The sequence below is a fragment of the Pristiophorus japonicus genome, chromosome 30 (genome assembly GCF_044704955.1).
Source record: "Pristiophorus japonicus isolate sPriJap1 chromosome 30, sPriJap1.hap1, whole genome shotgun sequence".
NCBI lineage: Eukaryota > Metazoa > Chordata > Chondrichthyes > Pristiophoridae > Pristiophorus > Pristiophorus japonicus.
In genome coordinates this window covers 10,649,507-10,792,075 of record NC_092006.1, presented here as the reverse complement: position 1 = coordinate 10,792,075, position 142,569 = coordinate 10,649,507, and the positions used below count along the sequence as shown (strand labels likewise).

The following is a 142,569-nucleotide window of genomic DNA, read 5'->3' as shown; positions in this document are numbered from 1 at the left end:
AGGCAGGGAAGTGGAGCTGAGTCCATGACCAGATCAGCCACGATGTTACTAAAGGGCCGACTCCTGCTCTTATTTCTTATGTTCTTATGTTCAGTGAGCGAGTGGCGATGTCAGGTGTGGTACATGAAGAGATATGGGGACCTTCCAGAGCGGGACGTAAGTAGGCCTCTCTGCAAATGACAGCCTTCCGCTCGTGTGTGGTAGACATGGTTGCCACGGCAACTCCAGAATATAATAGCACCCAGCCTCAACAGTACAAAGTATTGGTTTTCCTATCTACACAACGTTTCAGGCTATAATTTAAATGGAATGCAACCTCAACCAAAGCAAGAGATGTTTTAGAAATAATAACGCGGGATTAAATTTTCTGTGTCTGAATCGCTGAAATAAATATACAGTACGCAGACTGGGTAAATCATCATCATCAGTTCTCCCTCGAAGCGAGGATGACTTGCTTCCAGGCCAAAAAGGGATGAGTTCACAGGTGTTTCAATGAGGGACCTAATATTCCGGACCCTGAACTACATCCCGAAGGGTGGAAGATGCCTGTGGGTGGATTTTTTTAACGTGGGGTGACCGTTGCACACCAGCCACCACACGGGGCTTGACAGAGCGAGGTCTTGGTCCAGGGGCAAGGGTTAACCAGGACGCCTGGAGACCAGCTCTGCTGCACGGGCCCAGTGCGCCCACATATCGCACAGTGTGGGCTGGCCCTGGGCCCTGGGCTCTTCTGGGCCCCGAACTCTCGCCTCTCCCGGGCCCTGATCACGTCCCTCTACAATCTCTCGCCGCTCCTTCGCCCCGACCTCGCCGCTCCTGTTGTACGTCCCCGCCTGCTACCCATAACCCTTGACACCCCATCGTCAAAAAGTCAGTCCGGGGGCAGTACTGAGGGAGCGCCGCACTGTCGGAGGGGCAGTACTGAGGGAGCACCGCACTGTCGGAGGGGCAGTACTGAGGGAGCGCCGCACTGTCGGAGGGGCAGTACTGAGGGAGCACCGCACTGTCGGAGGGGCAGTACTGAGGGAGCGCCGCACTGTCGGAGGGGTAGTACTGAGGGAGCGCCGCACTGTCGGAGGGGCAGTACTGAGGGAGAGCCGCACTGTCGGAGGGGCAGTACTGAGGGAGCGCCGCACTGTCGGAGGGGCAGTACTGAGGGAGCACCGCACTGTCGGAGGGGCGGTACTGAGGGAGCACCGTACTGTCGGAGGGGCAGTACTGAGGGAGCACCGCACTGTCGGAGGGGCGGTACTGAGGGAGCGCCGCACTGTCGGAGGGGCAGTACTGAGGGAGCGCCTCAGCTCCAATCACCGACCTGGACCTTGATGACATCACTCTTGGCTGCCATTCCCCCTCCTGCACCAGCTCGCACTGTACCTTGAAGCGGTGGGCCTCCACACTGCCCCCGGGACCTTCACGCCTCCTTTTATGGCCCCGACCTGCTGCTGGTGTCCTCACCGGTTTCCCGGGTCAAAGGGAACGATCCACTCCCGTCTGGTGCTGGACGGCCCGTGTGTGCGTCTCAGTGACCGCTCCTGTACGCGTACAGTAGGCGTACAGCTCCCGCGGGTCGGGCTATAAAAGAGCCGGAGCGGCGGACCTCTTCAACCTCCAGCGCGAGCTTCTCCGAGTGGGCGACGGCTGTGAGACGGGCAACTGGGTGACATCATCACAACCCTGGTCGCCATCTTGGAGCATGGGAAGGAACATCGGCAGGGCCCAGGTACAGAGGAGTGGGCAGGTCGGGGCGGAGGAGCGGCGAGAGATCGGGGCGGAGGAGCGGCGAATGAGGGTACGGGGCCCAGAAGAGGCGAGGACCCCAGGGGCAGCACGGGCCCAGCCCACACTGTGTGCGATATGTGGGCGCACTAGGCCCGTGCAGCAGAGCAGGTCTCCAGTCGTCCTGGTTAACCCTTGCCCCTGGACCAAGACCTCGCTCTGTCAAGCCCCGTGTGGTGGCTGGTGTGCAACGGTCACCCCACGTTAACACAATCCACCCACAGGCATCTTCCACCCCCTCAACTGGAGTTCAGGACTGGAACATGGGGTCCTTCATTGAAACATCTGTGAATTCTTGTGGAAGCAAGTCATCCTCGTTCGAGGGACCATCTATGATGATGATGACAGTCAGGGTAATATCTTGCTGTATCCAGACTGTTCGCAACCTCGCTCTCATATCTGACCCTGAAATGAGCTTCCAGCCACATGTAGACAGCATAACTAATCCCGCCTATTTCCACCTCCGTAACATCGCCCGTCTCCGCCCCCTGCCTCAGCTCATCCGCTGCTGAAACCCTCATCCGTGCCCTTGTTACCTCCAGACTTGACTATTCCAACACACTCCTGGCCGGCTTCCCACATTCTACCCGACGTAAACTAGAGGTGATCCAAAACTCGGCTGTCCTAACTCGCACCGAGTCCCGCTCACCCATCACCCCCTGTGCTCGCTGCCCCGTGCCCTAACTCGCACTGAGTCCCGCTCACCCATCACCCCCTGTGCTCACTGCCCCGTGCCCTAACTCGCACCGAGTCCCGCTCACCCATCGCCCCCTGTGCTCGCTGCCCCGTGTCCTAATTTGCACCGAGTCCCGCTCACCCATCACCCCCTGTTCTCGCTGCCCCGTGTCCTAATTTGCACCGAGTCCCGCTCACCGATCACCCCCTGTGCTCACTGCCCCGTGCCCTAACTCGCACCGAGTCCCGCTCACCCATCACCCCCTGTGCTCGCTGCCCCCGTGTCCTAACTCGCACCGAGTCCCGCTCACCCATCACCCCCTGTGCTCACTGCCCCGTGCCCTAACTCGCACCGAGTCCCGCTCACCCATCACCCCCTGTGCTCGCTGCCCCCGTGTCCTAACTCGCACCGAGTCCCGCTCACCCATCACCCCCTGTGCTCGCTGCCCCCGTGTCCTAACTCGCACCGAGTCCCGCTCACCCATCACCCCCTGTGCTCGCTGCCCCGTGCCCTAACTCGCACCGAGTCCCGCTCACCCATCACCCCCTGTGCCCGCTGCCCCCCGCGTCCTAACTCGCACCGAGTCCCGCTCACCCATCACCCCCTGTGCTCGCTGCCCCCCGTGTCCTAACTCGCACCGAGTCCCGCTCACCCATCGCCCCCTGTGCTCGCCGACCTACATTGGCTCCCGGTTAAGCAACGCCTCGATTTTAAAATTCTCCATCCTTGTTTACAAATCCCTCCATGGCCCTCGCCCCCTCCCTATCCCTGTAACCTCCTCCAGCCCCACAACCCCCCGATATGTCTCCGCCACTTTAATTCTGCCTTCCTGAGCATCCCTGATTTCCATCGCTCCACCATCGGTGGCCGTGCCTTCAACTGCCTGGGCCCCAAGCTCTGGAACTCCCTCCCTAAACCTCTCCGCCCCCCTCTCTCCTCCTTTAAGACGCTCCTTAAAACCAACCTCTTTCACCTCTGCCATAACGTCTCCTTATGCGGCTCGGTGTCAAATTCTTTGTCTCATAACACAACTGTGAAGCGCCTTGGGACATTGCACGATGTTAAAGGCGCTATACAAATGCAACGAGCTGTAGTTATACCTATTCTGTTTCTCTCACAGGAATGAGGCTTTCTCTGTGGTGGGAGCGAATGGGATTGAGTGACAGACCCTTGTTAGCAATTGGATATTCAAGAGCTGGGACTGGAGAGATGTCAATGGGGGGGATATTGAAATTATCGATGGTTGCAATTGCCAATTCTGACAGCGTTCTCACTCAGCTTCTCCAATTTTAGCTAAATTGCTTGTTACTGTTCATTTACAACTAAGTTAAGGAATATTGGGAGGCTCAGACTAACTCAGTGGAGAGAGATAAAAAGAATTGTTTAAATACAGAATAACGGATACCCGGGAGTGAGTTACAGGCTGGAATCTAATCGAGGGGTTCGGGGGGATTATATATAGAATAACAGATACCCGGGAGTGAGTTACAGGCTGGAATCTAATCGAGGGGTTCGGGGGGGTTTATATATAGAATAACAGATACCCGGGAGTGAGTTACAGGCTGGAATCTAATCGAGGTGTTCGGGGGGTTTATATATAGAATAACGGATACCCGGGACTGAGTTACAGGCTGGAATCTAATCGAGGGGTTCATGGGTTTATATATAGAATAATGGATACCCGGGAGTGAGTTACAGGCTGGAATCTAATCGAGGGGTTCAGGGGGTTTATATATAGAATAACGGATACCCGGGAGTGAGTTACAAGCTGGAATCTAATCGAGGGGTTCGGGGGGATTATGTATAGGATAACAGTTACCCGGGAGTGAGTTACAAGCTGGAATCTAATCGAGGGGTTCGGGTGGGTTTATATATAGAATAACAGATACCCGGGAGTGAGTTACAAGCTGGAATCTAATCGAGGGGTTCGGGGGGGGGTTATATATAGAATAACGGATACCCGAGAGTGAGTTACAGGCTGGAATCTAATAGAGGGGTTCGGGGGATTTATATATAGAATAACAGATATCCGGGAGTGAGTTACAGGGTGGAATCTAATCGAGGGGTTCAAGGGGTTTATATATAGAATAACAGATATCCGGGAGTGAGTTACAGGGTGGAATCTAATCGAGGGGTTCGGGGGGTTTATATATAGAATAACGGATACCCGGGAGTGAGTTACAGGCTGGAATCTAATCGAGGGGTTCGGGGGGCTTTATATATAGAATAACAGATACCCGGGAGTGAGTTACAGGCTGGAATATAATCGAGGGATTCAGGGGGTTTATATATAGAATAACGGATACCCGGGAGTGAGTTACAGGCTGGAATCTAATCGAGGGGTTCGTTGGTTTTATATATAGAATAATGGATACCCAGGAGTGAGTTACAGGCTGGAATCTAATCGAGGGGTTCGGGGGGTTTATATATAGAATAACAGATACCCGGGAGTGAGTTACAGGCTGGAATCTAATCGAGGGGTTCGGGGGGGGTTTATATATAGAATAACGGATACCCGGGAGTGAGTTACAGGCTGGAATCTAATCGAGCGGTTCGGGGGGTTTATATATAGAATAACGGATACCTGGGAGTGAGTTACAGGCTGGAATCTAATCGAGGGGTTTGGGGGGGTTTATATATAGAATAACGGATACCCGGGAGTGAGTTACAGGCTGGAATCTAATCGAGGGGTTCGGGGGGTTTATATATAGAATAACGCATACCCGGGAATGAGTTACAGGCTGGAATCTAATCGAGGGGTTCAGGTGGTTCACAGACAGAGTAAAGCTCCCTCGACACTGTCCCCATCAAACACTCCCAGGGCAGGTACAGCACGGGGTTAGATACAGAGTAAAGCTCCCTCTACACTGTCCCATCAAACACTCCCCGGGCAGGTACAGGGGGTTAGATACAGAGTAAAGCTCCCTCTACACTGTCCCCATCAAACACTCCCAGGGCAGGTCCAGCACGGGGTTAGATACAGAGTAAAGCTCCCTCTACAGGGCCTTGGTGAGGCCACACCTTGAGTATTGTGTTCAGTTTTGGTCTCCTAATCTGAGGAAGGACATTCTTGCTATTGAGGGAGTGCAGCGAAGGTTCAACAGACTGATTCCCGGGATGGCATGACTGACATGTGAAGAAAGACTGGATCGACTAGGCTTATATTCACTGGAATTTAGAAGAATGAGAGGGGATCTCATAGAAACATGTAAAATTCTGACGGGATTGGACAGGTTAGATGCAGGAAGAATGTTCCCGATGTTGGGGAAGTCCAGAACCAGGGGTCACAGTCTAAGGATAAGGGGTAAACCATTTAGAACCGAGATGAGGAGAAACTTCTTCACTCAGAGAATTGTGAACCTCTGAAATTCTCTACCACAGAAAGTTGATGAGGCCAGTTCGTTAGATATAGCCCTTATGGCTAAAGGGATCAAGGGGTAAGGAGAGAAAGCAGGAATGGGGTACTGAAGTTGCATGATCAGCCATGATCATATTGAATGGTGGTGCAGGCTCGAAGGGCCAAATGGCCTACTCCTGCACCTATTTTCTCTGTTTCTATGCTACACTGTCCCATCAAACACTCCCAGGGCAGGTACAGCATGGGATTAGATACAAAATAAAGCTCCCTCTACACTGTCCCATCAAACACTCCCAGGGCAGGTACAGCACGGGGGTAGATACAGAGTAAAGCTCCCTCTACACTGTCCCATCAAACACTCCCAGGGCAGGTACAGCACGGGGTTAGATACAGAGTAAAGCTCCCTCTACACTGTCCCATCAAACACTCCCAGGGCAGGTACAGGGGGTTAGATACAGAGTAAAGCTCCCTCTACACTGTCCCATCAAACACTCCCAGGGCAGGTACAGGGGGTTAGATACAGAGTAAAGCTCCCTCTACACTGTCCCATCAAACACTGCCAGGGCAGGTACAGCATGGGATTAGATACAGAATAAAGCTCCCTCTACACTGTCCCATCAAACACTCCCAGGGCAGGTACAGCACAGGGTTAGATACAGAGTAAAGCTCCCTCTACACTGTCCCATCAAACACTCCCAGGGCAGGTACAGGGGGTTAGATACAGAGTAAAGCTCCCTCTACACTGTCCCATCAAACACTCCCAGGGCAGGTACAGGGGGTTAGATACAGAGTAAAGCTCCCTCCACACTGTCCCATCAAACACTTCCAAGGCAGGTACAGCACGGGGTTAGATACAGAGTAAAGCTCCCTCTACACTGTCCCATCAAACACTGCCAGGGCAGGTACAGCATGGGATTAGATACAGAATAAAGCTCCCTCTACACTGTCCCATCAAACACTCCCAGGGCAGGTACAGCACAGGGTTAGATACAGAGTAAAGCTCCCTCAACACTGTCCCATCAAACACTCCCAGAGCAGGTACAGGGGGTTAGATACAGAGTAAAGCTCCCTCTACACTGTCCCATCAAACACTCACAGGGCAGGTACAGGGGGTTAGATACAGAGTAAAGCTCCCTCTACACTGTCCCATCAAACACTTCCAAGGCAGGTACAGCACGGGGTTAGATACAGAGTAAAGCTCCCTCTACACTGTCCCATCAAACACTCCCAGGGCAGGTACAGGGGGTTAGATACAGAGTAAAGCTCCCTCTACACTGTCCCATCAAACACTTCCAAGGCAGGTACAGCACGAGGTTAGATACAGAGTAAAGCTCCCTCTACACTGTCCCATCAAACACTCCCAGGGCAGGTACAGCACGGGGTTAGATACAGAGTAAAGCTCCCTCTACACTGTCCCATCAAACATTCCCAGGGCAGGTACAGGGGGTTAGATACAGAGTAAAGCTCCCTCTACACTGTACCATCAAACACTCCCAGGGCAGATACAGGGGGTTAGATACAGAGTAAAGCTCCCTCTACACTGTCCCATCAAACACTTCCAAGGCAGGTGGCATGGGTTAGATGCAGAGTAAAGCTCCCTCGACACTGTCCCATCAAACACTTCCAAGGCAGGTACAACATGGGGTTAGATACAGAGTAAAGCTCCCTCTACACTGTCCCATCAAACACTTCCAAGGCAGGTACAGCACGGGGTTAGATACAGAGTAAAGCTCCCTCTACACTGTCCCATCAAACACTCCCAGGGCAGGTACAGGGGGTTAGATACAGAGTAAATCTCCCTCTACACTGTCCCATCAAACACTCCCAGGGCAGGTACAGGTGGTTAGATACAGAGTAAAGCTCTCTCTACACTGTCCCATCAAACACTCCCAGGGCAGGTACAGCACGGGGTTAGATACAGAGTAAAGCTCCCTCTACACTGTCCCATCACACACTCCCAGGGCAGGTACAGGGGGTTAGATACAGAGTAAAGCTCCCTCTACACTGTCCCATCAAACACTCCCAGGGCAGGTACAGCACGGGGTTAGATACAGAGTAAAGCTCCCTCTACACTGTCCCATCAAACACTCCCAGGGCAGGTACAGCACGGGGTTAGATACAGAGTAAAGCTCCTTCTACACTGTCCCATCAAACACTCCCAGGGCAGGTACAGCACGGGGTTAGATACAGAGTAAAGCTCCCTCTACACTGTCCCATCAAACACTCCCAGGGCAGGTATAGCACGGGTTTAGATACAGAGTAAAGCTCCCTCTACACTGTCCCATCAAACACTCCCAGGGCAGGTACAGCACGGGATTAGATACAGAGTAAAGCTCCCTCTACACTGTCCCATCAAACACTTCCAGGGCAGGTACAGCATGGGGTTAGATACAGAGTAAAGCTCCCTCTACACTGTCCCATCAAACACTCCCAGGGCAGGTACAGCACGGGGTTAGATACAGAGTAAAGCTCCCTCTACACTGTCCCATCAAACACTCCCAGGGCAGGTACAGGGGGTTAGATACAGAGTAAAGCTCCCTCTACACTGTCCCATCAAACACTCCCAAGGCAGGTACAGCACGGGTTATGTTAACTGGGTTTTACCTGCCACCGAAGGGTGTGACTGTCGGAGTCCTAATGGTCACTGGCAGACACGCGCAAACCGTGTCTATAATGTTGACAGCCATGCCGAATACTCACTTTGAGAATAAATAAACTGGAGTAAGGTCAAGCCTGAACTAGCTCACCGTACTTAGCTTTGTGGAGTTATTCGATACTTAACAATTGGCGACGAGTTAAAAATACAAACTTTCACGCAACCATGTCTGTTGGAATTTGAGAGATTCGTGGAAGGGGAAGACTGGGAGCATTTCACAGATTGCCTCGACCAGTAATTTGTAGCCAACAAATTGGAAGGAACCGATAACGCAATTAAGCGCAGGGCAGTTCTCCTCACCGTTTGTGGGTCAAATATTTATGGCTTTATCAAGAATCTACTCTCACCGACTCGCCCAATGGATAAGATTTACGATGAATTGTGTACGCTGGTTCAGAACTACTTTAAACCGAAGGGAAGCATCATCGTGGCGAGGTATCGTTTCTATACGCACAATCGCTCCGAGGGACCAGGACGGGACGGAAGTTGTCGCCGACCTGAGACGTCTCGCTGGGCCGTGCAACTTGGGAGCTGCGTTGGAGGAAATGCTGCGGGACTTTTTCGTGCTTGGCATTGGCCACGAGGTCGTCCTTCGAAAGCTGCTGGCTGCTGAGTCTCTCGACCTGAGCAGGGCCATCGCGATCGCCCAGGCACGCATGTCCACGGACGAAAACTCGAAACAGATATCTTCCCAGCATCGAAACTCACCGGCAAGTACTGTGCATAAAATAATATCATCGGCAGGCAGAGCTGCACATGGCAGGGCCTACTCGTCCACATTCGTACAACCTGTAACTGCTCAAAGTCCGCCATCGGGGGTGAATCAAATCTCGCCTTGTTGGCGTTGCGGGGGCTATCATCGGGCCCATCAATGCTGATTCAAGCAATACGTGTGCAAAGACTGTGCAACAATGGGGCACCTTCAGCGAATGTATCCTCAACCGAGCAAGCGTGCTGCAACACACCACGGGGCTGAGGCTGATCGATCCAGCGTGGATCAAGTGGCACAGGCAACTTCGCCCGAGGTACAGGACGAAGAAGTGTATGGGGTACATTCTTTTACCAAAAGTCCTCCGATAATGCTGGAAGTTAAATTAAGTGGGGTTCCAGTATCCATGGAATTGGACACGGGTGCGAATCAGTCAATAATGAGCCAGAGGGCTTTCGAAAAGCTGTGGGACACTAAGGCAGGAAGACCCAGACTGAGCCCAATCAATGTGAAGTTGTGTACCTACACCAAAGAGTTCATACCAGTCATTGGCAGCGCGGCAGTAAAGGTATCGTACGATGAAGCTGTGCATGATTTATCATTGTGGATCGTTCCAAGCAATGGCCCAACGCTGTTCGGCAGGAGTTGGTTTGAGAAAATTAAATGGAACTGGAACGATATTAAAGCCTTATCATCAATGGATGACTCGTCGTGTGCTCAAGCGCTGAGCAAGTTTCCCTCGTTGTTCGAGCCAGGCATCGGCAACTTCACAGGTGCCAAGGTGCAGATCCACCTGGGCCCGGATGCAAGGCCTGTCCATCACAAGGCTCGGGCCGTTCCATTCATAATAAGGGAGAAAGTTGAGATTGACTTCAACGGTAAGGAATCATGTCACCAGTCGCGTTCAGCAAATGGGCCAGTCCAATTGTCCCGGTGTTGGAAAGCGATGGCACGGTCAGGATCTGCGACGACTCCAAGGTAACGATCAACCGAGTCTCGATACAGGATCAGTACCCGCTACCCAAGGCTGATGACCTGTTTGCAACGCTAGCGGGGAGGGGGGTGGGGGGGGAAGTCATTCATCAAATTGGACCTGACCTCCGCTTACATGACACAGGAGCTGGTCAAAACTTCGAAAAAACTGACGTGCATCATATACCACAGCTGCGAGGAAGATGCTAAGTTGGGTGGCAGTGTGAGCTGTGAGGAGGACGCTAAGAGGCTGCAGTGTGACTTGGACAGGTTAGGTGAGTGGGCAAATGCATGGCAGATGAAGTATAATGTGGATAAATGTGAGGTTATCCACTTTGGTGGTAAAAACAGAGAGGCAGACTATTACTGGATGGCGGCAGATTAGGAAAAGGGGAGGTGCAACGAGACCTGGGTGTCATGGTACATCAGTCATTGTTTTTAGTGGTAGTGGACGCTTACTCCAAATGGATTGAATGCATAATCATGTCATCCAGCACGTCCACAGCCACTATTGAAAGCCTCCGAGCCATGTTCACCACCCATGGCCTGCCTGACGTCCTTGTCAGCGACAACGGACCGTGTTTCACCAATTCGGAGTTCCACGAGTTTATCAAGCGTGTCAGGTCCACCCCTTTCAAAGCCGCGTCTAACGGCCAAGCGGAGTGGGCACTCCAAACCATTGAGCAGAGCCGTAAACGCGTGACTCACGGCTCCCTACAGACTCGGTTGTCCCGCATTCTGCTCAGTTACCGGACGAGACCCCACTCGCTCACCGGGGTCCCGCCTGCCGAGCTGTTAATGAAGAGAGGCCTCAAAACCAGGCTCTCCCCTGTACACCCGGATCTCAATGATCACGTCGAAACCAGAAGGCAACAGCAGCAATGGTACCACGATCACGCGGCCGTATCACGTTACAATGCTGTTCATGACCCGGTGTTTGTCCTGAATTGTGGTCATGGTCCAAAGTGGGTTGCTGGCACGGTTTTGGCCAAGGAGGGGGAACAGGGTGTTTGTAGTCAACCTGTTAAATGGCCAAACGTACAAGAGGCTCATCGACCCAACCAAACTGCGATTCACAGACAACCCAGAACAAATTGAAGATGACATCATCATCGACCAACCAACACACGTCCAACCATCAGTTGACCCTTGTGTCATTCACGAAGACGAACCGACCATCTCCGACAGTCCTGTCAGAGCGACTGCTCCACAATGCAGCAATGGTCCCACTACCTCACCCAAGCTTGGGTTCGAACTGAGAAGATCAACCAGGGAGCGGAAGGCCCCGGACCGTCTCATCTTGTAAATACAACCTGTACCAAGGACTTTGGGGGGAATGATGTTGTGGATGTTAACTGGGTTTTATCTGCCACCGGAGGTCGCGACTGTTGGAGTCCTAATGGTCACTGGCAGACACGTGCAGGCCGTGTATATAATGTTGGCAGCCATGTTGAATCCTCACTTTTGAGATTAAATAAACTGGAGTAAGGTCATGCCTGAACTAGCTCACCGTACTTAGCCTCGTGGAGTTATTTGATTCTTAACAAGTTAGATACAGAGTAAAGCTCCCTCTACACTGTCCCATCAAACACTCCCAGGGCAGGTACAGGGGGTTAGATACAGAGTAAAGCTCCCTCTACACTGTCCCATCAAACACTCCCAGGGCAGGTACAGGGGGTTAGATACAGAGTAAAGCTCCCTCTACACTGTCCCATCAAACACTCCCAGGGCAGGTACAGCACGAGGTTAGATACAGAGTAAAGCTCCTTCTACACTGTCCCATCAAACACTCCCAGGGCAGGTACAGGGGGTTAGATACAGAGTAAAGCTCCCTCTACACTGTCCCATCAAACACTCCCAGGGCAGGTACAGCACGGGGTTAGATACAGAGTAAAGCTCCCTCTACACTGTCCCATCAAACACTCCCAGGGCAGGTACAGGGGGTTAGATACAGAGTAAAGCTCCCTCTACACTGTCCCATCAAACACTCCCAGGGCAGGTACAGCACGGGGTTAGATACAGAGTAAAGCTCCCTCTACACTGTCCCATCAAACACTCCCAGGGCAGGTACAGGGGGTTAGATACAGAGTAAAGCTCCCTCTACACTGTCCCATCAAACACTCCCAGGGCAGGTACAGCACGGGGTTAGATACAGAGTAAAGCTCCCTCTACACTGTCCCATCAAACACTCCCAGGGCAGGTACAGCACGGGGTTAGATACAGAGTAAAGCTCCCTCTACATTGTCCCATCAAACACTCCCAGGGCAGGTACAGCATGGGGTTAGATACGGGCTGAATTTGAAGTGTGGGTTAAGATATCAAAGGGGAATTTCGCTAACTGTGAGCCAATGGAGAGAGTCCCAAATGGATTTGTTTTTTCCCCAGTGCCTGCTGTTGTTGGATGAGGTCACAGTTCAATTCTGTTATTTTAATGAGAAAACCTTTCTCAAACATAACTTCCTGATCGGGGCCCTGGATTGTAATTACCGCAAAGTCGTAGCATATCATTACAGGCAATTAAGTCACTGAACGATCCGTCCAAACAAACTACTAATTAAATTCTTCGCCCGAGGATGTGGGTTCGACCTTCGACCTTCACCTTTGCCTCTGAGCGCTGGCGCCGTTTTCCAGGCAGATATCTGGACGCCTTGGCAACCGTGCTGGGGCCTGGGGTCCTCGCGCAGGCGGCCATGGATGGCGGATTCTGCCTGAAGTCGTTCTTTTCCACCAACTGGTTTGACTTCCCGTCTCCTTCCCACATTGGCCAAGGGCGGGGTGGGATCGGGGTCTTCTCGAATTCCGTGCTCCGCGCCGGAGTGCCGACAGTGGGAAGGCCGCGAGGGGCCGAATGGCCTCCTCCGGTTCCCCCCCTGCAGCATTCGCCAGCACTGTTGCCTCCGGGGCGAGAGCAGGCCGTTCAAGAACCCCTCGAGCCTGTTCCGCCATTCAATCACAACCACAAGAAAGAAAGACTTGCATTTCTATAGCGCCTTTCACGACCACCGGACGTCCCCATGCACTTTACAGCCAATGAAGTACTTTTTTTTTGGAAGTGCAGTCACTGTTGTATTGTGGGAATCGCGGCAGCTCAATTTGCGCACAGCAAGCTCCCACACACAGCAATGTGATAATGACCCGGATCATCTGTTTTAGTGATGTTGGTTGAGGGATAAATATTGGCCCCAGGACACCGGGGAGAACTCCCCCTGCTCTTCTTCCAATAGTGGCCCTGGGATCTTTTACATCCACCCGAGAGGGCAGACGGGGCCTCGGTTTAACGTCTCATCCAAAAGTCGGCACCTCCGACAGTGCGACGCTCCCTCAGTACTGCCCCTCCGCCAGTACGGCGCTCACTCAGTACTGCCCCTCTGATAGTGCGGCGCTCCCTCAGTACTGCCCCTCCGACAGTGCGGCGCTCCCTCAGTACCGCCCCTCCGACAGTGCGGTGCTCCCTCAGTACTGCCCCTCCGACAGTGCGGTGTTCCCTCAGTACTGCCCCTCCGACAGTGCGGCACTCCCTCAGTACTGCCCCTCCGACAGTGCGACGCTCCCTCAGCACTGCCACTCCAACAGTGCGGTGCTCCCTCAGTACTGCCCCTCCGACAGTGCGGCACTCCCTCAGTACTGCCCCTCCAACAATGCGGTGCTCCCTCAGTACTGCCCCTCCGACAGTGCGGCGCTCCCTCAGCACTGCCACTCCAACAGTGCGGTGCTCCCTCAGTACTGCCCCTCCGACAGTGCGGCACTCCCTCAGTACTGCCCCTCCAACAGTGCGGCGCTCCCTCAGTACTGCCCCTCCGACAGTGCGGTGCTCCCTCAGCACTGCCACTCCAACAGTGCGGCGCTCCCTCAGTACTGCCCCTCCGACAGTGCGGCACTCCCTCAGTACTGCCCCTCCAACAGTGCGGCGCTCCCTCAGTACTGCCCCTCCGACAGTGCGGCGCTCCCTCAGTACTGCCCCTCCGACAGTGCGGTGCTCCCTCAGTACTGCCCCTCCGAGAGTGCGGTGCTCCCTCAGTACTGTCCCTCCGAAAGTGCGGTGCTCCCTCAGTACCGCCCCTCCGACAGTGCGGTGCTCCCTCAGTACTGCCCCTCCGACAGTGCGGCGCTCCCTCAGTACTGCCCCTCCGACAGTACGGCGCTCCCTCAGTACTGCCCCTCCGACAGTGCGGCGCTCCCTCAGTACTGGCACTGGGAGTGTCGGCCTGGATTATGTGCTCAAGTCTCTGGAGCGGGGACTCGACCCCACGACCTTCTGACTCCGAGGCGAGAGAGAGAGAGAGTTGCCCACTGAGCCACGACCGACACTGGCTGATCTGTATCTTCCTGCCTTTGGTCCGTAGCCTTTAATACCCAACAAAGGTCTCAGTTTTGAAAGCTCCAATTGACCTCCGACCTCCACAGCTTTTTGGGGGAGAGAGTTCCCGATTCCCGCGGCCCTTTGTGTGAAGAAGTGCTCCCTGACATCACCCCTGAACGGCCTGGCTCTGATTTTAAGGTGAGGCGCCCCCTTGTTCTGGGCTCCCCCCACCAGAGGAAACCGTTCCTCTCTCGATCCACCCGATCGAATCCTTCAATCATCGTAAACCCCCTCGATCAGATCGGCCCCTCAATCTCCGACAGTTTGCTGGCCTTGATATCTGGAGGACTAGAACACAAGAGGGTAGAAGTTATGCATCATCATCTATCATAGGCAGTCCCTCGGAGTCGAGGAAGACTCGCTTTCACTCTTAACATGAGTCCTTAGGTGGCTGAACAGTCCAATACGAGAGCCACAGTCCCTGTCACAGGTGGGACAGACAGTGGTTGAGGGAAGGGGAGGGTGGGACTGGTTTGCCGCACGCTCCTTCCGCTGCCTGCGCTTGGTTTCTGCACGCTCTCGGCGACGAGACTCGAGGTGCTCAGCGCCCTCCCGGATGCACTTCCTCCACTTAGGGCGGACTGGTCTTTGGGCCCAGGGACTCCCAGGTGTCGGTGGGGATGTTGCACTTTATCAGGGAGGCTTTGAGGGTGGTCCCTTGTAACGTTTCCTCTGCCCACCTTTGGCTCGTTTGCCCGTGAAGGAGTTCCGAGTAGAGCGCTCGCTTTGGGAGTCTCGTGTCTGGGGCATGCGGACAATGTGGCCCTGCCCAGCGGAGCTGGTCGAGTGTGGTCAGTGCTTCGATGCTGGGGATGTTGGCCTGGTCGAGGACGCTAACGTTGGTGCGTCTGTCCTCCCAGGGGACTTGTACGATCTTGCGGAGACATCGTTGGTGGTATTTCTCCAGCGACTTGAGGTGTCTACTGTACATGGTCCATGTCTCTGAGCCATACAGGAGGGCGGGTATCACTGCAGCCCTGTAGACCATGAGCTGGGTGGTAGGTTTCAGGGGCTGGTCTTCGAACACTCTTTTCCTCGGGCGGTCTAAGGCTGCACTGGCGCACTGGAGGCGGTGTTGGATCTCCTCGTCAATGTCTGCTCTTGTTGATAAGAGGCTCCCGAGGTATGGGAAATAGTCCACATTGTCCAGGGCCGTTATACAAAACCCTAGTTAGACCACACCTGGCGCACTGTGAGCAGTTCTGGGCACTGTAATAGTGCTCCACCTAGTGGACTACAGTGGTAATGCAACTGCTGATGTAAACACAATGAAAGTCACATGATGTAATGGAACCACCTTGTCGAGTGCGTGGATTAGTGATGTCATAAAGAAGATATCACATTGGCGATGTAGGATGGGATTTATGGATAGCCTAGCTGAAAGTTTTGTCAGTGAATGATCCAGCCAACCGAGAGAGCGACTTTGAGATGTTCTTTGTTTTGTAGAACAGCTGAAAATCCAAGATGTGTTCTATTTTTCATACATTGATGAACTGCCAGTCACAGCTGAAGAGATTGGAATAGCAACCAAAGGTGTATGTGAAAGGTGTATGATTACATAGAAACAGAGAAACATAGAAAATAGGTGCAGGAGCAGGCCATTCGGCCCTTCGAGCCTGCTCCGCCATTCAATATGATCATGGCTGATCATGCAACTTCAGTACCCCACTCCTGCTTTCTCTCCACACCCCTTGATCCCTTTAGCCGTCAGGGCCATATCTAACTCCCTTTTGAATATATCTATCGAACTGGCCTCAACCAAAACTGAACACAATATTCCATGTGAGGCCTCACCAAGGCCCTGTACAACCTCCCTGTTCCTATACTCAAATCCCCTCGCTATGAAGGCCAACATGCCACGTGCCTTCTTCACCGCCTGCTGTACCTGCATGCCAACCTTCAATGACTGATGTACCATGACACCCAGGTCTCGTTGCACCTCCCCTTTTCCTAATCTGTCACCCTTCAGATAATATTCTGCCTTCCTGTTTTTGCCATCAAAGTGGATAACCTCACATTTATCCACATTATACTGCATCTGCCATGCATTTGCCCACTCACCTAACCTGTCCAAGTCACCCTGCAGCCTCTTAGCATCCTCCTCACATCACAAACGGATGGCCAAACCAGGTAACAGACAAAGATACACATCCATTCTTCATTCGTAGGAATGAATTATCAGTGGATAAAGATTGTATCATGTGGGGTGCAAGAGTGGTTATACCAAATAAATTCAGGTCTAAATTATTAGGAGACCTCCATGACCAGCACCTGGGAATGTGCTTGACCAAGAGTTTTGCACGCAGTTACTTATGGTGGCCAGGTCTGGATAAAGATATAGAGTACATCGTGAGTCAGTGAACGACATGTCAATCGGTAAGCAAGCAACCACCACCAGTACCACTACAGCCATGGAAATGGCCTCCCTGGGTGTGGCAAAGGCTACATATCGATTTTGCTGAGCTAGAAGGACAACAATTGTTCGTTGTGATTGATAGCCATTCGAAGTGGGTCGAGGTGTTTCCGATACGGAAAATAACAACGAGTAAAACGTTCGACAATTTGCAAAGATTGTTTTCCTCGTATGGCCTCCCCAGAAGAAAGTGTGTCTGATAATGGGGCGCACATCTCATGAGCAGAAACGGTGTTGAAATATACCAAGGTTCCACCATGTCATCCTGCTTCGAATGGTGGAGCAGAGCGCACTGTACAAGTTGTAAAACGTGTCCTCATCAAACAAATGTTGGATCCAAATCCAAAGAAACGGTAGTCGTCGTTGGATCACAAATGAGCAAATTCTCTAATTACTTATCATAATAATCCTCATACAACTACTGGTAGAACACCAGCAGAGTTGTTTCTCAAATGACAGCCACAAACCAGGTTCTCGTTGTTAAAGGCAAACTTGGCACAGTCCGTAGAAGAGACACAATTAAGATAGAAAGACTATTTCACCCTTGGCTGGAGAGTACATCGGATATACGGCACAGAAATAGGCCATTGGGCCCAACCAGTCCGTGCCGGCGTTTATGCTCCACTCGGGCCTCCTCCAGTCTTTCCTCATCTAAATCTATCAGCATCACCCTCTATTCCCTTCTCCCTCGTGTGTTTATCCAGCCTCCCCTTAAATACATCGATACTATTCGCCTCAACCCCTCCCTGTGGCAGCGAGCTCCACATTCTCACCGCTCTCTGGGTAAAGAAGTTTCTCCTGAATTCCCCATTGGGTTTATCAGTGACTGTCTTATATTGATGGCCTCTAGTTATGCTCTTGCCCACAAATGGAAACATTCTCTCTGTATCCACTCGCTCAAAACCTTTCATCATTTTAAAGACGTCTATTAGCTCACCCCTCAGCCTTCTTTGTTCATGGCGGGACTGACCTATCAAGAAAGACTGGATCAACTGGGCTTGTATTCACTGGAGTTCAGAAGAATGAGAGGGGACCTCATAGAAACATATAAAATTCTGACGGGGTTAGACAGGTTAGATGCAGGAAGAATGTTCCCAATGTTGGGGAAGTCCAGAACCAGGGGTCACAGTCTAAGGATAAGGGGTAAGCCATTTAGGACCGAGATGCGGAGGAACTTCTTCACCCAGAGAGTGGTGAACCTGTGGAATTCCCGGCCGCAGAAAGTTGTTGAGGCCAATTCACTAAATATATTCAAAAAGGAGTTAGATGAGGTCCTTACTGCTAGGGGGATCAAGGGGTATGGCGAGAAAGCAGGAATGGGGTACTGAAGTTGAATGTTCAGCCATGAACTCATTGAATGACGGTGCAGGCTCGAAGGGCCGAATGGCCTACTCCTGCACCTATTTTCTATGTCTATGTTTCTATTAAGAGGAAAGAGACCCAGCCTGTTCATCCTTCCCTGATAGGTATACCCTCGCATTTCTGGTATCATCCTTGTAAATCTTCTCTGCACCTTCTCCAGTGCCCCTATAACCTGTTTATAATACGGCGACCAGAACTGTACGCAGTGCTCCAACTGTGGTCTAACCAAGGTTCAACACAGGATCAGCATAACAAGGTTTTAGAACCAGGGGGTCACACAGTCTCGGGATAAGGGGTCGGCCATTGAGGACTGAGATGAGGAGGAATTTCTTCACTCAGAGGGGGGTGAATCTTTGGGATTCTCTGCCCCAGAGGGCTGTGCAGACTCAGTCGTTGAGTATATTCAAGGCTGAGATCGAGAGATTTTTGGATATTGAGGGAATCGAGGGATCGGGCGGGAAAGTGGAGTTGAGGTCGAAGATCAGCCGTGATATTGAAAGGCGGAGCAGGCTCGAGTCGAGTACTCCCGCTCCTGTTCCCTCTGCTAACCCTGGAGGTGAATTGATTCACGAAATCCCTTTTGCTGAGGGAGGAATTATTTGTTGGTCAACAGCACCACCAGGTGGCGGTGGAGAATGTTGCACCTACAATACCGGACACCGTGTGGTGAGAAATTCATCATAAGATCATAAGATCATAAGAAATAGGAGCAGGAGTCGGCCATTCGGCCCCTCGAGCCTGCTCCGCCATTTAATACGATCCTGGCTGATCCGATCATGGACTCAGCTCCACTTCCCTGCCCGCCCCCTTATCCCCTTATCGGTTAAGAAACTGTCTATTTCCGTCTTAAATATATTCAATGTCCCGGCTTCCACAGCTCTCCGAGGCAGAGAATTCCACAGATTTACAACCCTCTGAGAGAAGAAATTCCTCCTCATCATCGTAGGCGGTCCCTCGAACGAGGATGACTTGCTTCCTCGAGTTCACAAGTGTTTCGATGAAGGACCAGATGTTCCAGTCCTGAACTCCAATTGAGGGGGTGGAAGATGCCTGTGGGTGGATTGTTTTAACGTGGGGTGACCGTTGTACACCAGCCACCACACGGGGCTTGACAGAGCGAGGTCTTGGTCCAGGGGCAAGGGTTAACCAGGACGACTGGAGACCAGCTCTGCTGCACGGGCCTAGTGCGCCCACATATCGCACAGTGTGGGCTGGGCCCGTGCTGCCCCTGGGTCCTCGGCTCTCCTGGGCCCTGTACCCTCATTCACCGCTCCTCCGCCCCGATCTCTCGCCGCTCCTCCGCCCCCGATCTCTCGCCGCTCCTCCGCCCCGATCTCTCGCCGCTCCTCCGCCCCGATCTCTCGCCGCTCCTCCGCCCCGATCTCTCGCCGCTCCTCCGCCCCCGATCTCTCGATACTCCTCCGCCCCCGATCTCTCGCCGCTCCTCCGCCCCGATCTCTCGCCGCTCCTCCGCCCCGATCTCTCGCCGCTCCTCCGCCCCGATCTCTCGCCGCTCCTCCGCCCCCGATCTCTCGCCCCTCCTCCGCCCCCGATCTCTCGCCGCTCCTCCGCCCCGATCTCTCGCCGCTCCTCCGCCCCGATCTCTCGCCGCTCCTCCGCCCCCGATCTCTCGCCCCTCCTCCGCCCCCGATCTCTCGCCGCTCCTCCGCCCCGATCTCTCGCCGCTCCTCCGCCCCGATCTCTCGCCGCTCCTCCGCCCCCGATCTCTCGCCCCTCCTCCGCCCCGATCTCTCGCCGCTCCTCCGCCCCGATCTCTCGCCGCTCCTCCGCCCCGATCTCTCGCCGCTCCTCCGCCCCGATCCCTCGCCGCTCCTCCGCCCCCGATCTCTCGCCGCTCCTCCGCCCCGATCTCTCGCCGCTCCTCCGCCCCGATCCCTCGCCGCTCCTCCGCCCCCGATCTCTCGCCGCTCCTCCGCCCCGATCTCTCGCCGCTCCTCCGCCCCGATCCCTCGCCGCTCCTCCGCCCCGATCCCTCGCCGCTCCTCCGCCCCGATCCCTCGCCGCTCCTCCGCCCCGATCTCTCGCCGCTCCTCCGCCCCCGATCTCTCGCCGCTCCTCCGCCCCGATCTCTCGCCGCTCCTCCGCCCCCGATCTCTTGCCGCTCCTCCGCCCCGATCTCTCGATACTCCTCCGCCCCCGATCTCTCGCCGCTCCTCCGCCCCCGATCTCTCGCCGCTCCTCCGCCCCCGATCTCTCGATACTCCTCCGCCCCGATCTCTCGCCGCTCCTCCGCCCCCGATCTCTCGCCGTTCCTCCGCCCCGATCTCTCGATACTCCTCCGCCCCGATCTCTCGCCGCTCCTCCGCCCCCGATCTCTCGCCGCTCCTCCGCCCCGATCTCTCGCCGCTCCTCCGCCCCGATCTCTCGCCGCTCCTCCGCCCCGATCTCTCGCCGCTCCTCCGCCCCGATCTCTCGCCGCTCCTCCGCCCCCGATCTCTCGCCGCTCCTCCGCCCCGATCTCTCGCCGCTCCTCCGCCCCGATCTCTCGCCGCTCCTCCGCCCCGATCTCTCCTCCGCCCCGATCTCTCGCCGCTCCTCCGCCCCGATCTCTCGCCGCTCCTCCGCCCCGATCTCTCGCCGCTCCTCCGCCCCCGATCTCACTCCGCCCCGATCCCTCGCCGCTCCTCCGCCCCCGATCCCTCGCCGCTCCTCCGCCCCGATCCCTCGCCGCTCCTCCGCCCCGATCTCACGCCGCTCCTCCGCCCCGATCTCTCGCCGCTCCTCCGCCCCGATCTCACGCCGCTCCTCCGCCCCCGATCTCTCGCCGCTCCTCCGCCCCGATCTCTCGCCGCTCCTCCACCCCGATCTCTCGCCGCTCCTCCGCCCACCGTGTTCCAGGGCCCAGCGCTCCAGCTCTATTTTTAGCCCCGACCTGCGGTGGTGTTGTCACACAGGTCAGGGGGGCCCACGATATAATATGGCAACCAGAAGTGTACATAGAAACATAGAAACATAGAAACATAGAAAATAGGTGCAGGAGCAGGCCATTCGGCCCTTCGAGCCTGCACCGCCATTCAATGAGTTCATGGCTGAACATGCAACTTCAGTACCCCATTCCTGCTTTCTCGCCATACCCCTTGATCCCCCGAGTAGTAAGGACCTCATCTAACTCCTTTTTGAATATATTTAGTGAATTGGCCTCAACAACTTTCTGTGGTAGAGAATTCCACAGGTTCACCACTCTCTGGGTGAAGAAGTTTCTCCTCATCTCGGTCCTAAATGGCTTACCCCTTATCCTTAGACTGTGACCCCTGGTTCTGGACTTCCCCAACATCGGGAACATTCTTCCTGCATCTAACTTGTCCAGTCCCGTCAGAATCTTACATGTTTCTATGAGATCTCCTCTCAGGCTTCTAAACTCCAGTGAATACAGGCCCAGTTGATCCAGTCTTTTGTCATATGTCAGTCCAGCCATCCCTGGAATCAGTCTGGTGAACCTTCGCTGCACTCCCTCAATAGCAAGAACGTCCTTCCTCAGATTAGGAGACCAAAACTGAACACAATATTCCAGGTGAGGCCTCACCAAGGCCCTGTACAACTGCAGTAAGACCTCCCTGCTCCTATACTCAAATCCCCTCGCTATGAAGGCCAACATGCCATTTGCCTTCTTCACCGCCTGCTGTACCTGCATGCCAACTTTCAATGACTGATGTACCATGACACCCAGGTCTCGTTGCACCTCCCCCTTTACCAATCTGTCACCATTCAGATAATATTCTGCCTTCCTGTTTTTAACACCAAAGTGGATAACCTCACATTTATCCACATTATACTGCATCTGCCATGCATTTGCCCACTCACCTAACCTTCCAAGTCACCCTGCAGCCTCTTAGCATCCTCCTCACAGCTCACACTGCCACCCAGCTTAGTGTCATCTGCAAACTTGGAGATATTACATTCAATTCCTTCGCTAAATCATTGATGTATATTGTAAATAGCTGGGGCCCCAGCACTGAACCCTGCGGTACACCACTAGTCACTGCCTGCCATTCTGAAAAGGACCCGTTTATTCCTACTCTCTACTTTCTGTCTGCCAACCAGTTCTCTATTCATGTCATTACATTACCCCCAATACCTTGTGCTTTAATTTTGCACACCAATCTCTTGTGTGTGACCTTGTCAAAAGCCTTTTGAAAGTCTAAATATACCACATCCACTGGTTCTCCCTTGACCACTCTACTAGTTACATCCTCAAAAAATTCGAGAAGATTTGTCAAGCATGATTTCCCTTTCATAAATCCATGCTGACTTGGACCGATCCTGTCACTGCTTTCCAAATACGCTGCTATTACATCTTTAATAATTGATTCCAACATTTTCCCCACCACCGATGTCAGGCTAACCGGTCTATAATTACCCCTTTTCTCTCTCCCTCCTTTTTTAAAAAGTGGTGTTACATTAGATAGCCTCCAATCATTAGGAACTGATCCAGAGTCTATCGACTGTTGGAAAATGATCATCAATGCATCCATTATTTCTAGGGCCACTTCCTAAAATACTCTGGGATACAGACTATTAGGCCCCAGGGATTTATTGGCCTTCAATCCCATCAATTTTCCTAACACAGTTTCCTGACCAATAAGGATTTCCTTTAGTTCCTCCTTCTCACTAGACCCTCGGTCCTCTAATATTTCCAGAAGGTTATTTATGTCTTCCTTAGAGAAGACAGAACCAAAGTATTTGTTCAATTGTCTGCCATTTCTTTGTTCCCCATTATGAATTCACCTGATTCTGACTGCAAGGGACCTATATCAGTCTTCACTAATCTTTTTCTCTTCACAAATCAATAGAAGCTTTTGCAGTCAGTTTTTATGTTCCCTGCAAGCTTCCTCTCATACTCTATTTTCCCCCTCCTAATTAAACCCTTTATGCTCCTCTGCTGAATTCTAAATTTCTCCAAGTCCTCTGAGTTGTTGCTTTTTCTGGCCAATTTATTTGCCTCTTCCTTGGATCTAACACTATCCCTAATTTCCCTTGTTAGCCACGGTTGAGCCATCTTCCCCATTTTATGTTTACGCCAGAGAAGGATGTACAATTGTTGAAGTTCATCCATGTGATCTTTAAACGTTTGCCATTGCCAATCCACCGTCAACCCTTTAAGTATCATTCACTAGTCTATCCTAGCCAATTCACGTCTCATACCATCGAAGTTACCTTTCCTTAAGTTCAGGACCCTAGTCCCTGAATTAACTGTGTCATTCTCCATCTTTATGAAGAATTCTACCATATTATGGTCACTCTTCCCCAAGGGGCCTCGCACAACAAGATTGCTAATTAGTCCCTTCTCATTACACATCACCCAGTCTAGGATGGCCAGCTCTCGGGTTGATTCCTCGACATATTGGTCCAGAAAACCATCCCTAATACACTCCAGGAAATCCTCCTCCACCGCATTGCTACCAGTTTGGTTACCAGGGGGTCCCACAGTCTCAGGATAAGGGGTCGGCCATTGAGGACTGAGATGAGGAGGAATTTCTTCACTCAGAGGGGGGTGAATCTTTGGGATTCTCTGCCCCAGAGGGCTGTGGAGACTCAGTCGTTGAGTATATTCAAGGCTGAGATCGATAGATTTTTGTATATTGAGGGAATCGAGGGATCGGGCGGGAAAGTGGAGTTGAGGTCGAAGATCAGCCGTGATATTGAAAGGCGGAGCAGGCTCGAGTCGAGTACTCCCGCTCCTGTTCCCTCTGCTAACCCTGGAGGTGAATTGATTCACGAAATCCCTTTTGCTGAGGGAGGAATTATTTGTTGGTCAACAGCACCACCAGGTGGCGGTGGAGAATGTTGCACCTACAATACTGGACACCGTGTGGTGAGAAATTCATCATAAGATCATAAGATCATAAGAAATAGGAGCAGGAGTCGGCCATTCGGCCCCTCGAGCCTGCTCCGCCATTTAATACGATCCTGGCTGATCCGATCATGGACTCAGCTCCACTTCCCTGCCCGCCCCCTTATCGGTTAAGAAACTGTCTATTTCTGTCTTAAATTTATTCAATGTCCCGGCTCCCACAGCTCTCTGAGGCAGCGAATTCCACAGATTTACAACCCTCTGAGAGAAGAAATTCCTCCTCATCATCGTAGGCGGTCCCTCGAACGAGGATGACTTGCTTCCTCGAGTTCACAGATGTTCCGATGAAGGACCAGATGTTCCAGTCCTGAACTCCAGTTGAGGGGGTGGAAAGTGCCTGTGGGTGGATTGTTTTAACGTGGGGTGATCGTTGTACACCAGGCACCACACGGGGCTTGACAGAGCGAGGTCTTGGTCCAGGGGCAAGGGTTAACCAGGATGTAGGAGAAAATTTCTTAACCTATAACCTTTGTAACTTTTATAATGTGTAACCAGCTCCGCTGTCTCTCTCTCTCTCTCTGTGATGAATTATGGGACAGGGAAAGTGTTCAAAGTAAGAAATGTATGCTTCAGCAAAAAACATATTCAGTCTCCAATGTCTGCTGACCCTGAATCATGGAGATAGGGGAAGTGGGACAGTGAGCAGTTGGAGAGGCAGACAGATGTATATCGCTTGTACTAATAACAGGAAGATAGTTCTGCTGAGACGGGAACTAACCCCACTTGTGTGTACGTATGCTAGTTAACCTTTGACTTACCACATTATAAAGATAGATTGTCATAGCATTACCATTTAAGGTAAGACGTTACAAAAATGTTAGATAATTGGACAATGGTGTAAGGGGGCAGGACCGCCCCCAATGGTATAATTGTAACTTGAATACTTCGCTCGGAGAGAAGGGCTGGTGAAACTGCGGAGTTTCCCCACTTCTCCCAAAGCGTTTTACACGAATAAACTGTGACGTTTCCTTCACTGTTCTCAGACTCGGTGTGGAATTTAGTTCCCTTACACAGGACGACTGGAGACCAGCTCTGCTGCACAGACCTAGTGCGCGCACATAATCGCACAGTGTGGGCTGGGCCCGTGCTGCCCCTGGGCCCTCAGCCCTCCTGGGCCCCGTACCCTCATTCGCCGCTCCTCCGCCCCCGATATCTCGCCGCTCCTCCGCCCCGATCTCTCGCCGCTCCTCCGCCCCGATATCTCGCCGCTCCTCCGCCCCGATCTCTCGCCGCTCCTCCGCCCCGATCTCTCGCCGCTCCTCCGCCCCGATCTCTCGCCGCTCCTCCGCCCCGATCTCTCGCTGCTCCTCCGTCCCGATCTCTCGCCGCTCCTCCGCCCCCGATCTCTCGCCGCTCCTCCGCCCCGATCTCTCGCCGCTCCTCCGCCCCCGATCTCTCGCCGCTCCTCCGCCCCGATCTCTCGCCGCTCCTCCGCCCCGATCTCTCGCCGCTCCTCCGCTCCCGATCTCTCGCCGCTCCTCCGCCCCGATCTCTCGCCGCTCCTCCGCCCCGATCTCTCGCCGCTCCTCCGCCCCCGATCTCTCGCCGCTCCTCCGCCCCCGATCTCTCGCCGCTCCTCCGCCCCCGATCTCTCGCCGCTCCTCCGCCCCCGATCTCTCGCCGCTCCTCCGCCCCCGATCTCTCGCCGCTCCTCCGCCCCGATCTCTCGCCGCTCCTCCGCCCCCGATCTCTCGCCGCTCCTCCGCTCCCGATATCTCGCCGCTCCTCCGCCCCGATCTCTCGCCGCTCCTCCGCCCCCGATCTCTCGCCGCTCCTCCGCCCCCGATCTCTCGCCGCTCCTCCGCCCCCGATCTCTCGCCGCTCCTCCGCCCCCGATCTCTCACCGCTCCTCCGCCCCGACCTTCCCACTCCTCTGTACCTGGGCCCTGCCGATGTTCTTGCCCACACTCCAAGATGGCGACCAGGGTTGTGATGATGTCACCCAGTTGCCCGTCTCAGAACTGTCGCCCACTCGGAGAAGCTCGCGCTGGAGGTTGAAGCAGTCCGCCGCTCCGGCTCTTTTGCAGCCCGACCCGCGGGTGAAATTGGCCAAGTCTTGGGAGACGCGCCTGTTTTTTGGCATTGCGTCTGTAAACCAATCGGTTTCTGTCACTCGGCTCCCGCCTGGATTAGCACCTCCTCCTCCCCCTCCCCCTCCCACCGCGTGGCCAAACCCTCGCCCCCTCCCCCAATATCGCCCAGCTGTGAACACTGCTTTGCAGATGTTGGGGGGGAGGGGGGGGGGAGAAGAGTGGGAACTCGTGTAAACATCTGGAGTACGACTGTAGTTGCAACCGTACACAGATATGGAGAGAGCGCCACTGTTTGAAGAGGGTCGCTGGGAGTGTGTGTCAGTATTTACAGGGTGTTCCCGGGAGTGTGTCAGTATTTACAGGGGTCCCCAGGAGTGTGTCAGTATTTACAGGGGGTCCCCGGGAGTGTGTGTCACTATTTACAGGGTGTTCTCGGGAGTGTGTCAGTATTTACAGGGGGTCCCCAGGAGTGTGTCAGTATTTACAGGGGGTCCCTGGGAGTGTGTAAGTATTTACAGGGGGACCCCGGGAGTGTGTCAGTATTTACAGGGGGTCCCCGGGAGTGTGTCAGTATTTACAGGGGGTCCCCGGGAGTGTGTCAGTATTTACAGGGGGTCCCCGGGAGTGTGTCAGTATTTACAGGAGGTCCCCGGGAGTGTGTGTCAGTATTTACAGGGGGTCCCCGGGAGTGTGTCAGTATTTACAGGGGGTCCCCGGGAGTGTGTGTCAGTATTTACAGGGGGTCCTCGGGAGTGTGTCAGTATTTACAAGGGGGTCCCCGGGAGTGTGTCAGTATTTACAGGGGGTCCCTGGGAATGTGTCAGTATTTACAGAGGGTCCCTGGGAGTGTGTCAGTATTTACAGGGGGTCCCCGGGAGTGTGTCAGTATTTACAGGGGGTCCCTGGGAATGTGTCAGTATTTACAGGGGGTCCCCGGGAGTGTGTGTCAGTATTTACAGGGGGTCCTCGGGAGTGTGTCAGTATTTACAAGGGGGTCCCCGGGAGTGTGTCAGTATTTACAGGGGGTCCCTGGGAATGTGTCAGTATTTACAGGGGGTCCCTGGGAGTGTGTCAGTATTTACAGGGGATCCCCGGGAGTGTGCGTCAGTATTTACAGGGGGTCCCCGGGAGTGTGTCAGTATTTACAGGGGGTCCCCGGGAGTGTGTCAGTATTTACAGGGGGTCCCCGGGAGTGTGTCAGTATTTACAGGGGGTCCCCGGGAGTGTCAGTATTTACAGGGTTCCCCGGGAGTGTGTCAGTATTTACAGTGGGTCCCCGGGAGTGTGTCAGTATTTACAGGGGGTCCCCGGGAGTGTCAGTATTTACAGGGTTCCCCGGGAGTGTGTCAGTATTTACAGGGGGTCTCCGGGAGTGTGTCAGTATTTACAGGGGGTCCCTGGGAGTGTGTCAGTATTTACAGGGGGTCTCCGGGAGTGTGTCAGTATTTACAGGGGGTCCCCGGGAGTGTGTCAGTATTTACAGGGGGTCCCCGGGAGTGTCAGTATTTACAGGGTTCCCCGGGAGTGTGTCAGTATTTACAGGGGGTCCCCGGGAGTGTCAGTATTTACAGGGTTCCCCGGGAGTGTGTCAGTATTTACAGGGGGTCTCCGGGAGTGTGTCAGTATTTACAGGGTTCCCCGGGAGTGTGTCAGTATTTACAGGGTTCCCCGGGAGTGTGTCAGTATTTACAGGGGGTCCCTGGGAATGTGTCAGTATTTACAGGAGGTCCCCGGGAGTGTGTGTCAGTATTTACAGGGGTTCCCCGAGAGTGTGTCAGTATTTATAGGGGGTCTCCGGGAGTGTGTGTCAGTATTTACAGGGGTTCCCCGGGAGTGTGTCAGTATTTACAGGGGGTCTCCGGGAGTGTGTGTCAGTATTTACAGGGGGTCCCCGGGAGTGTGTGTCAGTATTTACAGGGGGTCCCCGGGAGTGTCAGTATTTACAGGGGGTCTCCAGGAGTGTGTCAGTATTTACAGGGTTCCCCGGGAGTGTGTCAGTATTTACAGGGGGTCCCTGGGAGTGTGTCAGTATTTACAGGGGGTCCCCGGGAGTGTGTCAGTATTTACAGGGTTCCCCGAGAGTGTGTCAGTATTTACAGGGTTCCCCGGGAGTGTGTCAGTATTTACAGGGGGTCTCCGGGAGTGTGTGTCAGTATTTACAGGGGGTCCCCGGGAGTGTGTGTCAGTATTTACAGGGGGTCTCCGGGAGTGTGTCAGTATTTACAGGGTGTCCCCGGGAGTGTGTCAGTATTTACAGGGTTCCCCGGGAGTGTGTCAGTATTGACAGGGGGTCCCCGGGAGTGTGTGTCAGTATTTACAGGGGGTCCCCGGGAGTGTGTCAGTATTTACAGGGGGTCCCCGGGAGTGTGTCAGTATTTACAGGGGGTCCCCGGGAGTGTGTCTGTATTTACAGGGTGTTCCCGAGAGTGTGTCAGTATTTACAGGGGGTCCCCGGGAGTGTGTGTCAGTATTTACATGGGGTCCCCGAGAGTGTGTCAGTATTTACAGGGGGTCCCCGGGAGTGTGTGTCAGTATTTACAGGGGGTCCCCGGGAGTGGGTGTCACTATTTACAGGGTGTTCCCGGGAGTGTGTCAGTATTTACAGGGGGTCCCCGGGAGTGTGTGTCAGTATTTACATGGGGTCCCCGAGAGTGTGTCAGTATTTACAGGGGGTCCCCGGGAGTGTGTGTCAGTATTTACAGGGAGTCCCCGGGAGTGTGTCAGTATTTACAGGGGGTCCCCGGGAGTGTGTCAGTATTTACAGGGTTCCCCGGGAGTGTGTCGGTATTTACAGGGGGTCCCCTGGAGTGTGTGTCAGTATTTACAGGGGGTCCCCGGGAGTGTCAGTATTTACAGGGGGTCCCCAGGAGTGTGTCAGTATTTACAGGGTTCCCCGGGAGTGTGTCAGTATTTACAGGGGGTCCCCGGGAGTGTGTATCAGTATTTACAGGGGGTCCCCGGGTATGTCAGTATTTACAGGGGGTCCCCGGGAGTGTATCAGTTATTACAGGGTTCCCCGGGAGTGTGTCAGTATTTACAGGGGGTCTCCGGGAGTGTGTCAGTATTTACAGGGGGTCTCCGGGAGTGTGTCAGTATTTATAGGGGGTCTCCAGGTGTGTGTCAGTATTTACAGGGGGTCTCCAGGTGTGTGTCAGTATTTACAGGGGGTCCCCGAGACTGTGTCAGTATTTACAGGGAGTCCCCGGGAGTGTGTGTCAGTATTTACAGGGGGTCCCTGAGAGTGTGTCAGTATTTACAGGGGGTCCCCGGGAGTGTGTCAGTATTTACAGGGTTCCCCGAGAGTGTGTCAGTATTTACAGGGGGTCCCCGGGTATGTCAGTATTTACAGGGGGTCCCCGGGAGTGTCAGTATTTACAGGGGGTCCCCAGGAGTGTGTCAGTATTTACAGGGTTCCCCGGGAGTGTGTCAGTATTTACAGGGGGTCTCCGGGAGTGTGTCAGTATTTACAGGGGGTCTCCGGGAGTGTGTCAGTATTTACAGGGTGTCCCCGGGAGTGTGTCAGTATTTACAGAGGGGCCCCGGGAGTGTGTCAGTATTTACAGGGGGTCTCCGGGAGTGTGTGTCAGTATTTACAGGGGGTCCCCGGGAGTGTGTGTCAGTATTTACAGGGGGTCTCCGGGAGTGTGTCAGTATTTACAGGGTGTCCCCGGGAGTGTGTCAGTATTTACAGGGTTCCCCGGGAGTGTGTCAGTATTTACAGGGGGTCTCCGGGAGTGTGTCAGTATTTACAGGGGGTCTCCGGGAGTGTGTCAGTATTTACAGGGGGTCTCCGGGAGTGTGTCAGTATTTACAGGGTTCCCCGGGAGTGTGTGAGTATTTACAGGGGGTCTCCGGGAGTGTGTCAGTATTTACAGGGGGTCCCCGGGAGTGTGTGTCAGTATTTACAGGGGGTCTCCGGGAGCGTGTCGGTATTTACAGGGTGTCCCCGGGCGAATGTCTGCCCTCAAATTCATGTTTTAAAACCGGACTTCTCAAGCAATCAAAAGTTCCAATGCAAGGTCCCTGGAACACGGTCAGATATCAGCACTCGTGACTTGCTCAATAAACCTCCAAGGAGTATAAGGGTAAAGACGTCTTACTGCCATTACATCGGGCCCTGGTGAGACCACACCTGGAGTATTGTGCGCAGTTCTGGTCTCCTTACCTAAGGAAGGATATACTTGCCATAGAGGGAGTGCAGCGAAGGTTCACCAGACTGATTCCTGGGATGGGGGGATTGTCCTATGAGGAGAGATTGAGCAGACTGGGCCGATACTCTCTGGAGTTTAGAAGAATGAGAGGTGATCTCATTGAAACACACACAATTCTGACGGGGCTTGGCAGGGTAGATGCAGGGTAGATGTTTCCCCCTGGCTGGGGAGTCGAGAACCAGGGGTCACACAGTCTCAGGATAAGGGCTCGGCCATTGAGGACTGAGATGAGGAGGAATTTCTTCACTCAGAGGGGGGTGAATCTTTGGGATTCTCTGCCCCAGAGGGCTGTGGAGACTCAGTCGTTGAGTATATCCAAGGCTGAGATCGGTAGATTTTTGGAGTCTCAGGGAATCGAGGGATCGGGCGGGAAAGTGGAGTTGAGGTCGAAGATCAGCCGTGATATTGAAAGGTGGAGCAGGCTCGAGTCGAGTACTCCGCTCCTGTTCCCTCTGCTAACCCTGGAGGTGAATTGATTCACAAAATCCCTTTTGCTGAGGGAGGAATTATTTGTTGGTCAACAGCACCACCAGGTGGCGGTGGAGAATGTTGCACCTACAATACCGGACACCGTGTGGTGAGAAATTCATCATAAGATCATAAGATCATAAGAAATAGGAGCAGGAGTCGGCCATTCGGCCCCTCGAGCCTGCTCCGCCATTTAATACGATCATGGCTGATCCGATCATGGACTCAGCTCCACTTCCCTGCCCGCCCCCTTATTCCCTCATCGGTTAAGAAACTGTCTATTTCTGTCTTAAATTTATTCAATGTCCCGGCTTCCACAGCTCTCTGAGGCAGCGAATTCCACAGATTTACAACCCTCTGAGAGAAGAAATTCCTCCTCATCATCGTAGGCGTCCCCTCGAACGAGGATGACTTGCTTCCTCGAGTTCACAGATGTTTCGATGAAGGACCAGATGTTCCAGTCCTGAACTCCAGTTGAGGGGGTGGAAGGTGCCTGTGGGTGGATTGTTTTAACGTGGGGTGGCCGTTGTACACCAGGCACCACACGGGGCTTGACAGAGCGAGGTCTTGGTCCAGGGGCAAGGGTTAACCAGGATGTAGGAGAAAATTTCTTAACCTATAACCTTTGTAACTTTTATAATGTGTAACCAGCTCCGCTGTCTCTCTCTCTCTCTCTGTGATGAATTATGGGACAGGGAAAGTGTTCAAAGTAAGAAATGTATGCTTCAGCAAAAAACATATTCAGTCTCCAATGTCTGCTGACCCTGAGTCATGGAGATAGGGGCAGTGGGACAGTGAGCAGTTGGAGAGGCAGACAGATGTATATCGCTTGTACTAATAACAGGAAGATAGTTCTGCTGAGACGGGAACTAACCCCACTTGTGTGTACGTATGCTAGTTAACCTTTGACTTACCACAATATAAAGATAGATTGTCATAGCATTACCATATAAGGTAAGACGTTACAAAAATGTTAGATAATTGGACAATGGTGTAAGGGGGCAGGACCGCCCCCAATGGTATAATTGTAACTTGAATACTTCGCTCGGAGAGAAGGGGTGGTGAAACTGCGGAGTTTCCCCAGTTCTCCCAAAGCGTTTTACACGAATAAACTGTGACGTTTCCTTCACTGTTCTCAGACTCGGTGTGGAATTTAGTTCCCTTACACAGGACGACTGGAGACCAGCTCTGCTGCACGGACCTAGTGCGCGCACATAATCGCACAGTGTGGGCTGGGCCCGTGCTGCCCCTGGGCCCTCCTGGGCCCCGTACCCTCATTCGCCGCTCCTCCGCCCCCGATCTCTCGCCGCTCCTCCGCCCCGATCTCTCACCGCTCCTCCTCCGCCCCCGATCTCTCGCCGCTCCTCCGCCCCCGATCTCTCGCCGCTCCTCCGCCCCGACCTTCCCACTCCTCTGTACCTGGGCCCTGCCGATGTTCTTGCCCACGCTCCAAGGTGGCGACCAGGGTTGTGATGATGTCATCCAGTTGCCCGTCTCAGAACCGTCGCCCACTCGGAGCAGCTCGCGCTGGAGGTTGAAGCAGTCCGCCGCTCCGGCTCTTTTGCAGCCCGACCCGCGGGTGAAATTGGCCAAGTCTTGGGAGACGCGCCTGTTTTTTGGCATTGCGTCTGTAAACCAATCGGTTTCTGTCACTCGGCTCCCGCCTGGATTAGCACCTCCTCCTCCCCCTCCCCCTCCCACCGCGTGGCCAAACCCTCGCCCCCTCCCCCAATATCGCCCAGCTGTGAACACTGCTTTGCAGATGTTGGGGGGGAGGGGGGGGGGGAGAAGAGTGGGAACTCGTGTAAACATCTGGAGTACGACTGTAGTTGCAACCGTACACAGATATGGAGAGAGCGCCACTGTTTGAAGAGGGTCGCTGGGAGTGTGTGTCAGTATTTACAGGGGGTCCCCGAGAGTGTGTGTCAGTATTTACAGGGGGTCCCCAGGAGTGTGTCAGTATTTACAGGGGGTCCCCGGGAGTGTGTCAGTATTTACAGGGAGTCCCCGGGAGTGTGTCAGTATTTACAGGGGGTCCCCGAGAGTGTGTCAGTATTTACAGGGGGTCCCCAGAGTGTGTCAGTATTTACAGGGGGTCCCCGGGAGTGTGTCAGTATTTACAGGGGGTCCCCGGGAGTGTGTCAGTATTTACAGGGGGTCCCCGGGAGTGTGTGTCAGTATTTACAGGGGGTCCCCAGGTGTGTGTCAGTATTTACAGGGGGGTCCCCGGTAGTGCGTCAGTATTTACAGGGGGTCCCTGGGAATGTGTCAGTATTTACAGGGGGTCCCTGGGAGTGTGTCAGTATTTACAGGGGGTCCCCGGGAGTGTGTCAGTATTTACAGGGGGTCCCCGGGAGTGTGTCAGTATTTACAGGAGGTCCCCGGGAGTGTGTGTCAGTATTTACAGGGGGTCCCCGGGAGTGTGTCAGTATTTACAGGGGGTCCCCGGGAGTGTGTCAGTATTTACAGGGGGTCCCTGGGAGTGTGTCAGTATTTACAGGGGGTCCCCCGGGAGTGTGTCAGTATTTACGGGGGTCCCCGAGAGTGTGTCAGTATTTACAGGGGGTCCCCGGGAGTGTGTCAGTATTTACAAGGTTCCCCGAGAGTGTGTCAGTATTTACAGGGTTCCCCGGGAGTGTGTCAGTATTTACAGGGGGTCCCCGGGAGTGTGTGTCAGTATTTACAGGGGTTCCCCGGGAGGGTCAGTATTTACAGGGGGTCCCCGGGAGTGTGTCAGTATTTACAGGGTTCCCCGGGAGTGTGTCAGTATTTACAGGGGGTCTCCGGGAGTGTGTCAGTATTTACAGGGGGTCTCCGGGAGTGTGTCAGTATTTACAGGGTTTCTCCAGGTGTGTGTCAGTATTTACAGGGGGTCTCCAGGTGTGTGTCAGTATTTAAAGGGGGTCCCCGAGAGTGTGTCAGTATTTACAGGGAGTCCCCGGGAGTGTGTGTCAGTATTTACAGGGGGTCCCTGAGAGTGTGTCAGTATTTACAGGGGGTCCCCGGGAGTGTGTCAGTATTTACAGGGTTCCCCGAGAGTGTGTCAGTATTTACAGGGTTCCCCGGGAGTGTGTCAGTATTTACAGGGGGTCCCCAGGAGTGTGTCAGTATTTACAGGGGGTCCCCGGGAATGTGTCAGTATTTACAGGGGGTCGCTGGGAGGGTGTCTGTATTTACAGGGGGTCCCCGGGAGTGTGTCAGTATTTACAGGGGGTCCCCGGGAGTGTGTGTCAGTATTTACATCGGGTCCCCGAGAGTGTGTCAGTATTTACAGGGGGTCCCTGGGAGTGTGTCAGTATTTACAGGGGGTCCCCGGGAGTGTGTCAGTATTTACAGGGTTCCCCGAGAGTGTGTCAGTATTTACAGGGTTCCCCGGGAGTGTGTCAGTATTTACAGGGGGTCCCAGGGAGTGTGTGTCAGTATTTACAGGGGATCCCCGGGAGTGTCAGTATTTACAGGGGGTCTCCAGGTGTGTGTCAGTATTTACAGGGGGTTCCCGAGAGTGTGTCAGTATTTACAGGGTTCCCCGAGTGTGTGTCAGTATTTACAGGGTTCCCCGGGAGTGTGTCAGTATTTACAGGGGGTCCCTGGGAGTGTGTCAGTATTTACAGGGGGTCTCCGGGAGTGTGTCAGTATTTACAGGGTGTCCCCGGGAGTGTGTCAGTATTTACAGAGGGGCCCCGGGAGTGTGTCAGTATTTACAGGGGGTCTCCGGGAGTGTGTGTCAGTATTTACAGGGGGTCCCCGGGAGTGTGTGTCAGTATTTACAGGGGGTCTCCGGGAGTGTGTCAGTATTTACAGGGTGTCCCCGGGAGTGTGTCAGTATTTACAGGGTTCCCCGCGAGTGTGTCAGTATTTACAGGGGGTCTCCGGGAGTGTGTCAGTATTTACAGGGTGTTCCCGGGAGTGTGTCAGTATTTACAGGGGGTCCCCAGGAGTGTGTCAGTATTTACAGGGGGTCCCCGGTAGTGTGTCAGTATTTACAGGGGGTCCCTGGGAATGTGTCAGTATTTACAGGGGGTCCCTGGGAGTGTGTGTCAGTATTTACAGGGGGTCCCCGGGAGTGTGTCAGTATTTACAGGGGGTCCCCAGGTGTGTGTCAGTATTTACAGGGGGGTCCCCGGTAATGCGTCAGTATTTACAGGGGGTCCCAGGGAGTGTGTCAGTATTTACAGGGGGTCCCCGGGAGTGTGTCAGTATTTACAGGGGGTCCCCGGGAGTGTGTCAGTATTTACAGGGGGTCCCCGGGAGTGTGTCAGTATTTACAGGAGGTCCCCGGGAGTGTGTGTCAGTATTTACAGGGGGTCCCCGGGAGTGTGTCAGTATTTACAGGGGGTCCCCGGGAGTGTGTCAGTATTTACAGGGGGTCCCTGGGAGTGTGTCAGTATTTACAGGGGGTCCCCCGGGAGTGTGTCAGTATTTACAGGGAGTCCCCGAGAGTGTGTCAGTATTTACAGGGGGTCCCCGGGAGTGTGTCAGTATTTACAGGGTTCCCCGGGAGTGTGTCAGTATTTACAGGGGGTCCCCGGGAGTGTGTGTCAGTATTTACAGGGGTTCCCCGGGAGGGTCAGTATTTACAGGGGGTCCCCGGGAGTGTGTCAGTATTTACAGGGTTCCCCGGGAGTGTGTCAGTATTTACAGGGGGTCTCCGGGAGTGTGTCAGTATTTACAGGGGGTCTCCGGGAGTGTGTCAGTATTTACAGGGGGTCTCCAGGTGTGTGTCAGTATTTACAGGGGGTCTCCAGGTGTGTGTCAGTATTTACAGGGGGTCCCCGAGAGTGTGTCAGTATTTACAGGGAGTCCCCGGGAGTGTGTGTCAGTATTTACAGGGGGTCCCTGAGAGTGTGTCAGTATTTACAGGGGGTCCCCGGGAGTGTGTCAGTATTTACAGGGTTCCCCGAGAGTGTGTCAGTATTTACACGGTTCCCCGGGAGTGTGTCAGTATTTACAGGGGGTCCCCAGGAGTGTGTCAGTATTTACAGGGGGTCCCCGGGAGTGTGTCAGTATTTACAGGGGGTCCCTGGGAGGGTGTCTGTATTTACAGGGGGTCCCCGGGAGTGTGTCAGTATTTACAGGGGGTCCCCGGGAGTGTGTGTCAGTATTTACATCGGGTCCCCGAGAGTGTGTCAGTATTTACAGGGGGTCCCTGGGAGTGTGTCAGTATTTACAGGGGGTCCCAGGGAGTGTGTGTCAGTATTTACATGGGATCCCCGGGAGTGTCAGTATTTACAGGGGGTCTCCAGGTGTGTGTCAGTATTTACAGGGGGTTCCCGAGAGTGTGTCAGTATTTACAGGGTTCCCCGAGAGTGTGTCAGTATTTACAGGGTTCCCCGGGAGTGTGTCAGTATTTACAGGGGGTCCCTGGGAGTGTGTCAGTATTTACAGGGGGTCTCCGGGAGTGTGTCAGTATTTACAGGGTGTCCCCGGGAGTGTGTCAGTATTTACAGAGGGGCCCCGGGAGTGTGTCAGTATTTACAGGGGGTCTCCGGGAGTGTGTGTCAGTATTTACAGGGGGTCCCCGGGAGTGTGTGTCAGTATTTACAGGGGGTCTCCGGGAGTGTGTCAGTATTTACAGGGTGTCCCCGGGAGTGTGTCAGTATTTACAGGGTTCCCCGCGAGTGTGTCAGTATTTACAGGGGGTCTCCGGGAGTGTGTCAGTATTTACAGGGTGTTCCCGGGAGTGTGTCAGTATTTACAGGGGGTCCCCAGGAGTGTGTCAGTATTTACAGGGGGTCCCCGAGAGTGTGTCAGTATTTACAGGGGGTCCCTGGGAATGTGTCAGTATTTACAGGGGGTCCCTGGGAGTGTGTGTCAGTATTTACAGGGGGTCCCCGGGAGTGTGTGTCAGTATTTACAGGGGGTCCCCAGGTGTGTGTCAGTATTTACAGGGGGGTCCCCGGTAATGCGTCAGTATTTACAGGGGGTCCCTGGGAATGTGTCAGTATTTACAGGGGGTCCCTGGGAGTGTGTCAGTATTTACAGGGGGTCTCCGGGAGTGTGTCAGTATTTACAGGGGGTCCCCGGGAGTGTGTCAGTATTTACAGGGGATCCCCGGGAGTGTGTGTCAGTAATTACAGGGGTCCCCGGGAGTGTGTCAGTATTTACAGGGGATCCCCGGGAGTGTGTCAGTATTTACAGGGGGTCCCCGGGAGTGTGTGTCAGTATTTACAGGGGGTCCGCAGGAGTGTGTCAGTATTTACAGGGGGGTCCCCGGTAGTGCGTCAGTATTTACAGGGAGTCCCTGGGAATGTGTCAGTATTTACAGGGGGTCCCTGGGAGTGTGTCAGTATTTACAGGGGGTCCCCGGGAGTGTGTCAGTATTTACAGGGGGTCCCCGGGAGTGTGTCAGTATTTACAGGGGGTCCCTGGGAGTGTGTGTCAGTATTTACATGGGGTCCCCGAGAGTGTGTCAGTATTTACAGGGGGTCCCCGGGAGTGTGTGTCAGTATTTACAGGGGGTCCCCGGGAGTGTGTCAGTATTTACAGGGGGTCCCCGGGAGTGTGTCAGTATTTACAGGGGGTCCCTGGGAGTGTGTCAGTATTTACAGGGGGTCCCCGGGAGTGTGTCAGTATTTACAGGAGGTCCCCGGTAGTGTGTGTCAGTATTTACAGGGGGTCCCCGGGAGTGTGTCAGTATTTACAGGGGGTCCCCGGGAGTGTGCGTCAGTATTTACAGGGGGTCCCCGGGAGTGTGTCAGTATTTACAGGAGGTCCCCGGGAGTGTGTGTCAGTATTTACAGGGGGTCGCCGGGAGTGTGCGTCAGTATTTACAGGGGGTCCCCGGGAGTGTGTCAGTATTTACAGGGGGTCCCCGGGAGTGTGTGTCAGTATTTACAGGGTTCCCCGGGAGTGTGTCAGTATTTACAGGGTGTCCCCGGGAGTGTGTCAGTATATACAGAGGGGCCCCGGGAGTGTGTCAGTATTTACAGGGGGTCCCCAGGAGTATGTCAGTATTTACAGGGGGTCCCCGGTAGTGTGTCAGTATTTACAGGGGGTCCCTGGGAATGTGTCAGTATTTACAGGAGGTCCCTGAGAGTGTGTCAGTATTTACAGGGGGTCCCCGGGAGTGTGTCAGTATTTACAGGGTTCCCCGAGAGTGTGTCAGTATTTACAGGGTTCCCCGGGAGTGTGTCAGTATTTACAGGGGGTCCCCAGGAGTGTGTCAGTATTTACAGGGGGTCCCCGGGAGTGTGTCAGTATTTACAGGGGGGCCCCGGGAGTGTGTCAGTATTTACAGGGGGTCCCTGGGAGTGTGTCTGTATTTACAGGGGGTCCCCGGGAGTGTGTCAGTATTTACAGGGGGTCCCCGGGAGTGTGTGTCAGTATTTACATCGGGTCCCCGAGAGTGTGTCAGTATTTACAGGGGGTCCCTGGGAGTGTGTCAGTATTTACAGGGGGTCCCCGGGAGTGTGTCAGTATTTACAGGGTTCCCCGAGAGTGTGTCAGTATTTACAGGGTTCCCCGGGAGTGTGTCAGTATTTACAGGGGGTCCCAGGGAGTGTGTGTCAGTATTTACAGGGGGTCCCCGGGAGTGTCAGTATTTACAGGGGGTCTCCAGGTGTGTGTCAGTATTTACAGGGGGTCCCCGAGAGTGTGTCAGTATTTACAGGGTTCCCCGAGAGTGTGTCAGTATTTACAGGGTTCCCCGGGAGTGTGTCAGTATTTACAGGGGGTCCCTGGGAGTGTGTGTCAGTATTTACAGGGGGTCCCCAGGAGTGTGTCAGTATTTACAGGGGGTCTCCGGGAGTGTGTCAGTATTTACAGGGGATCCCCGGGAGTGTGTCAGTATTTACAGAGGGGCCCCGGGAGTGTGTCAGTATTTACAGGGGGTCTCCGGGAGTGTGTGTCAGTATTTACAGGGGGTCCCCGGGAGTGTGTGTCAGTATTTACAGGGGGTCTCCGGGAGTGTGTCAGTATTTACAGGGTGTCCCCGGGAGTGTGTCAGTATTTACAGGGTTCCCCGGGAGTGTGTCAGTATTTACAGGGGGTCTCCGGGAGTGTGTCAGTATTTACAGGGGGTCTCCGGGAGTGTGTCAGTATTTACAGGGGGTCTCCGGGAGTGTGTCAGTATTTACAGGGTTCCCCGGGAGTGTGTCAGTATTTACAGGGGGTCTCCGGGAGTGTGTCAGTATTTACAGGAGGTCCCCGGGGGTGTGTGTCAGTATTTACAGGGGGTCTCCGGGAGCGTGTCGGTATTTACAGGGTGTCCCCGGGCGAATGTCTGCCCTCAATTCCATGTTTTAAAACCGGACTTCTCAAGCAATCAAAAGTTCCAATGCAAGGTCCCTGGAACACGGTCAGATATCAGCACTCGTGACTTGCTCAATAAACCTCCAAGGAGTATAAGGGTAAAGACGTATTACATCGGGCCCTGGTGAGACCACACCTGGAGTATTGTGCACAGTTCTGGTCTCCTTACCTAAGGAAGGATATACTTGCCATAGAGGGAGTGCAGCGAAGGTTCACCAGACTGATTCCTGGGATGGGGGGATTGTCCTATGAGGAGAGATTGAGCAGACTGGGCCGATATTCTCTGGAGTTGAGAAGAATGAGAGGTGATCTCATTGAAACACACACAATTCTGACAGGGCTCGACAGGGTAGATGCAGGGAGGGTGTTTCCCCCAGGCTGGGGAGTCGAGAACCAGGGGTCACACAGTCTCAGGATAAGGGCTCGGCCATTTAGGACTGAGATGAGGAGGAATTTCTTCATTCGGAGGGTGGTGAATCTTTGGGATTCTCTGCCCCAGAGGGCTGTGGAGGCTCAGTCGCTGAGTATATTCAAGGCTGGGATCGGTAGATTTTTGGATATTGAGGAAATCGAGGGATCGAGCGGGAGAGTGGAGTTGAGGTCGAAGATCAGCCGTGATCGTATTAAATGGCGGAGCAGGCTCGAGGGGCCGAATGGCCGACTCCTGCTCCTGTCTCTCGTGTTCTTATTAAATGACGAATCCAAAATCAGGAGCAAGAGAAAGAAGATTTTATTCACAATTAATGCAGTTCTTTGAAAAAACACTCACACACACACACTCGCTCTCTCTCTCACTCACTCACTCACACACACTCACACACACTCGCTCTCTCACTCACACACACACACTCGCTCTCTCACTCACTCACTCACACTCACACACACTCGCTCTCTCACTCACTCACTCACACTCACACACACTCGCTCTCTCTCACTCACTCACACTCACACACACTCGCTCTCTCACTCACTCACTCACACTCACACACACTCGCTCTCTCACTCACTCACACTCACACACACTCGCTCTCTCACAAACTCACTCACTCACACACACACTCACACACACTCGCTCTCACTCACTCACACACACACTCACACACACTCGCTCTCTCACAAACTCACTCACTCACACACACACTCGCTCTCTCACACACTCACTCACTCACACTCGCTCTCTCACTCACTCACACACACTCACACACACTCGCTCTCACTCACTCACTCACACACACACACACACTCACACACACTCGCTCTCTCACTCACTCACACACACTCGCTCTCACTCACTCACTCACACACACTCACACACACTCGCTCTCTCACTCACACACACTCACACACACTCGCTCTCTCACTCACACACACTCACTCACACTCGCTCTCTCACTCACACACACTCACTCACACTCGCTCTCTCACTCACTCACACACACTCACACACACTCGCTCTCACTCACTCACACACACTCACACACACTCGCTCTCTCACACACTCACTCACTCACTCACACACACTCGCTCACTCACTACACTCACACATTCACACACACTCAGAACCCCCTTTTCCCGAAACCAAGGCGGGAGAGGTCTGTCGATGCCAACTGCCCCAGACCGCCTTGACCCCCCCGACCCCTGGGGGGGGGGGGGGGGGGGGTGGAATCTAACGACAAGAGACACACACAAGTACTGCAAATAAATTAACACTTCGCGCACCGCAGGAGACACGGGGTTGAAAAAAAAACATGGCCGCCACTGAAACCCATTTCGCGCGCTGCGTCCATCTCAGGCCAGGAGCGCTCCAGCTTAAGATACCGCAAGGCATTACGACACCGCCATTTGCATCCAGAGTGGCCCCTTTCAGAAACAGGGAGGTTCCTCACTCCCTGGACCCTCCTTTTAACCATTCGAAGGGTTCCTTACAATCCTGATTGTCAGATTCTCTCCCTCCCTCCCCCGCAACATCCCAAAACAGTGAATTCAAGGCACTTTCATTTATATAGTGCCTTTCGCCACCCCTAAGTGCTTCACAGCCAATGAAGTACTTGCTTTTTCTTTTTGAAGTGCCTCGCTGTTGCAGTGTGGGAAACACGGCAGCTCAATTTGCGCACAGCAAGCTCCCATAAACAGCAATAATGATCCAGATCGTCTGGGGTTTTTTTTTTTTTACAAGCAACGTCACTTGAATTGAAGGTTGAATATAACCCCCTGGACACCGCAGAGAATCTGCCACCCCTCCCCCGCCCACGCGCCCCACCCCCCCGCTCTTCCACCAATACTGGCCGCGGGATCTTTTACGTTAACACGAGGGGGCAGACAGGGCCTCGGGTTTAATGTCTCATTCTGAAAGACAGCCCCTCCGACAGTGCGGCGCTCCCTCAGTACTGCCCCTCCGACAGTGCGGCGCTCCCTCAGTACTGCCCCTCCGACAGTGCGGGGCTCCCTCAGTACTGCCCCTCCGACAGTGCGGGGCTCCCTCAGTACCGCCCCTCCGACAGTGCGGGGCTCCCTCAGTACCGCCCCTCCGACAGTGCGGGGCTCCCTCAGTACCGCCCCTCCGACAGTGCGGCGCTCCCTCAGTACCGCCCCTCCGACAGTGCGGCGCTCCCTCAGTACCGCCCCTCCGACAGTGCGGCGCTCCCTCAGTACCGCCCCTCCGACAGTGCGGCGCTCCCTCAGTACCGCCCCTCCGACAGTGCGGCGCTCCCTCAGTACCGCCCCTCCGACAGTGCGGCGCTCCCTCAGTACCGCCCCTCCGACATTGAGGTGCTCCCTCAGTACTGCCCCTCCGACAGTGCAGCGCTCCCTCAGTAGTGACCCTCCTCCCCCAGCCAGAAAGCTGTGGACGCTGGGGTTGGGGGCAGGGTTGAATTGAAGCTTTCACAACTGAGAGTGATGAAATTATTTTGTTGGGAATAAGTGGTGTCTAGGGATACGGAGCAATTGAGGGTGCCAATCAGCCAAGATCTGGTTGAATGGCAAAACAGGCTCGAAGGGCTGAATGGCCTCCTGCTATTCCTGTGCACGGTTCAGCGACGCACTGCAGTGTTTTTTTTGGGGGTGGGAGGGGCCTAATCAATTCAAGACGGGGAAAGTTGCCAAGAAACCCCAGTCAAAAGCCCGTGACTCCTTCCCACTCATTGCCCCAGTGATGATGTCATAATTGCCCGCTGAACGGCCGCTTACAGACTAAAAAAACATATTCATTCTCTAAAGATCGCAAGTCTTCGCAACGCACGGAAACACAACTGAAGCCAGGGTTCCAAACAGCCAAGGGCCTCCTTCGTGAAGATTCCCGCTCCAAAAACTCCGCACCACAAAATGGCTTCCTTGGCGGGGGGTCAAAGGTTGACCTGGGGTTCTGCAAAATGGCCGTTCGTTTCCCGGCCCGGCACACATTTCAGTCCGTCCGCACCGCTGGTCCTCGCGTCGTTCCCCCGCTCGTGACCCAGGGGTCCGGTCGTCTAGCGAGGCCTCTGGGAATGCGTCACGCGCTGGCCGAGGGGAGCGGGGGCAGGGCAGGCTTCTTCCCCGGGGGAGGGGGGGCTGGTCTGTGGGGGGGGGCAAGGGGGGGGTAAAAATATTAGACACGCCGCAGGTTACAAGGTCAATGTTTCATTTTGGAGAGATAGGGAGGGAAGGGGGAGAGAGAGAGGGGGGGGCGAGAGAGGAGGGGGGCGAGAGAGAGGGGGGCGAGAGAGAGGGGGGCGAGAGAGGGGGGGGCGAGAGAGGGGGGGGCGAGAGAGGGGGGGGCGAGAGAGGGGGGCAAGAGAGAGGGGGGGGCGAGAGGGGGGGGAGAGAGGGGGGGGAGAGAGGGGGGGGAAGAGAGAGGGGGGAGGAGAGAGGGGGGGAGGAGAGAGGGGGGCAAGAGAGAGGGGGGTCCGAGAGAGAGGGGGGCAAGAGAGAGGGGGGTCCGAGAGAGAGAGGGGGGGGGCGAGAGAGGGGGGGGCGAGAGAGGGGGGGCGAGAGAGGGGGGGCGAGAGAGGGGGGGCGAGAGAGGGGGGGCGAGAGAGGGGGGGCGAGAGAGAGAGGGGGGCAAGAGAGAGGGGGGCAAGAGAGAGGGGGCAAGAGAGAGGGGGGCAAGAGAGAGGGGGGCAAGAGAGAGGGGGGGCAAGAGAGAGGGGGGGTCAAGAGAGAGGGGGTCAAGAGAGAGGGGGGTCAAGAGAGAGGGGGGGCAAGAGAGAGGGGGGGCAAGAGAGAGGGGGGGCAAGAGAGAGGGGGGCAAGAGAGAGGGGGCAAGAGAGAGGGGGGCAAGAGAGAGGGGGGCAAGAGAGAGGGAGGCAAGAGAGAGGGAGGCAAGAGAGAGGGAGGCAAGAGAGGGGGCAAGAGAGAGGGGGCAAGAGAGAAAGAGAAAGGGGAAAAGAGAAAGGGGAGAGAGAGAGAAAGAGAAAGGGAGAGAGAGAGAAAGAGAAAGGGGAGAGAGAGAACGAGAAAGGGGAGAGAGAGAACAAGAAAGGGGAGAGGGAGAACGAGAAAGGGGAGAGAGAGAACGAGAAAGGGGAGAGAGAGAACGAGAAAGGGGAGAGAGAGAACGAGAAAGGGGAGAGAGAAAGGGGAGAGAGAGAAAGAGAAAGAGGAGAGAGAGAGAAAGAGAAAGGGGAGAGAGAGAAAAAAAAAGGGGAGAAAGAGAAAGAGAAAGGGGAGAGAGAGAAAGAGAAAGGGGAGAGAGAGAAAGAGAAAGGGGAGAGAGAGAGAAAGAGAAAGGGGAGAGAGAGAGAAAGAGAAAGGGGAGAGAGAGAGAAAGAGAAAGGGGAGAGAGAGAGAAAGAGAAAGGGGAGAGAAAGAGAAAGAGAAAGGGGAGAGAAAGAGAAAGAGAAAGGGGGGAGAGAGAGAAAGAGAAAGGGGGGAGAGAGAGAAAGAGAAAGGGGGGAGAGAGAGAAAAAGAAAGGGGAGAGAGAGAGAAAGAGAACAGAGAGAGAAGAGATTGGGGGCCGGAGAGAGGGGGAGAATGGGGAAAAGGGATAAAGAGAAAGTAAAAGAGAGCGCAAAAAATGAACAAGCAAACCTTTTACATCCACCTGAGGGGGCAGACGGGGCCTCGGTTTAACGTCTCATCCGAAAGATGGAACCTCCGACAGTGCGGCGCTCCCTCAGTACTGGCACTGGGAGTGTCGGCCTGCATTATGAGCTCGAGTCTCTGGAGCGGGGTTTGAACACACGACCTTTTGGCTCAGAGGCGAGAGACAGAGCTACCCACTGAACCACGATGGTCAATGCTGAGGGCCGTCAGTCCCAACACTCGCACCCCAAGAGAGCAGAAGGCCAGACCGTCCAGAGATGGACATGCAACGCGGTGACATCTTCCTTAAGGATTGGGATCCAGACGCTCCCCTCCCCCCGCCCCCCGCTGTGCGAGGGGTCCTGGTGTGGATCGAGGGGCGGAGATTGGGATCCGGAGATCCTGAAACCATCTCACGAGAGCAGGAGGGCCACCCAGGGAAGGTCAGAGGTTGCCGAAAGTCGAGTGGCCACGGTGGAGTGCCAACCCGGAGGAGAACGACTGCCTTGTCCGTCAAATCGCACCCCAGCCCCCTGACCCACCGCCCTCCCCTCCCAATCGGAGGCCGGGTGGGGGGAAGTCTCGTCCGCTCTTCCCCTCCCCCGCCCGTCCCTCGACCCCCCCCTCCCCTCCCCCACCCATCGCGGTAATGGTTCAAAAGAAAAATAGCCGCCCCACCCCGGGCGTGTGGTTCGAGACGGCGGTGCTGCTTCCCACTGCCGAATAGCCCGGCGGGTTTGTCCGAGGGGTCGGCGGGGGGAGGGCAGGGAGGCCGTGGTTACTCACCGGGACGGCGGGCTGGAATGCTGGGCGGCGTACAGCGTCTCTGTGTGGTCCCCGGCCGGGATCGACGGCCTCCCGGGGAGGGGCCTGACCCCGGGGTCACAGGGCAGCGGCTTCAGCGGGGGAGGGGGCTTCCTGGGCAGAGGAGGCTGTAAAACAAGAACGACACAGGGCGAGGGGGGGAGGTGGGGAAAGAGAGGGGAGGTAGTTAGAGATCACGGCGTGTACGCGGAAGCAGGCGGCTCAGCCCGTCGACCTCAGGAGGTCAAAACCCCCCTGAGGAGCAAGGGCCGAGCTTGGTGTCGATACCGCCCCCCTCCCCACCCTCCCCCACTCCCCTCGCCCCACATAACCCCAGCTGAAGCTGGCTCTAACCCGCCCCACGACCCCCCCCACCACCACCTAAGGAGCAACAGCCAATCGACAATGGCCAACGCCGCAAGCCACCAATCAGAATCCCAGCGACAACCAATGGGAATCAATCACCACGACAGCCAATCAGAATCAATCGCAGCGACAGCCAATGGGAATCAACTAATCAATTGCTGCCACAACCAATGGGAATCAAGCACAGGGACAGCCAATGGGAATCAAGCACAGGGACAGCCAATGGGAATCAAGCACAGGGACAGCCAATGGCAATCAGGCACAGCCAATGGGAATCAAGCACAGGGACAGCCAATGGGAATCAAGCACAGGGACAGCCAATGGGAATCAAGCACAGGGACAGCCAATGGGAATCAAGCACAGGGACAGCCAATGGGAATTAAGCACAAGGACAGCCAATGGGAATCAAATACTGCAATAGCCAATCAGAATCAACCACAGCAACAGCCAATCGGAATCAAACACAGCGATAGCCAATCAGAATCAATGACAGCGATAGCCAATCAGAATCAACCACAGCGATAGCCAATCAGATTCGGCGACAGCCAATCAGATTCGACCACAGTGACAGCCAATCAGATTCGACCACAGTGACAGCCAATCAGATTCGACCACAGTGACAGCCAATCAGAATCACCACAAGCCCCCAATCTCCGCGCAGTGTTTCAATGCTGACATCACACATCCTGCGATCCCAGAATCCCCTCAGTCCGGGGGCCGCCCGGTCTTCCCGAGTGTCGGACCCACCCCCCGGCCCCTCCCCCACCCTCATTGGCCACCCCTCCCCCACCCGTCAGCCCCTCCCCCATTTGTCAGCCCCACTCAGCCCTGTGCCCCGCTCCCATTGGGTGAGGAGAGCAGGGGCAGTGGATCGACTGGGCGGCGGGAAGGGAGAGGCGCCCAATCTGGTCTTACTGGTGATTGGTCGGTTTAGCGCTGCACATCATCAATGACCCAGATCGTGGAGCGAGAGACAGGAGCCATCACTGCCGTGGTTCAGCTCCGGCCCACGTGTGATCGGTGAGGAATGGCTAGTGCCGGCCCAACCCAGGCCTCAACACAAACCCTGCCTCTCAACGGCAGTACAGGCGGGATCTGTACCTGTCCTGGGAGTGTTCGATGGGACAGTGTAGAGGGAGCTTTACTCTGTATCTAACCCCGTGCTGTACCTGCCCCTGGGAGTGTGTGATGGGACAGTGTAGAGGGAGCTTTACTCTGTATCTAACCCTGTGCTGTACCTGCCCTGGGAGTGTTTGATGGGGACAGTGTAGAGGGAGCTTTACTCTGTATCTAACCCCCTGCACCTGCCCTGGGAGTGTTTGATGGGACAGTGTAGAGGGAGCTTTACTCTGTATCTAACCCCCTGTACCTGCCCTGGGAGTGTTTGATGGGGACAGTGTAGAGGGAGCTTTACTCTGTATCTAACCCCGTGCTGTACCTGCCCTGGGAGTGTTTGATGGGACAGTGTAGAGGGAGCTTTACTCTGTATCTAACCCCCTGTACCTGCCCTGGGAGTGTTTGATGGGGACAGTGTAGAGGGAGCTTTACTCTGTATCTAACCCCCTGTACCTGCCCTGGGAGTGTTTGATGGGACAGTGTAGAGGGAGCTTTACTCTGTATCTAACCCCGTGCTGTACCTGTCCTGGGAGTGTTTGATGGGGACAGTGTAGAGGGAGCTTTACTCTGTATCTAACCCAGTGCTGTACCTGCTCTGGGAGTGTTTGATGGGACAGTGTAGAGGGAGCTTTACTCTGTACCTAACCCCGTGCTGTACCTGCCCTGGGAGGGCATCCCTAATTGCCCCTTGAGAAGGTGGTGGTGAGCCCCCTTCTTGAACCGCTGCAGTCCGTGTGGTGAAGGTGCTCCCACAGTGCTGTTAGGGAGGGAGTTCCAGGATTGTGACCCAGCGACGATGAAGGAACAGCCGATATATTCCCAAGTCGGGATGGTGTGTGACTGGGAGGGGAACGTGGAGGGGGTGGTGTTCCCATGCGCCTGCTGCCCTTGTCCTTCTAGGCGGGTAGAGGTCGCGGGTTTGGGAGGTGCTGCCGAAGAAGCCTTGGCGAGTTGCCGTGGTGCATCTTGTAGACGGTGCACACTGCAGCCAGGGGGCGCCGGTGGTGGAGGGAGTGAGTGTTGGAGGTGGTGGGATGGGCTGTTTCTTGTTCCAACGAGTGATGTTCTGCACAAGATCCAACATCAACTGGTGGCTTCCATTGTCCGGGTCATCCCTCGAGGAACGACTGATGGACACTTGACCCTGCCTTGGCTTGGGAAGGGTAGCAGTCACAGTAGACTTCTACCAATCAGGAGTTTAGAACAAGAGGGCGCAAGGGAAAGAGCAGTTTTGGTCTCACCTAACTTACTTCTTACTTGCCACAGAGGGAGTGCAGCGAAGGTTCACCAGACTGATTCCTGGGATGGGGGGATTGTCCTATGAGGAGAGATTGAGCAGACTGGGCCGATATTCTCTGGAGTTTAGAAGAATGGGAGGTGATCTCATTGAAACAGAAAGATTCTGAGGGGGCTCGACAGAGTAGATGCAGGGAGGATGTTTCCCCCCCCGGGCTGGGGAGTCTAGAACCAGGGGTCACACAGTCTCAGGATAAGGGGTCGGCCATTGAGGACTGAGATGAGGAGGAATTTCTTCACTCAGAGAGTGGTGAATCTTTGGGATTCTCTGCCCCGGAGGGCTGTGGAGGCTCAGTCTTTGAGTATATTCAAGGCTGAGATCGGTAGATTTTTGGATATTGAGGGAATCGAGGGATCGGGCGGGAAAGTGGAGTTGAGGTCGAAGATCCGCCGTGATCTTATTGAAGGGCGGAGCAGGCCAGAGGGGCCGAATGGCCGACTCCTGCTCCTGTTTCTTGTGTATGTCTTGGACAGCTTTACAGGCTGGTGTTTGAACAGATCTAGCCAGTGATGGGGCCTAACCTCCGAGCTGAGGCCTGGGTTACTTGCCAACCGTTGTCAAGGGAGACCCACTCCCTTCAGATGCCGGGGTCAAATGGTCCCGGGCGTTGGGGAATGAAGTAGTTGGGGAGGGGGGGGGGTCTCCAGGAATTAAAAATTAATTTTAATGGAGATTTGTGGAGCAGGGGGCGGGGGGGGGGGGAAGGAGAAAAGGAAATTAGACTGACAGCCAATCGGGAAAAGAGTGTCTACTCGCTTGCTGATTGGCCAGGGCAGCGTGGCCAACGGCGGGGGTGGGGGGGGGGTCATGTGACGAAGTCTCCAGGAATAGGGCCAATCAGAATCGGCCACAGCCGCCGTGAATGCAAGCCCGGGGGCTCAGAGTTCAGCGATTGCAAAGGTCGCGGCGGCCATTTTAATCAAATAGCCAACATTTCCCGAAGGCCGTTTTTGATTTTGTTTTTTTAGTTTTAATTCGTATTCGGGACATGGGAGTCGCTGATAAGGGCCGGGATTTATTGCCTGTTCCCCGACCCACCACCCTGCCAGAGCCGAGGGGCTCGCTGGGACCACTACAGAAGGCGGCGTAGAGATAATTGAATTTGGTCTGGGACTAAAGTCACACAAAAGGATAGTATGCAGGTACAGCAAGTGATCAGGAAGGCCAATGGTATCTTGGCCTTTACTGCAAAAGGGGATGGAGTATAAAAGCAGGGAAGTCTTGCTACAGTTATACAGGGTATTGGTGAGGCCACACCTGGAGTACTGCGTGCAGTTTTGGTTTCCATATTTACGAAAGGATGTACTTGCTTTGGAGGCAGTTCAGAGAAGGTTCACTCGGTCGATTCCGGGGATGAGGGGGTTGACTTATGAGGAAAGGTTGAGTAGGTTGGGCCTCTACTCATTGGAGTTCAGAAGAATGAGAGGTGATCTTATCGAAACGTATAAGATTATGAGGGGGCTTGACAAGGTGGATGCAGAGAGGATGTTTCCACTGATGGGGGAGACTAGAACTAGGGGGCATGATCTTAGAATAAGGGACCGCCCATTTAAAACTGAGATGAGGAGGAATTTCTTCTCTCAGAGGGTTGTAAATCTGTGGAATTCGCTGCCTCAGAGAGCTGTGGAAGCCGGGACATTGAATAAATTTAAGACAGAGATAGACAGTTTCTTAACCGATAAGGGGATAAGGGGGCGGGCAGGGAAGTGGAGCTGAGTCCATGATCGGATCAGCCATGATCGTATTAAATGGCGGAGCAGGCTCGAGGGGCCGAATGGCCGACTCCTGCTCCTATTTCTGATGTTCTTATAGGCCCCGGGCTGGGTAAGGATGGGCAGGTTTCCTTCCCCTGAAGGGACGCCAGTGATCCAAGTTGGGTTGTTGAGACCACAATCCCAAAGCCTCACGGCAACTTTGAACGAGACCATGGGCTCCTCATCACCACATTCTCTAAAACACAATCCAGTTTCCTCAAACCACCCGACGCTGGGACTCGATTTGCAAGTGCCACGTATTTTTGGATCCCAGTGACGTAAGCCCCAACACCGCACCCATTCCAAAAAACGGTCACGCCCAGAGATGACAATCAGAATTCGTTGACTTAAAATACAACGAGGCAGTGCACAGGAGGATCCCATTGGGCCCACGGAGCCCGTGCTGTGCCGGCTCTGTGACAGAGCGATCCAATCAGTCCCACTCCCCCCCTGCTCTTTCCCCACAGCCCGGCACATTTCCCCCCCTTCCAGTATTTACCCAATTCCCCCGTTTGAAAGTCCCCGATTGAATCTGCTCCCACCGCCCTTTCAGGCAGCGCGTTCCCGATCACAACAACTCGCTGCGTCAAAAACACATTCTCCCCATCTCCCCCTCTGGTTCCATCGCCGATTATCGTCAATCTGTGTCCCCCTGGTTACCCACCCTCCTGCCCCCGGGAACAGTCTCTCCTGATTTACTCCTCAAAACCCCTCGTGATAGTGAACCCCTCGATTAAATCTCCCCCTTAACCTTCTCTGCACTGTCTGGTTAATGTGAGGAGACAGAAGCTATGCAGAACGCTCTAGACTGTTAGTACGTTATGAATACCAATATTAATGGAGTCACCGTATATGATTTAACTTCCATTATTTAAGACCAATCGGTTTTCTGGTTCTGGGTCCAGCTATGTAAAATTCTCTATCCTGGTTTCAAATCCCTCCAGCCCCGACACCCCTCCCTATCTCTGTAATCTCCTCCAACCCCTGCACCCCTCCCTATCTCTGTATCCTCCTCTAGCCCCTAAACCCCTCCCTATCTCTGTAACCTCCTCCAGCCTCTCCACCCCTCCCCATCTCTGTAACCCCCTCCAGCCCCTGCACCCCTCCCTATCTCTGTAACCCCCTCCAGCCCCTCCCTATCTCTGTAACCTCCTCTAGCCCCCACACCCCTCCCTATCTCTGTAACCTCCTCCAGCCCCTCCACCCCTCCCCATCTCTGTAACCCCCTCCAGCCCCTACACCCCTCCCTATCTCTGTAACCTCCTCCAGCCCCTGCACCCCTCCCTATCTCTGTAACCTCCTCCAGCCCCTCCACCCCTCCCCATCTCTGTAACCCCCTCCAGCCCCTCCACCCCTCCCTATCTCTGTAAACTCCTCCAGCCCCACCAACCTCCGAGATCTCTGCGTTCCTCTAATTCTCCCTCCTGAGCATCCCCTGATTATAATCGCTCCACCATCGGTGGCCGTGCCTTCAGCTGCCTGGGCCCCAAGCTCTGGAACTCCCTCCCGAAACCTCTCCGCCTCTCTCTCCTCCATTAAGACTCTCCTTAAAACCTGCCTCCTTGACCAAGCTTTTGGTCACCTGTCCCCAATATCTCACGTGGTTCGGTGCCAAACTATTTGCCTGACTGACTGACTGACTCCGGTGAAGCGCCTCGGGACGCTTCACACCGCTTGACGGCACTCAATAATTTCAAGTTGTTGTTGCTTTTGGCGGCCATTTTGTATTGAAGGCCCGGTTCTGCTGGATCAGGCTGCAGGGTCAGTCGAGCCTCATTTGAAGAGCTTTCGGCGGGAGTCGTGCGCTGGTTAGGCTCGAGCGGAGAGGGATGAGGGATTATGGTGTGTGGAATGGAATCAGATAGAGCAGAGGGCAGGTGGCTTGTGTAATAAGATGCCAATAAGCCGCGATCAAGCTGAATGGCGGAACAGGCGAGAGGGGCTGAACGGGCTCCTCCTGTTCCTTTGTTCCCAGGAGAAATGAAATAACATCTCCAACCACCCCACCCACCGCACCTGCCCCCCCAGTGGTTCTGCAGATAACTGCATCTTGCAATGTGGATACTGAGCCATGCAACCCCAGATAAAGCCCACTCCATACTGAGCCATCTCATCTTGGGATGTTCTGCATCATGAAAGGTGCTACGTCAGTGCAGGATTCATGATGTTGTTGTTGAGGTGTATTGAGGGTGACAGAACCAAGATGAGAGCCATGATACAGGCGGACCAGTCGTGAATGGCCGAAGAGGCCCGAGGGGCTAAACGGGATCCTCCTCTGTCCCCACCAGGAGCTGGGCGGAGATCGGGGCCCTCACGGACAAATCCCCCCACCGTTTAGGGAAGTTAGGAAGCAAAGGGTGGCAGAGGTTTGGAACTCTTGATGTCAGGAACTCGAACACAACTGCCGTGCAGTGCTGAGGGAGCGCCGCACTGTCGGAGGGGCAGTGCTGAGGGAGCGCCGCATTGTCGGAGGGGCAGTGCTGAGGGAGCGCCGCATTGTCGGAGGGGCAGTACTGAGGGAGCACCGCACTGTCGGAGGGGCAGTACTGAGGGAGTGCCGCACTGTCGGAGGGGCAGTACTGAGGGAGCGCCGCATTGTCGGAGGGGCGGTACTGAGGGAGCGCCACACTGTCGGAGGGGCAGTACTGAGGGAGTGCCGCACTGTCGGAGGGGCGGTACTGAGGGAGCGCAGCACTGTCGGAGGGGCGGTACTGAGGGAGTGCCGCACTGTCGGAGGGGCGGTACTGAGGGAGCGCAGCACTGTCGGAGGGGCGGTACTGAGGGAGCGCCGCATTGTCGGAGGGGCGGTACTGAGGGAGTGCCGCACTGTCGGAGGGGCAGTACTGAGGGAGTGCCGCACTGCCGGAGGGGCGGTACTGAGGGAGCGCCGCACTGTCGGAGGGGCAGTACTGAGGGAGCGCCGCACTGTCGGAGGGGCGGTACTGAGGGAGCGCCGCACTGTCGGAGGGGCGGTACTGAGGGAGCGCCGCACTGTCGGAGGGACAGTACTGAGGGAGCACCACACTGTCGGAGGGACAGTACTGAGGGAGCACCGCACTGTCGGAGGGACAGTACTGAGGGAGTGCCGCACTGTCGGAGGGGCCGTCTTTCGGATGAGACGTTAAACCGAGGCCCCGTCTGCCCTCTCGGGTGGATGTAAAAGATCCTGGGGCCACTATTGGAAGAAGAGCAGGGGGAGTTCTCCCCGGTGTCCTGGGGCCAATATTTATCCCTCAACCAACATCACTAAAACAGATGATCTGGGTCATTATCACATCGCTGTGTGTGGGAGCTTGCTGTGCGCAAATCGGCTGCCACGTTTCTCACAATACAACAGTGACCGCACTCTAAAAAGTACTTCATTAGCTGGAAAGCATTTTGGGACGTCCGGTGGTAGTGAAAGGCGCTATATAAATGCAAGTCTTTGTGGGTCAATTGTTAATTTTAACATCGGGGTTTGATAAATTCCTGTTAGCCGAAGGTATGGAGGGACGTGGGGCGAGGGTGAGTCGCTGGAGTTGGGTGGCAGATCTGCCGCGATCTCATTGGATGGCGGGACAGGCTCGAGGGGCCGAATGGCCTCCTCCTGTTGCCTCGTCCCTATCAAGTCCGGGGCTGGGGGGGGCATCCCCTGGGATACGGATTGTGACGTTCGCTACAGAAATGAAGAGTAACCACCACTGTGTTACCTGACAGCCCTTTGGGGTTGGATCTGGAGGTAATGGAGCCGAGGGGGGAGGAGGTCTCGATGGTACCTGATGGGTGGGCTGCATAGAGACAAGTAAAATGGTTAAGTAACCCGCTCGCCAAACAGTGCAACTACCCCCAAGCCCACTCGGACCCAATCACATCGACAGAACAAAACGGATGCCGTTATTTGCACTGTCAAAATGGCCACATTTTCTCCCCATTGGCTCTCCGTAATCACATGACCCGATCGCTGATTGGTCCCCTGGGAGGATAAGCCACACCCCCCCCCCCCAACCGAAGTTTCTCTGGCGCTTGTGTGTAACAGGAACCGCCCGGTCCCAGGTTGCGAGTGACTTTGCAAAGTGCAATTCGATCCATTCTGACTTCAGAAGCCAGAGAGAGGGCAGATCTCCGCCAAGCCAGCAAAAAACCTCCCCAAGTTCCAGCCGGAGGTCCCTTGACCCAGCCCAAGTTCAGGACCTTACACCCCACCCCGCCACCCCCACTCCGCCCCGCGCCGCAGTTGGGGAAAACTGAGATTTCACCCACCAGCGCCACAAAAAATAATCCATAAGGCTAAAGGAATCAGAGTCATTACTGATGAAGAAAGGTTGAGCAGGTCGGGCCTCTACTCATTGGAGTTTAGAAGAATGAGAGGTGATCGTATCGAAATGTATGAGACTCTGAGGGGGCTGGGCAGGGTAGATGCAGAGAGGATGTTTCCCCTCGTGGGGGAATCTAGAACTAGGGGGCACATAGTTTCAGAATAAGGGGCCGCCCATTTGAGATGGAGATGAGGAGGAATTTCTTCTCTCTGAGGATTGTAAATCTGTGGAATTCTCTGCCCCAGAGAGCTGTGGAGGCTGGGTCATTGAATATATTTAAGGTGGAGATAGACAGATTTTTGAGCGATAAGGGAGTGAAGGGTTATGGGGAGCGGGCGGGGTAGTGGAGCTGAGTCCATGATCGGATCAGCAATGATCTTATTGAATGGCGGAGCAGGCTCGAGGGGCCGAATGGCCCACTCCTGCTCCTATTTCTTAGGTTCCTATTATGGCACAGAAGGAGGCCATTCGGCCCATCGAGTCCATGCTCTCTGTAGAGTGATCCACTCAGTCTCATTTCCCTGCTCTATCCCCCCCCATAACCCTGCACGTTTATCTCCCTCAAGTGCCTATCCAATTTCCTTTTGAAGGTTGTCCTAGACGGCTAGTTTAGAGGGGGTTTGAGGGCGGGGGGGGGGGCTTCTTTACGCAGAGGGTTGTGGGGATCTGGAACTCGCTGCCTGGAAGAATGGTGGATGCAGAAATCCTCACCACTTTTAAGAGATGGTTGGATGGGCACTTGAAATGCAGCAACCTGCAGGGTTACGGACCTAGAGCTGGTAATTGGGACTAGACTGGATGACTTTTTGTTGGCCGGCGCAGATATAATGGTAAGTACTGCAGGGAATCGAATACGGCCAGGGTGATCTCCTGGACTAGTGTCGATCGCCTGGATGGGTCGGAGAGGAATTTTCCCAGATTTTTTTCTCCCTAAATTGGCCTGGGTTTTTATCTGGTTTTTGCCTCTCCCAGGGGATCACATGGCTCCGGTTGGGGTGGAGTGTAGAATGTTTCAGTGTAAGGGGTGTCGCAGTTGTGTGGGGCGGACTGGTTGGGCCGGGTGCTCTTTGCCTTTCCGTCATTGTTCATGGGTTTATATGTAACCTTCGGGGCTGCTGACCGGAGCCGTGCGGCTCTTTGTCGGCCGGCGCGGACACGATGGGCCGGAATGGCCTCCTTCTGCGCTGTAAATTTCTGTGATTCTATGAGGCTATTACGTCAACTGGGCTTATAATCGCTGGAGCATTGAAGGGTAAGGGATGAGTTGGTTTATGTCTTCGAGGATTTTGATAGGGTGTATCAAGAAAAACTTTGTCCGCTGGTGGGGGGGGGTTGGCTAAGAAAGGGGGCATCCCCTTAAAATCAGAGCAAGGTGTTCGGGAGAGGTGTTAGGGACACCTCTTCTCGCGAAGGGCAGTAGAGGCGTGGAACTCTCTCCCACAAAAAGCGGCAGATACCAGTTCAATCAATCATTCTACATCCGAGACCGATAGATTCTTTGTTAAACAAGGGTATTACGGCCTCCTCCAGTTCCTAATGTAACAGGCTCGAGGGGCTGAATGGCCTCCTCCTGTTCCCTAATGTAACAGGCTCCAGGGGCTGAATGGCCTCCTCCTGTTCTTAATGTAACAGGCTCGAGGGGCTGAATGGCCTCCTCCTATTCCCTAATGTAACAGGCTCGAGGGGCTGAATGGCCTCCTCCTGTTCCTAATGTAAAAGGCTCGAGGGGCTGAATGGCCTCCTCCTGTTCCTAATGCAACAGGCTCGAGGGGCTGAATGGCCTCCTCCTGTTCCTGTGTAACAGGCTCGAGGGGCTGAATGGCATCCTCCTGTTTCTGTGTAACAGGCTCGAGGGGTTGAATGGGCCTCCTCCTGTTCCTAATGTAACAGGCTCGAGGGGCTGAATGGACCTCCTCCTGTTCCTAATGCAACAGGCTCAAGGTGCTGAATGGGCCTCCTCCTGTTCCTAATGTAACAGGCTCGAGGGGCTGAATGGACCTCCTCCTGTTCCTAATGCAACAGGCTCGAGGAGCTGAATGGGCCTCCTCTTGTTCCTAATGTAACAGGCTCGAGGGGCTGAATGGACCTCCTCCTGTTCCTAATGTAACAGGCTCGAGGGGCTGAATGGACCTCCTCCTGTTCCTAATGTAACAGGCTCGAGGGGCTGAATGGCCTCCTCCTGCTCCTATCCGGGCGGGAGTGGGGAAACAGAAGAGGAACTTTTAAAGTGGAATCCCACTCGTGAATTTTAGAGAAGAGGCAGTCACAAAGTGATGACATTTTATATACACACACACACTCAGAAATCCCTCACGAAAGCGGGAGCGAGTGACATGGGCAACGATGACCGAATCATCGTCAAGATGGCGGCCAGCAACATCGAGGGAGCGAGAAATCGCGACACCCTCGGAACAACATGGCCAAAATTCATAGCTACAAATCTACGAGCCAGGTACACAATGGCGGAGGTGGGGGGGGGGAGGGAGGAAGTGAGATAGAAAGCTCGCGCACTCAAGTCGGCGCCCCACCCCCTCCCCCGCGCGAACGGAACGTTCTAGAGACAATTTCGCTGCCCGTGCCCCGACCCGCCTTGCGTATCCTAGGTTACCGCACGGCGCCCCCACTCCTCCCCACCCAATTCCCCCCCTGCCCCGCCCTCCCCCCCATGATGCACAGCGGTTACCTGACACATTTTCACCGCGGGGTCTGGTGGTAGAGGCTTTGATGGCGGAGCAGGCCGTGGGAGCGGCGGAGGGAGAGGCTGCAATGAAGGAAACAGAAAAAAAAGGGGGGGGGGGCCAGAGAGGGAGGGAGGAGGGAGAGGAGGGCGACAAAAAACACACACACACACGAGGGCAGAGGCCATTACAGAGGAGTTGGTTAGTCAAGCCACATCAAGATTGTCAAAAGTCTCCCGTCAAGCGATGAGGTGTGACACACGGGGTTACCGTTGATGGCGAGCAGCGCTGGTTACCGTGGCAGCCAGCGGACGACATGCAATTTACATGCGGGTTACGGTCAATGGAGATGAGGCGCGCAAGAGGTTTGCTTTTCTGGGAGAAGCTGTTGTCGGTCGACCAAAGAGCGACCCTCGGAACTTCAGCCGAGTCGCAGAGTGTCGCGGCTTGGCTCATTTGGTCAGAGGGACTTGAGCACCCTCCCTCCCCCCCCCACTCCCCCCTGGTCCAGAAACCCGAGCCCCATAATCCAGGCCGACACTCCCAGGGGCAGTACTGAGGGAGCGCCGTACTGTCGGAGGGGCGGTACTGAGGGAGCGCCGTACTGTCGGAGGGGTGGTACTGAGGGAGCGCCGTACTGTCGGAGGGGCAGTACTGAGGGAGTGCCGTACTGTCGGGGGGGCGGTACTGAGGGAGCACCGTACTGTCGGAGGGGTGGTACTGAGGGAGTGCCGAACTGTCGGAGGGGTGGTACTGAGGGAGTGCCGTACTGTCGGAGGGGTGGTACTGAGGGAGTGCCGTACTGTCGGAGGGGCGGTACTGAGGGAGCGCCGTACTGTCGGAGGGGCGGTACTGAGGGAGTGCCGTACTGTCGGAGGGGTGGTACTCAGGGAGTGCCGTACTGTCGGGGGGGGCGGTACTGAGGGAGCGCCGTACTGTCGGGGGGGCGGTACTGAGGGAGCGCCGTACTGTCGGAGGGGTGGTACTGAGGGAGTGCCGTACTGTCGGAGGGGTGGTACTGAGGGAGTGCCGTACTGTCGGAGGGGTGGTACTGAGGGAGTGCCGTACTGTCGGAGGGGTGGTACTGAGGGAGTGCCGTACTGTCGGAGGGGTGGTACTGAGGGAGCGCCGTACTGCGCTGTCGGAGGGGCGGTACTGAGGGAGCGCCGCACTGTCGGAGGGGCGGCACTGAGGGAGCGCCGCACTGTCGGGGGGGCGGTACTGAGGGAGCACCGCACTGTCGGGGGGGCGGTACTGAGGGAGCGCCGTACTGTCGGAGGGGCGGTACTGAGGGAGCGCCGCACTGTCGGAGGGGCGGTACTGAGGGAGCGCCGTACTGTCGGAGGGGCGGTACTGAGGGAGCGCCGTACTGCGCTGTCGGAGGGGCGGTACTGAGGGAGCGCCGCACTGTCGGAGGGGCGGTACTGAGGGAGCCCAGCACTGTCGGAGGGGCAGTACTGAGGGAGCCCTGCACTGTCGGAGGGGCAGTACTGAGGGAGCGCCGCACTGTCGGAGGGGCAGTACTGAGGGAGCCCCGCACTGGCGGAGGGGCGGTACTGAGGGAGCGCCGTATTGCGCTGTCGGAGGGGCAGTACTGAGGGAGCCCCACACTGTCGGAGGGGCCGTCTTTCGGACCAGACGTGAAACCCGAGGCCCCGTCTGCCCCCTCAGGTGGACGTTAAAGATCCCACGGCCACCATTCAAAGAGATAGATAGTACATGGGCTGTACATGGTCGGGTCCATTTAATCTCCTTCCACAGCCCATGTACACTCTCCTCGATCACTGACTCTACCTACCCGTTTAATCCCCCGAACAGTCGCTATATATATACACGCTCTGATCTCCAAAGATAGTTTTGAAAAACGCGACAATATTTATCCAGTTCCCAATCCCGGCCATTTGCATCTCATTGATGACACTCCGTGGATCCCACGGACTCAGATGTCCCGGTGTTCCTCACGATGTGTTTCCACGGAATCTAAAAGCGCAGACAGAGGTCACTGGGCCCATTGTGCCTGTGACACTTTGAAAAGGCTGGCCCAATTTATCCCACTCCCCACAACTCATCACCCTGCTCACCTTCTCATTTAAAAACTTGTAATTTATTCATTCATGACGATCAGCTCCCCCAGTACACACACAATATAATTTGCAATTCTATCGAGCCCTGGTGAGACCACACCTGGAGTATTGTGCACAGTTTTGGTCTCCTAAGGAAGGATATACTTGCCATTGAGGGAGTGCAGCGAAGGTTCACCAGACTGATTCCTGGGATAGGGGGATTGTCCGATGAGGAGAGATTGAGCAGACTGGGCCGATATTCTCCAGAGTTTAGAAGAATGGGAGGTGATCTCATTGAAACATACAACATTCTGAGGGGGCTTGACAGGGTAGATGTTTCCCCCGGGCTGGGGAGTCTAGAACCAGGGGTCACACGGTCTCAGGATAAGGGCTCGGCCATTTAGGACTGAGATGAGGAGGAATTTCTTCACTCAGAGGGTGGTGAATCTTTGGAATTCTTTGCCCCAGAGGGCTCAGTCGTTGAGTATATTCAAGGCTGAGATCGGTAGATTTTGGGATATTAAGGGAATCGCGGGATTGAGCGGGAAAGTGGAGTTGAGGTCGAAGATCAGCCGTGATCTCATTGAATGGCCGACTCCTGCTCCTATTTCTTATGTTCTTCTGCAAGTTGGGTTGGTGTGGGACTTAGAGGTGGTTGGTCAACCCTTGCCACTGGACCGAGACCTCGCTCGGTCAAGCCCCGTGTGGTGGCTGGTGTGCAACGGCCACCCCACGTTAAAAAAATCCACCCACAGGCACCTTCCACCCCTCAGGATGTAGTTCGGGATCCGGAATATTAGGTCCTTCATTGAAACACCTGTGAACTCATCGCTTTCTGGCCCTGGAAGCAAGTCATCCTCGCTTCGAGGGAGCACCTATGATGATGGTGGTGTTCCCTTGAGGGGATTTGAAGGGGCGGGGGCTTTTTTACGCAGAGGGTTGTGGGGATCTGGAACTCGCTGCCTGGAAGAGTGGTGGATGCAGAAACCCTCATCACTTTTAAGAGATGGTTGGATGGGCACTTGAAGTGCAGCAACCTGCAGGGTTACGGACCTAGAGCTGGTAATTGGGATTAGACTGGGATGACCTCTTGTTGGCCGGTGCAGATATAACGGTAAGTACTGCAGGGAATCGAATACGGCCAGGGTGATCTCCTGGACTGGTGTCGATCGCCTGGATGGGTCGGAGAGGAGTTTTCCCAGATTTTTTTCTCCCTAAATTGGCCTGGGTTTTTAAATCGGGTTTTTGCCTCTCCCAGGAGATCCCATGGCTCCGGTTGGGGTGGAGTGCGGAATGTTTCAGTGTAAGGGGTGTCGCAGTTGTGTGAGGCGGACTGGTTGGGCCGGGTGCTCTTTGCCTTTCCGTCATTGTTCGTGGGTTTATGTGTAACCTTCAGGGCTGCTGACCGAGGGCCGTGCGGCTCTTTGTCGGCCGGCCCGGACACGATGGGCCGGAATGGCCGCCTTCTGCTCTGTAAATTTCTATGAGCTTCACTGCCATTGTCCTTCGAGGTGTCAGAGGTCACGGGCTGCGGGGGCTTTATCATTCGAACGGGGCGGGAGGGACCTCCGATACCAATAACCGATCAACACATGCCCGAAACACTCCCGATTACCTTGACCGACATCGCTGGCCTCATCTCCGTCTGCTGTTGCCACTCTGGAGGTTTATGCCGAAGCTCGCCAACAGGGGGCGCCCCTGCTCCGTTTTCCAGCCTGGAATCGCTGAAGAATTAAGCGGGAGAACGGGCAGAGGGTTAAAGTTCAAGGTGACGGTGACCTTAACCCCGGGTCATGCAACCGCACAGACACATGAGCGCAGCCGACATCGCTTCAAATCACCACTGATCCAAATACTCGGCCTTCCCCTCACCACCAATGGCACTTATACGCCAGTGAGCCATGCCTCAGTGGGCAGTACACTCGCTTCTGAGCCAGAAGGTCGTGGGTTCAAGTCCCACTCCAGGGACTTGAGCACATAATCCAGGCCGACACTCCCAGGGGAGCTTGCTGTGCGCAAATTGAGCTGCCGTGTTTCCCACATTACAACAGTCACTGCACTTCAAACACGGCAGCCAATTTGCGCACAGCAAGCTCCCACACACAGCGATGTGATAATGACCCAGATCATCTGTTTTAGTGATGTTGGTTGAGGGATAAATATTGGCCCCAGGACACCGGGGAGAACTCCCCCTGCTCTTCTTCCAATAGTGGCCCAGGGATCTTTTACATCCACCCGAGGGGGCAGACGGGGCCTCGGTTTAATGTCCCATCCGAAAGACGGCACCTCCAACAGTGAGGCGCTCCCTCAGTACTGCCCCTCCGACAGTGCGGCGCTCCCTCAGTACTGCCCCTCCGACAGTGCGGCACTCCCTCAGTACTGCCCCTCCGACAGTGCGGCGCTCCCTCAGTACTGCCCCTCCGACAGTGCGGCGCTCCCTCAGTACTGCCCCTCCGACAGTGCGGCGCTCCCTCAGTACCGCCCCCCCTCAGTACCGCCCCTCCGACAGTGCGGCACTCCCTCAGTACTGCCCCTTCGACTGTGCGGCGCTCACTCAGTACTGCCCCTCCGACAGTGCGGCACTCCCTCAGTACCGCCCCTCCGACAGTGCGGCGCTCCCTCAGTACTGCCCCTTCGACAGTGCGGCACTCCCTCAGTACCACCCCTCCGACAGTGCGGCGCTCCCTCAGTACTGCCCCTCTGACAGTGCGGCACTCCCTCAGCACTGCCCCTCTGACAGTGCGGCGCTCCCTCAGTACCACCCCTCCGACAGTGCGGCGCTCCCTCAGTACTGCCCCTCTGACAGTGCGGCACTCCCTCAGCACTGCCCCTCTGACAGTGCGGCACTCCCTCAGCACTGCCCCTCTGACAGTGCGGCACTCCCTCAGTACTGCCCCTCCGACAGTGCGGCACTCCCTCAGTACCGCCCCTCCGAAAGTGCGGCGCTCCCTCAGTACTGCCCCTCCGACAGTGCGGCACTCCCTCAGTACTGCCCCTCCGACAGTGCGGCACTCCCTCAGTACCGCCCCTCCGACAGTGCGGCGCTCCCTCAGTACTGCCCCTCCGACAGTGCGGCGCTCCCTCAGCACTGCCCCTCAGACAGTGCGGCACTCCCTCAGTACTGCCCCTCAGACAGTGCGGCGCTCCCTCAGTACCGCCCCTCAGACAGTGCAACGCTCCCTCAGTACTGAACTGGGAGTGTCAGCTTGGATTTTTGCGCTCGAGCCTCTGGAGTGGGGCTCGAACCCACAACCTTCTGACTGGCGAGACGAGACGAGAGCGCCACCCACTGAGGCACAGCTGAGTGTGTCGGAAAGCTGAGAAAGTCATCTTGCAGCCTTTCGTCACCAGGGGGCAGGGTCACTGCTCCTCCTTCCTGCAGTGCACGTGAGAGAAACTACCGGAGAGGATTTAAACCCTCCCCAGAACCTTGCACTTTATCGAGCTCCCGTGATGTGTCGATTAGTGGAATGGTACCTTAGAGCAGAGAAGGTTAATGGGGAGATTGAATCGATCGGTGCAAAATTATGAATGGGTTTTGATAGAGTAAATGAGGATAGGCTGGGGTTGTTTTCTTTAGAACAGAGAGGCTGAGGGGAGACCTGATTGAAGTGTATAAAATGATGAGGGGCCTGGATTGAGTGGACAGGACGGACCTGTTTCTCTTGGCAGAGGGGTCAACAACCAGGGGGCATGGATTGAAAGTAATTGGGGGGAGGTTTAGAGGGGATTTGAGGGGAAATGTCTTCACCCAGAGGGTGGTAGGGGTCTGGGGTGGAACTCACTGCCTGAAAGGGTGGTAGAGGCAGAAACCCTCACCATATTTAAAAAGTACCTGGATGTGCACTTGAAGTGCCGTAAGCTACAGGGCTACGGACCGAGAGCGGGAAAGTGGGATCAGGCTGGGTGGCTCTTTGTCGGCCGGCGCAGGACACGATGGGCCGAATGGCCTCCTTCCATGGCGTAAATTTCTCTGATTTATTGACCTCAGTCTTGCGATACAACGTGGCATATTTGAAGTCGATTTGGCCCATCATGCCTGCGCTGGCTCTTTGAAACAGCGATTCAATTCATGGAGAGACTGGAGAAGCCGGGGTTGTTCTCCTCGGAGTAGAGAAGGTTAAGGGGGAGATTTAATCGAGGGGTTCACTATCACGAGGGGTTTTGAGGAGTAAATCAGGAGAGACTGTTCCCGGGGGCAGGAGGGTGGGTAACCAGGGGGACACAGATTGACGATAATCGGCGATGGAACCAGAGGGGGAGATGGGGAGAATGTGTTTTGACGCAGCGAGTTGTTGTGATCGGGAACGCGCTGCCTGAAAGGGCGGTGGGAGCAGATTCAATCGGGACTTTCAAACGGGGGAATTGGGTAAATACTGGAAGGGGGGAAATGTGCCGGGCTGTGGGGAAAGAGCAGGGGGGAGTGGGACTGATTGGATCGCTCTGTCACAGAGCCGGCACAGCACGGGCTCCGTGGCCCCAATGGGATCCTCCTGTGCGGCGAGGTTTGATGACTGAGTTAACAAAAACAGTCCAGAACAGGCAAATCTTCATTTCCTCTTCCTTTCAACACCTGCACTGTTAATGAGTCACGCTGTCCTTGACATGCCATCAATCCCAAAACTTCAGGCCAAGTTTCCCTCAATTGCTTCCCAGCGGAAAGCCATTTCCGGGATACATAGACTGTGCTTCTAAACACAATTGTTCTTTGTGTGAATGATGTCACCAAAGGTGAGGGACACATTCCATTTCATTCACAATCATCAAACACTCCCAGGGCAGGTACAGGGGGTTAGATACAGAGTAAAGCTCCCTCTACACTGTCCCATCAAACACTCCCAGGGCAGGAACAGCATGGGGTTAGATACAGAGTAAAGCTCCCTCTACACTGTCCCCATCAAACACTCCCAGGGCAGGTACAGCACGGGGTTAGATACAGAGTAAAGCTCCCTCTACACTGTCCCATCAAACACTCCCAGGGCAGGAACAGCATGGGGTTAGATACAGAGTAAAGCTCCCTCTACACTGTCCCATCAAACACTCCCAGGGCAGGTAGAGCATGGGGTTAGATACAGAGTAAAGCTCCCTCTACACTGTCCCATCAAACACTCCCAGGGCAGGAACAGCACGGGGTTAGATACAGAGTAAAGCTCCCTCTACACTGTCCCATCAAACACTCCCAGGGCAGGTAGAGCATGGGGTTAGATACAGAGTAAACTCCCTCTACACTGTCCCATCAAACACTCCCAGGGCAGGTACAGCACGGGGTTAGATACAGAGTAAAGCTCCCTCTACACTGTCCCATCAAAACACTCTCAGGGCAGGTAGAGCATGAGGTTAGATACAGAGTAAAGCTCCCTCTACACTGTCCCATCAAACACTCCCAGGGCAGGAACAGCACGGAGTAAGATACAGAGTAAAGCTCCCTCTACACTGTCCCATCAAACACTCCCAGGGCAGATACAGGGGGTTTGATACAGAGTAAAGCTCCTTCTACACTGTCCCATCAAACACTCCCAGGGCAGATACAGGGGGTTAGATACAGAGTAAAGCTCCCTCTACACTGTCCCATCAAACAATCCCAGGGCAGGTACAGCACGGGGTTAGATACAGAGTAAAGCTCCCTCTACACTGTCCATCAAACACTCCCAGGGCAAGTACAGCACGGGGTTAGATACAGAGTAAAGCTCCCTCTACACTATCCCATCAAACACTCCCAGGGCAGGTACAGCACGGGGTTAGTTACAGAGTAAAGCTCCCTCTACACTGTCCCATCAAACACTCCCAGGGCAGGTACAGCACGGGTTTAGATACAGAGTAAAGCTCCCTCTCTTATGCCATTGGACAAGGTTCCATTCATAGTCACCCATTAGAAGAGGGTTCAGAAACCTGACTCTTGCTCCTTGTCTCTGACCCCCATCGGACACTACCCACTCTCTGGCTAATTCAAGCGTGAACTCGTCAGTTTACGAGAGGCCCAAACTTTCCCACTCGGACACAATGGCTGTTTTTTAATCTTCCCCAGAATCCCACCTTTGCCATTCAACACCACAATGGCACCCCAACATGAAGACCCTCAGCTGACCTTCGAACCTGGGAGGTGTGAGGGGATGGGATGGGGGGGGGGGGGGGTTAAAGTTGAATCTGTTGGGGTCAATTTGAATTCTTTTTTTTGACGTCGTCTTATCGAAACGTGTAAGCTTCTGAGGGGGCTGGACAGTGTAGATGCAGGGAGGATATTTCCCCTCGCAGGGGGGGGAATCTAAAACTCAGGGGCACTGAGTTTCAGAATAAGGGGCCGCCCATTTAAGACGGAGACGAATAGGAATTTCTTCTCTCAGAGGGTTGTAAATCTGTGGAATTCTCTGCCCCAGAGAGCTGTGGAGGCCGGGACATTGAATATATTTAAGGTAGAGATAGATTTTTGAGCGATAAGGGAGTGAAGGGTTATGGGGAGCGGGCGGGGAAGTGGAGCTGAATCCATGATCAGATCAGCCATGATCGTATTAAATGGCGGAGCAGGCTCGAGGGGCCGAATGGCCGACTCCTGCTCCTATTTCTTATGTCCTCATGTCGTTTGACCTTCTCCTCCCCCCCCTCCCCCCCCCAAAGCCCCCCCCTCGCTGCCCGCTCCCCTCCCTCTCTGCAGATCCAGTTGTCAGTGTCATCATCATAATTCCTTCCTGTTCGAAGAGCTTTTGACTAACCGGCGGCCTCCCGTTGCGAACATTTCCTTACTGATCGGTTCGGCCAATCAAAGACCCAGAGAGGAAGCATTTCCGGCAGGCAGGAGTTTCCTTCCCAAGCCACCTGCGACACAGCTCTGGGACAGGAAAGCCCCCAATCGCGATCCAACAAGAAAAAAAAAAAAACATTCACAGATTCATGCAAAGCACCAAGCAAAAGCCGCTACCAATGCTTTCACGTTTACAGCCCAGCCAGCCCACGAGGCCACACTACAGACAGCAGATGCTCGGGAAGCAACCCTTTGTGTAAGCTCGGTTTCCCCGAGGCACAGCGGTGGACCAAGTCGGTCGGGCCAACGTGGGGGCTCAACATCGGTTACGGGCAGAGACTGGAGAAGCTGGTGTGCTCATGGGAGCAGAGAAGGTTCAGTTGGAGATTGACCAGAATGGTCCCAAGGGGATGAGGGACTTCAATGACATGGAGAGGCTGGAGATCCTTGGGCAAGCTCCCACACACAGCAATGCTCCAACGGCCAGATCATCTGTTTTAGCGATGTTGGTTGAGGGGATAAATATTGGGCCCGGGGCACCGGGGAGAACTCCCCCTGCTCTTCTTCCAATAGTGGCCCCGGGATCTTTTACATCCACCCGAGAGGGCAGACGGGGCCTCGGTTTAACGTCTCATCCCAAAGACGGCACCCTCCGGAGTGTTGGCCTGGATTTTTGAGCTCTGCAGAGGAACTCGAACCCACGACGTTCCAACGCAGAGGCCACACTGAGGAACGCGCGACACTGGCCTCAAGGTGGGAGGGAAGAGTCCCTCGGTCTGGGCTGGAACCCCAACCAAGAGGGCGGTCGCAAAACCGCGTTAGCCGGCCCGGCAGAGGGCAACAGGGCGTGGGGAGGGAGGGGAGGTCCTTAGCTCTCAAGAGAGGAGATGGGGAACGGTGGGGGAAGTGGGGAGCGGGGGCAGTAATCATTGCCGGCCCATTCCCGCCGTGAAAACCCCAAGCTTTCCTCGAAGAGCAAGGAAGGGACCGAGAGAGCGAGCGAGAGCCGAGAGAGAGAGAGAGAGAGAGAGAGAGAGAGGGGGAAGGTGCAAGGAGCTGAGGATGAAGCGACTCGTGTCGGCCATTTTACCGTCCTTCGTCCATTGGTGACTGTTCCCGCAGGGAGCCGAGACGATAGCCGGCCGCCGCTCTGCATTGTGGGCGAGAAAAGAGAGTGACTCGCGGAGGTCTACATCGCGATTGGGCGGGGGGGGGGGCGGGGTGACCGAGATAGGTCATTCGGGCCGCCTGAAACATAGCTGCCCCCTAGTGGCCCGCTGCTCCGCCCAGTGGACCACTGCGGTACTGCAGCTACTGATGTCGACATTAAAAAGGGTCATGTGGCAGGGTCACACGATGGCGGTTTCTGTGTTCGCTAGACCCGAGATTTGTTTAAAAATTCGTCCCTGGGATATGGACGTCGCAGGCAAGGCCGAGCATTTATCGCCCATCCCCCTAATCGCCCTCGAGAAGGTGGTGGTGAGCCGCCTTCTTGAACCGCTGCAGTCCCGTGAGGTGAAGGATAAAGTTAATCGGGGTTAACTTGCTCTCCGAGGTTCGTATTGAACACCTCGGGGAAGTGGGGGGGGATGAAATTGGATGCATTATTCTCCCCCGCCCCCAAACCCAAACCCCACCCAACCCCGCCACAGATTGGCAAAGGAGTTTTGACAATCAAAGGCTCTCCACCTCTCCCAGGAGATGACACACGGCTTTGGGTGGGCTGGCAGGCAGCAGACAGGGTCGCACGATTGGTGGTGGGGCAGGCCAGTTGGACCAGGAGGTCCTCTCCTGTCCGGGCCGGCCCGGGTTGCGGAATTCCCCGGGCCTGAAGCAGAGGGTCGGTCAAGCGGACTGTCTCACCTGTACCGCTGGGTCTTCGCTTTGTTCAGCTTCTGGAGCTCGGCTCGAAACAACTCTCGCTTGAAGTAACACAGGAGCAGCATGGCGACCAGGATCAGCAGGAAGGTCACCAGCAGAGCCGCCAACATGGCAGTGTTACCTGCACAAAGGGTCAGAGAGGCACAGGGTCAGGGGGGGGGTCATAGGGTCAGGGGGGACACAGGGACATGGTCTCAGGCTCATAGGGTCATAGCGCCGCACTGTCGGAGGGGCGGTACTGAGGGAGCGCCGCACTGTCGGAGGGGCGGTACTGAGGGAGCGCCGCATTGTCGGAGGGGCAGTACTGAGGGAGCGCCGCACTGTCGGAGGGGCAGTACGGAGGGAGCGCGACACTGCACTGTCGGAGGAGCGGTACTGAGGGAGCGCCGCATTGTCGGAGGGGCAGTACGGAGGGAGCGCCACACTGCACTGTCGGAGGGGCGGTACTGAGGGAGCGCCGCACTGTCGGAGGGGCAGTACGGAGGGAGCGCGACACTGCACTGTCGGAGGAGCAGTACTGAGGGAGCGCCGCACTGTCGGAGGGGCGGTACTGAGGGAGCGCCGCACTGTCGGAGGAGCGGTACTGAGGGAGCGCCGCATTGTCGGAGGGGCAGTACTGAGGGAACACCGCACTGTCGGAGGGGCAGTACTGAGGGAGCGCCGTACTGCGCTGTCGTAGGGGCAGTACTGAGGTAACGTTGCATTGTCGGAGGGGCAATACTGAGGTAACGTTGCAGTGTCGGAGGGGCAATACTGAGGTAACGTTGCAGTGTCGGAGGGGCAGTACTGAGGGAGCGCCACATTGTCGGAGGGGCAGTGCTGAGGGAGCGCCACACTGTTGGAGGGGCAGTGCTGAGGGAGCGCCACACTGTTGGAGGGGCAGTGCTGAGGGAGCGCCACATTGTCGGAGGGGCGGTACTGAGGGAGCGCCGCACTGTTGGAGGGGCAGTGCTGAGGGAGCGCCGCACTGTCGGAGGAGCGGTACTGAGGGAGCGCCGCATTGTCGGAGGGGCAGTACTGAGGGAACACCGCACTGTCGGAGGGGCAGTACTGAGGGAGCGCCGTACTGCGCTGTCGTAGGGGCAGTACTGAGGTAACGTTGCATTGTCGGAGGGGCAATACTGAGGTAACGTTGCAGTGTCGGAGGGGCAATACTGAGGTAACGTTGCAGTGTCGGAGGGGCAGTACTGAGGGAGCGCCACATTGTCGGAGGGGCAGTGCTGAGGGAGCGCCACACTGTTGGAGGGGCAGTGCTGAGGGAACGCCACACTGTTGGAGGGGCAGTGCTGAGGGAGCGCCACATTGTCGGAGGGGCGGTACTGAGGGAGCGCCGCACTGTTGGAGGGGCAGTGCTGAGGGAGCGCCACACTGCGCTGTCGGAGGGGCAGTATTGAGGGAGCGACGCACTGTCGGAGGGGCGGTACTGAGGGAACACCGCACTGTCGGAGGGGCGGTACTGAGGGAGTGCCGCACTGTCGGAGGGGCGGTACTGAGGGAATACCGCACTGTCGGAGGGGCGGTACTGAGGGAACACCGCACTGTCGGAGGGGCGGTACTGAGGGAGTGCCGCACAGTCGGAGGGGCAGTCTATCGGATGAGATGATAAACCGAGGCCCAGCGAAAAAGCTGTTGAATAAGCTGCCATGGTGCGGGAGTGGAACGGACAATGGAAGGAGCCTGGATCAGACGACCAGACACCGTCTGGGACGGCACAGAGCTGGGAACCGTGGGCTGAGCGGCAGTCTGGATCAGAGAAGTTTACAGCACGGAAGAGGCCATTCGGCCCATCGTGTCCGCGCCGGCCGACAAAGAGCCACCCAGCCTAATCCCACTTTCCCGCTCTCGGTCCGTAGCCCTGTGGGTTACGGCACTTCAAGTGTTACATCCAGGTACTTTTTAAATGTGGTGAGGGTTTCTGCCTCTACCACCCTTTCAGGCAGTGAGTTCCACCCCAGACCCCCACCACCCTCTGGGTGAAGACATTTCCCCTCAAATCCCCTCTAAACCTCCCCCCAATTACTTTCAATCTATGCCCCCTGGTTGTTGACCCCTCTGCTAAGGGAAACAGGTCCGTCCTATCCACTCTATCCAGGCCCCTCATCATTTTATACACCTCAATCAGGTCTCCCCTCAGCCTCCTCTGTTCCAAATAAAACAACGCCAGCCTATCCAATCTTTCCTCATCGCTAAAATTCTCCAGTCCTGGACGAGTTAGTTGGCAGGCCCAAGGAGCTGGACACAAGATGGATTAACAGCCCTTATTTGCGACCCCACCCACCGCCCTGACCATTCTTAACATTTCTGAAGAGGCCCTGCCCTTCCTTTGTTGAATGTTAAAGAGGAAACCCGTTGAACAAACATGTGCACAGCACACCCAGTGCTGCCAATGAGACACACGAGCCCCAAATTCCTATCAGTTCCCCACCTCCCCCTTTGACGTGTTCTACCATTGGCATGGCAACGCCCGGGGCCTACACAGCAGCGAGAAGCCTGAGCTGCTCTCAGCTGCAAACCACCCTTTCAGGCAGGAAGATATCGATGAACTGGTCAGGTGGGCAGAACAGCAGCAAATGGAATTCAGTCCGGAGAAGTGTGAGGTGATGCATTTGGGGAGGGCTAACAAGGCGAGGGAATACACATTAAATGGTCATACACTGAGAAGTGTAGAGGAACAAAGGGACCTTGGAGTGCAGGTCCACAGATCCCTGAAGGTAGCAGGCCAGGTGGATAAAGTGGTTAAGAAGGCACACGGAATACTTGCCTTTATTAGCCGAGGCATAGAATACAAGAGCAGGGAGGTTATGCTTGAACTGTATAAAACACTGGTTAGGCCACAGCTGGAGTACTGCGTGCAGTTCTGGTCACCACATTACAGGAAAGATGTGATTGCACTGGAGAGGGTACAGAGGAGATTTACCAGGATGTTGCACTGGAGACGGTACAGAGGAGATTTACCAGGATGTTGCACTGGAGAGGGTACAGAGGAGATTTACCAGGATGTTACACTGGAGAGGGTACAGAGGAGATTTACCAGGATGTTGTACTGGAGAGGGTACAGAGGAGATTTACCAGGATGTTGCACTGGAGAGGGTACAGAGGAGATTTACCAGGATGTTGCACTAGAGAGGGTACAGAGGAGATTTACCAGGATGTTGCACTAGAGAGGGTACAGAGGAGATTTACCAAGATGTTGCACTGGAGAGGGTACAGAGGAGATTTACCAGGATATTGCACTGGAGAGGGTACAGAGGAGATTTACCAGGATGTTGTACTGGAGAGGGTACAGAGGAGATTTACCAGGATGTTGCACTGGAGAGGGTACAGAGGAGATTTACCAGGATGTTGCACTCGAGAGGGTACAGAGGAGATTTACCAGGATGTTGCACTAGAGAGGGTACAGAGGAGATTTACCAGGATGTTGCACTGGAGAGGGTACAGAGGAGATTTACCAGGATATTGCACTAGAGAGGGTACAGAGGAGATTTACCAGGATATTGCACTAGAGAGGGTACAGAGGAGATTTACCAGGATGTTGCACTAGAGAGGGTACAGAGGAGATTTACCAGGATGTTGCACTGGAGAGGGTACAGAGGAGATTTACCAGGATGTTGCACTAGAGAGGATGCAGAGGAGATTTACCAGGATGTTGCCTGGACTGGAGAATTTTAGCGATGAGGAAAGATTGGATAGGCTGGGGTTGTTTTATTTGGAACACATGAGACCGAGGGGAGACCTGATTGAGGTGTATAAAATGATGAGGGGCCTGGATAGAGTGAATAGGACGGACCTATTTCCCTTGGCAGAGGGGTCAACAACCAGGGGGCACAGATTGAAAGTAATTGGGGAGAGGTTTAGAGGGGATTTGAGGGGAAATGTCTTCACCCAGAGGGTGGTGGGGGTCTGGGGTGGAACTCACGGCCTGAAAGGGTGGTAGAGGCAGAAACCCTCACCACATTTAAAAAGTACCTGGATGTACACTTGAAGTGCCGTAAGCTACAGGGCTACGGACCGAGAGCGGGAAAGTGGGATTAGGCTGGGTGGCTCTTTGTCGGCCGGCGCGGGACACGATGGGCCGAATGGCCTCCTTCCGTGCTGTAAATTTCTCCGGTTCTAAGGCAGTTTACCAGTTCCAATCTGCAATTGACACACACACATCATCATCATAGGCAGTTCCTCGGAATCGAGGAAGACTTGCTTCCACTCTTAACACGAGTCCTCAGGTGGCTGAACAGTCCAATCCGAGAGCCACAGTCCCTGTCACAGGTGGGACAGACAGTGGTTGAGGGAAGGGGAGGGTGGGGACTGGTTTGCCGCACGCTCCTTCCGCTGCCTGCGCTTGGTTTCTGCACGCTCTCGGCGACGAGACTCGAGGTGCTCAGCACCCTCCCGGATGCACTTCCTCCACTTAGGGCGGACTGGTCTTTGGGCCAGGGACTCCCAGGTGTCGGTGGGGATGTTGCACTTTATCAGGGAGGCTTTGAGGGTGGTCCCTTGTAACGTTTCCTCTGCCCACCTTTGGCTCGTTTGCCCGTGAAGGAGTTCCGAGTAGAGCGCTTGCTTTGGGAGTCTCGTGTCTGGGGGCATGCGGACAATGTGGCCCTGCCCAGCGGAGCTGGTCGAGTGTGTGGTCAGTGCTTCGATGCTGGGGATGTTGGCCTGGTCGAGGACGCTAACGTTGGTGCGTCTGTCCTCCCAGGGGATTTGCAGACACACACACACACGAGGGGGATAAAGCCCCGAGCCCCTCCTCCTCTGGCAGGCCAGGCTTGACAACAGCGCTGACATCACTTGAGCCTCGTGGGAGGGGAGCACCGCGTTGACGGGATGCTCGGGGAGGAAATCCTGACAGGAAGGGAAGCGAGCTCGTGGAGGCTCAGCGAGGGTGGGGGGCGGGGAGGGCGTGTTTGTGACGGCCTTCTGCAACAGGAGGGACTAACTCTAGCCAGAGACACTCGAGGGGCAGCAATCTCCCGCGGCCTCCCCTCCCCTCCACACGCCACGGGGTCAGTTCCCCCGCCACGGCCCCAGACCGTCTCGCCATGGCGGCATGCGATCCGGCGCGCTCCCCCGGTTGGCCCCGAGCCACGCGGCCCACTGCCGAGCGGAGGCAAGGATGTTCCGCGCAGGATTTGGGAGGTGGGGGCAGCCCGATAGATCTGATGAGGAAGCATCACTCTATGAATGATGGGAGAGGGAGAGGGAAAGAGGGAGAGAGGGAGAGAGGGAGAGACAAAGGCAGAGGCTACAGGAGGAGAGAGGGGAGGAGGGAGAGAGAGGGGAGGAGGGAGAGAGAGGGGAGGAGGGAGAGAGAGGGGAGGAGGGAGAGAGAGGGGAGGAGGGAGGGAGGGAGGGAGAGCGAGCCAACGAGGGAGGGAGGGAGGGAGAGCGAGCCAACGAGGGAGGGAGGGAGGGAGAGCGAGCCAACGAGGGAGGGAGGGAGGGAGAGCGAGAGAAAGAGGGAGGGAGAGCGAGAGAAAGAGGGAGGGAGCGAGAGAAAGAGGGAGGGAGCGAGAGAAAGAGGGAGGGAGCGAGAGAAAGAGGGAGGGAGCGAGAGAAAGAGGGAGGGAGCGAGAGAAAGAGGGAGGGAGCGAGAGAAAGAGGGAGGGAGCGAGAGAAAGAGGGAGGGAGCGAGAGAAAGAGGGAGGGAGCGAGAGAAAGAGGGAGGGAGCGAGAGAAAGAGGGAGGGAGCGAGAGAAAGAGGGAGGGAGCGAGAGAAAGAGGGAGGGAGCGAGAGAAAGAGGGAGGGAGCGAGAGAAAGAGGGAGGGAGCGAGAGAAAGAGGGAGGGAGCGAGAGAAAGAGGGAGGGAGCGAGAGAAAGAGGGAGGGAGCGAGAGAAAGAGGGAGGGAGCGAGAGAAAGAGGGAGGGAGCGAGAGAAAGAGGGAGGGAGCGAGAGAAAGAGGGAGGGAGCGAGAGAAAGAGGGAGGGAGCGAGAGAAAGAGGGAGGGAGCGAGAGAAAGAGGGAGGGAGCGAGAGAAAGAGGGAGGGAGCGAGAGAAAGAGGGAGGGAGCGAGAGAAAGAGGGAGGGAGCGAGAGAAAGAGGGAGGGAGCGAGAGAAAGAGGGAGGGAGCGAGAGAAAGAGGGAGGGAGCGAGAGAAAGAGGGAGGGAGCGAGAGAAAGAGGGAGGGAGCGAGAGAAAGAGGGGGGGAGCGAGAGAAAGAGGGAGGGAGCGAGAGAAAGAGGGAGGGAGCGAGAGAAAGAGGGAGGGAGCGAGAGAAAGAGGGAGCGAGCGAGAGAAAGAGAAGGAGGGAGCAAGAGAAAGAGAAAGAGGGAGGAAGGGAGGGAATGAGAGAGATGGGACAGAGAGAGTGAGAGAGAGAGAGAGAGACAGAGATAGAGGCAGACAAAAAAAACAATCGAGAGGGGAGAGAGATCTTGTCAATACAACAATCTCCACCTTGTGCAATGTATAATGAGACCAGAGCCGTTGCAAGCCCTGGGCGGAAAGCTCGAATGGACGGCTCCAGGTCAAGGTCGAGCGGACTGCAATGTACCTTGGGTTTCCTGCACTGGCCCACTGTCGATACTTCCTCCGTAGCCCGAGCCCTTACAGTCCGGGGGAGCCCAGCCAGCGTCGCAATGGCAGTTGTCGTTACTGTTGCAAACCTGCAGAGGGAGGGACACAAGCGACACGCCGCGGGTTAGAGCCAAGCCGCGGTGACTTCGCACCGCACCGCACGTTACAACAGTACCCGTCGTTGGAACGGTTTGGGGGAATCCGGCCAACTCGCTCCATTGGTGGTAAAAAGGGCCTCGCCACATCTCCCAGCCAAGCTCCCCATGTGGGTATGTATGGGTCACACCACTGGGCTTGGTCCATTGGGATTGTGTACAGTGGGAGTGAATGGGAAAGGGTTTGGGTCCATTGGGATTGTGTACAGTGGGAGTGAATGGGAAAGGGTTTGGGTCCATTGGGATTGTGTACAATGGGAGTGAATGGGAAGGGGTTTAGGTCCATTGGGATTGTGTACAATGGGAGTGAATGGGAAGGGGTTTGGGTCCATTGGGATCGTGTACAATGGGAGAGAATGGGAAAAGGTTTGGGTCCATTGGGATTGTGTACAGTGGGAGTGAATGGGAAAGGGTTTGGGTCCATTGGGATTGTGTACAATGGGAGTGAATGGGAAGGAGTTGGGTCCATTGGGATTGTGTACAATGTGAGTGAATGGGAAAGGGTTTGGGTCCATTGGGATTGTGTACAGTGGGAGTGAGTGGGAAAGGGTTTGGGTCCATTGGGATTGTGTACAATGGGAGTGAATGGGAAAGGGTTTAGGTCCATTGGGATTGTGTACAATGGGAGTGAAAGGGAAGGGGTTTGGGTCCATTGGGATTGTGTACAGTGGGAGTGAATGGGAAAGGGTTTGGGTCCATTGGGATTGTGTACAATGGGAGTGAATGGGAATGGATTTGGGTCCATTGGGATTGTGTACAGTGGGAGTGAATGGGAAAGGGTTTGGGTCCATTGGGATTGTGTACAGTGGGAGTGAATGGGAAAGGGTTTGGGTCCATTGGGATTGTGTACAGTGGGAGTGAATGGGAAAGGGTTTGGGTCCATTGGGATTGTGTACAATGGGAGTGAATGGGAAGGGGTTTAGGTCCATTGGGATTGTGTACAATGGGAGTGAAAGGGAAGGGGTTTGGGTCCATTGGGATTGTGTACAGTGGGAGTGAATGGGAAAGGGTTTGGGTCCATTGGGATTGTGTACAATGGGAGTGAATGGGAAGGAGTTGGGTCCATTGGGATTGTGTACAATGTGAGTGAATGGGAAAGGGTTTGGGTCGATTGGGATTGTGTATAATGGGAGAGAATGGGAAGGGTTTGGGTCCATTGGGATTGTGTACAATGGGAGTGAATGGGAAAGGGTTTAGGTCCATTGGGATTGTGTACAATGGGAGTGAAAGGGAAGGGGTTTGGGTCCATTGGGATTGTGTACAGTGGGAGTGAATGGGAAAGGGTTTGGGTCCATTGGGATTGTGTACAATGGGAGTGAATGGGAATGGATTTGGGTCCATTGGGATTGTGTACAGTGGGAGTGAATGGGAAAGGGTTTGGGTCCATTGGGATTGTGTACAATGGGAGTGAATGGGAAGCAGTTGGGTTCATTGGGATTGTGTACAATGGGAGAGAATGGGAAGGGATTTGGGTCCATTGGGCTTGTGTACAATGGGAGTGAATGGGAAGCAGTTGGGTCCATTGGGATTGTGTACAATGGGAGAGAATGGGAAGGGATTTGGGACCATTGGGATTGTGTACAATGGGAGTGAATGGGAAGAGTTGGGTCCATTGGGATTGTGTACAATGTGAGTGAACGGGAAAAGGTTTGGGTCCATTGGGATTGTGTGCAATGGGAGTGAATGGGAAGGGGTTTGGGTCCATTGGGATTGTGTACAATGGGAGTGAATGGGAAGGGGTTTGGGTCCATTGGGATTGTGTATAGTGGGAGTGAATGGGAAGGGGAGTCCAGGGTATGGGTCTCCAGCCTCCTCTTCAAGAAGGAGATGGTTCTCAACACCCCAAACATCTCTGGAAAAGAGAGAATGCAGGAATCACAGCGAAATGGTGCAATTAGGACCAAGGTGTGGCACATACACGGGACAATGTCACCAGCCAGGATTCCAGGAGGCTCCACCTTACCCCGTGGTTGTTACATCTCCGCAGGCACACGTCCGCCCCGAACAGGGAAACGTCTTGGCATTTTCGGTCAATACAGGCCTAAAAGGAGACCAGAGGAGATTTTGTCAAGATGGCTACTGCACGGCGGGAACCTCAAGACATTAACGGGACACTCGACGTCCCACCTTGAGGTTTCCCCCCCTCCCCCCCTGCCCCGTCCACTCACAGGTCTACATCCCGCGCAGAAGCCCCGCAAGATCCCGAAACAAGGTGGCCCCCGGCCATCCTCACTGTCCCCACTGTCTGTCCGTCCGTCCGTCCCCGGGTGTGTGCAAAGTTTTGAACCTCTGACCTGCGCCTGAGTTCGGGCAGCACTTGGCTCCCCACAGTCGGCCCAGGGGTCAAAATTCTGCACAGCCTCATCTCGAATGATGATGGCCCGGTGGGTCCGTTGAGATTCCACTGCAGTCGAATAGCCAGCGGATGCCCGACGATGGCAGCAGCCAGCTGGAGAACTGGGGGCTGGGACAAGGTAACGTTGGAAAGTGTGAGGTCATGCACTTTGGCAGAAAAAAATCAAAGAACAAGTTATTATTTAAATGGAGAAAGATTGCAAAGTGCCGCAGTACAGCGGGACCTGGGGGGTACTTGTGCATGAAACACAAAAGGATAGTATGCAGGTACAGCAAGTGATCAGGAAGGTCAATGGAATCTTGGCCTTTATTGCAAAGGGGATGGAGTATAAAAGCAGGGAAGTCTTGCTACAGTTATACAGGGTATTGGTGAGGCCACACCTGGAGTACTGCGTGCAGTTTTGGTTTCCATATTTACGAAAGGATATACTTGCTTTGGGGGCAGCTCAGAGAAGGTTCACTCGGTTGATTCCGGGGATGAGGGGGTTGACTTATGAAGAAAGGTTGAGGAGGTTGGGCCTCTACTCATTGGAATTCAGAAGAATGAGAGGTGATCTTATCGAAACATATAAGATTATGAGGGGGCTTGACAAGGTGGATGCAGAGAGGATGTTTCCACTGATGGGGGAGACTAGAACTAGGGGGCATGATCTGAGAATAAGGGGCCGCCCATTTAAAACTGAGATGAGGAGAAATTTCTTCTCTCAGAGGGTTGTAAATCTGTGGAATTCGCTGCCTCAGAGAGCTGTGGAAGCCGGGACATTGAATAAATTTAAGACAGAAATGGACAGTTTCTTAAATGATAAGGGGATAAGGGGGCGGGCAGGGAAGTGGAGCTGAGTCCATGATCGGATCAGCCATGATCGTATTAAATGGCGGAGCAGGCTCGAGGGGCTGAATGGCCGACTCCTGCTCCTGTTCCACTCCCTCACAGCCAGTGAAGTACTTTTTTTGGAGAGTGGTCACTGTTGTATTGTGGGAAACACGGCAGCCAATTTGCGCACAGCAAGCTCCCACACACAGCGATGTGATAATGACCCAGATCATCTGTTTTAGTGATGTTGGTTGAGGGATAAATATTGGCCCCAGGACACCGGGGAGAACTCCCCCAGCTCTTCTTCCAATAGTGGCCGTGGGATCTTTTACATCCACCCGAGAGGGCAGACGGGGCCTCGGTTTAACGTCTCATCCAAAAGACGGCACCTCCGACAGTGTGACACTCCCTCAGTACCGCCCCTCCGACAGTGCGGCGCTCCCTCAGTACTGCCCCTCCGACAGTGCGGCGCTCCCTCAGTACTGCCCCTCCGACAGTGCGGTGCTCCCTCAGTACTGCCCCTCCAACAGTGTGGCGCTCCCTCAGTACTGCTCCTCCGACAGTGCGGGGCTCCCTCAGTACTGCCCCTCCGACAGTGCGGGGCTCCCTCAGTACTGCCCCTCCGACAGTGCGGGGCTCCCTCAGTACTGCCCCTCCGACAGTGCGGCGCTCCCTCAGTACCGCCCCTCCGACAGTGCGGCGCTCCCTCAGTACTGCCCCTCCGACAGTGCGGCGCTCCCTCAGTACCGCCCCTCCGACAGTGCGGCGCTCCCTCAGTACTGCTCCTCCGACAGTGCGGCGCTCCCTCAGTACCGCCCCTCCGACAGTGCGGCGCTCCCTCAGTACTGCCCCTCCGACAGTGCGGCGCTCCCTCAGTACCGCCCCTCCGACAGTGCGGCGCTCCCTCAGTACTGCCCCTCCGACAGTGCGGCGCTCCCTCAGTACCGCCCCTCCGACAGTGCGGCGCTCCCTCAAGTGCCCATGCCCCCTGCCACCTTTACCTTTCGTTCACCGCACACCGTGCCGGGCATAACCATAGCCGGGTCGGCAATGTCATCACCGAAGTTGAAATACGTTCCCCGGCAGCTGTACTCCATCTTATCGACCTTAATATTGGTCACCAGTATCTCTGCGTTGGATCCGAGAACAGGCCGATCGTTACCTCCCTGGCACTGTATTTTCCCACACTTGGCATCCCTAACAACAACAACAACAACAACTTGTATTCATATAGCACCTTTAACGTAGTGAAACGTCACAAGGCGTTTCACAGGAGTATCAATGAGCTAAAAATTTGACACCGAGCCACATAAGTAGATATTAGGGACAGATGACCAAAAGCTGGGTCAAAGAGGTCGGTTTTAAGGAGCGTCTTGAAGGAGGAGAGAGAGGCGGAGAGGTTTAGGGAGGGAGTTCCAGAGCCTGGGGCCCAGGCAGCTGAAGGCACGGCCACCGATGGTGGAGCGATTATAATCAGGGATACTCAAGAGGGCAGAATTAGAGGAGCGCAGAGATCTCGGGGGGTTGTGGGGCTGGAGGAGGTTATGGAGATAGGGAGGGGTGTAGGAGCTGGAGGTGGTTACAGAGATAGGGAGGGGTGTAGTGGCTGGAGTGGCTTACAGAGATAGGGAGCCATGGAGGGATTTGAAAATAAAGATGAACATTTTGAAATCAATGCGTTAGTTAACCAGGAGCCAATGTAGGTCAGTGAGCACAGGGGGTGATAGGTGAGCGAGACTCGGTGTGAGTTAGGACACGGGGCAGCGAGCACAGGGGATGATGGGTGAGCGGGACTGGGTGCAAGTTAGGACACGGGGCAGCGAGCACAGGGGGTGATGGGTGAGCGGGACTGGGTGCGAGTTAGGACACGGGGCAGCGAGCACAGGGGGTGATGGGTGAGCGGGACTGGGTGCGAGTTAGGACACGGGGCAGCGAGCACAGGGGGTGATGGGTGAGCGGGACTCGGTGCGAGTTTGGACACAGAGGCAGCCGAGTTTTGGATCACCTCTAGTTTACGTCGGGTAGAATGTGGGAGGCCGGCCAGGAGTGCGCTGGAATAGTCAAGTCTGGAGGTAACAACACACAAATAGAATGTATTCATTACCACAACATGCGCCCTCAAAAGAAAGACTTGCATTTCTATAGCGCCTTTCACCCCCTCAGGACGTCCCACGACACTTCATGGCCAATGAAGTACTTTCGAAAGATAGCCACTTTTGTAATTGGCTGAAAAACGCTTTGGAACGTCAGGTGGTCATCAATCATGCCGAATAAAAATGCAAGTCTTTCTTTTAATGTGGGAAATGCGGCAGCTCAATTCACGCACAGCAAGCTCCCACACACAGCAATGTGATAATGACCCAGATCATCTGTTTTAGTGATGTTGGTTGAGGGATAAATATTGGCCCCAGGACACCGGGGAGAACTCCCCCTGCTCTTCTTCCAATAGTGGCCCCGAGATCTTTTACATCCACCCGAGAGGGCAGACGGGGCCTCGGTTTAACGTCTCATCCAAATGTCGGCCCCTCCGACAGTGCGGCGCTCCCTCAGTACTGCCCCTCCGACAGTGCGGCGCTCCCTCAGTACTGCCCCTCCGACAGTGCGCCGCTCCCTCAGTACTGCCCCTCCGACAGTGCGGCGCTCCTCAGTACTGCCCCTCCGACAGTGCAGCGCTCCCTCAGTACTGCCCCTCCGACAGTGCAGCGCTCCCTCAGTACTGGCACTGGGAGTGTCGGCCGAGATTATGGGGTCAAGTCCCTGGCGTTGAACCCACAAATCTTCTGACTTCAATGTAGCAAAACCCCTCAGGGCACCTCACAGGAGCATAAATTAGTTTGAATTTGACTCCAAGCCACATAAGGAAATATTAGGATCGGTGACCGAAAGATTGGCCAAAAAGGAAGGTTTTAAGGAGCGTCTTAAAGGAGGGGGGAGAGGCGTCAGTGGAACGGTTCCCCAGTTGGAGTTTGGGGTGGGGAGCGATAGTTAAGACCATACTTACTCCTCAGCACACTTCAGGTATGTCCCATTGAGGTGCCCGCCACAGTTGCCATATTTATCACCCTTCTTATTCACGGTTGTGAAACAGATATCGTGAGCTTGAACCGAACCTGAGAGAACAACACACTGGTCAATATAACCCACACACACACTGGTCAATATAACCCACACACACACTGGTCAATATAACCCACACACACACTGGTCAATATAACCCCCACACACCGGTCAATATAACCCACACACACACACCGGTCAATAGAACCCACACACACACTGGTCAATATAACCCACACACACACCGGTCAATATAACCCACACACACACACCGGTCAATAGAACCCACACACACACTGGTCAATATAACCCACACACACACTGGTCAATATAACCCACACACACACCGGTCAATATAACCCACACACACACACCGGTCAATATAACCCACACACACACACCGGTCAATAGAACCCACACACACACTGGTCAATATAACCCACACACACACTGGTCAATATAACCCACACACACACTGGTCAATATAATCCACACACACACACTGGTCAATAGAACCCACACACACACTGGTCAATATAACCCACACACACCGGTCAATATAACCCACACACACACTGGTCAATATAACCCACACACACACTGGTCAATATAACCCACACACACACTGGTCAATATAACCCACGATCTCACTGGCCAATACATAACCCCCCCCCAACTCACTGGTCAACACATGACCCACCTTCCCACATGGGGGGATGGACAAGCCAGAATTCCATGAGCGCAGAGATCACAGGGGATTGTGGGGCTGGAGGAGGCTAGAGAGATAGGGAGGGGTGTGGGACCCGGAGGGATTTGAACACAAGGATGGGGAATTTTGAAATCGAGGCGTTGCCGGACTTGGAGCCAATGCGGGTCAGCGAGCACAGGGGGTGATGGGTGAGTGGGACTCGGTGTGAGTTAGGACACGGGGGCAGCAAGCACAGGGGGCAATGGGTGAGCGGGACTCGGTGCGAGTTAGGACATGGGGCAGCGAGCACAGGGGGTGATGGGTGAGCGGGACTGGGTGCGAGTTAGGACACAGGGGCAGCGACCACAGCGGGTGATGGGTGAGTGGGACTCGGTGCGAGTTAGGACACGGGGCAGCGAGCACAGGGGGTGATGGGTGAACGGGACTCGGTGTGAGTTAGGACACGGGGCAGCGAGCACAGTGGGTGATGGGTGAGTGGGACTCGGTGTGAGTTAGGACACGGGGGCAGCGAGCACAGGGGGTGATGGGTGAGCGGGACTCGGTGCGAGTTAGGACACGGGGGCAGCGAGCACAGGGGGTGATGGGTGAGCGGGACTCGGTGCGAGTTAGGACACGGGGGCAGCGAGCACAGGGGGTGATGGGTGAGCGGGACTCGGTGCGAGTTAGGACACGGGGCAGCGAGCACAGGGGGTGATGGGTGAGTGGGACTCAGTGCGAGTTAGGACATGGGGCAGCGAGCACAGGGGGTGATGGGTGAGCGGGACTCGGTGTGAGTTAGGACACGGGGGCAGCGAGCACAGGGGGTGATGGGTGAGCGGGACTCGGTGCGAGTTAGGACACGGAGGAGGGGGCAGCCGAGTTTGGGATGGGCTGATGTTTGTGGAGGGTGCAAGATGGAGAGCGTTGGAAGAGTCAGGAGTCAAGAGGTGACAGTGAGATAGAAAAGTGGCGTTGAGTTCAACGACCAGCCGCGAACTTATCGAATGGCGGAGCAGGCTCGAGGGGGCCCTGTGGCCTACTCCTGCTCCTATTTCTTACGCTCTTGCGTCAAGGCACGGTTGAGGGTTCAGAAGGGGATGGGCTGAGGCAGGGGTCACGGGGACGGGCGAGGTTACGGAGGTGGAAGTAGACGGTAGGGATGGGAGAGGATGTGTGCGGAGTCGAAAAAGGAAACAGTTGCAGGGGACTATGAGGAAAGAGCGAGGTGGGGGGGACGCGGGAAGTGAGACTAAATGGAATATAACTCTTTCAAAAGGCAAAGGCACAGGCACGATGGGCCGAACATTATCCCTCTTCCATCTCTCTGCCTGAAAGAGAACTTGTTGCCCAGGCAACGGGCCTTGAAAAAAAGGCCCCGAAAAGGCGGCCTTGAAAAGAAGGCCTCCAGCCCTGCTCACCTGGGCCCCAGAGGACCTGACACTGCAGTTCAAAGGTCAGGCAGGCTCCGCTGTAGCAGAAGGCCCGCTGGTTGTCACAGGCGTGACCGTTCTTGTGGAAGACATTGGGTGGGCAGTAGGGCGACACTCCAGTGCAGTACTCGGGCAGGTCACAATCTCCCAGCGGCACCCGGCAAATGGAGGCCGCACGTTTCATCTGCAGGTGGGGGGGTGGGGGGGCAAAGACAAAGAGAGAGGTCACTTAAACCACCCCCACTTCAATTATGGCTCGAATTACACTTTGCAAAGGCACTTGGGACTGGGCGTGGCTTATCCTTCAAGGGGACCAATCAGCAATCACGTCATCAGAAAGAGGAGCAGGAGTCGGCTATTCGGCCCCTCGAGCCGGCTCCGCCATTTAATACGATCATGGCTGATCCGATCATGGACTCAGCTCCACTTCCCTGCCCGCCCCCTTATCGGTTAAGAAACTGTCTATTTCTGTCTTAAATTTATTCAATGTCCCGGCTTCCACAGCTCTCTGAGGCAGCGAATTCCACAGATTTACAACCCTCTGAGAGAAGAAATTCCTCCTCATCTCAGTTTCAAATGGGCAGCCCCTTATTCTAAGATCATGCCCCCCAGTTCTAGTCTCCCCCATCAGTGGAAACATCCTCTCTGCATCCACCTTGTCAAGCCCCCCTCATAATCTGATACGTTTCGATAAGATCACCTCTCATTCTTCTGAATTCCAATGAGTAGAGGCCCAACCTTCTCAACCTTTCTTCATAAGTCAACCCCCTCATCCCCAGAATCAACCGAGTGAACCTTCTCTGAACTGCCTCCAATGTGAGTATATCCTTCCTTAAATACAGAGACCAAAACTGCACGCAGTACTCCAGGTGTGGCCTCACCAATACCCTGTATAACTGTAGCAAGACTTCCCTGCTTTTATACTCCATCCCCTTTGCAATAAAGGCCAAGATTCCATTGGCCTTCCTGATCACTTGCTGTACCTGCATACTATCCTTTTGTGTTTCATGCACAAGTACCCCCAGGTCCTGCCGTACTGCAATTTTTCTCCATTTAAGTTATAATTTGCTTTTCTATTATTTTTGCCAAAGTGGATAACCTCACATTTTCCCACATTATACTCCATCTGCCAAATTTTTGCCCACTCACTTAGCCCGTCTATATCCCTTTAAAGATTTTGTGTGTACTCCTCACAACTTGCTTTCCCATCCATCTTTGCATCATCATGTGATCATACAGAGCCTAGCAACGATCTCTGTCTTAAATATACTCAACGACTGAGCCTCCACAGTCCTCTGGGGCAGAGAATCCCAAAGATTCACCTCCCTCTGAGTGAAGAAATTCCTCCTCATCTCAGTCCTAAATGGCCGACCCCTTATCCTGAGACTGTGTGACCCCTGGTTCTAGACTCCCCAGCCCGGGGGGAAACATCCTCCCTGCATCTACCCTGTCAAGCCCTCTCAGAATCTTCTATATTTCAATGAGATCACCTCCCATTCTTCTAAACTCCAGACAGTACAGGCCCAATCTACACAATCTCTCCTCATAGGTTGATTCCGGGGATGAGGGGGTTGACTTATGAGGAAAGGTTGAGGAGGTTGGGCCTCTACTCATTGGAATTCAGAAGAATGAGAGGCGATCTTATCGAAACGTATCAGATTATGAGGGGGCTTGACAAGGTGGATGCAGAGAGGATGTTTCCACTGATGGGGGAGACTAGAACTAGGGGGCATGGTCTTAGAATAAGGGGCCACCCATTTAAAACTGAGATGAGGAGGAATTTCTTCTCTCAGAGGGTTGTAAATCTGTGGAATTCTCGGCCCCAGAGAGCTGTGGAGGCCGGGACATTGAATATATTTAAGATGGAGATAGACAGATTTTTGAGCGATAAGGGAGTGAAGGGTTATGGGGAGCGGGCGGGGAAGTGGAGCTGAGTCAATGATCAGATCAGCCATGATCGTATTAAATGGTGGAGCAGGCTCGAGGGGTTGTATGGCCGACTCGTGTTCCTATTTCTTATGTTCTTATAAGACAGCTCTCTCATCCCAGGAACCACTATCAAAGTTCCCCTTAAAGGCTTCAATGCTATTCGCCTCGAGCACTCTCTGAGGTGCTGAATTCCACTTCGTTCAGTGTCCACCCCATCTAGGTCCCAACAACATGGGATTCCAGAGCCACTTACTGGGGAACAATCGCGGAGCTGGATCTCCATTGGCTTCATCACAGTTTCTGATCTTAGGAGGACCTTCTGCGAGATGTGTTTCACCCCATGGCCAAAGAGCCCCACTTTCCCTCTAGCCTCGGAGTCAGAAGGTCGCGCGTTCGAGCCCCCACTCTAGAGTCTCGAGCTCTATAACTCAGGCCCACACGCCCAGTTCCAGTACCCAGGGAGCGCCGTACTGCGCTGTCAGAGGGGCGGTACTGAGGAAACGCCACACTGCGTTGTCGGAGGGGCAGTACTGAGGGAGCGCCGCACTGTCGGAGGGGCGGTACTGAGGGAGCGCCGCACTGTCGGAGGGGCGGTACTGAGGGAGCGCCGCACTCTCGGAGGGGCGGTACTGAGGGAGCGCCGCACTGTCGGAGGGGCAGTACTGAGGGAGCGCCGCACTGTCGGAGAGGCAGTACTGAGGGAGCGCCGCATTCTCGGAGGGGCCGTTAGATCGAGGCACCGTCTGCCCTCTCGGGTGGATGTAAAAGATCCCACGGCCACTGTTGGAAGAGCAGAACAGGCTCGAGGGGCCGAATGGCCTCCTCCTTTGCTTGCGATGGTGAGCAGGCCGACGAGGAGGGACTGATATACAATTAATTCCACCCCCCCCCCACCCCCCCGGCAACCGCAGTCACAATCCGGCAATCGACTCTGTTGGGTGCTAAATCTGCCTCCCTCACAACAACAGCGAGAGCAGGCCGAGGCTCAATGGCGGCCAGGCGGGAGAGGGGTGGGGGAGAAAGAACCAAGCGGGGGTGGAAGCCTACCTTGCAATTTTCGCAGCAGGCCCCATCGGATGAACATTCTGCCCCCAGAACCAGTCTGCAGCTCCGGGCATCACAGCAAGGGTCCTCACACTCCTGGTATGAGAAAGAAAAAAAACAAGACATCGCTGGTCACCCAACGGCTTCTGAGGCCTACCCGGTCTCCACGGCAACGCCGACCATGGGGGCGTTAAAAACTCCACTCGGCCTTTTATCCCTCAGCCTCTCCCCCCCCGCCTTGCCTGTTAAATACCTTTACGCTCCTCAAAGGTCGAGGGTCGAGTTACCGAGGTCACAGGTCGGCTCCATGAGGTCCGTGTCGGCAGCAAAGACTTGTATTTATATAGCGCCCTTTTAAAGGTAGTGAAACAACACAAGGCACTTTGCGGCAGTATTATTAGATGGAAAATGTGACACCGAGCCGCACAAGGAGAAATTAACGCAGGTGACCAAAAGCTGGGTCAGAGAGGTCTGTTTTAAGGAGCATCTTGAAGGAGGAGAGAGAGGCGCGGAGAGGTTTAGGGAGGGAGTTCCAGAGCTTGGGGCCCAGGTAACAGAAGGCACGGCCACCGATGGTTCAGCAATTATATTCAGGGATGCTCAAGAGGGCAGAATTAGATGAGTGCAGACATCTCGGGGGAGGCTTGTAGGGGCTGGAGGAGATTACAGAGATAGGGAGGGGTGTAGGGGCTGGAGGAGGTTACAGAGATAGGGAGGGGTGTAGGGGCTGGAGGAGGTTACAGAGATAGGGAGGGGTGTAGGGGCTGGAGGAGGTTACAGAGATAGGGAGGGGTGTAGGGGCTGGAGGAGGTTACAGAGATCGGGAGGGGGGTGCGAGGCCCATGGAGGGATTTGTAAACAAGGATGGAGAATTTTGAAATCGAGGCGTTGCTTAACCGGGAGCCAATGTAGGTCAGCGAGCACAGGGGGTGATGGGTGAGCGGGACTCGGTGCGAGTTAGGACACGGGGGCAGCGAGCACAGGGGGTGATGGGTGAGCGGGACTCGGTGCGAGTTAGGACACGGGGGCAGCGAGCACAGGGGGTGATGGGTGAGCAGGACTGGGTGCGAGTTAGGACACGGGGGCAGCGAGCACAGGGGGTGATGGGTGAGCGGGACTCGGTGCGAGTTAGGACACGGGGGCAGCGAGCACAGGGGATGATGGGTGAGTGGGACTCGGTGCGAGTTAGGACACGGGGGCAGCGAGCACAGGGGGTGATGGGTGAGCAGGACTGGGTGCGAGTTAGGACACGGGGGCAGCGAGCACAGGGGATGATGGGTGAGCGGGACTCGGTGCGAGTTAGGACACGGGGGCAGCCGAGTTTTGGATCACCTCTAGTTTACGTCGGGTACAAGGTGGGAGGCTAGACAGGGAGTGCGTTGGAGAACTCAAGTCCGGAGGTAACTAGATGCTGCAATTTCTCTCGGGGGACCCTGGACCAAGAGAGGAAGGGGGACGAGGAAGAAATTATTCCAACCTGGACGTCGGAAAGAGCACCAGGCGCCCGGTGTCGAAAGGATCAGGTTTTGGGCGATGCCTGCCTTGGTCAAATAGGCTGCCAAAGCTCACCATGTGGAATGCGGGGACCAGCCTTGGAACTGACCCCCAGCCGGAGTCAGTGGCCGGGGGGGAGGGGTAGGGAGAGGGGTAAACATGGCCGCTCATCGCTTCTCACTGCACAAGGCTAAATCGCAAATAGTTCAAAGGGAGCGATCCCGTAATCAGGAACACTCCTATCGTGGGACAGGGGGGGGGGGGGGAAGGGGAACACTCCCCATCGGGGGTGGGGGAGCCTCCAATCAGGGGACCCCGCCCAATCAGGGGACTCCTCCAATCAGGGGACTCCTCCAATCAGGGGACCCCTCCCAATCAGGGGACCCCTCCCAACCCCTCCCAATCAGGGGACTATCCCGTCACCAACACCCGTGTGTGTGACCGCTCTCCATCCCACCATTGGTGCCCAACACAGCCGCACGTGCCCCCGCTCGCCGCAGGAACGCAGCATCAGTTCCGGGCATTCCCTCACTGTCCTCACATCCGCCAGTCCGCAGTCGCACTCCTCCCCCTCCTCCACGTACAGGTTGCCGCAGCGCTGGCCCCCGAAGAGACGGACCGAGGCGGGGAAGTTGAACAGGCACATCGCTCCCCCTTGCTTCAGGCTGCGCTCCAGATCGTCTCGGCTGCAACTGCTGAAGGCCTGGCCTGGGAGGAACCTGGGGGCGAGAGGGAGAGCTTCAATACATCGCGGTCTCCAAACACTGTTAGGTACAGAGCAAAGCTCCCTCGACACTGTCCCATCAAACACTCCCAGGGTAGGTGCAGGGGGTTAGATACAGAGTAAAGCTCCCTCTACACTGTCCCATCAAACACTCCCAGGGCAGGTACAGGGGGTTAGATACAGAGTAAAGCTCCCTCTACACTGTCCCATCAAACACTCCCAGGGCAGGTACAGCACGGGGTTAGATACAGAGTAAAGCTCCCTCGACACTGTCCCCATCAAACACTCCCAGGGCAGGTACAGGGGGTTAGATACAGAGCAAAGCTCCCTCGACACTGTCCCATCAAACACTCCCAGGGTAGGTGCAGGGGGTTAGATACAGAGTAAAGCTCCCTCTACACTGTCCCATCAAACACTCCCAGGGCAGGTACAGGGGGTTAGATACAGAGTAAAGCTCCCTCTGCACTGTCCCATCAAACACTCCCAGGGCAGGTACAGGGGATTAGATACAGAGTAAAGCTCCCTCTACACTGTCCCATCAAACATTCCCAGGGCAGGTACAGGGGGTTAGATACAGAGTAAAGCTCTCTCGACACTGTCCCATCAAACACTCCCAGGGCAGGTACAGCACGGGTTAGATACAGAGTAAAGCTCCCTCTACACTGTCCCATCAAACACTCCCAGGGTAGGTGCAGGGGGTTAGATACAGAGTAAAGCTCCCTCTACACTGTCCCATCAAACACTCCCAGGGTAGGTGCAGGGGGTTAGATACAGAGTAAAGCTCCCTCTACACTGTCCCATCAAACACTCCCAGGGCAGGTGCAGGGGGTTAGATACAGAGTAAAGCTCCCTCTACACTGTCCCATCAAACACTCCCAGGGCAGGTACAGGGGGTTAGATACAGAGTAAAGCTCCCTCTACACTGTCCCATCAAACACTCCCAGGGCAGGTGCAGGGGGTTAGATACAGAGTAAAGCTCCCTCTACACTGTCCCATCAAACACTCCCAGGGCAGGTGCAGGGGGTTAGATACAGAGTAAAGCTCCCTCTACACTGTCCCATCAAACACTCCCAGGGCAGGTACAGGGGGTTAGATACAGAGTAAAGCTCCCTCTACACTGTCCCATCAAACACTCCCAGGGCAGGTGCAGGGGGTTAGATACAGAGTAAAGCTCCCTCTACACTGTCCCATCAAACACTCCCAGGGCAGGTACAGGGGGTTAGATACAGAGTAAAGCTCCCTCTACACTGTCCCATCAAACACTCCCAGGGCAGGTGCAGGGGGTTAGATACAGAGTAAAGCTCCCTCTACACTGTCCCCATCAAACACTCCCAGGGCAGGTACAGCACGGGGTTAGATACAGAGTAAAGCTCCCTCGACACTGTCCCATCAAATACTGAAGATGTTGCTTTGACTTGACTTGAACCATGTATCTCAAGTACCATCTCAGAGAAGCGTACCCAGTTCAAGGGGCACTTAATGTGAAGCAGCGTCAGGTGTAGTCCCAGACCAGGTACTGGTCCCTTGAAGAGCATTGGTGGACCAGCTCGGTATGGAAACAACTATCGAACGTCATTCATCGCCATTTCTTTCCTGGTGCTCCCCATAACTTAGTGAACTCGATTTCACAATGTGCCACAGTGTGATTTAAACTCTCAATCTCTGGGTCTCTGGCCCATGACTCTGAACCTGGCCCAACTCGGTCTCCCGAGGTTATTTCTTTCATCAAAACCAAAGCCCAACAGTACGGGCCTTCAGTTAATATCGTTATGTTTCTGCCAAGCCCTAAAGTAGGAACCTCCATTCCTGCAGTGTCTCTCACCACCTCCGGACGTCCCAAAGCGCTTTACAGCCAGTGAAGTACATTTGAAGTTGTAATGTGGGAAACGCGGCAGCCAATTTGTGCACAGCAAGCTCCCACACACAGCAACGTGGTAATGACTCAGATCGTCTGTTTTAGTGATGTTGGTTGAGGGATAAATATTGGCCCCAGGACACCGGGTAGAACTCCCCCTGCTCTTCTTCCAATAGTGGCCCCGGGATCTTTTACATCCACCCGAGAGGGCAGACGGGGCCTCGGTTTAACGTCTCATCTGAAAGATGGCACCTCCGACAGTGTGGCACTCCCTCAGTACTGCCCCTCCGACAGCGTGGCGCTCCCTCAGTACCGCCCCTCCGACAGCGTGGCGCTCCCTCAGTACTGCTCCCCCGACAGCGTAGTACGGCGCTCCCTCAGTATTGCCCCTCCGACAGTACGGCGCTCCCTCAGTACCGCCCCTCCGACAGCGCAGTACGGCGCTCCCTCAGTACTGCCCCTCCGACAGCACAGTATGGCGTTCTCTCAGTACTGCCCCTCCGACAGCGCAGTACAGCGCTCCCTCAGTACCGCCCCTCCGACAGCGCAGTACGGCGCTCCCTCAGTACTGCCCCTCCGACAGCGCAGTACAGCGCTCCCTCAGTACCGCCCCTCCGACGGCGCAGTACAGCGCTCCCTCAGTACCGACCCTCCGACAGCGCAGTACGGCATTCCCTCAGTACTGCCCCTCCGACAGCGCAGTACGGCGCTCCCTCAGTACTGCCCCTCCAAGTTAAGCGCCATGCCCCGCTATTCTTACCCTGTTGACGGTTCCATAATGCAGCCTCCCAAACGCTGAGGGTTCAAACAGGTGCACTTGCGATCGTCCGTGTCATGGCTGATGCCCAGGTTGTGCCCGATCTCATGGGCGACAGTGGATGCTACTCCCAGCACGCTGACCGAGTGATCCTAGGGCAAAGGACACGATGAGTGACACTCCATGGACCATGCTTAGCAGTCAATCTCCGTTCGTTCACACCTTTTCTTCACAACCTTACTGCTGTGTTTGACCCTGAAATGAGCTTCCGGCTACCTATCAGCGGCATAACTAAGACCGTCTATTTCCACCTTCGTAACATCGCCCCCCCCCCCCTCCGCCTCCCGCCTCAGCTCATCCGCTGCTGAAACCCTCATCCGCTCCTTTGTTACCCCCAGACTTATCTATCTAACCGTAGCCGGAGAATCGCCAAGAACGGCTTCTCTTCCCGCCCCCGTATCGTTACCTCTGATGTCCCTCAAGGATCTGTCCTTGGTCCCCTCCTGTTATATACGCAGACTATAGATATACTCTCTGTGTTGTCACTGTATAGTTGCATAAGATGGAGACTTGTTACCTGATGCACTATCAATAAGGTTTACACTGTGTGTATACTGTGCTGGCACCACTAGAGGGTGCAACTGGTGGAGACCGGGGTCTCCTGCCCCTGTGGCAGAGGCTGTCCACCAGAGGGCACTGCGGTGGGAGACCCGAGGGTCACCTGCATAGGTGTGCAGGGCCCAGTATAAAAGGCTGCCCCACCATGCTTGTGCCTCACTCTGGAGTTACGGATAAAGGACCAAGGTCACTCCAGTTTGAGTACAACACATTGCCTCGTGGAGTCATTCATAAGTGCATTACAGACATAACGCCGCCTATTTATCATTGCCCCTTGGCGACATCATCTGGAAACATGGCGTTAGTTTCCACATGGCCTTTATTGCGAAGGGGATGGAGTATAAAAGCAGAGAAGTCTTGCTACAGTTATACAGGGTATTGGTGAGGCCACACCTGGAGTACTGCGTGCAGTTTTGGTTTCCATATTTACGAAAGGATATACTTGCTTTGGAGGCAGTTCAGAGAAGGTTCACTCGGTTGATTCCGGAGATGAGGGGGTTGACTTATGAGGAAAGGTTGAGGAGGTTGGGCCTCTACTCATTGGAATTCAGAAGAATGAGAGATGATCTTATCGAAACGTATCAGATTATGAGGGGGGTTCGACAAGGCGGATGCAGAGATGATGTTTCCACTGATGGGGGAGACTAGAACTAGGGGGCATGGTCTTAGAATAAGGGGCCGCCCATTTAAAACTGAGATGAGGAGGAATTTCTTCTCTCAGAGGGTTGTAAATCTGTGGAATTCGCTGCCTCAGAGAGCTGTGGAAGCCAGGACATTGAATAAATTTAAGACAGAAATAGACAATTTCTTAACCGATAAGGGGATAAGGGAGCGGGCAGGGAAGTGGAGCTGAGTCCATGATCGGATCAGCCATGATCGTATTAAATGGCGGAACAGGCTCGAGGGGCCGAATGGCCGACTCCTGCTCCTATTTCTTATGTTCTTATGTACGTTGACGACACCCTGCCCGACCCCACAACCACTTCTCTCGCCCCCCCCACGGTCTCTAAATTGTCAGACTGCTTGTCCCACACATCCAGTTCTGGATGAGCAAGAATGTTCTCCAATGGAATATTGGATGACCAACCCTCCTGCCGCTGGAAACAGTCTCTCCCGGTCTACTCTATCAAAACTCTTCATGATAGTGAACCCCTCGATTAAATCTCCCCCTTAACCTTCTCTGCTCCAAGGAGAACTGCCCCAGCTTCTCCAGTCTCCCCACGTAGCTGAAGTCCCACATCACCCAGCAGATTAGTATTTCACCCAGGGTCCTTTGAGAAGATGGCCTGTATCCCATGGTTACGGGGGCCTAAGGCAACACAGAGCTCCCCCCCCCCAGACCCCGCCCCAAGTATAATGCATTCCCTCACCACATTGACTCCACCCGATCGATCCTTGGAACACATGGAGTTCTGAGATGCCATGCCAACAGTGCCACCTTGAAATGTGCCCCCTCTGGAGGGAAAAAAAAAAGTCAGAAGGAGATTACCGAGTTCCCGCCCTCTCTCCGCACGCACGATCTCAGCGCACAAGCCCACTTGGCGACCAGCATCAAATACCTGGGTGTCAGCCATGGGTAGCACAGAAAGGTCTCCGGTTCAAGGCCCACTCCGCCCACTTGAGCACGTAATCCAGGCCAACACTCCCAGTGTGCCAGTACTGAGGGAGCGCCGCACTGCGCTGTCGGAGGGGCAGTACTGAGGGAGCGCCGTACTGCACTGTCGGAGGGGCGGTACTGAGGGAGCGCTGTACTGCGCTGTCGGAGGGGCGGTACTGAGGGAGCGCTATACTGCGCTGTCGAAGGGGCGGTACTGAGGGAGCGCCGTACTGCGCTGTCGGAGGGGCGGTACTGAGGGAGCGCCGTACTGCGCTGTCGGAGGGGCGGTACTGAGGGAGCGCTATACTGCGCTGTCGGAGGGGCGGTACTGAGGGAGCGCCACTGAGGGAGCGCTATACTGCGCTGTCGGCGGGGCAGTGGTGAAGGAGCGCCGTACTGTGCTGTCGGAGGAGCGGTACTGAAGGAGCGCCGCACTGTCGGAGGGGCAGTGCTGAGGGAGCGCCGCACTGTCGGAGGGGCAGTGCTGAGGGAGCGCCGCACTGTCGGAGGGGCAGTGCTGAGGGAGCGCCGCACTGTCGGAGGGGCAGTGCTGAGGGAGCGCCGCACTGTCGGAGGGGCAGTGCTGAGGGAGCGCCGCACTGTCGGAGGGGCAGTGCTGAGGGAGCGCCGCACTGTCGGAGGGGCAGTGCTGAGGGAGCGCCGCACTGTCGGAGGGGCAGTGCTGAGGGAGCGCCGCACTGTCGGAGGGGCAGTGCTGAGGGAGCGCCGCACTGTCGGAGGGGCAGTGCTGAGGGAGCGCCGCACTGTCGGAGGGGCAGTGCTGAGGGAGCGCCGCACTGTCGGAGGGGCAGTGCTGAGGGAGCGCCGCACTGTCGGAGGGGCAGTGCTGAGGGAGCGCCGCACTGTCGGAGGTGCCGTGTTCAAATGAGACATTAAACCGAGGCCCCGTCTGCCCTCTCAGGTGGACATAAAATATCCCGGGGCCACTATTGGAAGAAGAACAGGGGGAGTTCTCCCCGGTGTCCTGTGGGCCGATGTTAATCCCTCAATCAACAGAACAAAAAAAAACTGATGAACTGGGTCATTATCACATTGCTGTGTGTGGGAGCTTGCTGTGCGCAAATTGAGCTGCCGCGTTTCCCACAATACAACAGCGACTACACTCCAAAAAAAGTACTTCATTGGCTGCAAAGCGCTTTGGGGACGTCCGGTGGTCGTGAAAGTCGCTATATAAATGCAAGTCAGCCTTTCCTTTCCGCCCCGACCCACTCTGCTTCCTGGGCAAGTGCATCGAATCCGAAGGGGAACACGTTCATGGCTTGCGGTACTCACATGAGCAGCTGCGCATTGTCGTGGTGCAGCCTGGGAAGCAGGTCCCTCTCCCGCCATTTCAGAAAACGGTTCAGGGTGTCCCCGGGGCTGCGGTCGATCGCGAAGGGGTCCTGCGTGGTCCACACCTCCACTCCCACCAACGCCACGCGGATATTCAGCGACCTGTAAAACTAATGGCGGCCACACCGTCTTAGCGACGAGGAAATTTTGCCCGCTGGGTTGCCACAACAGCTCGTGGGCCTTTGACGTTGGTAAAATAACCACCCCTCCCCCCCACTCCCACCACGCGGAGCGTCGCGGGAGACTCGTCACGTCACACAAATGGGATGGAGTATAAAAGCAGAGTCAGCATGGATTTATGAAGGGGAAATCACGTTTGACAAATTTGCTGGAATTCTTTGAGGATGTAACGAACAGGGTGGATAAAGGGGAACCAGTGGATGTGGTATATTCGGACGTCTAGAAGGCATTTGACAAGGTGCCACATAAAAGGTTACTGCACAAGATAAAAGTTCACGGGGTTGGGGGTAATGTATTAGCATGGATAGAGGATTGGCTAACTAACAGAGAACAGAGAGTCGGGATAAATGCTTCATTCTCTGGTTGGCGACCAGTAACTAGTGGGGTGCCGCAGGGATCAGTGCTGGGACCCCAACTATTTACAATCTATATTAACGACTTGGAAGAAGGGACCGAGTGTAATGTAGCCAAGTTTGCTGACGATACAAAGATGGGAGGAAAAGCAATGTGTGAGGACACAAAAAATCTGCAAAAGGACATAGACAGGCTAAGTGAGTGAGTTAAAATTTGGCAGATGGGGTATAATGTTGGAAATTGTGAGGTCATGCACTTTGGCAGAAAAAAAATCAAAGAGCAAGTTATTATTTAAATGGAGAAAGATTGCAAAGTGCTGCAGTACAGCGGGACCTGGGGGTACTTGTGCATGAAACACAAAAGGATAGTATGCAGGTACAGCAAGTGATCAGGAAGGCCAATGGTATCTTGGCCTTTATTGCAAAGGGGATGGAGTATAAAAGCAGGGAAGTCTTGCTACAGTTATACAGGGTATTGCTGAGGCCACACCTGGAGTACTGCGTGCAGTTTTGGTTTCCATATTTACGAAAGGATATACTTGCTTTGGAGGCAGTTCAGAGAAGGTTCACTCGGTTGATTCCGGGGATGAGGAGGTTGACTTATGAGGAAAGGTTGAGTAGGTTGGGCCTCTACTCATTGGAATTCAAAAGAATGAGAGGTGATCTTATCGAAACGTATAAGATTATGAGGGGGCTTGACAAGGTGGATGCAGAGAGGATGTTTCCACTGATGGGGGAGACTAGAACTAGAGGGCATGGTCTTAGAATAAGGGGCCGCCCATTTAAAACTGAGATGAGGAGGAATTTCTTCTCTGCCTCTCTGTGAATCTGTGGAATTTGCTGCCTCAGAGAGCTGTGGAAGCTGGGACATTGAATAAATTTAAGACAATTTCTTAAACAATGAGGGCTTATGGGGAGCGGGCAGGGAAGTGGAGCTGAGTCCATGATCGGATCAGCCATGATAGCATTGAATGGCGGAGCAGGCTCAAGGGGCCATATGGCCGACTCCTGCTCCTATTTCTGATGTTCTTAATTGTTCAGGGCCTTGGTGAGACCCCACTTGGAGGTGGAGATAGACAGATTTTTGAACGATAAGGGAGTAAAGGGTTATTGGGAGTGGGCAGGGAAATGGAGCTGAGTCCATGATCGGAGCTGAGTCCATGATCGGATCAGCCATGATCGTATCGAAAGGTGGAGCAGGCTCGAGGGGCCGAATAGCCGACTCCTGCTCCTATTTCTTTTGTTCTTATGTGACAGCGAGCCGCCAGCGAAAAGAACCCGAGGCTACACGAGTGGTTAGAATGTGGAGTGTGTTGCCCGATAAACCAATGGACACAGATTCAATAGCAACCCTCAAAATGGGATTGGATCAACAGGAGAAAGAATTGTAGGGGTACGGGGAGAGAGCGGGTGGGGGAGCGAGAGGAACTGGCTCTTCAAAAGAGCCAGTGCAGGCTCGATGGGTGGAACGGCCTCCTTCTGCGCTGTCCTGTTCGACCATTCGATGAAATGGAAACTTAGAATAACAGGATAAAACGTACAGAAGACAATCATGAACCCAAAGGTCAGGCCGAGAGTGTGTCGTGAGAAAACGTTGTAGCTGACTGATTGCTTATGTCCTGTTGCTTGTTATACATGACCACAAAGTGCTCAGCAACAATTTGCATTTATATAGCGCCTTTAACACATTAAAACGTCCCACTTGAGCACACAAATCCAGGCCGGCGCTCCCAGGCAGTACTGAGGGAGCGCCGCACTGTCGGAGGGGCAGTACTGAGGGAGTGCTGCACTGTCGGAGGGGCAGTACTGAGGGAGTGCTGCACTGTCGGAGGGGCAGTACTGAGGGAGCGCCGCACTGTCGGAGGGGCAGTACTGAGGGAGCGCCGCACTGTCGGAGGGGCAGTACTGAGGGAACACCCCATTGTCGGGGGGGGGGGGGCAGTACTGAGGGAGTGCCGCACTGTCGGAGGGGCGGTACTGAGGGAGCACCGCACTGTCGGAGGGGCAGTACTGAGGGAGTGCCGCACTGTCGGAGGGGCGGTACTGAGGGAGTGCCGCACTGTCGGAGGGGCAGTACTGAGGGAGCACCGCACTGTCGGAGGGGCGGTACTGAGGGAGTGCCGCACTGTCGGAGGGGCAGTACTGAGGGAGCGCCGCACTGTCGGAGGGGCAGTACTGAGGGAGCGCCGCACTGTCGGAGGGGCAGTACTGAGGGAACACCCCATTGTCAGGGGGGGGGGGCAGTACTGAGGGAGTGCCGCACTGTTGGAGGGGCAATACTGAGGGAGCGCCGCACTGTCGGAGGGGCAGTACTGAGGGAGCCCCGCACTGTCAGAGGGGCAGTACTGAGGGAGCGCCGCACTGTCGGAGGGGCAGTACTGAGGGAGCGCCGCACTGTCGGAGGGGCCATCTTTCGGATGAGACGTTAACCGAGGCCCCGTTTGCCCTCTTAGGTGGATGTAAAAGATCCCGGGGCCACTATCGGAAGAAGAGCAGTGGGAGTTCTCCCCGGTGTCCTGGGGCCAATATTTATCCCTCAAACAACATCACTAAAACAGATGATCTGGGTCATTATCACATCGCTGTGTGTGGGAGCTTGCTGTGCGCAAATTGGCTGCCTCGTTTCCCACATTTCCAACAGTGACCACACTCCAAAAGTACTTCATTGGCTGCAAAACGCTTTGGGACATCCAGTGGTCGTGAAAGGCGCTATATAAATACAAGTCTGTCTTTCTTTTTATACACTTCACAGGAGCGATTATCAAACAATATTTGACACCAAGCCACATAAGGAGATATTAGGGACAGGTGAGCAAAAGCTGGGTCAAAGAGGTCGGTTTTAAAGACCGTGTTAAAAGAGGAGAGAGAGGCGGAGAGGTTGAGAGGTTTTGGGAGGGAGTTCCAGAGCTTGGGGCCCAGGCAGCTGAAGGCACGGCCACCGATGGTGGAGCGATGGAAATCAGGGGATGCTCAGGAGGGCAGAATTGGAGGAGCGCAGAGATCACGGTGATTGGAGGAGGTTACGGAGATAGGTAGGGGTGTGGGGCTGGAGGGGGTTACAGAGATAGGGAGGGGTGTAGGGGCTGGAGGAGGTTACAGAGATAGGGAGGGGTGTAGGGGCTGGAGGGGGTTACAGAGATAGGGAGGGGTGTAGGGGCTGGTGGAGTTTACAGAGATAGGGAGGGGTGTAGGGCTGGAGGAGGTTGCAGAGATAGGGAGGGGTGTAGGGGCTGGAGGAGGTTACAGAGATAGGGAGGGGTGTCGGGGCTGGAGGAGGTTAGTGAAATAGGGAGTGGTGTATGGGCTGGAGGAGGTTACAGAGATAGGAAGGGGTGTAGGGCTGGAGGAGGTTCCAGAGATAGGGAGGGTTGTCGGGGCTGGTGGAGGTTACAGAGATAGGGAGGGGTGTCGGGGCTGGAGGAGGTTACAGAGATAGGGAGGGGTATAGGGGCTGGTGGAGGTTACAGAGATAGGGAGGGGTGTCGGGGCTGGAGGAGGTTACAGAGATAGGGAGGGGTGTAGGGCTGGAGGAGGTTCCAGAGATAGGGAGGGGTGTCGGGGCTGGTGGAGGTTACAGAGATAGGGAGGGGTGTAGGGGCTGGAGGAGGTTACAGAGATAGGGAGGGGTGTCAGGGCTGGTGGAGGTTACAGAGATAGGGAGGGGTGTCGGGGCTGGAGGAGGTTACAGAGATAGGGAGGGCAGCTGGTGGAGGTTACAGAGATAGGGAGGGGTGTCGGGGCTGGTGGAGGTTACAGAGATAGGGAGGGGTGTAGGGCTGGAGGGGGTTACAGAGATAGGGAGGGGTGTAGGGGCTGGTGGAGGTTACAGAGATAGGGAGGGGTGTAGGGGCTGGAGGGGGTTACAGAGATAGGGAGGGTGTAGGGGCTGGAGGGGGTTACAGAGATAGGGAGGGGTGTAGGGGCTGGTGGAGGTTACAGAGATAGGGAGGGGTGTCGGGGCTGGTGGAGGTTACAGAGATAGGGAGGGGTGTCGGGGCTGGAGGAGGTTACAGAGATAGGGAGGGGCGTAGGAGCTGGTGGAGGTTACAGAGATAGGGAGGGGTGTCGGGGCTGGTGGAGGTTACAGAGATAGGGAGGGGTGTAGGGCTGGAGGGGGTTACAGAGATAGGGAGGGGTGTAGGGGCTAGTGGAGTTTACAGAAATAGGGAGGGGTGTAGGGGCTGGAGGGGGTTACAGAGATAGGGAGGGTGTAGGGGCTGGAGGAGGTTACAGAGATAGGGAGGGGTGTCGGGGCTGGAGGAGGTTACAGAGATAGGGAGGGGTGTCGGAGCTGATGGAGGTTACAGAGATAGGGAGTGGTGTAGGGGCTGGAGAAGGTTAGTGAAATAGGGAGTGGTGTAGGGGCTGGAGGAGGTTACAGAGATAGGGAGAGGTGTAGGGCTGGAGGGGGTTACAGAGATAGGGAGGGGTGTAGAGGCTGGAGGAGGTTACAGAGGTAGGGAGGGGTGTAGGGGCTGGAGCAGGTTACAGAGATAGGGAGGGGTGTAGGGGCTGGAGGAGGTTACAGAGATAGGGAGGGGTGTAGGGGCTGGTGGAGGTTACAGAGATAGGGAGGGGTGTAGGGGCTGGAGGGGGTTACAGAGATAGGGAGGGGTGTAGGGGCTGGAGGGGGTTACAGAGATAGGGAGGGGTGTAGAGGCTGGAGGAGGTTACAGAGGTAGGGAGGGGTGTAGGGGCTGGAGCAGGTTACAGAGATAGGGAGGGGTGTAGGGGCTGGAGGAGGTTACAGAGATAGGGAGGGGTGTAGGGGCTGGTGGAGGTTACAGAGATAGGGAGGGGTGTAGGGGCTGGAGGGGGTTACAGAGATAGGGAGGGGTGTAGGGGCTGGAGGGGGTTACAGAGATAGGGAGGGGTGTAGGGGCTGGAGGGGGTTACAGAGATAGGGAGGGGTGTAGGGGCTGGAGGAGGTTACAGAGATAGGGAGGGGTGTAGGGGCTGGAGGGGGTTACAGAGATAGGGAGGGGTGTAGGGGCTGGAGGGGGTTACAGAGATAGGGAGGGGGGGCGAGAGCAGACAATGAGGAGGTCGATCCTCACACACACACACACACACACACACACACACACGGCGGGGGAATTGGTTAGAAGGTTCTCTACTCACCGCATCCACCTGGTTCGCTATCTCCAACAGACGCATCTGTACAGTTTTGAGATTATATCCACTGTGTTGGAACTGCGGAACAGACCAGGGAGGGGAAATAATTGAAAAACAATTTACCGCGTGCCAAACAGCTTCACCCATCCCAGCTCATTGATTGGGCAAAGTCTACCGTCCCTCACGGGTAGAGCGCCCAACTGCTACTGAAATGGTGTTCCTTGCACTCCCCGAAAAGCAACGAACTTGCATTTCCACCAACGCAAAATACTGCGGAGGCCGGAATCTGGAATCTCAGCGGGTCAGGCGGCATTTGCGGAGAGATAGAAAAACAGAGTTAACCTTTCGGGTCTGTGACCTTTCGGCAGAGGTTCGAGGTGCGACACATTCTTCAGGTGGTGCAAGGACGGGGAGGCCGGCGGGGGGGGGCAGGGAAAGGAGGCAGGGTTGGAAGAACAAAAGGGAAGGTCGGTGAGCGGGTGGACAGCAGGAGAGATTCGAGAGACAAAAGGGATGGCGGGGTGAATTGATCAAAGCAAGTGATCAGGAAGGCCAATGGAATCTTGGCCTCTATTGCAAAGGGGATGGCGTATAAAAGCAGGGAAGTCCTGCTACAGTTATACAAGGTATTGCTGAGGCCACACCTGGAGTACTGCGTGCAGTTTTGGTTTCCATATTTACGAAAGGATATACTTGCTTTGGAGGCAGTTCAGAGAAGGTTCACTCGGTTGATTCCGGGGATGAGGGGGTTGACTTATGAGGAAAGGTTGAGGAGGTTGGGCCTCTACTCATTGGAATTCAGAAGAATGAGAGGTGATCTTATCGAAAGGTATAAGATTATGAGGGGGGCTTGACAAGGTGGATGCAGAGAGGATGTTTCCACTGATGGGGGAGACTAGAACTAGGGGGCGCGATCTTAGAATAAGGGGCCGCCCATTTAAAACTGAGATGAGGAGGAATTTCTTCTCCCAGAGGGTTGTAAATCTGTGGAATTCGCTGCCTCAGAGAGCTGTGGAAGCCGGGACATTGAATACATTTAAGACAGAGATAGACAGTTTCTTAACCGATAAGGGGATAAGGGGGCGGGCAGGGAAGTGGAGCTGAGTCCATGATCGGATCAGCCATGATCGTATTAAATGGCGGAGTAGGCTCAAGGGGCCGAATGGCCGACTCCTGCTCCTATTTCTTATGTTCTTGTGAGACGGTAATGATAAAAGTTAGGAAACAAAAGATGAGTTTAGATAGGGTGTGAATGGTGTGATAATTACCAGCTGCCATGGGAGACAAAGAGAAAAATTAAAATTAAAAAAGGAGGGGGGGGGGGTTAGCAAAAAAATGAATTGGGGGAAAGGGAGCAGAATATGAGCGGGGGTTATGGTCTGAAATTGGTGAACTCGATGTTGAGTGCAGAAGGCTGTAAAGTGCCTGAACGAAAGATGAGGTGCTGTTCCTCGAGCTTGCCTCAAGCTCCGTTGGAACAGTGTCGGAGGACGAGGACGGAGGTGTCAGAGTTGGGAGTGGAGCGGGGAATTAAAGTGACAGGCGACCGGAAGCTCGGGGTCACGCTCGCGGCCTGGACGGAAGTGTTCCGAAGCTGCATTTCTATCGCGCCTTTCACGACCACCGGACGTCCGAAAGCGCTTCACAGCCAATGAAGTACTTTTTTTCGAAGCGCGGTCACGGTTGTAAAGCGGGAAACGCGGCAGCCAATTTGCGCACAGCAAGCTCCCACACACAGAAATCTGATAACGACCCAGATCATTTTTTTTTTGTGATATTGCTCGAGGGATAAATATTCCTTCACGGCGAACGAGCCAAAGGTGGGCAGAGGAAACGTTACAAGGGACCACCCTCAAAGCCTCCCTGATAAAGTGCAACACCCCCACCGACACCTGGGAGTCCCTGGGCCCAAAGACCAGTCCGCCCTAAGTGGAGGAAGTGCATCCGGGAGGGCGCTGAGCACCTCGAGTCTCGTCGCCGAGAGCGTGCAGAAACCAAGCGCAGGCAGCGGAAGGAGCGTGCGGCAAACCAGTCCCACCCTCCCCTTCCCTCAACCACTGTCTGTCCCGCCTGTGACAGGGACTGTGGCTCTCGTATTGGACTGTTCAGCCACCTGAGGACTCATGTTATTGGAAGCAAGTCTTCCTCGATTGCGAGGGACTGCCTATGATGATGACGAATTGCCCCAGGACACCGGGGAGAACTCCCCCTGCTCTTCTGCTAATAGTGGCCGTGGGATCTTTTACGTCCACCTGAGAGGGCAGACGGGGCCTCGGTGCTTGTGGGATCTTGCTGTACGTAGATTGGCTGCCGTGTTTCCAACATTACAACAGTGACTACACTTCAAAAAGGGGGATGTCACAAAGGGGTTGAAAGGCGCTATACAAATGCAAGTTCTTTCTTTCCAGATGTCTTGAGAGAAAACTCTCCACTCGAGGCTAAAAAAATAAGGGCCCTTCAGCCTTCCCTCATAACTCAATCTCCTCCTACACTCGGGGCCAGCTGAGTGGCTCTTCCGAGCTGGAGGACTGGAGGGATGAGCTTCGATGGGAGGGTTAGGGGACTGGAGGGATGTGCTTCGATGGGAGGGTTAGGGGACGGGAGGGATGGGCTTCGATGGGAGGGTTCGGGGACTGGAGGGATGGGCTTCGATGGGAGGGTTCGGGGACTGGAGGGATGGGCTTCGATGGGAGTGTTAGGGGACTGGAGGGATGGGCTTCGATGGGAGGGTTAGGGGACGGGAGGGATGGGCTTCGATGGGAGGGTTAGGGGACTGGAGGGCTGGGCTTCGATGGGAGGGTTAGGGGACGGGAGGGATGGGCTTCGATGGGAGGGTTCGGGGACTGGAGGGATGGGCTTCGATGGGAGAGTTAGGGGACTGGAGGGATGGGCTTCGATGGGAGGGTTAGGGGACTGGAGGGATGGGCTTCGATGGGAGGGTTAGGGGACAGGAGGGATGGGCTTCGATGGGAGAGTCAGGGGACTGGGGGATGGGCTTCGATGTGAGAGTTAGGGGACTGGAGGGATGGGCTTCGATGGGAGGGTTAGGGGACAGGAGGGATGGGCTTCGATGGGAGAGTCAGGGGACTGGGGGATGGGCTTCGATGGGAGGGTTAGGGGACTGGAGGGATGGGCTTCGATGGGAGGGTTAGGGGACTGGAGGGATGGGCTTCGATGGGAGGGTTAGGGGACTGGAGGGATGGGCTTCGATGGGAGGGTTAGGGGACTGGAGGGATGGGCTTCGATGGGGGAGTTAGGGGACTGGAGGGATGGGCTTTGATGGGGGAGTTAGGGGACTGGAGGGTTGGGCTTCGATGGGAGAGTTAGGGGAATTGAGGGGTGGGCTTACTTTGAACTCATCCCTCTGGTCCCTTAACCAACTTCAATGTCTCAGTGACCAGACAAGGACCCGCTGGTCTCCAGTGCAACGCCCAGTTTAAGCAGGACTTCCCCCGACAGGAAGCATCCTCATCGAGCTAACTAAACTGGTCGTGCCCCTTGGCAGTGGTTACAGTTCCGAGTCGATCACCGTACCTCTCTATGGTCAGCCACCATCACCAGCTCAATGAACTTGGTCTCCGTCAGAATATCCCGTTTTCGCTGGGGAAAGAACAAATTAGATCGTTAAAGATGCAGGTTAGAAGTAAGTGAATAAGTAGATCTCTGCTTTTCACACAACCTTAGGAATAGCTTACCAATTTCAGAATGGACCAAAAGAAATGTCTACAATATTAAAAGGCCATTTGGCCCACCAAAGCCCATCCCTCCAGTCCCCTAACCCTCCCATCGAAGCCCATCCCCTCTAGTCCCCCAACTCTCCCATCGAAGCCCATCCCTCCAGTCCCCTAACCCTCCCATCGAAGCCCATCCCTCCAGTCCCCTAACCCTCCCATCGAAGCCCATCCCTCTAGTCCCCGAACTCTCCCATCGAAGCCCATCCCTCCAGTCCCCTAACCCTCCCATCGAAGCCCATCCCTCCAGTCCCCTAACCCTCCCATCGAAGCCCATCCCCTCTAGTCCCCCAACTCTCCCATCGAAGCCCATCCCTCCAGTCCCCTAACCCTCCCATCGAAGCCCATCCCTCTAGTCCCCGAACTCTCCCATCAAAGCCCATCCCTCCCGTCCCCTAACTCTCCCATCGAAGTGCACCTTCTTTACGCAGAGGGTTGTGGGGATCTGGAACTCGCTGCCTGGAAGAGTGGTGGATGCAGAAACCCTCACCACTTTTAAGAGATGGTTGGATGGGCTCTTGAAGTGCCGTAACCTTCAGGGTTACGGACCTAGAGCTGGTAATTGGGATTAGACTGGATGACCTTTTGTTGGCCGGCGCAGATATAACGGTAAGTACTGCAGGGAATCGAATACGGCCAGGGTGATCTCCTGGACTAGTGTCGATCGCCTGGATGGGTCGGAGATGAATTTTCCCAGATTTCCTCTCCCTAAATTGGCCTGGGTTTTTAATCGGGTTTTTGCCTCTCCCAGGGGATCCCATGGCTCCGGTTGGGGTGGAGTGTAGAATGTTTCAGTGTAAGGGGTGTCGCAGTTGTGTGGGGCGGACTGGTTGGGCCGGGTGCTCTTTACCTTTCCGTCATTGTTCATGGTTTTTTATGTAACCTTCAGGGCTGCTGACCGAGAGCCGTGCGGCTCTTTGTCGGCCGGCACAGACACGATGGGCCGAAATGGCCTTCTGCACTGTAAATTTCTATGTTTCTATCCCTCTAGTCCCCAGTTGGAGATCATACCCTGTGGAGATGCAGCTCCTCCTCCCGGTGAACGGGTTGGTCCAGGGTAGGGTGGCTGAGAACACACCTCTTCTGGTTGAAGTGGACCGGTTGTATCCTGTAGATGAGGTGAACATCCCTCGTGTCCCCGGTAAGCGGCTCGATCCCATAACTTTGGTTCCGAGCCAACACGATCAAACCCCTGAGCAAAACAACAACATGTCAACGGGAAGCCCAGTACTCAAGGCCCAGACGTTGATATCATCAGCTGTCGACACCCACCAAGCAGGTTTCACATCAATCACCCCATGCGCTGACATTTTTCATCGCTATTACAGCACAGAAAGAGGCCGTTCGGCCAATTGTACTCATCCATCCCTTTGTTACCTCCAGACTTGACTATTCCAATGCACTCCTGGCTGGCCACCCACATTCTACCCCACGGAAACGAGAGGTGATCCAAAACTCGGCTGCCCCCGTGTCCTAACTCGCACCGAGTCATAGAAACATAGAAACATGGAAAATAGGTGCAGGAGTAGGCCATTCGGCCCTTCGAGCCTGCACCGCCATTCAATGAGTTCATGACTGAACATGCAACTTCAGTACCCCATTCCTGCTTTCTCGCCATACCCCTTGATCCCCCTAGTAGTAAGGACTACATCTAATTCCTTTTTGAATACATTTAGCGAATTGGCCTCAACAACTTTCTGTGGTAGAGAATTCCACAGGTTCACCACTCTCTGGGTGAAGAAATTTCTCCTCATCTCGGTCCTAAATGGCTTACCCCTTATCCTTAGACTGTGACCCCTGGTTCTGGACTTCCCCAACATCGAGAACATTCTTCCTGCACCGAACCATTCTTCTAAATTCCAGTGAATAAAAGCCCAGTTGATCCAGTCCCTCCTCATATGTCAGTCCTGCCATCCCAGGAATCAGTCTGGTGAACCTTCGCTGCACTCCCTCAATAGCAAGAATGTCCTTCCTCAGATTAGGAGACCAAAACAGAACACAATATTCCAGGTGAGGCCTCACCAAGGCCCTGTACAACTGCAGTAAGACCTCCCTGCTCCTATACTCAAATCCTCCCGCTATGAAGGCCAACATGCCATTTGCCTTCTTCACCGCCTGCTGTACCTGCATGCCAATTTTCAATGACTGATGTACCATGACACCCAGGTCTCGATGCACCTCCCCTTTTCCTAATCTGTCACCATTCAGATAATATTCTGCCTTCCTGTTTTTGCCACCAAAGTGGACAACCTCACATTTATCCACATTATACTGCATCAGAAGAGGCCATTTCGGCCCATCGTGTCCGCGCCGGCCGACAAAGAGCCACCCAGCCTAATCCCACTTTCCCGCTCTCGGTCCGTAGCCCTGCAGGTTACGGCACTTCAGGTGCACATCCAGGTACTTTTTAAATGTGGTGAGGGTTTCTGCCTCTACCACCCTTTCAGGCAGTGAGTTCCACCCCTGACCCCCACCGCCCTCTGGGTGAAGACATTTCCCCTCAAATCCCCTCTAAACCTCTCCCCAATTACTTAAAATCTATGCCCCCTGGTTCTTGACCCCTCTGCTAAGGGAAACAGATCTGTCCTATCCACTCAATCCAGGCCCCATAATTTTATACACCTCAATAAGGTCTCCCCTCAGCCTCCTCTGTTCCAAAGAAAACAAGCCCAGCCTATCCAATCTTTCCTCATCGCTAAAATTCTCCAGTCCAGGCAACATCCTGGTAAATCTCCTCTGTACCCTCTCTAGTGCAACATCTTGATAAATCTCCTCTGTACCCTCTCCAGTGCAACATCCTGGTAAATCTCCTCTGTACCCTCTCCAGTGCAACATCCTGGTAAATCTCCTCTGTATCCTCTCTAGTGCAACATCCTGGTAAATCTCCTCTGTACCCTCTCTAGTGCAACATCCTGGTAAATCTCCTCTGCACCCTCTCCAGTGCAACATCCTGGTAAATCTCCTCTGTACCCTCTCTAGTGCAACATCCTGGTAATTCTCCTCTGTACCCTCTCCAGTGCAACATCCTGGTAAATCTCCTCTGTACCCTCTCCAGTGCAACATCCTGGTAAATCTCCTCTGTACCCTCTCTCGTGCAACATCCTGGTAAATCTCCTCTGCACCCTCTCTAGTGCAACATCCTGGTAAATCTCCTCTGTACCCTCTCCAGTGCAACATCCTGATAAATCTCCTCTGTACCCTCTCCAGTGCAACATCCTGGTAAATCTCCTCTGTACCCTCTCTAGTGCAACATCCTTGTAAATCATCTCTGTACCCTCTCTAGTGCAACATCCTGGTAAATCTCCTCTGCACCCTCTCCAGTGCAACATCCTGGTAAATCTCCTCTGTACCCTCTCCAGTGCAACATCCTGGTAAATCTCCTCTGTACCCTCTCTAGTGCAACATCCTGGTAAATCTCCTCTGTACCCTCTCTAGTGCAACATCCTGGTAAATCTCCTCTGTACCCTCTCTAGTGCAACATCCTGGTAAATCTCCTCTGCACCCTCTCCAGTCAACATCCTGGTAAATCTCCTCTGTACCCTCTCCAGTGCAACATCCTGGTAAATCTCCTCTGTACCCTCTCCAGTGCAACATCCTGGTAAATCTCCTCTGTACCCTCTCTAGTGCAACTTCCTGGTAAATCTCCTCTGTACCCTCTCCAGTGCAACATCCTGGTAAATCTCCTCTGTACCCTCTCTAGTGCAACTTCCTGGTAAATCTCCTCTGTACCCTCTCCAGTGCAACATCCTGGTAAATCTCCTCTGTACCCTCTCTAGTGCAATCACATCTTTCCTGTAATGTGGTGACCAGAACTGCACGCAGTACTCCTGCTGGTGTTCCTGTGCTAACTCTTCAACTGAAACAACCTGCTCTAATCCCAATTCCTGTCCTTTACCTGATTAACTTACAACCGATCATCAAATTCTCTTCTCAATGAACAGCTAGCCTCCACCAGATGAATTCCTCGTGGTCCGTGACCTAACAGCACTCGGTGTAAAAATAACGCTCATTCCAACCTCTTAATTTTTCTCTGTGTCCCTTTACTGCCGATTCACCAACCAAGATAAACAACCTTTCTCTGTGTTCCCTCTAAAAAAAACTTTAAAGCCTTTTAAATCTTCCAATAATCTCGACTTAACCTTGCTGCTAAATTCACATTCTTGCTGTGACTCAGTGGCTAACACTCTTGCCTATCAGTCAGAAAATTGTGTGTCAGAGTCCACCACTCCAGAGATTCAAGCTCAACAATCTAGGCCGACACTCCCAGTGCAGTACTGAGGGAGCGCCGCACTGTCAGAGGGGCAGTACTGAGGGAGCGCCGCACTGTCGGAGGGGCAGTACTGAGGGAGCGCCGCACTGTCGGAGGGGCGGTACTGAGGGAGCGCCGCACTGTCGGAGGGGCAGTACTGAGGGAGCACCGCACTGTCGGAGGGGCGGTACTGAGGGAGCGCCGCACTGTCGGAGGGGCAGTACTGAGGGAGCGCCGCACTGTCGGAGGGGCAGTACTGAGGGAGCGCCGCACTGTCGGAGGGGTGGTACTGAGGGAGTGCCGCACTGTCGGAGGGGCAGTACTGAGGGAGTGCCGCACTGTCGGAGGGGCAGTACTGAGGGGGCTTTACTCTGTAACTGGCTCTCTTCTATGTCACTGGGGAGAAGGATTCAGACCCAAAAGGAATTTAGAGAGACGTAGAGTACTCAGTCGGTGTGGTCCCCACATACATACCTCAGGCCGGAACAGAGGCTGACACTGACGTGGGAGTCGGGATAACCTTTAACCTTGCCATGATAATAGCAGTTAACCTGAAAAAAAGCAGAAGCTTAGGAATCCCAAACATGCCCATCTCAGAACCATTCCCCAACACTTAACAACGCAGGAGAAATAGGAGCAGGAGTCGGCCATTTGGCCCCTCGAGCCTGCTCCGCCATTCAATAAGATCGTGGCTGATCCCTATAATATACAGAGAGGCTGCTATTCTCTACAATATACTCAGTCTGCTATTCTCTATAATATACACAGGCTGCTATTCTCTGTAATATACACAGGGACTGCTATTCTCTATAATATACACAGGGGCTGCTATTCTCTATAATATACACAGGGGCTGCTATTCTCTACAATATACACAGGGACTGCTATTCTCTACAATATACACAGGGACTGCTATTCTCTATAATATACACAGGGGCTGCTATTCTCTATAATATACACAGGGGCTGCTATTCTCTGTAATATACACAGGGGCTGCTATTCTCTGTAATATACACAGGGACTGCTATTCTCTGTCATATACACAGGGACTGCTATTCTCTATAATATACACAGGGGCTGCTATTCTCTACAATATACACAGGCTGCTATTCTCTGTAATATTCGCAGGGGCTGCTATTCTCTGTAATATACACAGGGGCTGCTATTCTCTGTAATATACACAGGGGCTGCTATTCTCTATAATATACACAGGGGCTGCTATTCTCTATAATATACACAGGGGCTGCTATTCTCTATAAAATACACAGGGGCTGTTATTCTCTATAATATACACAGGGACTGCTATTCTCTATAATATACACAGGGACTGCTATTCTCTATAATATACACAGGGGCTGCTATTCACTATAATATACACAGGGGCTGCTATTCTCTATAATATACACAGGGGCTGCTATTCTCTATAATATACACAGGGGCTGCTATTCTCTATAATATACACAGGGGCTGCTATTCTCTATAATATACACAGGGGCTGCTATTCTTTATAATACACACAGGGGCTGCTATTCTCTATAATATACACAGGAGCTGCTATTCTCTATAATATACACAGGGACTGCTATTCTCTATAATATACACAGGGTCTGCTATTCTCTGTAATATACACAGGGGCTGCTATTCTCTATAATTTGTTGGGGAAGGGTGTCAAGGGATTATCGATCAAAAGTCGGAAAAATGTAGTTGGGGTGCTGTTCTGCCAAGATGTGACCACATTGCTGAATGGCCCACGTCCTGTTCCTTTAGTTACGAGGTCCCAAGTCCGAGCCTGTTGTGCGATTACGTTGAACCCCATCGACTCCCCTTCTCTGCACAAACCTCAATCCAGAGGGCCAGCCAATGAACCCATCATCATCACAGGCAGTCCCTCAGAATCGAGGAAGACTTGCTTCCACTCTTAGCATGAGTCCTTAGGTGGCTGAACAGTCCAATACAGGAGCCACAGTCCCTGTCACAGGTGGGACAGATAGTGGTTGAGGGAAGGGGAGGGTGGGACTGGTTTGTCGCACGCTCCTTCCGCTGCCTGCGCTTGGTTTCTGCATGCTCTCGGCGACGAGACTCGAGGTGCTCAGCGCCCTCCCGGAAGCGCTTCCTCCACTTAGGGCGGTCTGGTCTTTGGCCAGGGACTCCCAGGTGTCGGTGGGGATATTGCACTTTATCAGGGAGGCTTTGAGGGTGGTCCCTTGTAACGTTTCCTCTGCCCACCTTTGGCTCGTTTGCCATGAAGGAGTTCCGAGTAGAGCGCTTGCTTTGGGAGTCTCGTGTCTGGGGACATGTGGACAATGTGGCCCTGCCCAGCGGAGCTGGTCGAGTGTGGTCAGTGCTTCGATGCTGGGGATGTTGGCCTGGTCGAGGACGCTAACGTTGGTGCGTCTGTCCTCCCGGGGGATTCTCAGGATCTTGCTGAGACAATGAACCACACACACACTGGCACTCTTGACTCAACTCAACCCAAATCTCCCCTCGCTCTTTGGCCGAGAAGTTGCTCAACACTCCTTCCCTTCTCCCTATCATTTCCTAATCTTCATCTCGTGCAGTGGCAAAGGGAATTCAATCCGGAGAAGTGTGAGGTAATGTATTTGGGGAGGGTTAACAAGGAAAGGGAATACACATTAAATGGTCGGACACTGAGAAGTGTAGAGGAACAAAGGGACCTTGGAGTGCAGGTCCACAGATCCCTGAAGGTAGCAGGCCAGGTGGATAAGGTGGTTAAGAAGGCACACGGAATACTTGCCTTTATTAGCCGAGGCATAGAATACAAGAGCAGGGAGGTTATGCTTGAACTGTATACAACACTGGTTAGGCCACAGCTGGAGTACTGCGTGCAGTTCTGGTCACCACATTACAGGAAAGATGTGATTGCACTGGAGAGGGTACAGAGGAGATTTACCAGGATGTTGCACTGGAGAGGGTGCAGAGGAGATTTACCAGGATGTTGCACTAGAGAGGGTACAGAGGAGATTTACCAGGATGTTGCACTGGAGAGGGTACAGAGGAGATTTACCAGGATGTTGCACTGGAGAGGGTACAGAGGAGATTTACCAGGATGTTGCACTGGAGAGGGTACAGAGGAGATTTACCAGGATGTTGCACTGGAGAGGGTGCAGAGGAGATTTACCAGGATGTTGCACTAGAGAGGGTACAGAGGAGATTTACCAGGATGTTGCACTAGAGAGGGTACAGAGGAGATTTACCAGGATGTTGCACTAGAGAGGGTACAGAGCAGATTTACCAGGTTGTTGCACTGGAGAGGGTACAGAGGAGATTTACCAAGATGTTGCACTGGAGAGGGTACAGAGGAGATTTACCAGGATGTTGCACTAGAGAGGGTACAGAGGAGATTTACCAGGATGTTGCACTGGAGAGGGTACAGAGGAGATTTACCAGGATGTTGCACTAGAGAGGGTACAGAGAGATTTACCAGGATGTTGCACTAGAGAGGGTACAGAGGAGATTTACCAGGATGCTGCACTGGAGAGGGTACAGAGGAGATTTACCAGGATGTTGCACTGGAGAGGGTACAGAGGAGATTTACCAGGATGTTGCACTGGAGAGGGTGCAGAGGAGATTTACCAGGATGTTGCACTAGAGAGGGTACAGAGGAGATTTACCAGGATGTTGAACTGGAGAGGGTGCAAAGGAGATTTACCAGGATGTTGCCAGGACTGGAGAATTTTAGCGATGAGGAAAGATTGGATAGGCTGGCGTTGTTTTCTTTGGAACAGAGGAGGCTGAGGGGAGACCTGATTGAGGTGTATAAAATTATGAGGGGACTGGATCGAGTGGATAGGACGGACCTGTTTCCCTTGGCAGAGGGGTCAAGAACCAGGGGGCATAGATTGAAAGTAATTGGGGGGAGGTTTAGAGGGGATTTGAGGGGAAATGTCTTCACCCAGAGGGTGGTGGGGGTCTGGGGTGGAACTCACGGCCTGAAAGGGTGGTAGAGGCAGAAACCCTCACCACATTTAAAAAGTACCTGGATGTACACTTGAAGTGCCGTAACCTACAGGGCTAGGGACCGAGAGCGGGAAAGTGGGATTAGGCTGGGTGGCTCTTTGTCGGCCGGCACGGGACACGATGGGCCGAAATGGCCTCCAGCCGCGCTGTAAATTTCTCCGTTTGTGTCCCCCGAGGTGTCAGGATCCTTCCCTCCTCGCCCCCTCCCCCCACCCGCTCAGTGTTCCCCAGGTCAATGGCGCTCAGTGTCCTTACCGGATCGCTGTCCGCTTCCGTGACCAAGGTCCCGTTGGGTAGATAGTACATCAGCTGATGACTGCCAGAGAGGAGCTTCCTGAGGGAAGGCACAGAGAGAGAGACAGACGCAGGAATATAACTCAACAAAACTCATTCATCATCAGTGAACCACGATTCTTGAACAATAGGTGAGCAAATCTCACACACACATACACACACACACACACACACACACACAGACAACAACAAGTACTGATAAAGCACCTTAAACATCCCATGGCGGTTCACAGCACTGTTACAAGGCAGGTACAACAGGAGCGGCGAGGTTGGGGCGAAGGAGCGGCGAGAGATTGTCGAGGGACGTGATAGGGGCCCAGGAGAGGCGAGAGTTCGGGGGCCCAGGGGCAGTACGGGCCCAGCCCACACTGTGCGATATGTGGGCGCACTGGGTCCGTGCAGCAGAGCTGGTCTCCAGTCGTCCTGGTTAACCCTTGCCCCTGGACCAAGACCTCGCTCTGTCAAGCCCCGTGTGGTGGCTGGTGTGTAACGGTCACCCCACGTTAAAAAAATCCACGCACAGGCATCTTCCACCCTTCGGGATGTAGTTCGGGATCCGGAATATTAGGTCCTTCATTGAAACACCTGTGAACTCATCCCTTTTTTTCCATGGAAGGAAGTCATCCTCGTTTCGAAGGACTGCCTGTGATGGTGACAAGCCAAATCAGATATTTTTGCCAACAAGCCACAGAAGAAGAAATTAGAGCAGGTGCTTGGGCACAGAGGTGGGTTTTAAGCAGCGACATAAAGGAGGAGAGAGGGGCGGAGAGGTTTAGGGAGGGAGTTCCAGAGCTTGGGGCCCAGGCAGCTGAAGGCACGGCCACCGATGGTGGAGCGATTATAATCAGGGATGCTCAGGAGGGAGAATTAGAGCAACGCAGCGATCTCGGAGGGTGGTGGGGCTGGAGGAGGTTACAGAGATAGGGAGGAGTGTAGGGGCTGGAGGAGGTTACAGAGATAGGGAGGGGTGTAGGGGCTGGAGGGGGTTACAGAGATAGGGAGGGGTGTAGGGGATGGAGGAGGTTACAGAGATAGGAAGGGGTGTAGGGGATGGAGGAGGTTACAGAGATAGGAAGGGGTGTAGGGGCTGGAGGAGGTTACAGACATAGGGAGGGTTGTAGGGGCTGGAGGAGGTTACAGAGATCGGGAGGTGTGTAGGGGCTGGAGGAGGTTACAGAGATAGGGAGGGTTGTAGGGGCTGGAGGAGGTTACAGAGATAGGGAGCGGTGTAGGGGCTGGAGGAGGTTACAGAGATAGGGAGGGGTGTAGGGGCTGGAGGAGGTTACAGACATAGGGAGGGTTGTAGGGGCTGGAGGAGGTTACAGAGATAGGGAGCGGTGTAGGGGTTGGAGGAGGTTACAGAGATAGGGAGGGTTGTAGGGGCTGGAGGAGGTTACAGAGATAGGGAGCGGTGTAGGGGCTGGAGGAGGTTACAGAGATAGGGAGGGGTGTAGGGGCTGGAGGAGGTTACAGACATAGGGAGGGTTGTAGGGGCTGGAGGAGGTTACAGAGATTGGGAGCGGTGTAGGGGTTGGAGGAGGTTACAGAGATAGGGAGCGGTGTAGGGGCTGGAGGAGGTTACAGAGATAGGGAGCGGTGTAGGGGCTGGAGGAGGTTACAGAGATAGGGAGGAGGTGAGGGTCATGGAGGGATTTGTAAACAAAGATGAGAGTTTTGATATGCACACATCGTTTTCTATTGAGTCACTGGGCGCAAGGCAGAGATACAAGCATGGCCCCTTGTCCACTTTCATCCAGTGGACATCAATTGTTCTCAAAGACCAGGTGCCAAGAGGGATTGGAAGAAGAGGGTGTAGACATTGAGCTCACTCCAAACAGTCTCTCTGCTCCACCTCCCTCCTCACAACAACTGCGGCAGTGCTGAGGGAGGGCCGCACTGTCGGAGGGGCGGTACTGAGGGAGCGCCGCACTGTCGGAGGGGCAGTACTGAGGGAGCGCCGCACTGTCAGAGGGGCAGTACTGAGGGAGCGCCGCACTGTCGGAGGGGCGGCGCTGAGGGAGCACCGCACTGTCGGAGGGGCAGCGCTGAGGGAGCATCGCACTGTCGGAGGGGCAGTACTGAGGGAGCACCGCACTGTCGGAGGGGCAGTACTGAGGGAGCGCCGCACTGTCGGAGGGGCAGTACTGAGGGAGCGCCGCACTGTCGGAGGGGCGGCGCTGAGGGAGCACCGCACTGTCGGAGGGGGGGTACTGAGGGAGCATCGCACTGTCGGAGGGGGGGGTACTGAGGGAGCACCGCACTGTCGGAGGGGGGGTACTGAGGGAGCACCGCACTGTTGGAGGGGGGGTACTGAGGGAGCGTCGCACTGTCGGAGGGGCGGCGCTGAGGGAGCGGCGGCCTGGATCTTGGGTTCAAGTCCCTGGAGTGACTCAGAGGCGAGTGTGCTGCCCACTGAGCTACGGCTGGGAGCAGTCCGCTTCAATTGCTGGTCCATTAACACGCGCAGCGGTCTGATACAGGAAGGAGGCACATCGCTCAGCTTTCGTTCCCAAGTAACAATGCGCTGGGTGTCAGCATGGTCCCAAAACATGGGGAAGGTTGGAATGGAGGGCAGGAAACAAAAAATCAATAATGGAGCCGGGGTTTTGCTGAATAACGTCTCCATCTGTCCACCTCATCCACAAATTCTGCAGCCCTCACTCACTCATTCTGCTTCAGTTCCAATACCAGGCGTCGCTCTTCCGTCTGGATCACGCACTGTAACCGAAGTCTGGGGCCACCCTGTCAAAAACGAGAAAGCGGAAATTATCAGGGCAGTTATAGCATGGGGTTAGATACAGAGTAAAGCTCCCTCTACACTGTCCCATCAAACACTCCCAGGGCAGGTACAGCACGGGGTTAGATACAGAGTAAAGCTCCCTCTACACTGTCCCATCAAACACTCCCAGGGCAGGTACAGCACGGGGTTAGATACAGAGTAAAGCTCCCTCTACACTGTCCCATCAAACACTCCCAGGGCAGGTACAGCACAGGATTAGATACAGAGTAAAGCTCCCTCTACACTGTCCCATCAAACACTCTCAGGGCAGGTACAGCACAGGATTAGATACAGAGTAAAGCTCCCTCTACACTGTCCCATCAAACACTCCCAGGGCAGGTACAGGGGGTTAGATACAGAGTAAAGCTCCCTCTACACTGTCCCATCAAACACTCCCAGGGCAGGTACAGCACGGGGTTAGATACAGAGTAAAGCTCCCTCTACACTGTCCCCGTCAAACACTCCCAGGGCAGGTACAGCATGGGGTTAGATACAGAGTAAAGCTCCCTCTACACTGTCCCCATCAAACACTCCCAGGGCAGGTACAGGGGGTTAGATACAGAGTAAAGCTCCCTCTGCAATTTTGCTCTAACCACTTGGAAAAGACAGAGTATCCTGCAATTTTACATCAAGCACAAGTCCCACTGCAGGCCTTAATCTCAGAAGCAATGAGTTTCCTCGACAGCTGTGGATATATTTCAACGACAGGATCCCTGCGTGTCGCAGCTGGGAGGAAGGCTAATTCTTTAGAACGAAAATGACACAGGAGCAGGATTAATCTCCTGAATCACGCATTTCCACTGAATTAAACGTCAGAGAGCAGGAGGCTGGTCATCTGCCTGTTGGGGTAGGGGGAAAGGGACAAGCAGTCAAACTTACACTCAGGGTCAGACCCAGGGGGCCGGAGGTATAAGTAGAGGGGGCGGGGAGGAGACAGAGGGGGGCGGGGGGGAGAGAGAGGGGGGCGTGGGGGAGAGAGAGGGGGGCGTGGGGGAGAGAGAGTGGGGCGGGGGGGAGAGAGAGAGGGGGGCGGGGGGAAGAGAGAGGGGGGCGGGGGGAGAGAGAGGGGGGCGGGGGGGAGAGAGAGGGGGGCGGGGGGGAGAGAGAGGGGGGCGGGGGGGAGAGAGAGGGGGCGGGGGGAGAGAGAGGGGGGTGGGGGGGAGAGAGAGGGGGGCGGGGGGGAGAGAGAGAAGGGGGCGGGGGGGAGAGAGAGGGGGGCGGGGGGAGAGAGAGGGGGGCGGGGGGAGAGAGAGAGTGGGGCGGGGGAAGAGAGAGTGGGGCGGGGGGAGAGAGAGGGGGGCGGGGGGAAAGAGAGGGGGGCGGGGGGAAAGAGAGAGGGGGGCGGGGGGGAGAGAGAGAGGGGGGCGGGGGGGAGAGAGAGAGGGGGGCGGGGGGGAGAGAGAGGGGGCGGGGGAGAGAGAGAGAGGGGGGCGGGGAGGAGAGAGAGGGGGGCGGGGGGGAGAGAAAGGGGGGCGGGGGGGAGAGAAAGGGGGGCGGGGGGGAGAGAGGGGGGCGGGGGGGAGAGAGAGGGGGCGGGGGGGAGAGAGAGTGGGGCGGGGGGAGAGAGAGGGGGGCGAGGGGGAGAGAGAGGGGTCGAGGGGGAGAGAGAGGGGGGGGCGGGGGGGGAGAGAGAGGGGGGCGAGGGGGAGAGAGAGGGGGGGGCGGGGGGCAGAGAGAGAGGGGGGCGAGGGGGAGAGAGAGGGGGGTGGGGGGGAGAGAGAGGGGGGGGCGGGGGGAGAGAGGGGGGGGGCGGGGGGGAGAGAGAGGGGGGCGGGGGGGAGAGAGAGGGGGCGGGGGGGAGAGAGAGGGGGGGCGGGGGGGAGAGAGAGTGGGGCGGGGGGGAGAGAGAGGGGGGCGGGGGGAGAGAGAGGGGGCGGGGGGGGAGAGAGAGGGGGGCGGGGGGGAGAGAGAGGGGGGCGGGGGGAGAGAGAGGGGGGGCGGGAGGAGAGAGAGGGGGGCCGGGGGAGAGAGAGGGGGGCGGGGGTGAGAGAGAGGGGGGTCGGGAGGAGAGAGAGGGGGGGCGGGGGAGAGAGAGGGGGGCGGGGGGGAGAGAGAGGGGGACGGGGGGGAGAGAGAGGGGGCGGGGGGGAGAGAGAGGGGGGCGGGGGGGAGAGAGAGAGGGGCGGAGGGAGAGAGAGGGGGGGCGGGAGGAGAGAGAGGGGGGCGGGGGAGAGAGAGGGGGGCGGGGGGGAGAGAGAGGGGGGGCGGGGGAGAGAGAGGGGGGCGGGGGGGAGAGAGAGGGGGGGCGGGAGGAGAGAGAGGGGGGGCGGGGGAGAGAGAGGGGGGGCGGGGGAGAGAGAGGGGGGGCGGGGGAGAGAGAGGGGGGCGGGGGGGAGAGAGAGGGGGGGCGGGGGGGAGAGAGAGGGGGGCGGGGGGGAGAGAGAGGGGGGGCGGGGGGGAGAGAGAGGGGGGGCGGGGGGGAGAGAGAGGGGGGGGCGGGGGGGGAGAGAGAGGGGGGGCGGGGGGGAGAGAGAGGGGGGGGCGGGGGGGGAGAGAGAGGGGGGGCAGAGAGAGGTGGGGCTGGAGAGGTGGTGTTTGAGAGAGGCGGGGGATAGAGGAGAACCTATATCAAGGGGGTCACACAGGATAAGGGGTCGACCATTTGGGGCTGAGATGAGGAGGAATTTCTGCACTCAGAGGGTGGTGAATCTTTGGGATTCTCTGCCCCAGAGGGCTGTGGAGGCTCAGTCGTTGAGTATATTCAAGGCTGAGACCGGTAGACTTTTGGACTCTCGGGGAATCGAGGTATGGGGCAGGAAAGTGGAGGTCGAAGGTCAGCCGTGGTCTTATTGAATGGTGGAGCAGGCTCGAGGGGCCGAATGGCCGACTCCTGCTGCGATTTCTTGTGTTGCAATCGCCGAGCAGAACTGAGTCTCCTCCTCTCTCACCACTCCCAGCCCTGGGTCAGTGTAACAAATGTAATAACTCAAAAGACTTGTTCATGTAAACTGCCCAATTGTAAACCTGATGCAACTTTATCGGCGCCCAAAGTAACCCGCGAGACACGGTACCCACGCTTGTAGACCAGTGAACGCACATGCGCACGTACAGCCCGATGAGCTTTGCCAGTGGCGCCCCCCTGGCGTCCGGTGACCCCAAGCATAAATACCGAACAGTAAGCGACACAGCAGAACATCGTGACTTCCCCCACAGGGACTCTGCCAAAGAGCAGAAGAGGTTTGCCAAAGGGTTAACACGATTGTTTATCTGACCGCCCCACATCGCCAGGCCAGGAGTTCACCGTTCCCGCCTTTTCCTGGGGGAGGCCCTTGGCCAGAGAGTGAGGTCAGGGTGCAAATCTCTCCGCCGCCGTTCCGCACAGACCCATGGCAATCCCTCAAGCTCGTTTTTTGCACGGCTGTCTGCTGATTAAACCTCAGAGGTTTCCTGCCATTATCTTGCTGTCACCACACCCGACTATTCAGCTCCCGACTGAATCCAAGAATCTCGCCGCACAGGAGGATCCCACTGGGCCCGCGGAGCCCGTGCTGTGCCGGCTCTGTGACAGAGCGATCCAATCAGTCCCACTCCCCCCCCTGCTCTTTCCCCACAGCCCGGCACATTCCCCCCTTCCAGTATTTACCCAATTCCCCCGTTTGAAAAAGTCCTGATTGAATCTGCTCCCACTGCCCCTCCGCTACCTGAGCCAGGCCTACACTTGACTCCACTCCCGCTCTGTACTCGAGTGTTCCAGAGTCAATCGCTATGGCAACTGGGGGCGGGTGGGGGCAGCAGACAGAGAGAAGATGGATGGAAAGAACGCCTTTCAATGTCCGTCCGCACTTTGCAGCTGATGAATCACCCCTCAAGGGCAATCACTGTTGCTTTCAAGGCGAGCACAGCAAGATCCCACGAACAGAAGTGGGATAGATGACCACTGCTATGAAGTGTTGTTGGTTGCTGGCTTAAGGTTGAATAGCAGCCATGGGATCTTTTACAACCACATGAGGGGATAGACGGGGCCTTGGTTTAACGTCTCATCTGAAAGACAGCACCTCCGACAGTGCGGCACTCCCTCAGTACGGCCCCTCCGGCAGTACGGCGCTCCCTCAGTACTGCCCCTCCGACAGTGCGGGGCTCCCTCAGTACTGCCCCTCCGACAGTGCGGCGCTCCCTCAGTACTGCCCCTCCGACAGTGCGGGGCTCCCTCAGTACTGCCCCTCCGACAGTGCGGCGCTCCCTCAGTACCGCCCCTCCGACAGTGCGGCGCTCCCTCAGTACTGCCCCTCCGACAGTGCGGGGCTCCCTCAGTACTACCCCTCCGACAGTGCGGCGCTCCCTCAGTACTGCCCCTCCGACAGTGCGGCGCTCCCTCAGTACTGCCCCTCCGACAGTGCGGCGCTCCCTCAGTACTGCCCCTCCGACAGTGCGGCGCTCCCTCAGTACTGCCCCTCCGACAGTGCGGCGCTCCCTCAGTACTGCCCCTCCGACAGTGCGGGGCTCCCTCAGTACTGCACTGGGAGCGTCGGCCTGGATTTTTGTGCCCGAGTCTCTGGAGTGGGACTTGAACCTATGACCTTCTGACTCAGAGGCGAGAGAGAGCTGCCAATTGAGGCACGGCTGAAAGAAAGGCCTTTAGATTGTAACAGGAGGTGGTTGAGGAAAAGATGAGGACATACATATTTTTGGAACACTTGGAATAAAATGAGTTGCACAACAGCTTGGTATTTATTCCAGCATCCACAGTATTTTGCTTTCGTATTTACATAACGCCTTTAATGTAGCAACATGTCTCAAAGCACTTCACAGCAGCGATTATCAAACAAAATTTGACCCCGAGCCACATAAGGAGATATTAGGGACAGGTGACCAAACTGGGTTAAAGAGGTTGGTTTTAAGGAGCGTCTTAAAGGAGGAGAGAGAGGCGGAGAGGTTTAGGGAGGGAGTTCCAGAGCTTGGGGCCCAGGCAGCTGAAGGCACGGCCGCCAATGGTGGAGCTATGGAAATCGGGGGATGCTCAGGAGGGCAGAATTGGAGGAGCGCAGACATCTCAGGGGGTCATGGGGCTGGAGGAGGTTACAGAGATAGTAAGGGGTGTAGGGGCTGGAGGTGGTTACAGAGATAAGGAGGCAAAAGGAGCTGGAGGAGGTTACAGAATAGGAAGAGGTGTATGCTGAAGGGCGTTAGAGATAGGGAGTTGTGTAGGGCTTGAGGAAAGTGCAGTACTGAGGGAGCGCCGCACTGTCGGAGGGGCAGTGTTGAGGAAGCGCCGCACTGTCGGAGGGGCGATGCTGAGGGAGTGCCGCACTGTCGGAGGGGCGGTACTGAGGGAGCGCCGCACTGTCGGAGGGGCGGTACTGAGGGAGCACCGCACTGTCGGAGGGGCGGTACTGAGGGAGCGCCGCACTGTCGGAGGGGCAATACTGAGGGAGTACCGCACTGTCGGAGGGGCCATCTTTTGGATGAGACATTAAACCGAGGCCCCATCTGCCCTCTCGGGTGTAAAAGATCCCGGGGCCACTATTGGAAGAAGAGCAGGGGGAGTTCTCTCCGGTGTCCTGGGGCCAATATTTATCCCTCAATCAACATCACTAAAACAGATGATCTGGGTCATTATCACATTGCTGAGTGTGGGAGCTTGCTGTGCGCAAATCGGACGCCGCGTTTCCCACATTATAACAGTGACCACACTCCAAAAGTACTTCACTGGCTTTGATGCGCTTTGGGACGTCCGGTGGTCGTGAAAGGCGCTTTATGTATTACTGAGGTGTACGAAAGTATGGGCCTTACGCTAAACATCCGTAAGACAAAGGTCCTCCACCAGCCTGTCCTCGCCGCACAGCACTGCCCCCCAGTCATCAAGATCCACGGCGCGGCCCTGGACAACGTGGACCATTTCCCATACATCGGGAGCCTCTTATCAACAAGAGCAGGTATTGACGACGAGATCCAACACCGCCTCCAGTGCGCCAGTGCAGCCTTCGGCCGCCTGAGGAAAAGAGTGTTTGAAGACCAGGCCCTCAAACCTACCACCAAGCTCATGGTCTACAGGGCTGTAGTGATACCCGCCCTCCTGTATGGCTCAGAGACATGGACCGTATACAGTAGACACCTCAAGTCGCTGGAGAAATACCACCAACGCTGCCTCCGCAAGATCCTGCAAATCCCCTGGGAGGACAGACGCACCAACGTTAGCGTCCTCGACCAGGCCAACATCCCCAGCATCGAAGCACTGACCACACTCAACCAGCTCCGCTGGGCAGGGCCACATTCTCCGCATGCCAGACACGAGACTCCCAAAGCAAGCGCTCCACTCGGAAATCCTTCACGGCAAACGAGCCAAAGGTGGGCAGAGGAAACGTTACAAGGGACCACCCTCAAAGCCTCCCTGATAAAGTGCAACATCCCCACCGACACCTGGGAGTCCCTGGGCCCAAAGACCAGTCCGCCCTAAGTGGAGGAAGTGCATCCGGGAGGGCGCTGAGCACCTCGAGTCTCGTCGCCGAGAGCGTGCAGAAACCAAGCGCAGGCAGCGGAAGGAGCGTGCGGCAAACCAGTCCCACCCTCCCCTTCCCTCAACCACTGTCTGTCCCACCTGTGACAGGGACTGTGGCTCCCGTATTGGACATCATAGCCACCTAAGGACTCATGTTAAGAGTGGAAGCAAGTCTTCCTCGATTCCGAGGGACTGCCTATAATGATAAACACGAGACTTTCTATTTCTGTCTTGCTCTCAAGATAGAAACATAGAAAATAGGTGCAGGAGTAGGCCATTCGGCCCTTCGAGCCTGCACCGCCATTCAATATGATCAAGGCTGATCATGGAACTTCAGTACCCCATTCCTGCTTTCTCTCCATACCCCTTGATCCCTTTAGCCGTAAGGGCCACATCTAACTCCCTTTTGAATATATCTAATGAACTGGCCTCAACAACTTTCTGTGGTAGAGAATTCCACAGGTTCACAATTCTCTGGGTGAAGAAGTTTCTCCTCATCTCGGTCCTAAATGGCTTACCCCTTATCCTTAGATTGTGACCCCTGGTTCTGGACTTCCCCAACATCGGGAACATTCTTCCTGCATCTAACCTGTCCAGTCCCGTCAGAATTTTATACGTTTCTATGAGATCCCCTCTCATTCTTCTCAACTCCAGTGAATACAGGCCCAGTCGATCCAGTCTCTCCTCATATGTCAGTCCTGCCAACCCGGGAATCAGTCTGGTAAACCTTTGTTCCCTCAATAGCAAGAATGTCCTTCCTCAGATTAGGAGACCAAAAGTGAACACAATATTCCAGGTGAGGCCTCACCAAGGCCCTGTACAACTGCAGTAAGACCTCCCTGCTCCTATACTCAAATCCCCTCGCTATGAAGGCCAACATGCCATTTGCCTTCTTCACCGCCTGCTGTACCTGCATGCCAACCTTCAATGACTGATGTACCATGACACCCAGGTCTCGTTGCACCTCCCCTTTTCCTAATCTGCCGCCATTCAGATAATATTCTGCCTTCCTTTTTTTTTGCCCCCAAAGTGGATAACCTCACATTTATCCACATTATACTGCATCTGCCATGCATTTGCCCATTCACCTAACCTGTCCAAGTCACCCTGCAGCCTCTTAGCATCCTCCTCACAGCTCACACTGCCACCCAGCTTAGTGTCATCTGCAAACTTGGAGATATTACACTCAATTCCTTCATCTAAATCATTAATGTATATAGAAAAGAGCTGGGGTCCCAGCACTGAGCCCTGCGGCACCCCACTAGTCACTGCCTGTCATTCTGAAAAGGACCCGTTTATCCCGACTCTCTGCTTCCTGTCTGCCAACCAGTTCTCTATCCACGTCAGTACATTACCCCCAATACCATGTGCTTTGATTTTGCACACCAATCTCTTGTGTGGGACCTTGTCAAAAGCCTTTTGAAAGTCCAAAGACACCACATCCACTGGTTCTCCCTTGTCCACTCTACTGGTTACATCCTCAAAAAATTCCAGAAATGCATCAGTTGAGTCTGGTGGGAAGTCATGTGACTCACCTGTAGCGCTCGGTCCAATCGGAGCTGCTCCTCACCCAGCACAAGATGGGGAGTGGTTTCCTCGAAGTCGCTCAGTCTCCGTTGCTGGGCAGCTTGGCTTTCCTGCACGGCTGGAGAAATCAGAGAGACACGGGTCTGAGTGAATCAGGAGCGAACCTGGATCAACTCCAAGCTACCACGAGCGAGCAAAGGTGTCAAATTCTCAAACAGGCCGAACGGCTCGTCACCATGGAGGAACCTGCAGCTATAGCACCAGCAATAACTTGCATTTATATAGTGCCTGTAATATCCCAAGGCGCTTCACAGGAGCGATTATCAAGCACAAATTGACCCCGAGCCCCAGAAGGAGATATTACTGACAGGTGACCAAAAGCTTGCTCAAAGAGGGACATAAGAACTTAAGAAATAGGAGCAGGAGTCGGCCATTCGGCCCCTCGAGCCTGCTCCGCCATTTAATACGATCATGGCTGATCCGATCATGGACTCAGCTCCACTTCCCTGCCCGCCCCCCATAACCCTCGACTCCCTCTCCCAGGGAAGGCACAGCACAGGATTGATGGGCAAGTTTTAAGGACCATCTTAATGGAGGAGAGAGAGGTGGAGAGGTTTTGGGAGGGAGTTCCAGAGCTTCGGGCCCAGGCAGCTGAAGGCACGGCCGCCAATGGTGGAGTGATTATAATCACGGATGCTCAAGAGGGCAGAATTGGAGGAGCACAGAGATTTCAGGGGCTGTGGGGATGGAAGAGGTTACAGAGATAGGGAGGGGTGTAGGAGCTGGAGGAGGTTACAGAGATAGGGAGAGGTGTAGGGGCTGGAGGAGGTTACAGAGATAGGGAGGGTTGTAGCGGCTGGAGGAGATTACAGAGATAGGGAGGGGTGTCGGGGCTGAAGGAGATTACAGAGATAGGGAGGGGGCGAGGGCCATGGAGGGATTTGTAAGCAAGGATGAAGAATTGTAAAATCAAGGCGTTGCTTAACCGGGAGCCAATGTGGCTCAGCGAGCACAGGGGGTGATGGGTGAGCGGGATTAGGTGCGAGTTAAGACACGGGGCAGCCAAGTTTCGGATGAGCTGAAGTTTATGGAGGGTGCAAAGTGGGAGGCCGGCCAGGAGTGCGTTGGAATAGTCAAGTCTAGAGGTAACAAAGGCACGGATGAGAGTTTCAGCAGCGGATGAGCTAAGCCCGGAGCGGAGACGGGCGATGTATAGAGGGACCTGGGGGTCCTTGTACACCAGTCATTGAAAGCAAACCTGCAGGTGCAGCAAGCAGTTAGGAAGGCCAATGGTATGTTGGCCTTTATTGCGAGAGGGTTTGAGTACAGGAGCAAGGATGTCTTACTACAGTCATACAGGGCCTTGGTGAGACCGCACCTGGAGTATTGTGAGCAGTTTTGGTCTCCTTACCTAAGGAAGGATACACTTGCCATAGAGGGAGTGCAGCGAAGGTTCACCAGACTGATTCCTGGGATGGCAGGACTGTCGTACGAGGAGAGATTGGGTCGACTAGGCCTGTATTCACTGGAGTTTTGAAGAATGAGAGGGGATCTCATTGAAACGTATAAAATTCTGACGGGGTTGGACAGACTGGATGCGGGGAGGATGTTTTCCCCGGGGCTGGGAAGTCTAGAACAAGGGGTCACACAGTCTCAGGATACGGGGTAGGAAATTTAGGACCGAGATGAGGAGAAATGTTTTCACTCCAAGGGAGGTGAACCTGTGGAATTCTCTAACACAGAAGGCTGTGGAGGCCAAGTCACTGAATATATTTAAGAGGGAGATCGATAGATTTCTAGACACAAAAGGCATCAAGGGGTATGGGGAGAGAGCAGGAATATGGTGTTGAGATAGAGGATCAGCAATGATCATATTGAATGGTGGTGCAGGCTCGAAGGGCCGAAAGACCTGCTCCTGCTCCTATTTTCTATGTTTCTATCTGTTACGGAGGTGGAACGAGGTGGTTTTTGTGTGTATCTGTAAAGCATGCACTCCCATGTTCCACCACCAGGGAGCGCATCCCCTGAAGTCCCAAGGGATCCCAGCATCCCTTGGGAACACTGTATATAAGCCGGCCCCTAAGGCCTGTTCCTCACTCTGGAGTGTCTTATTAAAGACTGAGGTCACTGTTACTTTAACCTCCCTGTGTGCAGCCTCATCTGTGTCAGGAACACAACAGTTTTAGTTATGGAGAGGTTTGGGGTGGGAAGCTCAGCTCTGTATTACTCCAAATTGTCCCAAAGTACATTCTGAAGTCCATTCTGGTTATGTGGACAAATTCAACACAATACGATCCCTCAGAAAGCAAATAGGATTATTGACCGATTCATCTGTTTTAGTGATGTTGGTTGAGGGATAAATATTGGCCCCAGGACACCGGGGAGAACTCCCCCTGCTCTTCTTCGAATAGTGGCCCCGGGATCTTTAACATCCACCTGAGAGGTGCTGTGGAAAAGTCTCACTCTTTCAGTACTGAGGGAGCGCCGCACTGTCGGAGGGGCAGTACTGAGGGAGCACCGCACTGTCGGAGGGGCAGTACTGAGGGAGCACCGCACTGTCGGAGGGGCAGTACTGAGGGAGCACCGCACTGTCGGAGGGGCAGTGCTGAGGGAGCACCGCACTGTCGGAGGGGCAGTGCTGAGGGAGCACCGCACTGTCGGAGGGGCAGTGCTGAGGGAGCACCGCACTGTCGGAGGGGCAGTGCTGAGGGAGCACCGCACTGTCGGAGGGGCAGTGCTGAGGGAGCACCGCACTGTCGGAGGGGCAGTACTGAGGGAGCACCGCACTGTCGGAGGGGCAGTACTGAGGGAGCACCGGACTGTCGGAGGGGCAGTACTGAGGGAGCACCGGACTGTCGGAGGGGCAGTACTGAGGGAGCACCGGACTGTCGGAGGGGCAGTACTGAGGGAGCACCGCACTGTCGGAGGGGCAGTGCTGAGGGAGCACCACACTGTCGGAGGGGCAGTGCTGAGGGAGCACCGGACTGTCGGAGGGGCAGTACTGAGGGAGCACCGGACTGTCGGAGGGGCAGTACTGAGGGAGCACCGCACTGTCGGAGGGGCAGTGCTGAGGGAGCACCGCACTGTCGGAGGGGCAGTGCTGAGGGAGCACCGCACTGTCGGAGGGGCAGTGCTGAGGGAGCACCGCACTGTCGGAGGGGCAGTACTGAGGGAGCACCGCACTGTCGGAGGGGCAGTACTGAGGGAGCACCGCACTGTCGGAGGGGCAGTACTGAGGGAGTACCGCACTGTCGGAGGGGCAGTACTGAGGGAGTACCGCACTGTCGGAGGGGCGGTACTGAGGGAGCGCCACACTGTCGGAGGTGCCGTCTTTCGGATGAGACGTTAAACCGAGGCCCCGTCTGCCCCCTCGGGTGGATGTAAAAGATCCCGGGGCCACTATTGGAAGAAGAGCAGGGGGAGTTCTCCCCGGTGTCCTGGGGCCAATATTTATCCCTCAACCAACATCACTAAAACAGATGATCTGGGTCATTATCACATCGCTGTGTGTGGGAGCTTGCTGTGCGCAAATTGGCTGCCACGTTTCCCACAGTACAACAGTGACCGCACTTGAAAAAAAGTATTTAATTGGCTGTAAAGCGCTTTGGGACATCCGGTGGTCAATAGAAAGATAAGAAAGGGGAGGGTCAGGGAGTGAGGAACGAGGTCCTGCGAGTGAATGAGGTTCACTCGGTTGATTCCGGGGATGAGGGGGTTGACTTATGAGGAAAGGTTGAGGAGGTTGGGCCTCTACTCATTGGAATTCAGAAGAATGAGAGGTGATCTTATCGAAACGTATAAGATTATGAGGGGGGCTCGACAAGGTGGATGCAGAGAGGATGTTTCCACTGATGGGGGAGACTAGAACTAGGGGGCACGGTCTTAGAATAAGGGGCCGCCCATTTAAAAGTGAGATGAGGAGGAATTTCTTCTCTCAGAGGGTTGTAAATCTGTGGAATTCGCTGCCTCAGAGAGCTGTGGAAGCCGGGACATTGAATAAATTTAAGACAGAAATAGACAGTTTCTTAACCGATAAGGGGATAAGGGGGCGGGCAGGGAAGTGGAGCTGAGTCCATGATCGGATCAGGCACGATCGTATTAAATGGCGGAGCAGGCTCGATGGGCCGAATGGCCGACTCCTGCTCCTATTTCTAATACAGAGGACACAGACACATTGAGCAGGCTGTGAGGCACATGGTTTAAGGGCATAGCGTCCTGCAAACAGTTTTCAATGCACAAGACTCATGCCAAAACAGACAAGGGGGCCTTCGCCCATAACACGCTGATTGTGGAGGTGGTTTCCAGGATGTATTGCTCTGACCCTGCCAGGCTGCGGCACTTGGCGAAGGCACTCCCTTACAATGACGTCATTCCCAGGAAGCCACGTTAGGTCAGGAATCGAAAATAAATGGCTTGGCCACATATGCAAACTCCATCGGCGACATCTGAGCCAAGAGGATCTTCCCCACCCATTCTCATCTCCCGCCCGCCCAATCACAGGCCGCTTGGCTCAGTGGGCAGCTCTCTCTCTCTCGCCTCAGAGTCAGAAGATCGGAGGTTCGAACCCCCACTCCAGAGACTCGAGCCCATAATCCGGGCTGACACTCCCAGTGCCTGTACTGAGGGAGTGCCGCACTGTCGGAGGGGCAGCACTGAGGGAGTGCCGCACTGTCGGAGGGGCAGTACTGGGGGAGTGCCGCACTGTCGGAGGGGCAGTACTGAGGGAGCGCCGCGCTGTCGGAGGGGCAGTACTGAGGGAGCGCCGCGCTGTCGGAGGGGCAGTACTGAGGGAGCGCCGCGCTGTCGGAGGGGCAGTACTGAGGGAGCGCCGCGCTGTCGGAGGGGCAGTACTGAGGGAGCGCCGCGCTGTCGGAGGGGCAGTACTGAGGGAGCGCCGCGCTGTCGGAGGGGCAGTACTGAGGGAGCGCCGCGCTGTCGGAGGGGCAGTACTGAGGGAGCGCCGTGCTGTCGGAGGGGCAGTACTGAGGGAGCGCCGCGCTGTCGGAGGGGCAGTACTGAGGGAGCGCCGCGCTGTCGGAGGGGCAGTACTGAGGGAGCGCCGTACTGTCGGAGGGGCGGTACTGAGGGAGCACCGCACTGTCGGAGGGGCAGTACTGAGGGAGTGTCGCACTGTTGGAGGGGCAGTACTGAGGGAGCGCCGCACTGTCGGAGGGGCGGTACTGAGGGAGCACCGCACTGTCGGAGGGCCAGTACTGAGGGAGCGCCGCACTGTCGGAGGTGCCGTATTTCGGATGAGACATTAAACCGAGGCCCCGTCTGCCCTCTCAGGTGGATGTAAAAGATCCCGGGGCCACTATTGGAAGAAGAGCAGGGGGAGTTCTCCCCGGTGTCCTGGGGCCAATATTTATCCCTCAACCAACATCACTAAAACAGATGTGATCTGGGTCATTATCACATCGCTGTGTGTGGGAGCTTGCTGTGCGCAAATTGGCTGCTGCGTTTCCCACAATACAACAGTGACTGCACTTCCAAAAAAAGTACTTCATTGGCTGTGAGGCGCTTTGGGACGTCCTCAGATGGTGATAGGTGCTATAGAAATGCAAGTCATTCCTTTTCTCTCTCTCTCTCTCTCTTTCCCGTTCTTTCATCACCGGCCTGGGAGTGCTTGAAAGGGGCAGAGGGGAAGTGAGTCCCATTTCCTCAGACGATACTCCACCCCTACCCTTTCAGATCGGCCCAGACACAGGCAGTGATGCTTCCCCGCTGCGTATCCCACAGGGCGGAACGCTCCCGGAGAAGATCGGCCAGATTCGGAGTTGGGAAAAGCGGCTTGTGCAAGAGGCACTCCTCGTGGCAGGCTGGGGCCTGCCTCCCAGCCATTGCAGAGAACAGCCAGAGTTAACCCTGGGTGGCTCCTTCCAAACACACCACTTCAAACGCAGCAATTTCCGCACCACGACTGTATAATTGTCACGATTGTGCTCCGCTCCTATGACTTATTTTGGGAGCCTGATGGTCAGACACAAACCACCCAAATGCTGGGACTGAACCACACATTCACAAATGAACATAACAAACAGGAGCAGGAGTCGGCCATTCGGCCCCTCGAGCCTGCTCCGCCATTCAATGGCTGATCCTTCATGATGGACTCCTCAGCATTTTCCCAATGACAGATGTTCGACTAACTGGTCTACAGATTCCTGCTTTCTGTCTCCTATGCCTGTTACTTTCAAGAGCAGGCGCTCATCTGTAATTAGTTCTGAGGCCCATTGTCCAATCGTGTGTGATGAGACAGTGTAGAGGGAGCTTTACTCTGTATCTAACCCCGTGCTGTACCTGCCCTGGGAGTGTTTGATGGGACAGTGTAGAATGAGCTTTACTCTGTATCTAACACCGTGCTGTACCTGCCCTGGGAGTGTTTGATGGGACAGTGTAGAGGGAGCTTTACTCTGTATCTAACCCCGTGCTGTACCTGCCCTGGGAGTGTTTGATGGGACAGTGTAGAGGGAGCTTTACTCTGTATCTAACCCCCTGTACCTGCCCTGGGAGTGTTTGATGGGACAGTGTAGAGGGAGCTTTACTCTGTATCTAACCCCGTGCTGTACCTGCCCTGGGAGTGTTTGATGGGACAGTGTAGAGGGAGCTTTACTCTGTATCTAACCCCCTGTACCTGCCCTGGGAGTGTTTGATGGGACAGTGTAGAGGGAGCTTTACTCTGTATCTAACCCCCTGTACCTGCCCTGGGAGTGTTTGATCGGACAGTGTGGAGGGAGCTTTACTCTGTATCTAACCCCGTGCTGTACCTGCCCTGGGAGTGTTTGAACTCTCCCACATTACAACAGTGACCTCACTCCAAAAGTATTTCATTGGATGTAAAGCACTTTGAGATGCCTTCATTCGTGAAAGGAACTCTTCCTTTCCTTCCCTCTGTAAATACACACAGCCCCGCACCTCTCTTTCCCTCTCTCTCTCCCTCCCTCCCTCCCTCCGTCCGTCTGACTCTCTCTCCCTCCCTCCCCGTCTCTCAATCTCCCTCCCTCCATCCATCCATCCATCTCTCTCTCTCTCCCTCCGTCCGACTCTCTCTCTCTCCCTCCGACTTTCTCTCTCTCTCTCTCTCTCTCCCCCTCCGTCCGTCCGTCCGTCCCTCCCTCTCTCTCTCCCTCCGTCCCTCCCTCTCTCTCTCCCTCTCCCTCCATCCACCCCTCCCTCCCTCCATCCGACTCTCTCCCTCCCTCCCTCCCTCCGACTCTCCCTCCCTCCCTCCCTCCGACTCACTCTCCCTCCGACTCTCTCCCTCCCTCCCTCCCTCCGACTCTCCCTCCCTCCCTCCGACTCTCTCCTCCCTCCCTCCCACTCTCCCTCCCTCCCCACTCTCTCTCCCTCCCTCCCACTCTCTCTCCCTCCCTCCCTCCCTCCCACTCTCTCTCCCTCCCTCCCACTCTCTCTCCCTCCCTCCCACTCTCTCTCTCTCCCTCCCTCCACTCTCTCTCCCTCTCTCCCTCCCTCCCTCCGACTCTCTCTCCCTCCCTCCCTCCGACTCTCTCTCCCTCCCTCCCTCGACTCTCTCTCCCTCCCTCCCTCCGACTCTCTCTCCCTCCCTCCCTCCGACTCTCTCTCTCTCCCTCCCCCTCCAACTCCCTCTCCGTCTCTCTCCTTCCCTCCCTCCCTCTGTCTCTCCATCTCACCCCCTCCATCCCCATCTCTCTCCCTGTGTGTCTCTCTCTCCCTCCCTCCCTCTCCGTCTCTCTCCCTCCATCTCCGTCTCTCTCCCTCCCTCCCTCCATCCGTCTGTCTGTCTCTCTCTCTCTCTCTCTGCCTTCCAAACAGATTGTGTTGAACCCACCACACACCGCCCCCCCAGCCCCAGCCCTGTTGAACCCCCTTTTCCCTGCCCCAGCCCTGTTGAACCCCCTTTTCCCTGCCCCACATACCCCCAAGCCCCAGCCCTGTTGAACCCCCTTTTCCCTGCCCCACACGCCCCAGCCCTGTTGAACCCCCTTTTCCCTGCCCCACACCCCCCCCCAGCCCCTGCCCTGTTGAACCCCTTTTTCCTGTCCCACACCCCCCACCCTGCTGAACCCCCTCTTTCCTGCCCCACAGCCTCCCCAGCCCCTGCCCTATTGAACCCCTTTCCCCTCCTCCACACACCCCCAGCCCTGTTGAACCCCCTTTTCCCTGTCCCAGCCCTGTTGAACCCCTTTTTCCCTGCCCCACACCCCCCCCCCCCAGCCCCAGCCCCAGCCCCGTTGAACCCCTTTCTCTGCCCCACCCCCCCCAGCCCCAGCCCTGTTGAACCCCCTTTTCCCTGCCCCACACCCCCCAGCCCTGTTGAACCCCCTTTTCCCTGCCCCACACCCCCCCAGCCCCTGCCCTCTTGAACCCCCTTTTCCCTGTCCCACACCCCCCCAGCCCTGCTGAACCCCCTCTTTCCTGTCCCACAGCCTCCCCAGCCCCTGCCCTATTGAACCCCCTTTTCCCTCCCCCACAAACCCCCAACCCTGCTGAACCCCCTCTTTCCTGCCCCACAGCCTCCCCAGCTCCTGCCCTATTGAACCCCCTTTCCCCTCCTCCACACACCCCCAGCCCTGCTGAACCCCCTTTTCCCTGTCCCACACACCCCCCCCCAGCCCCTGCCCTATTGAACCCCTTTTCGCTGCCCCACACACAGAGCGGGGGGGTATTGCGCTTACCGGGTGCGGGCGGCGACCCGGAGCGGCGCAGTTGCGGCGGAAGGAGTTGCGGGCCGAGCGTCCCTCCGGCGCAGAGGCTCCAGCACCAGCAGCACACGGAGACCAGGCTCCAGGGGCGGCCCGTCCTCGGCATCAAGCCCGGCTCCGGCTGCCCATCGCCCGGGACAGCGAGCCTGACAGTCCCAGCCTGAAACTCACACTGGGGGCTGTCCGGGTCACGTTCACCCTCTCCCCCCACCCCCTGGCCACAGCACGAGCTGGGAGGGACTTCCAGACTGTGTCCCAGACTCGTGCAATGTATCCCGGAGTCTCACACTCTATCCCAGTCTGTTACACTGTATCCCAGAGTCTCACACTCTATCCCAGTCTGTTACACTGTATCCCAGAGTCTCACACCCTAACCCTTACACTGTATCCCCAGTCTGTTACACTGTATCCCAGAGTCTCACACCCTATCCCCAGTCTGTTACACTGTATCCCAGAGTCTCACACTCTATCCCAGTCTGTTACACTGTATCCCAGAGTCTCACACTCTATCCCAGTCTGTTACACTGTATCCCAGAGTCTCACACTCTATCCCAGTCTGTTACACTGTATCCCAGAGTCTCACACCCTATCCCCAGTCTGTTACACTGTATCCCAGAGTCTCACACCCTATCCCCAGTCTGTTACACTGTATCCCAGAGTCTCACACTCTATCCCAGTCTGTTACATTGTATCCCAGAGTCTCACACCCTATCCCTTACACTGTATCCCCAGTCTGTTACACTGTATCCCAGAGTCTCACACCCTATCCCTTACACTGTATCCCCAGTCTGTTACACTGTATCCCAGAGTCTCACACCCTATCCCTTACACTGTATCCCCAGTCTGTTACACTGTATCCCAGAGTCTCACACTCTATCCCTTACACTGTATCCCCAGTCTGTTACACTGTATCCCAAGCTGTTACACCCTATCCCAGAGTCTCACACTGTATCCCAGACTGTTACACTGTATCCCAAGCTGTTACACCCTATCCGAGTCTCACACTGTATCCCAGACTGTTACACTGTATCCCAAGCTGTTACACCCTATCCGAGTCTCACACTGTATCCCAGACTGTTACACTGTATCCCAAGCTGTTACACCCTATCCCAGAGTCTCACACTGTATCCCAGACTGTTACACTGTATCCCAAGCTGTTACACCCTATCCCAGAGTCTCACACTGTATCCCAGTCTGTTACACTGTATCCCAAGCTGTTACACCCTATCCCAGAGTCTCACACTCTATCCCAAGCTGTTACACCCTATCCCAGAGTCTCACACTCTATCCCAAGCTGTTACACCCTATCGCAAGCTATTACACCCTATCCCAGACTGTTACACCCTATCCCAGAGTCTCACACTCTATCCCAAGCTGTTACACCCTATCGCAAGCTATTACACCCTATCCCAGACTGTTACACCCTATCCCAGAGTCTCACACTCTACATGACAGTAACAGTCTGGGATAATGTATGTAACCACAATGTAACACCGCTGTATTACTGTATACACTCAACCTAGATGCACACCTTGACCACCAGGGGTGAACTTGTGGGAGACACTCCTTACCTGATCACACAGGTATAAAAAGGGAGGTCCCACGCAGGGGCATCGTCTTTGGAGTCCTGTGAATAAAGAGTTAAGGTCACAGAGTGACCTTGTTCCCAGAATGTGCCTCGTGTGGTTTCATACTGTAGAGTAAGGACTTTACAGATACGCTCCATCCCGGACTCTTGCGCCCCATCCCGGACTCTCAGACTGTCTCACAGACGCTCACACTGCCTCCCACACTGTCACCATGTACCCCCTACTGCTTAACCCTTGCCGCTGGACCAAGACCTCGCTCTGTCAAGCCCGTGTGGTGGCTGGTGTGCAACGATCACCCCACGTTAAAAAAAAAATCCACCCACAGGCATCTTCCACTCTTCAGGATATAGTTCGGGATCCGGAATATTAGGTCCTGCATTGAAACACTTGTGAACGTTTTGACGTGGAAGCAAGTCAGCCTCGCTTTGAGGGACTGGCTATGATGATGACAACCCCCCCCTACTGGCCAGTTCCTCCCCAGTTCCCAGCTCTCTCTCTCGTTCAGTTGCTCCTGAATCTGTAGCAGGGTCTGGCTGCAACGATCTCCTCCCTCTCCAGGAAAAGAGGCTGAGTATTCTTCGCATTGCTTTGCTCGCTAGCATCCGCCTCTCCCTTGCGGGTTAACTCATTCCCTGCTGGAGAAAAGTAGTGAGAGAGAGAGAGGGAAAGAGAGGATTGTGAAATTTCACACACCAAGCCCAAGTACCGATTCTAACCCTGATCATTTCCCCCTAAAGTCAAAACTGATCTCTAAATCACCGACCATGGCATAAAGACGTGCATTTCTATAGCGCCTTTCACACCTCAGAATGTCCCAAAGCGCTTTACATCCAATGAAGTACTTTTTAAATGTATGGTCACTGTTCTAATGTAGCCCTGTGTCAATCCCAAACTAATCCCACTGCCCCGCTCTCTCCCCATAGCCCTGTATCAATCCCCAAACTAATCCCACTGCCTCGCTCTCTCCCCATAGCCCTGTGTCAATCCCAAACTAATCCCACTGCCCCGCTCTCTCCCCATAGCCCGGTGTCAATCCCAAACTAATCCCACTGCCCCGCTCTCTCCCCATAGTCCTGTGTCAATCCCAAACTAATCCCACTGCCCCGCTCTCTCCCCATAGCCCTGTATCAATCCCAAACTAATCCCTCTGCCCCGCTCTCTCCCCACAGCCCTGTATCAATCCCAAACTAATCCCACTGCCCCGCTCTCTCCCCATAGTCCTGTATCAATCCCCAAACTAGTCCCACTGCCCCGCTCTCTCCCCATAGCCCGGTGTCAATCCCACAAACTAATCCCTCTGCCCCGTGCTCTCCCCACAGCCCTGTGTCAATCCACAAACTAATCCCACTGCCCCGCTCTCTCCCCATAGCCATGTACCAATCCCCAAACTAATCCCACTGCCCCGCTCTCTCCCCATAGCCCTGTATCAATCCCCAAACTAATCCCGTTCTCTCCCCATAGCCCTGTATCAATCCCAAACTAATCCCACTGCCCCACTCTCTCCCCATAGCCCTGTATCAATCCCCAAACTAATCCCACTGCCCCGCTCTCTCCTAACTCGCACCGAGTCCCACTGACCCATCACCCCCTGTGCTCGCTGACCTACATTGGCTCCTCATTAAGCAACGTCTCGATTTCAAAATTTTCATTCTAGTTTTCAAATCCCTCCAGTCCCTACATGCCTCCCTATCTCTGTAACCACCTCCAGCCCGTACAACTCTTCCGATCTCTAACCTCCTCCAGCATCTACACCCCTCCCTATCTCTGTAAACTCCTCCAGCCCTACACCCTTCCTTATCTCTAACCTCCTCCAGCCCCTACACCCCTCCCGATCTTTGTAACCTCCTCCAGCCCCTACACCCCTCCCGATCTCTGTAACCTCCTCCAGCCCCTACACCCCTCCCTATCTCTGTAACCTCCTCCAGCCCCTACATCCCTCCCTACCACTGTAACCTCCTCCAGCCCCTACACCCCTCCCTACCACTGTAACCTCCTCCAGCCTCTACACCCCTCCCTATCTCTGTAACCTCCTCCACCCCTACAACCCTCCAAGATCTCTGCGCTCCTTCAATTCTGGCCTCTTGAGCATCCCTGATTTCCATCACTCCACCATCGGTGGCCGTGCCTTCAGCTGTCTGGGCCCCAAGCTCTGGAACTCCCTCCCTAAACCTCTCCTCCTCTCTCCCCTCCTTTAAGACGCTCCTTAACCAAGCTTTTGGTCACCTGTCCTAATTTCTGTTTATGTGGCTCGGTGTCAAATTTTGGGACGTTTTACAGCATTAAACATAAGAACATAAAAAATATGAGCAGGAGTCGGCCATTCGGCCCCTCGAGCCTGCTCTGCCATTCAATAAGATCACGGCTGATCTTCGACCTCAACTCCACTTTCCCGCCCGATCCCTCGATTCCCTTAATATCCAAACATTTATCGATCTCTGTCTTGAATATATTCAATGACCCAGCCTCCACAGCCCTCTGGGGCCGAGAATTCCAAGGATTCACCACCCTCTGAGTGAAGAAATTCCTCCTCATCCCAGGCCTAAATGGCCGACCCCTTATCCTGAGACTGTGTGACCCCTGGTTCTCGACTCCCCAGCCCGGGGGGAAACACCCTCCCTGCATCTACCCTGTCGAGCCCTGTCAGAATTGTGTGTGTTTCACTGAGATCACCTCTCATTCTTCTAAACTCCAGAGAATATCGGCCCAGTCTGCTCAATCTCTCCTCATAGGACAATCCCCCCATCCCAGGAATCAGTCTGGTGAACCTTCGCTGCACTCCCTCAATGGCAAGTGTATCCTTCCTTAGGTAAGGAGACCAAAACTGCGCACAGTACTCCAGGTGTGGTATCAGGTAAGGAGCATAAGCTTAGAATAAGGGGCCGCACATTTAAAACTGAGATGAGGAGGAATTTCTTCTCTCAGAGGGTTGTAAATCTGTGGAATTCGTTGCCTCAGAGAGCTGTGGAAGCTGGGACATTGAATATATTTAAGACAGAGATAGACAGTTTCTTAACCAATAAGGGGATAAGGGGGTGGGCAGGGAAGTGGAGCTGAGTCCATGATCGGATCAGCCGTGATCGTATTGAATGGCGGAGCAGGCTCGAGGGGCCGAATGGCCGACTCCTGCTCCCAAAACTGTGCACAATACTCCAGGTGCGGTCTCACCAGGGCCCTGTACAATTGCAGTGAGACCTGTGATACCTCGGTGGGACGTTGAAGGCGCTATACAAATGCAAGCTGGTGCTGCTGGCGCCCTGGAATTTATGACACAGTCGAGGACTTGTGCAATCCCTGCCCCCAGTGGTAGCCCCTTACTCCTGGGCTCAGCTCGCTCCGCACAGATCCAGCCATTTCCTGTTCCAGTGAGTCACTTGTGTCAACAATTTGCAAGCCGCCGGATCGGCAGTGGGGAGTTTTATTAATTGCGACGCAGGAATGGAAGCTCTGCCTCCCGTTCGGCTGATGAGGAAGCGGGAGGGGTGGACAGGGCTTGGGGCCTCCTCCTCGGTCCCAGCAGCAAGCAGGGCCTGTCGTTTCCCAGTCGTTCGCCCAACCACCGCTGATTGCGTAGCGTGGTGCCTCGCAGTCCGCAGCTTGACCGAGCAAAGCCCCTCGCTCCCCGGTCGGGAAAAAAGGAACCGTGCATTTCTGTCGTTCCACTCACCACCTCAGCACGACCCAAAGCACATCGCAGCCAGGAAAGCACTGCTGTAATGTGGGGAAAGCGGCAGACCATATACGCACAGCAAGCTCCCACAAACAGCGATGTGATAATGACCCAGATCATCTGTTGGTTGAGGGATGAATATTGGGCCCAGGACACCGGGGAGAACTCCCCCTGCTCTTCTTCCAGTAGTGGCCCCGGGATCTTTTACATCCACCCGAGAGGGCAGACGGGGCCTCGGTTTAACGTCTCATCCGAAAGACGGCCCCTCCGACAGTGCGGCGCCCCCTCAGTACCGCCCCTCCGACAGTGCGGCGCCCCCTCAGTACCGCCCCTCCGACAGTGCGGCGCTCCCTCAGTACTGCCCCTCCGACAGTGCGGCGCTCCCTCAGTACTGCCCCTCCGACAGTGCGCCGCTCCCTCAGTACTGCCCCTCCGACAGTGCGCCGCTCCCTCAGTACTACCCCTCCGACAGTGCGGCACTCCCTCAGTACCGCCCCTCCGACAGTGTGGCGCTCCCTCAGTACTGCCCCTCCGACAGTGCGGCACTCCCTCAGTACCGCCCCTCCGACAGTGTGGCGCTCCCTCAGTACTGCCCCTCCGACAGTGCGGCTCTCCCTCAGTACAGGCACTAGGAGCGTCAACCTGGATAATGGGCTCAAGTCTCTGGAGTGGGGATACGCACACACACCTATACAAAAGCAAGAACACACCACGGATGCTGAAAATCTGAAATAAAAACAGAAAATGCCGGAAACACTCAGCGGGTCAGGCAACATCTATGGAGAGAGAAACAGAGTTAACGATTCAGATCGATGCCCCTTCGTCAGAACATTCACCCACAAACACACCCGTGCAAATGTAGAATCACACACTCACTCACACACACACACACTCTCACACTGTCTCATTCACACACACACCTACTCACACACTCATACACTGTCTCATTCACACACACACCTACTCACACACTCATACACGGTCTCATTCACACACACACACCTACTCACACACTCATACACTGTCTCATTCACACACACACCTACTCACACTCTCACACTCATACACTCTCTCATTCACACACACACCTACTCACACACTCATACACTGTCTCATTCACACACACACCTACTCACACTCTCACACTCACACACTGTCTCATTCACACACACACCTACTCACACACTCATACACTGTCTCATTCACACACACACCTACTCACACACTCATACACTCTCATTCACACACACACCTACTCACACTCTCACACTGTCTCATTCACACACACACACTCATACACTGTCTCATTCACACACACACCTACTCACACACTCACACCATACACTGTCTCATTCACACACACACCTACTCACACACTCACACACTGTCTCATTCACACACACACCTACTCACACACTCATACACTGTCTCATTCACACACACACACCTACTCACACACTCATACACTGTCTCATTCACACACACACCTACTCACACACTCATACACTGTCTCATTCACACACACACACCTACTCACACACTCATACACTGTCTCATTCACACACACACCTACTCACACACTCATACACTGTCATTCACACACACACCTACTCACACTCTCACACTGTCTCATTCACACACACACACTCATACACTGTCTCATTCACACACACACCTACTCACACACTCACACTCACACCATACACTGTCTCATTCACACACACACCTACTCACACACTCACACACTGTCTCATTCACACACACACCTACTCACACACTCATACACTGTCTCATTCACACACACACACCTACTCACACACTCATACACTCTCTCATTCACACACACACCTACTCACACACTCATACACTGTCTCATTCACACACACACACCTACTCACACACTCATACACTGTCTCATTCACACACACACCTACTCACACACTCATACACTGTCTCATTCACACACACACCTACTCATACTGTCTCATTCACACACTCACACTCATACACTGTCTCATTCACACACACACCTACTCACACTCTCACACTCACACTCATACACTATCTCATTCACACACTCACACACACACACTCACACACTGTCTCAGTCACATTCACACACTCACTCACATATATGTGCAAACACGTGTAAAAAAGACAAAAGACTCGCTTGGGAACAAACCTCAGGTTTATTCACTAACCTTTAACGTGTAACACACACCTTGGGGCCCGGAGGTGGATTGGTGTGCTCCTCACGGACAGACACAGTCTGTGGATCCCCACCTTCCCCAGTCTCGGGGCCCAGGCTTACAGTTTTAAGGCCCCGTTTCTTTTCTTGTGGTGTCAGGAAGCTGGGAAGAGATTGTCGATCACCTCCCGCCAACTGGCCTGTGTGTTGACCGGGCGGGATCAAGGTCAGGCGTGTGTGGGGTGCAGTTTTTGAGAGAATGCCTAAATATTTTTTTGGGGGGAGGGTGGGAGGTGTTTGCCACCCCTGTTTCTCTCAGAGGTGCTCTTCAGCTCCTCCGAGTCTCAAGGGCAGGGGGTTAGTTCATATTTCTGTTGAAATTCGCCTTCTTGGTGTTTAACTTCATGGTCCAAAGCGTTCGGTTTGAATTATCAGCCGTCAAAGAAGGGATCTCGGGCCTCCTCTTAAATGTGGACAAAACACGGGCTGGGGGGGTTGTTTTTAACAGGAGCTTCCTGGACTGCCTTCCCATCCCGGGATTTATACGTCTTGCCTAAATGTTCACCGCGGAGGTTAAGACGGAAAGGCCAAAAGCTAGCTTCCCCCGTTGCTATTGGCTAACCAATCCATCCCATTCTTTCAAGCACCACTCCCCCTGGTTGCTATGGGTAACCAATCCATCCCATTCTCCCAGGCCCCTGTTGCAATGGGTCACAAACCCGTCCCATTCTCCAAAGTCCCATTTTCCCTGGTTGCTATGGGTAACCAATCCCATTCTCCCAGGCCCCATTCCCTCGGTTACTATGGGTAATCAATCCATCCCATTCTTCTAGGCCCCATTTCCCCGGTTGCTATGGATAACTAATCCATCCCATTCTCCCAGGCCCCATTCCCCTGGTTGCTATGGGTAACCAATCCCATTTTCCCAGGCCCCATTCCCCCGGTTACGATGGGTAATCAATCCATCCCATTCTCCCAGGCTCCATTCCCCCGGTTGCTATGGGTAACGGAACTCATCCCATTCTCCCAGGCCCCTGTTTTCCCCGTTGCTATGGGTAACAAACCCATCCCATTTCTCCTAGGCCCCATTTTCCCTGGTTGCTATGGGTAACCAATCCATCCCATTCTCCCAGGCCCCATTCCCCCGGTTGCTATGGGTAACCAATCCCATTTTCCCAGGCCCCATTCCCCCGGTTGCTATGGGTAACCAATCCCATTTTCCCAGGCCCCATTCCCCCGGTTGCCATTCTCCTTTCCACCCCCACCCACTCCCGTTCACACAATCCCCCTCATCCCACCCTCCCCCCCCACCCGGCCCCATTTCGCCTGGTTGCTACGGGTAACCCGGCCTTTACCCCTCCTTCCCGGCTCGGTCGCCCCCCCACCGCCCCCCTCGACACACCGGATAACCGCAACGACGACCCCAATGCCACAAGGCTTGCGTCGGTTCACGGGGAAGGCCCCGCGACCAGCTTGGAATACGGTCTCACCAGTGATGCCCCACAGCCCCCGAACAAATAGAAATTTCCCTCCTCGGCCCTATTTCCCCCCGGTTGCTGTGGGTAACGGAACCCATCCCATTCTCCCAGGCCCCCATTTCCCCCGGTTGCTATGGGTAACCAATCCATCCCATTCTCACAGACCCCTGTTGCTATGGGTAACAAACCCATCCCATTTTCCCCGGTTGCTACAGGTAACCAATCCCAATGTCCTAGGCCCCATTCCCCCGATTGCTACAGGTAACCAATCCTAATGTCCCAGGCCCCATTCCCCCGGTTGCTACGGGTACCCAATCCCATTCTCCCAGGCCCCATTCCCCATGCTAAACAGGACAGCTCTTCCTACTAGAGTTAAACCCCATCCAGTTTTGCATGCACCCTTGACCTGTTGTCAAGCGGGCTGCCGGGAAATCTCCAAGATGGCGGCCGGAACGAAAGCCAGTTTAATGATCAAAGAGCGGTCCGTTTTCTCCGCAGATCCTCTCCATGTGGGGCAGGCATGAATTACCGAGACTTCCAATGAATCTTCCAGCAGCTGCAGACAAGACTTCACAACGCAGGCCCTGGTCACACTCCCTTGACCTGGGCCTTGGTTTCGGGCCTTCATAGCCGGTGAAAACCCTGCTCCACATCCCGTCAAGCCCGAGGGTGGTGAATTTAAAAACTGACACACAGGGAAACGTCATCAATCCCTTGGCGAGTTGCATCGGATGTTTCCCCCGAAGACTTTTACATGCATGCTGTTGGACAAAGTCTTCTCGGTCCGTCGCATCTTCGAATGAATATAGACCCCTCCCTCACCCTGTCTGATCGGGGAAGCTCCTGTTAAACAATTGACCAATTAACGGGAGAAATAATTGTGGTTAAATACACGGGGTAGATGTCTCACCTCTGTGTTGAGGTCGCACAGAGGGCAATTCCGAAACAGCAATACCGTGAATTTGTATAGCGCCTTTAACGTAGCAATACGTCCCCAGATGCTTCAATCTCCCAGGCCCCAGAGCGTTATCAGACAAGATTTGACAGCGAGCCACAGAAGGAGATACTCGGGACACGCGACCAAAAGTGGGTTAAAGAGGTCGGTTTTAAGGGGCGTCTTAAAGGAGGAGAGAGAGGCGGAGAGGTTTAGGGAGGGAGTTCCAGAGCTTGGGGCCCAGGCAGCTGAAGGCACGGCCACCGATGGTGGAGCGATGGAAATCGAGGGATGCTCAAGGGGCCAGAATTGGAGGAGCGCAGGGTTTGAGGCTGGGTCATTGAACATATTTAAGGCAGAAATACAGGGGAGTCAAGGGTTATGGGGAGCGGACAGGGAAAGTGGCCAAGATCAGATCAGCCGTGATCTTATTGAATGGCGGAGCAGGCTCGAGGGGCCAAATGGCCCACTCCTGCTCCTATTATGATCTTATCTCAGAGGGCTATAGGGGCTGGAGGAGGTTACAGAGATAGGGGGGGGGGTGTAGGGGCTGGAGGAGGTTACAGAGATAGGGAGGGGTGTAGGGGCTGGAGGAGGTTACAAAGATAGGGAGGGGTGTAGGGGCTGGAGGAGGTTACAGAGATAGGGAGGGGTGTAGAGGCTGGAGGAGGTTACAGAGATAGGGAGGGGTGTAGGGGCTGGAGGAGGTTACAGAGATAGGGAGGGGTGTAGGGGCTGGAGGAGGTTACAGAGATAGGGAGGGGTGTAGGGGCTGGAGGAGGTTACAAAGATAGGGAGGGGTGTAGGGGTTGGAGAAGGTTACAGAGATAGGGAGGGGTGTAGGGGCTGGAGGAGGTTACAGAGATAGGGAGGGGTGTAGGGACTGGAGGAGGTTACAGAGATAGGGAGGGGTGTAGGGGCTGGAGGAGGTTACAGAGATAGGGAGGGGTGTAGGGGCTGGAGGAGGTTACAGAGATAGGGAGGGGTGTAGGGACTGGAGGAGGTTACAGAGATAGGGAGGGGTGTAGGGGCTGGAGGAGGTTACAGAGATAGGGAGGGGTGTAGGGACGGGAGGAGGTTACAGAGATAGGGAGGAGTGTAGGGGTTGGAGAAGGTTACAGAGATAGGGAGGGGTGTAGGGGCTGGAGGAGGTTACAGAGATAGGGAGGGGTGTAGGGGCTGGAGGAGGTTACAGAGATAGGGAGGGGTGTAGGGGCTGGAGGAGGTTACAGAGATAGGGAGGGGTGTAGGGGCTGGAGGAGGTTACAGAGATAGGGAGGGATGTAGGGGCTGGAGGAGGTTACAGAGATAGGGAGGAGTGTAGGGGCTGGAGGAGGTTACAGAGATAGGGAGGGGTGTAGGGGCTGGAGGAGATTACAGAGATAGGGAGGGATGTAGGGGCTGGAGGAGGTTACAGAGATAGGGAGGAGTGTAGGGGCTGGAGGAGGTTACAGAGATAGGGAGGGGTGTAGGGGCTGGAGGAGGTTACAGAGATCGGGAGGGTGTAGGGGCTGGAGGAGTTTAGAGATAGGGAGGGTGTAGGGGCTGGAGGAGGTTAGAGATAGGGAGGGTGTAGGGGCTGGAGGAGTTTAGAGATAGGGAGGGTGTAGGGGCTGGAGGAGTTTAGAGATCGGGAGGGTGTAGGGGCTGGAGGAGGTTACAAAGATAGGGAGGGGTGTAGGGGTTGGAGAAGGTTACAGAGATCGGGAGGGTGTAGGGGCTGGAGGAGTTTAGAGATAGGGAGGGGTGTAGGGGCTGGAGGAGGTTACAGAGATAGGGAGGGGTGTAGGGGCTGGAGGAGGTTACAGAGATAGGGAGGGGTGTAGGGGCTGGAGGAGGTTACAGAGATAGGGAGGAGTGTAGGGGTTGGAGGAGGTTACAGAGATAGGGAGGA

The 142,569-nt window shown here is 55.0% G+C and overlaps 1 protein-coding gene across 5 annotated transcripts; it reads right to left on the bottom strand.

The window, feature by feature from the left end:
• Nucleotides 1-41,783: 41,783 nt before the first annotated feature.
• On the bottom strand, nt 41,784-131,042 carry adam15 (ADAM metallopeptidase domain 15). 5 transcript variants are annotated; one of them, XM_070868677.1, is made up of 25 exons: nt 130,793-131,042; nt 122,147-122,256; nt 114,062-114,138; nt 111,358-111,436; nt 107,599-107,675; nt 103,887-104,067; nt 102,679-102,744; nt 99,151-99,222; nt 93,437-93,606; nt 91,917-92,001; nt 89,932-90,080; nt 87,134-87,311; nt 85,102-85,194; nt 82,114-82,309; nt 79,952-80,060; nt 77,952-78,147; nt 75,745-75,822; nt 73,604-73,715; nt 67,094-67,232; nt 66,321-66,380; nt 60,110-60,218; nt 56,437-56,514; nt 53,148-53,225; nt 44,908-45,053; nt 41,784-42,673 (listed from the first exon to the last, which is right to left on the bottom strand). In XM_070868677.1, the coding sequence occupies exons 1-25, from the start codon at nt 130,923-130,925 to the stop codon at nt 42,610-42,612; spliced, it is 2,835 nt and encodes a 944-aa protein (XP_070724778.1). In that variant the 5' UTR covers nt 130,926-131,042; the 3' UTR covers nt 41,784-42,609. The 5 variants fall into 5 exon arrangements, with proteins under 5 accessions (XP_070724778.1, XP_070724780.1, XP_070724781.1 ...); XM_070868679.1 differs by lacking the exon at nt 53,148-53,225; XM_070868680.1 differs by lacking the exon at nt 56,437-56,514.
• Nucleotides 131,043-142,569: the final 11,527 nt, after the last annotated feature.

What these genes read in the sequence shown, in the direction of transcription:
- adam15 (XM_070868677.1), bottom strand. Translation starts at nt 130,925, where the DNA reads ATGCCGAGGACGGGCCGCCCCTGGAGCCTGGTCTCCGTGTGCTGCTGG. An exon ending in AGCCTCTGTTCCGGCCTGAG is followed by an intron (nt 104,068 to 107,598) that starts GTATGTATGTGG and finishes TGTTTTGCTCAG; the next exon opens with GGGTTTGATCGTGTTGGCTC. An exon ending in TCAGGTCCTCTGGGGCCCAG is followed by an intron (nt 80,061 to 82,113) that starts GTGAGCAGGGCT and finishes TTGTTCTCTCAG; the next exon opens with GTTCGGTTCAAGCTCACGAT.